The sequence below is a fragment of the Pleurodeles waltl genome, chromosome 4_2 (assembly GCF_031143425.1).
Source record: "Pleurodeles waltl isolate 20211129_DDA chromosome 4_2, aPleWal1.hap1.20221129, whole genome shotgun sequence".
NCBI classification, from domain to species: domain Eukaryota; kingdom Metazoa; phylum Chordata; class Amphibia; order Caudata; family Salamandridae; genus Pleurodeles; species Pleurodeles waltl.
In genome coordinates this window covers 54,578,680-54,722,858 of record NC_090443.1, presented here as the reverse complement: position 1 = coordinate 54,722,858, position 144,179 = coordinate 54,578,680, and the positions used below count along the sequence as shown (strand labels likewise).

General features: G+C 45.9%; 1 protein-coding gene and 1 long non-coding RNA gene across 3 annotated transcripts; one reads left to right on the top strand and one right to left on the bottom strand.

Moving 5' to 3' along the window:
* Positions 1 to 56,389: 56,389 nt before the first annotated feature.
* CD63 (CD63 molecule) lies at positions 56,390 to 122,141 on the bottom strand. 2 transcript variants are annotated; one of them, XM_069230626.1, is made up of 8 exons: positions 122,004 to 122,141; positions 121,097 to 121,182; positions 72,076 to 72,264; positions 70,845 to 70,919; positions 68,923 to 69,015; positions 68,037 to 68,177; positions 58,145 to 58,228; positions 56,390 to 57,009 (listed from the first exon to the last, which is right to left on the bottom strand). In XM_069230626.1, the coding sequence occupies exons 2-8, from the start codon at positions 121,160 to 121,162 to the stop codon at positions 56,944 to 56,946; spliced, it is 714 nt and encodes a 237-aa protein (XP_069086727.1). In that variant the 5' UTR covers positions 121,163 to 121,182; positions 122,004 to 122,141; the 3' UTR covers positions 56,390 to 56,943. The 2 variants fall into 2 exon arrangements, with proteins under 2 accessions (XP_069086727.1, XP_069086728.1); XM_069230627.1 differs by lacking the exon at positions 122,004 to 122,141 and adding an exon at positions 121,641 to 121,913.
* LOC138292190 (uncharacterized) lies at positions 64,328 to 79,191 on the top strand. Its single transcript, XR_011202608.1, has 2 exons — positions 64,328 to 64,383; positions 79,133 to 79,191. It is a non-coding gene; the product is annotated as an uncharacterized lncRNA (long non-coding RNA).
* Positions 122,142 to 144,179: the final 22,038 nt, after the last annotated feature.

The following is a 144,179-nucleotide window of genomic DNA, read 5'->3' as shown; positions in this document are numbered from 1 at the left end:
TAGCTTCAAATTGACCAATCAAAAACGACAGTTCTCAAGCTTTTACTTAAGCATACATTATCCTTGGAGATGGGTACGTAATTTGCAACATTGTCTCTCGATTAGCTTACTCTCAGAGCCTCCATTGTCCGCACCTGCAAGTCGACCTTGAATTAAAGAGAAAATATGCCAGGCTGGCACTAACTTTAAGATAAGCATGTGAACAGTTTCTGTGGAAAAGCTTCAAGCAGAAATACACGTTTAATAGCACAGTGGAAAAATACGAACATTTAAACCGTGAGACCAGGCAACTAGGCCAAAGCCTCCGCTAAAGTAATGCTAAGCTAAGGCATTTCAAATAAGCAAATCGTAGCACATGTTTATGATTATGTCGGATTAGTGCAATTCTAATACACCACGTTATATAAAGCACGCGTATAAATGATGGCAAACTACTCTGAGGGCACATTTTGTCCCCGTACAATCTTTATTAGTTCGGTTAATATCACACATGATTGTTTCACACTACGTTTATGCGTTAATAAATCAAACCTTCATTTTCTGCTTCATCAGCGGTCATTCTGACCCTGGCGGTAAAAACCGCCAGGGCCGTGGCCCGCGGGAGCACCGCCAACAGGCTGGCGGTGCTCCTTTGGGCATTCTGACCGCGGCGGTACAGCCGCGGCCAGAAGCGGAAAGTCGGCGGTGTACCGCCGGCTTTCCGCTGCGCAGGGGAATCCTCCATGGCGGCGCAGCTTGCTGCGCCACCATGGGGATTCCGACCCCCATACCGCCATCCTGTTCCTGGCGGTTTCGGCCGCCAGGAACAGGATGGCAGTATGGGGTGTCGTGGGGCCCCTGGGGGCCCCTGCAGTGCCCATGCCAATGGCATGGGCACTGCAGGGGCCCCCGTAAGAGGGCCCCACTTAGAATTTCAGTATCTGCTTAGCAGACACTGAAATTCGCGACGGGTGCTACTGCACCCGTCGCACCCCTTCTACTCCGCCGGCTCCATTCAGAGCCGGCTTCCTCGTGGAAGGGTGTTTCCCGCTGGGCTGGCGGGCGGCCTTTTGGCGGTCGCCCGCCAGCCCAGTGGGAAACCCAGAATGACCACCGCGGTCTTTTGACCGCGGTACGGTCTTCTGGCGGTTCCCGCTTGGCGGTCGGCTCCCGCCGCCCGCCAAGCTTGGAATCACCCCCATAGTGCCTTACACATTTTCAGTCTTAGGAGGCCTACTGCAACACTAAGGCTCTCAGATCACAAACTATTTCCAGCTGTAAAGCAAAAGTTACAGCCATAAGAAGGATTAAAAAGGGACTGAATGGTGGGAGGGGTTAATATTTTGGGGTCCCCGCTAACCTAGTGTGTTGACCCACGATGGCCTCAACAGAAAGAGTGTGTCATACTGAATGTTTTGGTGGTGGTCCCATTGTCTTAGGACCACCAGAGGTTGAGTTACAGGCAAAAATGTTTTGAAAAATAACGCTTGAAAGCATTATGGGGAGACTCTTCCCGAGTGTAGTGAATATTGTAGTATCATGCGTTGCAGATTTCAATGTTTTTTAGTAAAGCATTTATCAATTATAAGTGTTTTGGGAAAGCTATAGAGCATGAATGGTACAGCCAAAAGAAATTACTCTGATTACGTAACAGTGTGAACAGTGTGACCAGCGCTCCAATACCACCATTGGAGTTTGCGCTGTTGGTGCTGTGAGCAGCATGGCTGCCATGAAGCACGAAGGGGAGAGATAAAAGAAAAGAATAGTTCACCCAAGCTGACGTATATACGCAATTGTGCAATTATCTATGTAACAGGGTCAGTCTGCAAGGTGGTAACAAAACCGCTCCAAGGTGGGACAAGCGTGAAACAATTACCAATGACATCAAGGGATTTTTGAACAGCAAGCCCGCAAACGAGTGAAAGTGATGGGTGTGAGGTGGGTGTGGTTGAAAGCCCACAATACTTACAACAGGTCAAAGTGTTTGCGCGCGCTACGTAAAAATACACCAACAGCTATGAGGACAGGTGCATACAAAAACTGAGCTAGGTCAGAAAACAGAGGAGAGAGAGGGAGAAACAGACTGACTGATTCTAGGGGACAGGGCACTAAGGTCAGGATTGGAAAAAGCATCAAGGTCCTGATTTAGAGTTTGGTAAATTCCTTGACCACCACAAGGCTTGGGCCATATGTAAAATAACTTTCCTTGCTGGTGGATTTTTTGCATCAACTGCTCCTACCACCCAGGCGGTAACTACTTTGTGATAAACCAAAGTGACACCAGGCCCACCATACAGCTGTGGCATAGCGGATTTGGAGACAGGCTTTATTTGCCAAAGGTAAACCCCCAAAGTGAGGGTTTGGGGACGAAAACACAACATCCCTGTTTTCTTCCAGCACATCGGGGGAATGTTTGCTGTATTGCTGCAGGAAAAAAAGCCAGTGGGATGACATTAAAAGGCCCACCCCCAAATAGAGCCGGCCTTCTGACATAATTTCCACTGGTGTATCATCATCAGTGAGGGTTTTCCCTTGCTGTCTCGAAAAATGAATGACCAATCTTTAAATGTGGTGAGTGCTGTGAGAGATTGGAAAAAGGGAAATGCTCTTCTACCAGACAGCTAAAGCTGTTAGTTGTGAAAAGACCTATTGTGGACTTAGTGAGTTTTGAGTGGGCCCTTTGCTTCCCAATGGTTGGCTTTATTGCCACTCTCATTTGCTTGCTTTTTATTTGTTAGCTTGTGTGGACTTTCTTTCCTCTTCTTGTGTTCAGCTCTACCCTGTAGCATAGCCTTATTCCTTGTACCCTACAACTGCATACTTTTCAGACACTACTTTTTTCTTTTTGGTTAAACACTTTATGACAGTGCATGTATTTTTCAGCTCTCTCGTGTACTTCTCTTCCTCACACTGCCATGCTCTGTGCTGCTCTCTTTCACTTGTGATTTTACCTGCAACAACTGTGTTGCACTGTACCTTGTGTGCTTTAATCTTAAATGCTGCTTTCCCATCATACTCACCCACTTCATGTTCTTGCCGCCTTTCTCCCACCCATGCACTCCCTGTTACGACCATATGTCTTAAATTGCGCTAATTCTTTTTATTTTTGTTTTTCTTACTGATCCATCTCAGATAAGTAAAAAACAAAAATTAATAATTTTGTAGGTGCGGATTCGTGATACTGCATGCATGGACCTAAAAAATAACTCAGCCTTGTTGTTGCACCTTTTATTTTTTGTTTAGCTTTTCGACATGCTGCACAACATCTTGCTGAGGATCAAAGAAGAGACCTATTGGCTTTGACAATGCTTGTTGGTGGGTGTCTCCTTACTGCCAGCCTCACAACGACCCCTAAGGCTGACATTTTGTATAAGGGGCAAGACGCTAATACATCCGCTACAGATGAGGAAAAAGGGTGTTAGAACCAAGAGGGATATGAGGGCTGGAACTGAAGATGACTATGCACTAAGGGTGACATGGTGGCAGAAACACGAAGGTTGGAGCTAGTAGGATGTGGTAAAAAGAGTGAGACTTATAACATTAAATAGAGGTGAGGACTTATAATGCCCTTTGCACAAGTTAAGAGGCAATAATGGATTCTGAGTTCACCAATACCCAAGCTATAGTGTATGGGGTTCAAAGATAGTGGCAGTGCAATCAATATGATCCTTCCAGGTGAGCAGAGCTATTTCATCTCATGGTGTTATGTGGTGTTTGGGATCCTCTTCTTATTTTCCGTGGGTGACTGTGTTATGCAATGAAATTCTGCTCCTTCTAAACATTTGCAAATGTAGACGACTGCAGTGATCTGACCAAGAACACTGAATTCATAGGGGACTACTGGGAGGGGGAAAGCCCACAGCACTCGAAAGGAGTTTGGTGAACCGTGACAACGGCATATGACAAATCCTTGCTGACCAAAATGGGCTGAAATATACAAAGTGAGCTGAACACAAGTGATTGTGAAAAGGGGTGGGAGTTACAAGTGCTCTAAAAGAATACATACAAAAATGGAATATAGGTTGCCTAAAGCCATCAGGGATAAAAAAATAGTGTTCGTCGTTTGTGGACTGAGGAGGTTTGTATGTGTCATTTTTATAGCACATTGCTACCACTAGTGTGGCTCACAAAATGTTGCTTAGTTCTCTAGGGTGTGCAGGTGCACACATGTGGGTAAGAACGGGGTTGCTTTTGGTTGAATGACTATTGTGCATGTCATTTGGCAGAAGCGGCCCACAATGTTTTCAGCAGATGCATGAGAAGGAATGGCGTACAGAAGTGTACAGAAGTGCTTGGTAGGTAGTCCTCCTATTGCAATGAGAGAAAAGTAGGAGCAGGTTTGGAAGGTGGTTTCTGTTTATGTGACAGGTGTGAGGGCCATATATGTGATCCTGCAGTGCTGTGGCACACTGTGCACATCTATGCTGTAGGGTAGCTGTTCGGGGTTTGGTGGGGTGCAGGGTGGTTGTTTATGTCCCTGAATAGCACTGCAAAGAGAGGACTAAGTGTAAGTGCTGTGGATGAGAACTGCATGCGCTTCAGTTTTGGCACATCAACCAATGACTGTTGTTAACAGGAGTATTGCAGTAGTCATATAGTCATATAGAGACACAGTGTTTTAGCAGGAGCCATATTTGTTGAACCAAGGGCTTGTACAGAAGGTGATCCCAGGGTATGGGAAAGGCCATGTCTTCTATCTGATATAAATTTGTTTTCAGTGATCTCATATTGGATTCAAGGCAGGAGTGCTGGCCGGCCTCGCTCCTCTAAGGGCTTGTCATAGTAGATGACTTAGGTGTCTAGCATCAGCTATGTCTTCAAAGCTTTACAGAAGGCCAGATGGCCAAGAGCAAAGAGAATGTTGAACCTATAGCCATGACCTGTTTTATGAACAAATTTTGACTCAATAAGTCTTTGAGTGGAGACTGTATCTGAGATGTTAGGCTCACAATCTTCTCTATAGAAAGGAAGATCGTATTCAGTTTTGACATGGTAAGTGATGCAGCAGACACCAAGACTCTCCTATTGATGGACAGCAAGTGCACAGCTAGGAGAACTAGGCCAGTGTGAACCTATAGCTGAGGATGCAAGAGAAGTCTAGTTGCAATCCACTGGAGTCTACGACGTGGCAATTTGGAAGCAGTAAGTAATAGGGTGATGGTCCAAACGTGAAATCAGCAGGGCAGTGGTTACCTGTAGCTGGTGAGAAAAATCACAGAAAACAGAAGAATCTTCCGAGTTCTAAGTGACGAAAGGAGGTTGTGACAAATCAGAGGATTTGTTCCTTGGGATGGACGTCTGAGTCCAAGGTGACTCTGTTGCTTTTCACTATCAGTTCCACTGTAGGCGAGGTCCCCAACTGGAAGAAGCACCAACCTTGGCTCATCATTTGTGCCAGATATCTGCAGGTCATGCTCCCTCTTTTATCAGTTTGAGGTGGTTTCTGCTCATCCAGTCATGGATGTTGCCAAGGCAGAATCTCAGCACAGTGCAAAAAACATCAGAATATGGGTTCACTTCCAGCAGGATTCGAGTGACTACTGAACAGTTGTGCAAGTCAAGCTAAAGGACTGAATGAGCTGTGGTACTGGCTTGAGGTCGATGTTCAACAGGCCTAAGATGATGGAGCTTTTGTGCATCAGAGTTGAGAATATGGGGAATCGAGGAGAATTGTAGAGGCAACATGACCTGCAGGCAGTGGGAGGTAAAGGAGGAGATCCAATCCAAGGCCGTGTCTTGAATTCCTGTCTCAGAGAAACAAAGAGGGAGGAACTTGTCAACGGCGTAGCAATTTCAAACTGTGTGAGGATCGCAGCTCCATTCCAGTCTACTGATGTCTTCAGAATGATCATTCTCACCTTGATGTGTTCAGGATAGGGTGACCACCCGTCCGTAAATTTCATGGACTGTCCGTAATTTCGCCCTGCTGTCCGTTGTCCGTGATGAAAGCTTTAACGGACGGCATTTGTCCGTAATTTTAGCCTTTCACCTAAAGGGCAACGGAGGCAGGGCGAAATTAGGGGCAGAGGAGTTTCCCCAGCTGGGCTGGAAGGCAGGGGGTCTCCTGTGCTCTGAGGGAGGGGGGGCAGACAGATAAGAAAAGGCCTTCTTGCCAGGGGGTCTCCTACCCTAAAGACATGCAAATGTGGGCAACTGGTAAATCTGCAAACACAAAGGGGCTTGAAAACCTGCATTGACTTTACTAAAACGAGTCACTTGAAGTTTTCTGGTGGCAAAAATATTTCTTTTAGAGAGTTTCAATGTGAGCTGTGGAGTGTGTGGTTTTAATGGAGTGTTATAATTTTTTTTAGCACTAGGTATAAACTTTATATTATTCAAATCTGTATTTGAGAAGCACTTTTTTTTTATTTAACCAAAATGTATTTGCGCATTTTGTAGCAGCCTTTATTATGATGTAATTGTATTTTTCACAGTTCTTTCAGGTACGTCGGTACCTCATAGTACTAACAAACACTGGCAAATCAATAGGTCTCATCTACGAAAGAGTTATTGGCTTTGCTAATGTGTTTTAGCCATGTTATACACCAGAGTAGCTGCTGTTCAGCATGGCTTAAAGCTAGTGGCATAGTGGTGTGGAGTGGAGTAGAGTAGCATAGGAGAAGTGGCATAGAGCCCAGTGGTGCAAAGTACAGTGCAGTGGGGTAAAGTGCAGTTGTTTAGAGTGTGTTAGCGTAGAGTGCAGTGGTTTAGAGTGCAGTGGCATGGGACAGAGTAGAGTGGCATAGAGTACAGTGGAGTAGAGTGGCAGAGAGAGCATTAGTGTAGAGTGGTGCAGTGGCATAAATTGCAGAGTAGACACGTTGCAGGGAGTGCAGTGGTGTAGTGTAGAGTGGTGCAGAGTAGAGCAAAGTGTTGTAGAGTGGAGTGATGCAGAGTAGAGTGGCATAGAGTGCAGTGGCATAGAATGCAGTAGTACATAGTACATTGGTGTATAGTACAGTGGTGGAGAGTGCAACACTGCAGAGTAGAGTGTCAGTGTAGTGATGTAGAGTGGAGTACAGTGGCACAGAGCAGTGGCGTAGAGTACAGTTGTACAGAGTAGAGGGCAGTGGCGTACAGTGCAGTTGATTAGAGTGCATTGGCGCAGAGTGCAGTGGCATAGAGTGGCATGGGGTAGAGTTACATAGAGTGCAGTGGAGTAGAGTGGCATACAATAGAGTAGCAGAGAGTGCAGTAATGCAGAGTGGTGCAGTGTCATAGAGTGCAGAGTAGACTCATTTAGCATAGAGTGCAGTGGTGTAGAGTGGTGCATAGTGGAGTATTGTAGAGTGGTGTAGAGTAGAGTATAGTGCCTAGAGTGCAGTGGTATAGAGTAGAGTGGTGTAGAGTGCAGAGTTGCAGAGTAGAGTGTCAGTGCAGTGGTGTAGAGCGGTACAGAGAACAGTGGCATAATGTACAGTGGTGCAGAGTAAAGGGCAGTGGCATACATTGCAGTTGTTTAGAGTGCACTGGTGTAGAGTGCAGTTGCATAGAGTGGCATTGGGCAGAGTAGAGTGGCATAGAATGCAGTGGAATTGAGTATATTGGTGCAGAATGCAGTAGTACAGAGCAGAGTGGTGTAGAGTATAGTGGCGGCCAGTGCAGTGTTGCAAAGTGTCAGCTTGCAGTGGTGTAGAGTTCATTGAACTAGAGTGCAGTGGTCAGAGTGGTATATAGTACAGTGGCGTAGAATAGATTGTTTCAGAGTAGAGTGCAGTTGCATAGAGTGGAGAGGTACAGGGTAGAGTGCAGTGGCATAGAATGCAGTGGCACAGAGTGCAGTGGCATAAAGTAGATTATTTCACAGTAGAGTGAGGTGGCTTAGAGTGGAGAAGTGCAGGTTAGAGTGGAGTTGCATAAAGTGGCATATAGTGTGATGGCTTAGAGTAAAGTAGTGTAGAGTGCCGTGGCATAGAGTGCAGAGGTGCAGAGTAGATTAGAGTGATGTACAGTGTATTGATGTAGAGTGCAGGGGCATAGAGTTGAGTGTTACAGAGTAAAGTGCATTAGCATAGAGTGTATTAGCTTAGAGTGCAGTGGCGTACAGTGCAGCGTTGCAGAGTGGCAGAGAGTGGAGTTGTGCGGATTAGATTTTTGTTGCCTAGACTGGAGTGGTATGGTGTGCAGACGAGCAGAGCGCAGTGGTGTAGAGAGGCATAAAGTGCAGTGGCTTAGAGTAGAGTAGTACAGAGTAGAGTAGAGAGGCATAGTGTGAAGTAGCATAGAGAGCAGTGGCATAAAGTGGAGTGGTTCCGAATGGAGAAGAGTGCAGTGGCATGGGGTGGCGTAAAGTGGAGTGATACAGAGTAGGGTGCAGTGGTGTGGAGTGGTGCAGAGCAGAGTGGAGTGGAGCATGCATGGTGTGGTAACACACTGCCATTACAGACAACACATTTGTGATTGAAATAACCATTACATTTGCACAGATATACAGTTTTTCAAATCAAACTATACTGTGCACAGACGATGATGTGTGGAAATTGCATCACCTAATGCAATGATTTGTTTTAATCATGTAAAGGTATTTGTTTCCAGCACAGTTCAGAATTAACAAAAATGTGCTTGATTTGTACTTCTAATTCTGATATATTCTGAAGTCTATTTAAATGTTGTCATGTGATAGAAAAAACTCTTTCCTAACCCCAGTATCCAGCAAGATTGTCGCATAAATCCTCTCACTTTGAAGTCAGAGAAAGGAAAGTAAACACTAAGTTCCCACCGAAGACAAAGCCTAACATTTGACTTTGTTCTTTGAATGCACAGCAAATATGATAAGATAAGAACAAGATTTACAGGCCTGTTTACAGAAAAGGAGCACTCAGCAGGATTCTGTAAAAAAGGTTTTGGCAAGGGGAGGGACGAATTCAAGCTGCATAGCCAAAAACAAATAAAGCCAGCAAATTGAAAGCAACAAATTGTGAGTTACAAACCACAAGGCCAATAGCAAGCAACGGGCAGAATGCATTCACAAGAAAGCACTATGAATTTACTTAAAGTGACAGCTGTGGGATACTTTGTGGGGAAAGTCCAGTATTTTAGTCCATATCTTGCAGAGGTTTGGCTACATCAATCACCCAGGTAGTATGACAAGAAGACCTGGAGTGGTTTCCATGTTGCAGGATAGGTCTGTACACCCATTCTATCAGTTTGCCACCATTTCCTATGGTACAGAGCTTCTGGCACACCTCTTGTAGGGTTAGTGCTAGGTGGCAGACATGAAATAGGGCATTTCATGATTATTTAAGGTGGGTGTACGTAAGGAGTTGACCGGGGTGAAGATGGTAGTCTGCCACAAGGGTTTGGAAATTTAGTAGCTCACTGTTCAGAAACAAAGTCCCCAATTTTAAGTCACCTGCAACATGCCACTGATGGAGTTGCTCTGAGCACAGCCATCCTGTGCGAGTGGGAAGGCTTAGCAAAGGTAGTGCAGGACCATAGGGTTTCTTTGTGTCAGTGAGTTTACAGGTTCTGGCAAGGAAAGAGAAAGCCATGCATGATAACCCCGGATGGTGATCTGTAGAATGGTCAGTAGGAAACAATGAGCAATGCATTAAGCCTTCCTTAAAAGTCTTTACTGGTAAACCCCATCTCATGCAGGGAGGTAGGCAGAAAGCCAGAGAGCCACCCATTGGACCTCTGCAGCTGAATAATAGCATTCTAAGTCCAGAAGATCTAATCCACCCGCAGTCACAGTTAGCTTTAGAGTGGAAAGAGCTCCCGATGGCGCCGCAGCGACCAAATCAGAAGTGTTTCATGTCTGAAGAAGGAATGAAGGACAAGCAGGGGAAGGTTTGCAAAATAATACTATCATTGGGGTAGCACATCATCTTCACTAGTGCCACATGGCCTCTACAGAAAGCAGAAGAGAAGACCAAAAAGCAAACTGGGCTTGGAGGGACCGTTCGCTCTGCCGAGATTTTCATCCTGGAAATCAGTGTAAGAATGACCGATATTAATCACTAGGTATCAAAAGGTAACTGGTTCCCAGTTCAGTCTGAGATCTAATTGTATATGAAGGTGAAAACAGTGCCATATGTTAAAGAAACACTAATTACATTTTAAAATGTGTACATTTTGTTTGTGCAATTTACATCCCAAATAGTTTGAAGATTCTATGTGTACCTGACACTTAAGGATAACCCAGATCTCTAGTTTGGCTTTTGCTCAATTTCAAAACCATATAAAGACATGGACAAAGCGGGTAATTGCCTTGCACAACCTTGCAAGGGGTCTGGCCCCTGCTCACCCTTCACAAGCACTAACAGCGGACCATTGCACCAGAAGAGTTTGCCAAGGTGGATGGGTGTTGATTGTTCAACCACTTGACAGTGCCCCTTCTGTTCTGCTCCTGTGTGCAGACACAACTCCCCAGGTACCCAATACCTTCAAATAGTCTTGGTGGACCCACCTTGTCTGATTTTAGGAATTGTACCACCTTGTTCTTCTCTTCTTTATTTATCCAGTTTTTAGCAACAGCCCTTTGAATTACTTGCCGTGGATCTCCCATTTGATCTCGATTTCATCCTACTCTTTTATTATCTTTGATTGGTAGTCTGGGCTCCCATTTCTGAGATAAATGTAGAGTCCCAAACATACACTCTAGTGCAGTGAGACTACAGACAAGTTATGGGTACATCACATCCTGTCATTAGGTGTGAGACTGTCACCCGCACCATCTGCCCTGCCTCTTAAAAAAAAAATTTGGTTGAAAGTCCATGGGCGGTTGGGGTAAGCCAGATGTTTTTGTTTCATTTGTTTAAACTAGCATAAGGTAATTACCTTAATGTTTCCCAAACTGTTTGCCAGGGGTTTTAAAATGTTCAGAAACATAATCAAAATGTTGCTGTTACTTTCTCTTCAGGAAAGCTCGGGTAGATTTGGGTAGGGGTGATGGCCTTGCCGTGAAAGACATTAATTTACTACTGAACAAGGACGTAATGTGACACCTGAATGCAGCATACGAGGAGGCAATCACAAAAGGTCCACAGTGAATAAATAGTGCTGTGTTAAAAAAAGAGTAAATAAATGCACTGACAACATAGTGAGGCATGGCCTCTCTTGCGTGTGTCTGTAAAACTGATGTTTGTTCTTGAATTGTTGTCCTGAATTTTGACTCTTTGTCCTGAATTTTTGTCCTGAATTTTGACCCTTTGTCCTGAATTTTTTACAGTCCTGTCCAGAATTTGCCTCAGTGCCAGGTGGTCACCCTAGTTCAGGATGTTGACAGCAGATACTGACCACAACAGAGCAGGCACACTGCAAGGAAGAGGCGAGGACCTGCAGGGAGATTCTCAGAAAGCTGTGTTGATTTCAGGTCGGCAGCAGTTTAGAAGGCGGGGACCCGGAAGCAAAGCACAGCTGATTCCAAGCAGGCCGGAAGAGATAGCGTGTGGCCGCCACCACTTTCAGGAACACGATAAGGTTCAGAAGGGTAAACGGTTAAAGTGTGATGCAACACAGAGAGATAAAGCCCTGCGAAGGCAGCCGTGTGCCAGTAGAAGAATACAGTGAGAAATTTAGCCGGGGGAGGGGGGGCATATGCCTTCCAGGTAGCCGCGTGAGTTCACATCTTAATTATGCTGCAGGTGGAGCCCACCGGTACTTATTTTTGGGGACTGGCACTTTCATCCAGAGCAAGAGAAATAAAAACACCAATGGGGAAAGGTGGAGGAAGAGAAAGACGGAATAAGAGTGTTAATGGGTGAAAGCAGGGATAAAAAAAAAACCTGCAAGAGTGAAATAAATGGGCTGGGAGTGTATGGAAGTGAAAGAAAGGTATGAGGTGTAATCCAGACCATGGGCCTTTGGTATTCAGCAATCCTGGCATTCATCAGGGCCTCCTCTGGGCCTCAATAAAAACTTAGGGCACCAGCACTTGTTATTTTACAAATTAAGCACTGCGTGGCTTGCCTCGGGCACAAGCAGCACCAACTGAGGAGGAGGTGCAATCAATGAAAAATGTTGTAATACCTGGGGGTCTGCTTCCTCCTAAATCGGTATCATTCTCCTCTTGCTTGTCCAGCATGCCAGACCCCTCTCTGCCTTATATCGAGTGACCAGCTGAGTAAGGTACTTCCCTAGACCTGGTTGTATACTACAGAGCATCACCAACCCTCATGTGTGGCAACTGTAAGGTGCTTCCGTGACTCAAAAACCAGCAGCAGAATCACGGGTATCAGAAAAATGAACTGAAAACGTTAGATGCACATACACAGAAAACAGCAGAAGGGCGTCATTACTGGCTTCACCCAGCAAAGCAGGGAAGAAGACGGCTTGGCCATGGACTTCTCCCTCACTTCACCTCTCTGCCTAGCCCCAACAGGTCTGTGACAAGATTTGCCCCCGGACAGGTAGCCGTGGCTGTGATGGGAAATGGTACTACACAACAGGATGCACAGCAAAAATAAGGGGCTGCTGACCACAAGGCTCCCTCATTGTTCCCTGAGGAACATCCTCCCCCATCCCACCCTATACAATGGCCAACATATGCCAAAAACATGACAATGCGATCCAGGATCTCTAGAGCACCCAGTTGCCATTCTCTGTGAGAAAGGCTAACTAGGGGATGAGGCTGGTTAGAAGAGGGGACTGGCCTGCTGGTGGCCCCAGACTTCTAGCCTTACCTAGAGTACGCCTGAGGTTTATCATGCTGTGGTGATGACGTCATAAGATGCCCTGGTGCGGTGCTTTATTTGGAAATGCAGAAGTCCTGGTACTCACTTTCTAAAGTACCTGATTGCTCCTGAGAAGTACAAGTACTCTTCCCTTCATATTAAAGAAGTGCAGGTACTTAGTGTGGGACAGTATCTGCCCACCCATTTAAAGCACTGCCTGGTGGTCTGCGGTCCCTGGAGAACAGAAAGCTGTGGTGTGTTACCCCATGTTTCCATGGGTCTCTCTAACATGCTTTGTTGGCCGAGACGCAGGGTCCGGCCTGCCCTTGGAAAAAGGATGTAAATACGAAATGCGCGCGATTTGAAAGCTATTTTTGTGTGGTGTACGCACGGATTCTTTAACTTGCAGTTCTCCTTCCTATACCCTGCTGTTGCGAAGTAAATTCCGTCCTAATGTAAAATGACTGAGTCCTTTGAGTTTGTGGGGGAACAAGAATGGGTGTGGCCAGTGCCTTGTGCGAGTGACATTACTATACGAATGTGAGAGATGGCATTTCAGCAAAGAAGTTAAATAATACATATTTCACTTGTGGCTCGCCCTGACGTCTCATTAACCCAATTTAACTCCGACAAACCGCGAAAGACACTCTGTGAACACCGAGTGGGGTTGAGTGGTGCTAAGAGGCGGCATGGGCTCAAACTTCGTCACTGCCGAAGGGCTGCTGGCCGATAAAATGTGTATCCTTTGACTGAAGCCACTACTGCTGAGCTATGGTGACTACTGGGAGGGCAACACTTCGTGAAATGTGGCAGGTTTCAGAGTTCTCAGCATTCCAGCGGCTTCTGCCCGCGGCCACTTGCCAACACCCTTCAGGCATTCATTTACACAGACAGCATCAGGCTGCTGCCACGCCCACAAAGCTCACTGCTCCCCTGCACTGCCAGCGATCAGCAGCCAAGGGAGAGGAGGCACTCCTGCTGTGCGCGTGACAAGCACCCCCCCACGCTCTTCTCAAGGAAACATTTACTGTGGCTTTGCATTGCATGTTGATACAGAGTCTTTTGAACCAGGCCACTTTAAAGCCTAATTCCCCAGAGTTTTTGGGCAAGTGGTACAGTTGGGAATGTGTATGGTTAGAGGAGGGGCCTAGGGAGTAAGTAGCAAGAGTGAGGTGACTGAGGTCTTTATTCTGGTAAGTGGGGACATTGACTAACTGAAGAAAGTGCGGCAGGATATTTTGGGGTCCTGCCCACGCTGTTAAAGGAGTTGATTGCGTCGGTTTCTCTACTAAATGTGTGTGTGTGTGTGGGGGGGGGCGGTAGTTAGCATGGTGCAGGACAGGTGGGTTCATGAGAGGTATGTAATGGGTGAGTGTCGCTGGTGTGCAGCCTCCGTGTTAGGCAGGTTTGGACTGAAACAAAGATGGTTAGGTTGCCGAGCAGGCAGATGGGGCGAAGGCCCGCGACCACCGGGAGCTCAGAATGGCCGGAGCGGAAACCCCACCCGGCCCTGACCATGAAAATCGCGCCAAAATTGGGCGCGCAAAACAAAGGTTTCGGGGGGGCGGAAGTGCCCCCCCCAAGTGAGCAAACCCCCCCCCCCCCCTTCCGGCCCCATCGTAGGGGCAACGTTGGGCGGAAGCGGAAAGGAGTGGGGACATAAAGGAGCAAGCGGACAATAAGGGGGGGTTGCATTTTTTTTAATCCAACGGGGGAGGGGGGGCACCCCGTGGGGATCACCAAGGATGCTTAAAAGGGGGCTGCCCGGCACCTTGGTCAACACAGGTGACCGGGCAGCCAAGAGCAGCGAGTAGGAAAGCGGAAAGAAAGGATAAAAGAACTACAAAGGCCACACCCAGCACAGCGGGGTGGCAAGGCTACTTACCTTGGGATGCCTCATGGCAGGGTAAGGCAGTCAGGGGAGGTACTCGGTAACACGGCACTCGCAGCCCGGGTCCACTGGAGAGCGGGACACAAGGACCAAAACAAGGTAGCGAGCTAAGCCTAAACGGAAATACGAGTACCCTCCTAGCTAAAAAATAACGGACAACGCAGGAGATTGATTGAAAACAAAGAGCAAGCGGAATGAAATAAGATAAATTATCATCTAATGAGAAAGTTGTAAAGGAAAGCAATTATGACACAAATGTATCAAAGGTATAATGATTTTATTGCCCTTTACAACAACACGTATGTTTGATTTATGGCCCTCATAAAAGAAGGGATGACATGCTGTAAATAATCCCTCAATAAACTGCGGCCAATATGTTTCCAACAAACTACGGACTGTTGTGTATCTTTGTGGTAATGGGCCGTCTGGAGGGGTTTCGGCTTGGGAGGGGTGGAGTGACAGATTTCAAAGTTTAGTCAGGAGTTCCTCAGGATAGTTGTAGGCTAAAATAATGAGTTGCGTAGGGGCCGAAGGGGGGCGCACAGTTGTGGGAAGTCAATGAAAAGTGACTCTTTAGGGGCATTGGTTGTGTGTGGGGGGGGAGGGGTGTAATTATCACGTTAAGTTTTGCGCGCAATGCCTTAATGTAAGATTGTATGCGCTACTAGAAGTTTTGTTGTGTAATACATGCCTGCCTCATTAAAAGCACCATTTCTCACACACCTTTATGGCTTTATGGTGTCATGCAGTTCTTGAAATGCACAGTCTTCTAGAAGAGTTACCTTGGCATCATTTTCAGGTTCATACTGGGGAAGCTGCAAAGAACAAGCTTGTTCCGGTACCTGATCCTCTGCCCAGGCACGCGGCAAGCAGCACCCAAGCTCTATCTAGACCAGATTCTACTTCTTTACCGCTCCCAAACCATGCACACTACATTGTTGATGCCATCCCGCCATTTCCCCGCCCCCCCCATTTGTGTGAGAGTCAGCTGGTACACTTGCTCCTGGCGGCCAGCAACATCTCAGGGCGGGAGGGGGGGGGGGAAAGAGAGAAAAAGTAAGAGAGAGAGAGAGAATGAATGTGTGTGTGTGTATATATATATATATATATATATAAGACTCCTAGAATAAACTTCTGCAACTTTTGCAGATTTCATAAGACGTTCAGTTTCAGCCACATAGCCTGGGGATAGAGTAAGACTTATAAGGTAGTTGGGGAGTACTAAGAGTTGTCCTTTACATGTTTACATAAGGCTGTTTGTGCACGGTGAGAGACCTTAACATCTACAGTCTGCAGCAGTAACATTCTCATTAAACTTGATCTGGACAGCATAGATAATGTTCACATTTTATAGTATGACATTTAAGATCATTAGAAGAATACAGAAAAGAACATCTTCCGAGGCACTAAGAAGGTAGAAACGGTGTGATGGCTATCAAAAATTAAAAAAAGTGTCAGTGGGGATGGTGACACGATTGGAGTACACCGTGTAAAAGGGTGCATCTAGTAGTTGCTTTGAACAACAAACACTTGTTGGCTTAGGTTACAGTTAAGTAACATTTTCCTTTAACTGTTTTGGTTTGCAGCTTGTTCTGTTGCAGATTCACAAGCACCACAATGTCCTGCTATCTAGTGCTAGAACTGGAATACTGCAATTTGTATTTTACAAAGTCTTTATTTTCAGCTTCAACCAAATTGACTTAACTCGAGGTTATGAGTTTTAGAAATGTTAGAGTACTATTTCAAATTTCTGAGATAGACTCCACCCCAGATTATCATTTTAGGAATGTCAGTATTATTTAAAGTTTGTGAGTGAATTCACTAATACACTGAATCATTAGGAGCATGGCTGTAGAATGTGGTGCAGTTCCTATTTGTGAAAGATGTTGATGTGAGCAAAAACAAGATTTGTTCCTTGTTTAGAAAGGTTTCATGTGAAGTGGTAGACAATTCCCACTACAGACACCAACTGAAACAACAATGTATCCAGCTCCTCCTATCATTGGGAAGGTGTGGGGTGATGTTTACACTACCTGCTGGGTTTTTGGTCCCGCAGGCTCTTATGGCAGGGTGATGGAGGGATCATTAACGTTTCAAAAAAAGAAGAAAAAAAAAAGGAGAGAGGAAGCGATACCCATTTACTGGCTGAATTGCACAAAAGGTTAATCAAAAATCTTGCCTTGGTGTAGGATTCCTGCTTATCCAAATTGTGTCATTTTAGGAAAATATTTTATTTCACCAAGCCTTTTTCTTTATTATCAAGAGAGAACATTCAAGTAACTGATTTCATGATGTGTGCTTGTTAGAAACTGGATGTCTAGTTGGCAGAGGTACGTGCCTTGTCCAAGTAGGGAACACTATCCTAGTCATGTTAAGTCAAATACACAACCTAAATTAACCTGTGATCACCCTCTGGTAGTGTGGCACAGACATGCAAATGCACTTCGTTTAAGTAAATTATGATAAGACACCAGTCTCATTCTTTCTCATAGAGCAGCTGGGTGTTGTGTTCTCTATCAAGTCTCTCTCAAGCGCAGCAGAAAGAAAAGCTGTCAAGGCCATGGGAGAGCTGTCAACAGACCAGGGCAATCACAGCAGCGGGTTAAGTAAGGAGATACTGTGGCAGCCAGTGCTGAGGCAGGCGGTAAAAGTATGCACAAACGTGAGAGCACCTCCATTAGTTGGGCAGTCAGATTGGGACAGCGGCGGCTGAGGTGAAGTCTGTACAGGCGCAGCTGGTATATTGCATGGGAGCCGTGCTGAAGTCTGGCTAACATGGGTGACTGGTCGAGCTGAAACCTCTTTGCAATCCTTGGCAAAGCAGGCAGCCAGATGAAAAGTAGCCACGTTGAGAACCTTGGCAAAGCAGGCTGCAGGGAAGGCACTCTGCGATCCTTGGCAAAAGTAGGCTGCAGGGAAGCTGCTCTATGATCCTTAGCAAAAGCGGGCAGCAGGGAAGCCACTCTGAGGCCTTTGATGTTCTGGAGACCACCAGTAGAACCAAAGGCACCTCAGAAAATCCTTGTTACTCTGGGGGTGGTTGTTGGTTCTTGGTTTGCAGGGCAGAGATCAGCATGGCAGAGCAGCAGTTCCTGGGAACAGACAATCCTAGCAGTGCCTCGATCCTGGCACACAGCAGTCTTTAGTCCAGAAGAGTTTCCTCGAGTCCAGAAGTGTACTGTTTTTAGGGGGATCCAAGACTCAGTAGTTATACCAAAAAAGTGCCTTTGATGTGGGGGATGACTTCAAAAGTTCTCTGAAGTGCACAGGTTACACTTCCCCCCCTTTCAGCCCAGCTCTAGACTACTGGTGATCAGCCCCTTTCTGTGGGTTCTGGCCACTAGCCTTTGAAATGTAAGTGAGCACTCTTACCCACCTCCTCCCAAGAAAGACCCTTTAGTATGTAGATGCAGTGGAGAATCCTGTGTCGTGGGTGTCTGAAGACAATGCACAAGTGTAGCTGTCACCTAAGCGAGGCCAGACATGTATTGAGACAGGCTGCATGCACACAGGACAGCGAAGGCAGCGAAATGGGAACTTTCTAAAAGTGGCATTTCTAGGAAGCATGGCCTGATGCCTAGGAAAATGGCTACTTACTTAAGCCTGAGCTCCGTCTCTTCGACACTGCTTTTTTTTTTACCACTAATAATGATCTAAACCACCTACTCATCTCAAAATACCAGGATAGGGTGCCGGACCATGGGAGGACAGATCCTAAAAAACTACCCGATGCCACCAATACAGCAGATTGCTGTATCCTATGTTATGAGCACCCGGCGGCCTCTGACAATGGCCGCCTCAGTTCCTATAGCATGGCTAGACCACAACCCAAGATCTGACACAACCGCTTTAGTTATGATATCCCTATGCCCAGCTCATTCCATCTTACATATGAACAGTGAGTGTGATTCCCGAGTTTTTGATTCCGGTGCAGTCATCAATTTCCCACATGATGCAGTAATAAATGTAACAGTCGAAGTACATGCACTCTATCGGCTACAGTGCACAGCAGCCATCTGCCCTCACATGCTCCGTTGTGTGACACTTGCATTTCCATTGTGCCGGATACCGTGGGAAGTGCCAATTCAGGTGGCAGGCCCCATGCTCGATCCCTGGGCTTCTCCCATCCCTAGCTCGGCATGGTAGCATTTGAGCCTGGTCGCAGTTTGTGGTAAGTCGTCTGATCAGCACTGCATGCCAGAAGTGGATTGAACTTAATCCATACAGCGGTCACCAACAGGAAAGCCGCTTGGTGCCAAGCTCTCCATGAATGCTGGACCTGTGTAAATGCCTCTAATGCTGTTAACTACTGGGCCTGCATAGTGATTTATGCTTGTGCCGGTACTCTGATTCAGTTGTTTGACTGGGTTGGGGTAGGAAAGACATCTCACATAAGCACCTCACTTTTATCAATTACTATTGTGTCAAAAAAAGTGCTCTGTTGAGGGCTTCTCACTGTCGACCCATCGTTCAGCTAATGATTCCATGTGCTTGTCTGACCCAGTTTTAAATACCAACAATTTACGAAATGCACCCCAAGACACCATAAAGTTATTAAGTGTAAGACGTCTGTACCTCACCAAAGTACTACAGGGAACTACAAGGCACCATAAAGATACCCACAACCTTCATTCATTTGAGGCAATGTAAAAGTGCCTGTAACTCACAAAAAGAGCTACAGGGCAATGCAAGATACCATTAAAAGACAAGGACTCTTGAAACTTACCCAGAACTGCTGCACCCGCCTCAATGCCTACGGCTCTCGGTATTGCACCCACTCTCCATGTGTAGTACTACTAGCATGCTGTTAAATCTGTGACATCTACAGAAACTAGACTACTCTGGCTCCAATACCACAAACTGAGTATGCTGTTTGCACACGTTGAATAAAGACACAAACTGCTAATCACTACTATCACAATAACCTGCTAGGCATTCATATTTTGTGGGAATACACTGCATGTAAAAAAAGGTCCTGGTGTCTACCACTCTGGTGGTACTCCTGTTTTGCAATGATGGTTCCACTCCTTTGTAGGAAGCTCGCTCTGTATATACTATATACAAATTAGATATAGTGTGCACACAGACCAAGTGTTCCCCAGAGGCTTAACAGATAGATAATTAGATAACACTAATGCGCTCTTTTATGGTAGTGTGGTTGGGCAGTTAAGCTTATCAGAGGGTAGTGCAAAGCATTTGTTGTGTACACAGACAATAGAAAAAGCACACACTCAATGACTTAACTCCAGACCAATGGTTTTTATATAGCAAAAATATGTTTTGATTTATTTCTAAAACCACAAGATTCAAGTTGCAGGTAAGTACTTCAATCAATTTGTATTTCACACATATCAATAATACTTTGTTTGAAATTGATACGTTATACAGTTTTTGAATTATTGGCAATTATCTGTTTCAAAATTTGACGGTGCAATTTTCAGAAACAGTTCCTGGGGGAGAAGAAAAGTTAGTACGATTTACAAGTAAGTAAATAACTTAAAGTTCCAATCTCCGGGGGTTAGGAAGGCCACAGGTTGGGGTTCAAGTTAACCCCAAACACCCACCACCAGCAACACGGGGCCAGCCGGGTGCAGAGGTCAAAGTTGAGGCAAATTTAACATGGGCTCCTATGGAGACTGGGGGCACTGGGAGTCAGGCCTGCCAGCAGGTAAGTATCCGCAGCTTCGTGGGGCAGACTGGTGGAGGGGGTTGGGAGAGGAAGGCACAAGTAGGCAAAAACACCCTCACCAGCCTGGGGGGCCCATGTGCAAACAGGGCACCGGTTTCCAATGCTGGTCTATGAGGGGACCCCGGGGGTCACCGAGATGCTGCAGGCGAGGTGGAGTGGTGGTGGTGGTGGTGGTGGTGGTTGGGCAGCTTAGGCAAACCACAGGCTGGACAGGAAGAAGGGCCGCCTGCTGATCCTAGCTGCACCGGAGGTCAGGTTCTCCAAGGCTTGAGGGCTGCAGGTGCAGTGGTCTTTCAGGCATCAGATATCTTTGACAGGAGCTTTCATGGTCGGGGGGGGCTTTGGGATTACCTCTACAGGCATCATAGTGGAGGGGTGGAGAGGTCAACCTAGGGTGGGCACTTGCTCACAATCGCCTGGGGACTCTGTAGCTGGTTGGACTACCTGGTCACCAGTCAAAGGCGTCGGGTGCAGGGTGGTCAGGACTCACGGATCCAGGGAGGCTCTGGAATCCCTTAGTTGTAGTTTCTTCTTGGACAGGGCCACTGTCCATGGGGGTTCTTGGTGATGCAGGGCAGTCCTCTGGAACTTCGCAGAGGTTGCTGGTCCCGCAGGATGCATCGCTTTCTTGTTACAGGTTCTTTGAAGCAGGAGACAGGCCAGTAGGGCTGGGGCCAAGTCTGTTTGCATCTTCCTTTCTGTCTGATGGGGGTTCAGCTTAGCACTCCTTTGTCAGGTTGCTTGGAATCTGACGTCTTTGGATCAGGGGAGCCCTAAATCCTGGATTTAGGGGTGTTACAGGGTTCAAAGGGCAGTAGCCAATGGCTACTGTCCCTGAGGGTGGCTACACCCTTTGGGGAGGGGGACACAAACCTAACCCTAATGGTCCCTGTCCTTCAAAACAAGATGGAGGATTCTGCATGGAGGGTGTCACCTCAGCTCTGGACACCTTTGGGGTTTTCCTAGCTGGGGTGGTCACTCCTCCCTGCTTTCCCTAATTGTCCCTCTGGACTTGCCACCAAAAGTGGAGTTTTTTTCTGTGGGAGGGGTGAGCAACTCCACTAGCTGGACTGCCCTGAGGTACTGTATCCTGAGGCTCACCACCAGGTATTACAGTTCCTGCAGGAGGGAGGTGTGAAGCACCTCCACCCAGGAGAGGGTTTGTTTCTGGCCATAGAGCACAAAGGCTGTCACCCTATGTGGTCAGAAACTTGTCTGAAAGTGGCAGGCTGGCACAGACTGGTCAGACCTGCACTAACAGCTTGGCTAACATACAGGGGGCATCTCTAAGATGCCCTCGGGTGCATTTTTCAATAAACTCCACACTGGCATCAGTGTGGGTTTATTGTGCTGAGAAGTTTGATACCAAACTTCCCAGTGTTCAATGAAGCCATTATGGAGCTGTGGAGTTTGCACTGAAACTACCAGACCATATACACAATATGGCTACACTAGACGTAGACACTGCAGGAGCATATTGTTCATGCAGCTATGGCCTTACTGGTAGTATAGTGCACCCTGCCTTAGGGCTGTAAGGCCTGCTAGAGGGGTGACTTACCTATGCCACAGGCAGTGGTTTGTGGGCATGGCACCCAGAGAGGGATAATATAAGAGGGGGGAGGGACCGGGAGATTGATTGGTCCAGTGTACACTCTCCCTACAATAGTACAACACAATTCAAGTACACTGTTCCATGAAGAGAAAGAAAAACTAGAGAGACCTGAGGTGTCAGGAGCAAGAACCCTGAAGCATCACAGTGGATGACTGGCATCATCATTGGGTAATGCTCCTCGCCAGGCCGGCAGTGCAACGCCTGACGGGCTCCCCACACGGAGGAGCACTGAACCGTTTTGTTCTGATAGTTACTGCTAAGTAATGGCTATCTAAACGGGCAAGCTTCCATTCATACGCCTGTACCCAAAGGAGAAAACAAAAAGAGATAAGAGTAAAATTGGTTAATCATTCCTACATATATCATCATTTTAATCAATAGTCAGGGATGAAACCAAGATTAAAAACAAGAGAAAGTAATGTAATGAGTGTCAATGCTCAATTACTTTCAATGAGCAATAAACTCGGAGAAAAAACCCTCTAGGAATCCTCCTTAACCAGGGTCAACATGTTTCGCGTCGTGTGGTCCCCATGGATCCAATGACGCTTCATCAGGACCAAAATATTGAAACGCTCTTCTCCAATTAAGCAAAAATTATAATCACAAAGCCGGTCACTTACATTGAGGAATAATAGGCTAAGTCACAGTCAGGTCGCCCACCCCCAAGTCGGGAACAGGCTCCTTGGTAAGCACGTCCCCAAGACTCGGCTATCAGTGTAGATGCCGCCGGTCCAAACTATGGACCTACCCTCCAGGACGTGAAACCGCATATGGCACGGTCACCCCCAACTTTGTGCCTAGTGTTGATGCCAGCTTTGATTGGAAGTGTGCTTGGACCCTCCTAACCAGGCCCCAGCACCAGTGTTCTTTCCCTACAACTGTGCCTTTGTTTCCACAATTGGCACAGCCCTGGCACACAGTTAAGTCCCTTGTAAAAGGTAGCCCTGGTACCAAGGGCCAGCCTCCAAGGGCTGCAGCATGTATTATGCCACCCTCAGAGACTGCTCACTCAGTGCATGCACACTGCCTTGCAGCTTGTGTGTGCTGATGGGAAGAAAAGACAAAGTCGACATGACACTCCCCTCAGAGTGCCATGCCCACCAACCACTGCCTGTGGCATTGGTAAGTCACCCCTCTAGCAGGCCTTACAGCTAGAAGGCTATGCCCCCTACAGTGTCTAAGTCAATTCTTAGACATGCAGGGTAGCCATACTGAGTATATGGTGTGGGAGTTTCATTACAAACTCCATAGCACCATAATGGCTACACTGAACACTGGGAGGTTTGGTATCAAACTTCTCAGCACAATAAACCAACGCTGATGCCAGTGTGGTATTTATTGAAAAATGCACACAGAGGGCATCTTAGAGACGTCCCCTGTATGTTAGCCCAACTGCTAGTGTAAGGCTAACCGGTCTATGCCAGCCTGCCACTTCCAGACAAGTTTCTGACCACATGGGATGAGTGCCTTTGTGCACTCTGTAGTCAGAAACAAAGCCTGTCCGGGGTGGAGGTGCTTCACACCTCCCCCTACAGGAACTGTAACACCTGGCGGTGATCCTCAAAGGCCCAAGCCCGGTGTTACAGTGCCCCAGGGCACTCCTGCCAGTGGAGATGCCCACCCCCCAGAGCCCCCACTTTTGGCAGCAAGTCCAGAGGGATAATGAGAAAAACAAGGAGGAGTCACCCCCTGAGCCAGGACCACCACTAAGGTGGCCAGAGCTGAAGTGTCCGCTGCCCCCCCCCACCCTTGAGAAATCCTCCATCTTGCTTTGGAGGATTAGGACCAATAGGAATAGGGATGTGCCCCTCCCACAGAGGGATTGGACACGAGGAGGGTGTAGCCACCCTCAGGGTCTGTAGCCATTGGCTACTGCCCCCTGACCCTAACACCCCTACATTTAGTATTTGGGGGAAACCCTGAACTCAGCTCTTTAGATTCCCAACGACCTCAAGAAAGAAGGACTGCTGAGCTGAAAACCCCACAGAGAAGAGGAGACACCAACTGATTCAGCCCCAGCCCTACCAGCACGTCTCCTGCTTCAAAAAGCTGCAAAAGCAATGCGTTCTGCAGGACCAGCGACCCCTGAAAAGCATCCAGGGGACTGCCTGCATCACCGAGGACCAAGAAACTCCTGTGGACCTCCAGCGGACCTGTCCAACAAGAAGACAAACAAACCATCTTTAAAGGGACTCTCACCTCACTCCAGAAGTGTGAGTCCAACTACTCTGCACCCGACCCCCCCGCCTGTGTCCAGAGAAACCAACTAGCCAGAGAGGATCACCAGGCGATTCCGACTACGTGTCCACCCTGGGCTGACCTATCTACACCCCCACAATGACGCCTGCAGAGGGAATCCCGAGGACCCCCCTGACCGCGACTGTCTGGGACGAAGATATCCGTTGCCTGGAGAAGCACTGCAACCACACCCCCCAGGCCAGAGAGAAACCGACCACTGGTGCAGCAACAAGCAGCAGGCGGCAATCATCCCTTGCACAGTCAGTGGCTTGCCCGAGAAGCCCTCCTGTGCCCTGCCTGCAGCACCTAAGTGACCCCGAGTCCCGTCAGAGTTCTATTGAGAACCTGATTGCCCGTTCGCACACTGCACCCGGCCGCCCCAGAGGTGTGTTTTTTTTGTGTCTACTTGAGGCCCCTCCAGAACTCCTTCAAACCCCGCTGGTTTGCCCTCCGACAATGTGGGTACTTACCTGCAAGCAGACCAGAACCGGAGTACCCCCTGTTTCCATAGGGGCCCAGGTTATTTTGGCTCCTGTTTGACCTCTGTACCTAACCGGCCCTGTGTTGATGGGTGTTTGGTGTTATCTTGAACCCCCAACAGTGGGCTACCTATGCCCCAGAGATTGAACCCGTTACTTACCTCAAAAACTGTACTTTACTTACCTCCCCCAGGAACTGTTGAAAATTGCAGCGTCCCCTTTTAAAATAGCTTTTTGCCATTTTAAAGAAAATGGTGTACCTTGGTGATTCCTTTCAAAGTTCTAAGTATTACTCTGCAAAGTACCTTTCATTTAATGTACTTACCCGCTAAATGAATCTTGTGGTTTTAGAAATAAATTTAACAAAATATTATTTTCTATATAAAAACATATTGGTCTGGAGTTAAGTCAATGAGTGTGTGTGTTCACTTATTGCTTGTATGTGTACAACAAATGCTTAACACTACCCTCTGATAAGCCTAACTGCTCAACCACCCTGCCACAAATAGAGCATTAGTATTATCTATTATTGCCTCTGTCAAGCCTCTTGGGGAACCCCTGGACTCTTCCTACATTGGTGGATCACCAGTGGGGTCTAAAACTTTGCATTTGCTGGACTACTCAGCTAATACCTGATCACACGACTAAATTCCAAATTGTCATTAGAAAATTGATTATTGAATTTGGACTATTTTTCTAATTTTTTTAAAGTCCTGCTAGGGCTTTGTGTAAGTCCCTGTTAGCATCTCTTTTTAAGTTTAAACGTTTTGTAAAAGTTAGGATTTAGTTACTAAAAGTAGTTTTTAGTTTCAATCCCAACTTTAGAGACATAATGAATGGCTCAGAGGATATAGTAATGGAACTCAACCTCACTCATTATCTCCATCTAGGGATGGCAGAGTTAAGGTTCCTCTGTAAGGGACGAGAGATTAAAACTGGTTCCAACCCTACCAAGGTCTAGCTCCAGGAGCTCTTGGCAGAATACACCAGGGACCACCCTACTGAGGTGGAACACCTCCCCTCAGATGGGCAAGAAGTTAGGGATCAGGAGGTAGAACTCCCCCCTCCTTACCTAACTAGGGAGACCAGGGTTCCAAGACCCCCGTCTCCACAGATAAGACTCACAGACTCTGGTTCCTCCACAGGGGAGTCCAGTTCTTCTGTGAACATTGAGGGCAGTCTCAATAAGGAGGACATCCTTTTAGCAAGGATGGCCAAAAGATTAGCTTTGGAGAAACAGCTCCTAACTACAGAAAGGGAGAGAGCAGACATGGTCTTAGCACCCATACATGGTGTCAGCAACATAAATAGGGTAAGAGAAAATAATGACATCCTAAAAATCCCCAAAGGGATTGTCTCAAAATATGAAGAAGGTGATGACATCACCAAATGGTTCACACCTTTTGAGAGGGCTTGTGCAACCAGAAAGTTAAACAGATCTCACTGGGAAGCTCTCCTTTGGGAACTGCTCACTGGTAAGTGTAGGGATAGACTCCTCACACTCTCTGGTAAGGATGCAGAATCATATGACCTCGTGAAGGCTACCCTGATTGAGGGCTTTGGATTCTCAACTGAGGAGTACAGAATTAGGTTCAGGGGGGCTTACAAAACCTCGAGCCAGTCCTGGGTTGATTTTGTTGACTACTCAGTCAAAACACTAGATGGTTGGATGACTGAAAGTGGAGTGCATGACTATGATGGGCTTTATAATTTATTTATGAAAGAAAATCTGTTAAGTAACTGCTTCAATGACAAGTTGCATCAACATTTGGTAGACCTAGGTCCAATTTCTCCCCAAGAATTGGGAAAGAAGGCAGACCACTGGATCAAGACAAGGGTGTGACTTCCACAGGGGGTGACCAAAAGAAAGGTGTCACAAAGCCTCCCCAGGGGAAGGGTGGTGAGACATCCATGGACAAAAACAAAGAGTCTTCTACAGGGCCCCAAACACCTGCTCAGGAGGGTAGACCCAGAGCGTCTTCACAGTACACAAAGGGGTATAAGGCAAAAAAACTTTGATTCCAAGAAGGCCTGGTGTCACACTTGTAGAAAGTATGGACACCAAGCTGGAGGCAAGGTCTGCCCCAAGTAAAGTCCCACAACTTCTACTCCATTTAGCATTGGAATACCCAGTCTCCAGTTGGGATCAACAGTGTGCCCAGGGCAAATCAGGGTTCACACTGAAGCTACTTTACTCTCTGAGGGTGGGATGGATATAGCCATGCTAGCTGCCCGGCTGCCTAACATGCAACAATACAGGAAGCAGCTCTTGATAAATGGAACAGAAGTAGAAGCCCTGAGGGATACAGGTGCCAGTGTCACCATGGTGACAGAAAAGCTTTTTTCCTCAAGACAGTATTTGGCTGGACACACATATCCAGTTACCGATGCTAACAATGAAACTAAAGTCAATCCCATGGCTATGGTGACTTTAGAATGGGGAGGGGTTACTGGCCTGAAACAGGTGGTGGTCTCTTCTGCAATCCCAGGAGCGTTTGCTGGGGAATGATTTAGAGTCCTCAGCATGGGCTGAGGTAGAACTCAAAAGCCATGCTCTGTAACCCTGAACTGGTGTGTGTAAAGAACAAGAGCACAGAGCAGGGCACAGGGTGAAAAAGAAGTGTTGGAGCCTGGAATAATGGCTCACCCTTCCAAGAGAAAAGGTAAGAGGACTGGGGGACCAGCCTCTGTACAGCAAAAGAAAAAGGACCTCTCTTCCCAGGAACATGTCCTATCCCCTGAGGGAACAGAGTCCATAGAGCTGGAACCTTAACAGATGGAGCTCTTGGGCCCAGGGGGGCCTCAAGTGAACAGCTGTGTCAGAGACAAAGGACTTGTCCCACTCTTGAAGACCTAAGACAGCAAGCAGCTGAATAGAAGAGAGATGTCAGTGGCTTCCACAGGGTCTATTGGGAGGATGGACTCCTTTACACTGAGGCAAGAGATCCCAAACCTGGTGCCACTAGGTGAGTGGTATTGCTTCAGGAGTTTCTCACTTTGGCCCATGACATCCCCTTAGCTGGACATTTGAGACAAACCAAGACATGGGACAGATTAGTGAACCCTTTTATTAGCCCAATATGTCCCAGAAAGTAAGGGAGTTTTGTATCTCCTGTGTCACCTGTCAGGCAAGTGGCAAGACAGGTGGCCACCCAAAGGCCCCACTCATTCCACTTCCAGTGGTGGGGTTCCCCTTTGAAAGGGTTGGTGTGGACATTGTGGGTTCCGCTTGAACCTCCCACAGCCTCAGGGAACCAATACATACTGGTAGTAGTGGATCATGCTACCAGATACCCTGAAGCAATTACCCTTATGTCAACTACTGCCCATGCAGTAGGCAAAGCCCTAATGGGTATTTTTACCAGAGTGGGTTTCCCTAAGGAGGTGGTATCTGATAGAGGTACAAACTTTATGTCAGCTTACCCTAACACATGTGGAATGAGTGTGGGGTGACTTATAAGTTCACCACACCTAATCATCCACAAACCAATGGCCTTGTTGAAAGGTTTAACAATACATTGAAGGACATGATCATGGGGCTCCCTAAAAAACACAAAAGGGGTGGGATGTCCTCCTGCCATGCTTGCTTTTCACCTACAGAGAGGTGCCACAGAAGGGAGTAGGGTTTCCCCCTTTGAGCTTCTATTTGGCCATCCTGTAAGAAGACCACTGGCACTTGTTAAAGGGGGCTGGGAGAAACCTCTCCATGAGCCTAAACAAGATGTGGTGGACTATGCGCTTGGTCTCTGCTCAAGGATGGCTGAGTACATGGAAAAGGCATAAAAAAGCCTTGAGGCCAACCAACAACTCCAGAAGTTGTGGTAGGACCAAAAGGCTGCAATGGTTGAATTCCAACCAGGGCAGAAAGCCTGGGTTCTGGAACCTGTGGCTCCCAGGGCACTTCAGGATAGATGGAGTGGCCCTTACCCAGTTCTTGAGAAAAAGAGTCCGGTCACTTACTTGGTGGACCTGGGCACTAGCAGGACACCCAAGGGGGTGATCCATTTAACCGCCTTAAGCTCTATATTGATAGGGAAGACATAACCATGCTGATGGTTACTGATGAGGATCAGGAAGCAGAGAGTGAACCTCTCCCTGACCTCCTCTCAACTGACCCTAAAGATGGGACAGTAGATGGAGTGGTCTATTCAGACACCCTCTCTGCCCAACAGCAAGCTGACTGTAGGCAAGTCCAACAACAGTATGCTGAGCTCTTCTCTTTGACCCCTGGTCAGACCGATCTGTGTACCCATGATGTGGACACAGGAGGCAGTTTACTTGTCAAAATTCAAAATATTCAGACAGTCTGACCCAGTCAAAAAAGAGCATCAAAGTGGAAGTCCACAAGATGCTGGAGATAGGGGTAATAGAGCACTCTGACAGTCCCTGGGCTAGGCCAGTGGTCTTGGTCCCCAAACCTCACACAAAGGATAGCAAGAGAGAAATTAGGTTTGTGTGGACTGCAGAGGACTCAACTCTGTCACTAAGACAGATGCTCACCCCATACCCAGAGCAGATGAACTGATTGACAAATTATGTGCAGCCAAATTTCTTAGTAACTGACTTAACTGCAGGGTATGAGGAAATTAGGATGGCACCTGGAGCCAAAGAGAAAACAGCATTCTCAACACCTGTTGGGCATTATCAGTTTACTGCTATGCTCTTTGGCTTAAAGAATGCCCCTGCCACCTTCCAAAGGTTGGTGAATCAAGTCCTTGCTGGTTTGGAGTCCTTTAGTGAAACACATCTAGATGATATTGCTGTCTTTAGTTCCAACTGGCAGGATCACCTGGTCCACCTGGAGAAGGTTTTGCAGGCCCTGCAAGCAGCAGGCCTCTCTATCAAGGCATCCAAATGCCAGATAGGGCAGGTAACAGTTGTTTAATTGGGCCACCTGGTAGGTGAAGGCCAAGTGCAACCCTTACAACCCAAGATCCAGACAATTCTGGACTGGGAAGCTCCAAAAACCCAGACTCAAGTCAGGGCATTCTTTGGCTTGACTGGGTATTACAGGAAGTTTTAGAAGGGATATGGGTCCATTGTGACTCCCCTCACAGAATGAACCTCTAAGAAAATGCCCAAGAAGGTAAACTGGACCCCTAAACTGTCAAAAGGCCTTTGACATCCTAAAAGAAGCTATGTGCTCAGTACCAGTTCTGAAAGCTCCAGATTATTCTAAGCAATTATTTGTGCAAACAGATATCATTGGTTTGGGATAGGACTGCTCCTATCCCATGTTCAGAGACAATGGTCTTGACCAGCCTGTTGCTTTCATAAGCAGCGGGTTACTCCCCAGGGAGCATCGTTGAAGTGCCATAGAGAGAGGGAGGCCTTTGCTGTGGTTTAGTCCCTAAAAAAGTTGAGCCCATTGTTGTTTGGCACTCACTTTATTGTTCAAACAGACCACAGACCTCTCAGATGGCTCATGCAAAGGAAAGGAGAGAACCCTTAACTTTTGAGGTGGTCCATATACCTACAGAGAATGGACTTTGTAGTGTAGCACAGACCTGGGTCTGCCCATGCCAATGCCAATGCAGATGGCCTTTCCAGATTCTTCCACTTAGAAAACGAAGACTCTCTTGGGAAAGGTTAGTCTCATCCTCTTTCGTTTAGGGGGTCGGGGGGGAGAGGGAACAAGAAGAGGGGGTTGTGTAGGAAAATGCCACTGTTGGCATGGTCACCCCCAACTTTGTGCCTAGTGTTGATGCCAGCTTTGATTGTAAGTGTGCTTGGACCCTCCTAACCAGGCCCCAGCACCAGTGTTCTTTCCCTACAACTGTGCATTTGTTTCCACAATTGGCACAGCCCTGGCACACAATTAAGTCCCTTGTAAAAGGTAGCCCTGGTACCAAGGGCTGGCCTCTAAGGGCTGCAGCATATATTATGCCACCCTCAGAGACCGCTCACCCAGTACATGCACACTGCCTTGCAGCTTGTGTGTGCTGATGGGGAGAAAAGACAAAATCGACATGGCACTCCCCTCTGAGTGCCATGCCCACCAACCACTGCCTGCGGCATTGGTAAGTCACCCCTCTAGCAGGCCTTACAACTAGAAGGCTATGCCCCCTACAGTGTCTAAGTCAATTCTTAGACATTGAAAGTGCAGGGTAGCCATACTGAGTATATGGTGTGGGAGTTTCATTACGAACTCCACAGCACCATAATGGCTACACTGAACACTGGGATGTTTGGTATCAAACTTCTCAGCACAATAAACCCATGCTGATACCAGTGTGGGATTTATTGAAAAGTGCACACAGAGGGCATCTTAGAGATACCCCCTGTATGTTAGCCCAACTGCTAGTGTAAGGCTCACTGGTCTATGCCAGCCTGCCACTTCCAGAAGAGTTTGACCTAATGGGGTGAGTGCCTTTGTGCACTCTGTGGTCAGAAACAAAGCCTGTCAAGGGTGGAGGTGCTTCACACCTCCCCTTGCAGGAACTGTAACACCTGGCAGTGAGCCTCAAAGGCTCAAGTCTGGTGTTAGTGCCCCAGGGCACTCCAATCAGTGGAGATGCCCGCCCCCCCAGACAAGCCCCCACTTTTGGCAGCAAGTCCAGAGGGATAATGAGAAAAACAAGGAGTTGCCGCCTCCTCAGCCAGGACCACCCCTATGGTGTCCAGAGCTGAAGTGACCCCCCTCCTTGAGAAATCCTCCATCTTGCTTTGGAGGATTAGGGCCAATAGGGATAGGGATGTGCCCCCCTCCCCAGAGGGAGTGGGCACAAGAAGGATATAGCCACCCCAGGGACAGTAGCCATTAGCTACTATCCCATGACCCTAACACACCCCTAATTTGTATTTAGGGGCAACCCTGACACCCAGCTCTTCAGATTCCTGACAACCTCAAGAAAGAAGGACTGCTGAGCTGAAAATCCCACAAAGAAGAGGAGACACAAACTGATTCGGCCCGAGCCCTACAAGCACGTCTCCTGCTTCAAAAAGCTGCAAGAGAGGAAGCAACGCGTTCTGCAGGACCAGCAAACCCCTGAAAAGCCTCCAAGGGACTGCCTGCATCACCGAGAACCAAGAAACTCCAGTGGACCACGGACCTGTCCAACAAGAAGACAAACAAACCATCTTTAAAGGGACACTCACCTCACTCCAGAAGCGCAAGTCCAACTACTCTGCACCCGACGACCCCGGCCCGTGTCTAGAGAAACCAACTAACCAGAGAGGATTCCCAGGCGATTCAGACTACGTGTCCAAACTGTCTGACCTCTCTACACCCTCACGACTACACCTGCAGAGGGAATCCCGAGGACCCCCCTGACCGCGACTGCCCAGGACAAAGATATCCGTTGCCTGGAGAAGCACTACGCCCGCAGCCCCAAGAGAAACCGACCACTGGTACAGCAACGACCAGCAGGCGGCCATCACTCTTGCCCAGTCAGTGGCTTGCCCGAGGAGCCCCCTGTGCCCTGCTTGCAGCACCCAAGTGACCCCCGGATCCCTCTGTAGAGTTCTATTGAGAACCTGGCACCCTGTTTGCATACCGCACCCGGCCACCCCTGTGCCACTGAGGGTGTGGTTTTTGTGCCTACTTGGGGCCCCTCCAGTACTCCTTCAAACCTGCCAGGTCTGCCCTCCGACAACGCAGGAACTTACCTGCCAGCAGACCAGAACCGGAGTACCTCATGTGTCCATAGGGGCACAAGTTATTTTGTCTCCCGTTTGACCTCTGCACCTAATCGGCCCTGTGGTGCTGGGTGTTTGGGATTATCTTGAACCCCCAACGGTGGGGTACCTAGGCCCCCTGAGATTGAACCAGTATGTTTGTTACTTACCTCAAAAATTGTACTTTACTTACCTCCCCCAGGAACTGTTGAAAATTGCAGTGTCCACTTTTAAAATAGGTTTTTGCCATTTTATAGAAAAAACTGTGTGCCTTGTTGATTACATTTGAAGTATTACTCTGCAAAGTACCTTTCATTTGATGTACTTACCTGCTAAATGAATCTTGTGGTTCTAGAAATAAACAAAATAATATTTTTCTATATAAAAACCTATTGGTCTGGAGTTAAGTCAATGAGTGTGCGTTTTCACTTATTGCTTGTGTGTGTACAACAAATGCTTAACACTACCCTCTGATAAGCCTAACTGCTCGACCACACTACCATAAATAGAGCATTAGTATTATCTATTATTACCTCGGTCAAGCCTCTTGGGGAACCCCTGGACTGTGCACACTATCTCATTTTGATATAGTATATACAGAGCCAGCTTCCTACAAGGACAAATCACTTTCTGTAAAAAACAAAAACACCCCACATGGACCTCAGCTTTTCATAAATCCTCAACCTTGATGCAACACTCCATTACGGATTTAGAAGATAGCAACAGGAGTGGCAACAAGACTTTTTGGCTTCCCTGAAAATAGTGAAAGGCAGCATGGTACCTGCATATTCTTTTGGGAACACTGGATCCCTCGCAATACTAAAAACTCCAGTGACAAAAGCTTTGAGCTTGAAATAGCGCATCATATTCTGACACGACAAAGCGACCAATCAGCCTCCATTGGGCCACTCAGACCAATAATCTAGCAACACATTGAACTAATTCTAAACTGTATACACAAGAATAAATACATCTCCAGGGAAGGCCACTGGATCACCCTTACACAGGGCTATTCTAAATCCACTGCCCAAGTGAGAAAAAGGCTTCCCCTCCCTCTCAGGCACAGGCTCTGAGACATGAACATTCCTTTTTCATTTGGAGGTCCTACCATATTTCATATTGTATACAAAGGTACATCACACTTGTTTCAAGACCAGCATGATCTGGCCTCTTTCTTAGACAGCATCCAAGAGAACTAGATGGACACATCTTCAAATTCGGCAATGTTGTAAAATATTATCGTTCACCATCTTACTGTTCGCACTGCTGCTTTACTACATGTTGTAGAAACGGATGTTATGTGCACTTAATTTCACATGTTCTAGCACACACAACTGCAATTTGCTGTTCTTATGCTGTGAGGACAGGACGTCAGAATGTCTTTCACTTCATATTTCTACTGCCATCGCAGATATATGTCAACTCAGATGTCTTCAGTATTAGCTCTCACTTCACTCTTAACAATTAACTCCCATTTATGTCGCCTGACTACTAGTGACTCCATTGTCAGATTGTTTGCGATTGGATCGGGGCAGACTGTCTGGGACCGGAGTGGGGCAGTTTTTTTTGTCCCCCCCCCCCCCCACACAATGGAGTGGGGGGTTGTTTGGGATTGGTGTGGGCTGATGGTTTTGGATTGGGGCAAATTGGAAAGGGCCAGGTTTAGATTGGAGTGACGCAGACTAAATTTGGGAAGTTACACATAAGAAAGAAACAATGTCGCTTTGCAATATTTAAAACAAGACAGTGGTCATCTTTTGAGCACAGCACTCACGAGCAAACACAAGTCATGAATGCAAAGTGAGAGAAGAAAAAATAAATAAATAAAATAATAGTAAAAGAAAAGCGTTAACTATAGAAAATTAAACTTTGCAACTTTGTTTGCCCTGTTGGGAACGTTTTGCCAGCCTTCTGTTTGAAGGGCCCTAGAAGTTCAAAATTACCGCAATCACGTCAGAAACAGCGGATGGTCACGGATAAAATTGAATCAAACGTCGCTTGGCCCCTGCTCTACACAGAAGAGCGGAAATGCCAGTCCTGAAGTGACTAATTACAAGGCTGTAAGGCAGAGTGCCACGCAAACCAACAAATGGTAAGCAACGGACAAGCTCCAAACCTCTTTGTTAACCAGCTCACAAGTGAGATATGCGCTGTCGCAGGCTTGACCACCAAAAAAATGTGTGGTCAAGAAGTGGGACAACTCGGCTACACCAACCCTTCTTTAATTGTGTGAGGCACAACTCTCCCCTCACGCTTGGCAAGGTGGGAGGAGGAAGGAGAGACAATGCACTCATATGTAACCACTCCGAGAGTATACCCCTAACACTTCCCCAAAAAAAGGAATGCCCCCTACAGCAAAGCAGGTGTCAAAGCTCCTTATCCTGCCCATGGCGAAGAAATGTAAAGCCCTAAAGACGTTTTTGTAAACATCTCCCAATGCTTGCGAGCAAAAGGAAATAGGGGTAAAACCCCAAAGTATGGGGCAGTACTACATCATACCCCTTGGTTAAGGCAGTTAAAAATTACGACAACTCACTAAAATTGCAATTTCATTACCCCCCCCCCAAAAAAAAAAAAAAAAACGCTCATACAAAACCCTTTAGAGTTTTTAAACTCCACACGGTTTCTCGAGAGATTAAAACAAACCCTCGGGCAGGGCCTGGGGTGGTAGAAGAAAAACATCCCATACTTTTGGGGTGAGAGGGGGCAAGAGAAGTGAACACTTTTTGGGGGGGGGGGGGCTGAATACAACTCCTCCTCCCATTAAGCAGCAGGGTACCCTTGGGCAAAGGGTGGAAGCGGGTAGTAAAGCCTTCCTCACGAGTTAATATCTTCCCACTCGCCCTGGCCATGGTGGGAGCAAACAAAATTACTTCTTTCCCGTGAACAGGCGGGGAGGGGTGGGAGCGAGAAAGAGGCCTTTGTCAAAGACTGGGAGGAAGTAAACATGGTACCTGCCCTTAGATAAGGAAGTTAAAAACCTTAAACTTGTTAGCCACCTTACTTCCTCATTGGCTAAAGAATATATGTTTGTTCAAAAAGAAAGTAAAAAAATCTTTTAAAAAAACTGGACAATGTGTGCCAATTTTAGCCCTCGATGTTCGTGGAAAGGGTGCGGTTGCATGGTCAGATGGGAGGCAATGTGGTTGCAGTTAAAGGAGCCGTTTCACTTGCCCATAAACGTCTGAAAATAGTTTCCTTCTCGTGTGACAACCTACAATTTTATTCTTAAAGCCAACCATTCAACCCTGATCTGAACAGGCTCGCCTGCAGTGAGTACCGCAGTGTTTTGCCAACTGTAGCCCAACGATATCAGCACCAGAGCTCCTCTGTTGTCCTGGGCATCTACACCAAACGCAGTGCTGGACCTGGCACACGCAGCCCCTTTATGTCAGCCTAAAATGACTAAAGACAGAAGGCATGGAAGGGGGTGGGGGGTGAGGTCAGGAGGGCCACATTTACTCAGACGCACTTATAGTTTTGTGTCCTCAGTCTCCGTCCCTAGACAGTCTCTGAACTGTTAGAAGAAAAAGCCTCCAAGAACCCCCCCCCTCCCCTCCTCCTCCAAAAAGCTCTTTCTTCGTCCTCGGCCTTCCAGAAAGTTCCATCAAAGTGTTGGTATAAGTCGGACCAGGAACACGAAAGGAAATAATGACACAATAGCAGTCCAGCATTGTTCTCATGGGATAATGATTATATATCTATATATGGAAAATGTCACTTACCCAATGTATATCTGTTCCTGGCATGTAGACCTGCAAATTCACATGATGTGCATATATCACCATTTAGTGTTGGGCTCTGAGTGTTACAAGTTGTTTTTCTTAGAAGAAGCATTTTTCGAGTCACAGGATCGAGTGACTCCTCCTCTCGGTGATAGAGCGCATGGGCATTGACTCCTTTGTTAGATTGTTTTCCCGCAGGAGGGAAAGTAATTAAGCAGTTGCTAGCTCGTAGGAGTGGAAGTAGTTTGAAATAGTGTCTTAAGCACTGCTTGACCAACATTTGCGTGCTGTTGAGATTACACACATTTACTAAACACTATTGTGTGGACCATGCGGCTGCTTTGCATACACCTTCCCTGGACATATTTCCTAAAAATGCCACTGAAGCTCCTTTCTTTCTAGTTGAATGCACTTAAGGAGTTACAAATAGTTGCCTTTTTGCTTTAAGATAGTAAGTTTGAACACACTTAACTATCTATCTGGCCAATTCTTTGTTTGGAAATGGGATTACCCTTATGAGATTGTTGAAAAGCCACAAAAAGTTGAGATTTTCTAAAAAATTTTGTTCTGTCTATATAATACATGAGAGCTCTTTTGAGATCAAGAGTGTGGAGAGCTCTTTCAGCAACTGAATCTGTCTGTGGAAAGAAGACTGGTAATTACACTGACGGATTAATGTGAAATGGTGAAACCACTTTGGGTAAACATTTTGGATTTGTCGTAAGTACTATTTTGTGTTTGTGTACTTGGAAGAAGGGTTCTTCCAAAGCGAATGCTTGAATTCCACTTACTCTTCTTAAGGAAGTAACTGCTACTAGGAAAGCAACCTTCCATGAGAGAAACTGAAGAGTACAAGAATGCATGGGTTCAAAGGGTGGACCCATAAGTCTTGTGAGCACAATGTTAAGATTCCATGTAGGAGCCAGTGGGACTGTAGGTGGAATAACTTTTTTAAGACCTTACATAAAAGCTTTAATGACAGGGATTCTAAACAGAGGAATGGTATGCGGATATTGCTGTTAAATGAATTGTAATAGATGAATATGCCACTTTTGCTTTTTGTAAGTGAAGCAGATCAGAGACAATATCCTGTACTGATGGTTTAGGTGAATCAATGTTTTTAGGTTGGAGGTAATATACAAAACGTTTCCAGTTATTTGCGCAACACTGCCTGGTTGCAGGTTTACATGCTTGTTTTAAGATATCCATACATTTTGGTGGAAGCTGTAGATATCCAAACTATGAACTCAGGAGCCAAAAAGCCAGGTTGAGCCTACTGGGAGCGGGATGCCTGATCTAACCCTTGTTTTGAGTCAATAGGTCTGGTGTGTTTGGGAGCTTGTGATGTGGTACTACTGACAGATCGAATAATAATGGGTACCAATGTGATGTGCCCATGTGGGAGCTACAAGTATCTTAGTGAGGCAAGCGTGAGTAAGCATGATGAATCTTGATTAGAAATGGAATTAACATTGGGGGGAGGGGGAGGGAGAAGAGAGCAAATATCCCTGACCAACTGATCCAGAGCACTGCCCTTGGATTGAGGGTGTGGGTATCTGGATGTGAAGGTTTGGCATTTTGCGTTTTCACTTGTTACAAAGAGGTCTATGTTTGGTGTTCCCCACATTTGAAAGTAATGCTGACTTACTTGAGGGTGAATCTCCCACTCGTGTATTTGTTGCTGCATACTGCTAAAGATCTCTGCTAGCTGGTTGTGTATCCCTGGAATGTATTCCGCTATCAGGTGAATGTGATTGTGAATTGCCCATTTCCAAATTGTTTGTGCTAGGAGTGACGATTGGGATGAGTGCGTTTCCCCCCTCCCCCCCAGTTTCTGCAGATAATACATTGTACACAAAACGGTGTTAAAAACGACAGACAATCTATGGTTGAAATTCTTTTATGGCTAAGAACTCTGCAAGCAAATCCAAGTGGTTTATGTGGTATGTTTGTTGGAATGAGTCCCATTCTCCCTGTATCGTAAGATTGTTGAGATGGGCTCCCCAATCTGCCATTGACACATCTGTGGTGATTATGGTCTGTGGCACAGGGTCCTGAAATGGCCACCCTTTTGATAAGTTGATGTGATTCCACCATTGCAGAGATCTGTAGGTTTGGCAGTCTAAGAGCTTCATGACAAACCTTACTGTGTAGGTTTCATTGACTTGTATTGGAATATGAGATTGTGAAACGCTTGGATTTGTTGTGAATTTGGGTAGGCTAATGCTGACTGAGTGTTCAAAATTGCTCCTAGATATGGTTGAATCTGTACTGGCTGAAGGTGAGATTTCTGGTAATTGATTGTGAACCCTAACCTGGGTGGGTTGTGTATTGTGTATTGTGTACTGCGTATGCTGTTGACAGCTTTGAATGGTGCTGGCTTTTATTAGCCAGCTGTCCAGATATGGGAAGACATGTATGTGTTGTCTTCTGAGGTGTGCTGCAACCACTGCTAGACATTTTATGAATACCTTTGGTGCTGTTGTTACTCCAAAGGGTAGTACTTTGAATTGGTAGTGCTTGCCTGCTATTACAAATCTTAAGTACTTGTGGTGTGCTGATGTATAGGAATGTGGAAGTAAGCGTCCTTTAAATCTAATGCGGTCATGAAGTCTAGTCTTTGTAACAAGGGAATGACATCTTATAGAGTGACCATGTGGAAATATTTTGACAGGCATATTGATTTAGAGGCCTGAAAATTCCATCCTTTTTTGGTATGAGGAAGTATAGAGAATATACCCCTGTGCCTTGTTGACTGATGGGAACCATTTCTATTGCACCTTTGGGTAGAAGATATTATACCTCTTGTTTCAACAGTGCAATGTGTTTGAGAGAAAGCCGGTGTGATCAGGGTGGAATGTTTGGTGGAGTGGAGATGAGTTCTAGGCAATAACCATTGCTAATAATTGACAGTGCCCATTGATCTGTTGTAATATATTGCCAATGAGGATGGAAATATTGCAGTCTTCCTCCCACAGGAGATGTATGCTGTTTGGGAATGCAGGGAAAGTCACTGCTTCAACAAGGTGGAAGCTCCTCTCGCGATGGGGAATTTACCTCTGGATCTGGAACTGATCTACAAGATAATATTGTCTGTTTTTGCTGGGACGTAGAGGCCTCTGAAACTTGTGGTTTAAAACCCCCTCTGAATGGAGGTTTGTGAAATGAGCCCCGAAAAGGTGTTGTATAAAGGGCTCCCATGACCTTTGCTGTTTCAGAGTTCTTTAATGTTTCAATGGTTGTCTCCACTTCCGCTCCCAATAGTTGCTGCTTATTAAAAGGCATGTTAAGGACCGCTTGTTGTATTTCAGGCTTAAAGCCTGAGGACCACAACAAAGCATGTCTTCCAATTGTAATGTTAGTGTTTATGCCTCTAGCTGCTGTATCACCTGTGTCTAATGCTGACCTGGTTGGTTATTGGCAATGGCTTGTCCCTCTTTCACTACCTGCTGTGCCCTTTTCTGGTGTTCCTTTGAGAAGTATTGCAGGAACTCCTGCATCTCATCCCAATGTGCCCTGTCGTACCTAGCTAAAAAAAGCTTGTGAATTGGCAATACGCCAGTGATTCGCAGCCTGTGTTGCCACCCTTTTGCCTGCTGCGTCAAATCTGCAGCTTCCTTTTATCAGGGGGAGGAGCGTCCCCTGCGGAATGGCTATTAGCGCGTTTTCTGGCTCCACTAACTACAATGGAGTCTGGTGGTAACTGCTGGGAAATGAAAACTGGATCTGTTGGTGCCAGTTTATTTTTCTTATCTATTCTAGGTGTTAACACCCTGACTTTGACTGGCTCTTTAAAAACTATCATCGGCGTGTTTGATCATACCAGGCAGCAATGGCAAATATTGGTATGGTTTGTGAGTTGAGGAAAGAGTGTTAAAAAGAAAATCCTATTACAACAGCTCAGAGTGCATCTGCACACTATGATATGCTGCTGCCCTGGAAATAACCTGGTTATATGCTGTGGTATCCTCTGGTGGAGATGGTCTTTGGGATACAAATCAGGATCATTAGGTGGGATTAGATCAGAGTCATACATGTCCCATGGAACCATGTTATAAATACTATCACCCATATAGTCCCAATATGAAGAAGCATGAGATTGTGTGGGTGAAGTTGGTGGTGATGGAGTAGGAGGTGGTGGAGAACAGGTAAGTTAAGGCGAATGTGGTGGAGAAAGCTGAATAGTCTGGCTTTTCCTTATGCTTGAATATTTTCACTGGTGAAGGGCCAGCATCCAAACTCTCTTGGAATGCTAATTTCCTCTGTCATTGGAGGAGGAGAGGCAATAATCTTTCCAGTCTTTCGGGATTTGAATTCTCCTTGGTTTCTGGTTCATAACCTCAAGAACGGGTCTAATGTCCAACTCCCCTCACCCCTGTTCTGAAGATGAAGCATGTTTTCAGCCTTTTAAAGGATGTTCCAAACGTTTGGTGGCAGTATGCTTCATACTGGCCGAATAAGTGGTTGCAGCAGTAGGAAAAGTTTTCCGCTCCGAAGATGGGCTTCGATGTCTTGGCTCCGAAGAGGAACGTGGATGTTTCAGCTCCGCTGGAAGCCGACTGTTCAGAAGTGGAAGCCTCCATCTTTCGACTTTGTGCCGAAACAGGCGCGACAGTATGTTGTTGGGGGTGAGTTTTGGCCTTATTCGGTGCCGATCCCAAGGGCCAGTTGATGTTTTAGGGTGGAACCATGGCTAGCAAGCAGTGGTGTACCCAAGGCCTTGTGTGGTCTTTTAGTTTGTTGGGTAAGGGCTGGCGTACTCATGTACTGCGCTGCAGAGAGTGCCTGGCTGTCCTCTGAATCTTAGTCAGAGTCAAAATCTCGAATGGAGACTGCCGTCTGTGCCTGTTCTTCACCAAGGATGTTGGGCCTGAGCTCTGTGGATTTCGACGCTATCTCCAACCGCCTTGCTCGTAGATCTCGTAATGTCGTCTTTGATCGAAAAGACACACGCCTTGCAGCTTTCTTCTTGGTGGTCTGGAGACGGGCAGAGGTTACACACCGAATGCTGGTCGGTGTAGGGAAACTTGGTGTGGCACCAGGGACAGAATCGGAATGGAGTCCGATCTATGAGCCTGTGATGCAGTAGGCCTGAAGAGGCCAGAGAAGGACACGGGCACCCGAAAGGGTGTTTATTCAATCCTGACGCTACAATCGGATTGAGTGTAGTGGGAAACCATGATTGAAAACTATACCAACGGCAGGGGCGGCTGGTGTTCAAGGGCTAAGGGGCTGCACCCCTAGCCTTTTCTGGCCTCTCTAGTGAAGCATATATTTAATTACATGATGAAAGTAAAACATTTTCTGAGTGAAAGTTGTGCACTTTGAAAAGCCCCACTGCGCCTGCGTCAGTATGTGGCTGAAAGCTGCACAGTAGGGCTGACAGGGCTTGCCCACGCAAAGCCCTTACATTTTCTCTGAACGCAGTGACGTCCCTGGTTTATCTCCTCCTCCACCAGAAGCCCTGATAGTAAACAGCCTGGAGCGTTTTTAGTTCAGCCCTGGTTTCTGAAAACTTCAAGTCACTCCGATATTATTATCCATCCTTTCCTATTTACTCAAATGGTGGGGTGTAATCAGAAGGGTCTACGTACCAGAGGTCACATTATATTAAAAGAATGTGGCATTGCGCAAAGAAAATCCCCTTTTCCTGCATTACAAGCAGTCTGTGGCAGAGAAATGGAATAAATACAATAAATAATTCCATCCAGGGCTCTCTGGGAGACAGGAGTGTGACCTGAAGACCTCAAGTCATAAATATTCCAAAGACAACCCTGCACACAAGTAAGTTGAAGCTCTATCTTTTTTACAGACAATAAGAAAAAAATCTGTTCTCTCAGCTCTCCTCTCCTTTCACTGCCTCTGTAGGTGATTTCGTCTCTCAAAGGCAGTAATGGTTCCAGTAATTTATCATGGCTTGTTATGCTTGTTTTATTTCTTCTGCAAACTAATGACGTGATATGTCATATTAAACATGTAATCCGCAGCTCAAATAAACGTGCACCTTTTATCACTGAAACATCTTCATCCCAGCCGTCTAACATTCACTGACATAGAGCCCACTCTTTCCCCCATTCCTCACGCAGTAGAAGTGGATGCAAGCATGAGTAACTTGGTGCCTTGTCTTGGGTAATGGTAAGTGTTATAATGCTAATCTTATGTTATCTTTATGGTACTGAGACCCCTTGCCACACTAACCTCCCCCACTGTCGCCATAGGCCCTGGCTGCAAATCGCTGGCTCCTTTAGAAGTGGAGGTGCTGCATTTGTTCCCTCATGAAACTGATCCAAAAGACGAGCATGGTTCTTGTTCCCTTGCAAAATTGATCCAAATATTGGATTCAAATACAAAGGGAGGAATATGTGCTTACAGTAAAGGCAGTTATCTGCTGTATGGCCTTAAAACTGTCCCTATCATCATGCCCTTAGCATTAATGCCAAAAACATGAATTGATATGCAAACAATGAATATTAAAAAGTGATTTAGTTACTCTTATTTCACATGTTTTAATTAATGTTGCTTTCACCAAGAGAGTTAGCTGTTTCATCACGAGCTGTTTCATCATGATCTGTTTCTGTCTTGCCTAGTGCACACTTTGATTCGTGCCAGGTGTTTATGAGGGGCTTTCATTGAGAGTGCTGGTGCTGAGGGTGAAGGTAAAGCAAAGTGCCTGTCAGTGTGTTGGCGTCTTCACAAAGCACACAGAACAATGGTCACGTTTTCCAGTTACATTTGACATTTAGGGCCAGATGTATCATGAAGGCCTTTTGCGATTCGGAAATAGCGATTAAGAAATTGCATCACATTTGCGAATCGGTAGTAGCGATTTCTTAAAAATCCCAAATGCTATTACCGAATCGTAAATTACGATACCAGCCCCATTCGCAACTATGGGCCTGTTGGCCCATATCTGCAATTTTTTTGCATTTCCAAAATTGCGATTTCTTAACCAGAGATCACAATTTTGGAAATGCAAAACCCCAGGGTGCTGGGAGCCTTTGGCCCCTTCTGCTGCACCCAAAATTATTTTTTGGGACATGTAAGGTGCACACATGCCAAAAGGGCATGTGTGTTTTACATGTACATTTTAAAAATGCATTTAAAGTGCATTTTTAAACTTTGCACATGGTTACCACCAGGTTCAACCTGGTGGTAAATAGAGATTCCTAAATGCCCAAATCGCATTTAGGAATGGCTTCATACATGTGCTAAGAAATCGCAAATAAGGAATCCTTATTTTCGATTTCTTATTTAGAGAGTTGCAATTTGCAACTCTCTAAACAGGGTCGCAATTTTAAGGAATCGCTATTTTAGCGATTCCTTAAAATTGCGTTCAGAATGTCTTTCTTACATTCTGAACTGGCTTTTTGCATTCGCAAACGGGCATTCGCACCATTTGCGAATGCAAAAAACCTTGATACATCTGGCCCTTGGTGGAAATGTGTGTGAAGAGGATGCACAGAGGTCATAATATTTAGAGGCAAAAGGTAATAAAGTGCTTATATTTGGATGAGTGTAATGTATGTTTGGGGTGGTAAAATGAGGGAGCTGCAGGGAGTGCATTCAGGGGAGAGTGAAAAGAGGGTGCTGAAGAGGAGAGAGGAGGATGAAAATGTGCAGATGGATGAGGTGAAGAGAAATAGGGCAAACATATCTAACATTAAAGAACAAATAACTGAAGGTCCTACTCCTTCCGCAGGCCTCAACCATATTTAATTCATAGTCTCACAATTTCAGAATTGAAACTTTTTCAATGTTAATTATTTATAACTAATCATTGTTGTTACTCATTTATCTTCCACAGCTAACCACCATTGACAAAGCCAACTGTACTGACAGGCTTTACGTGATGTCATTGTTGTGTTACATTTCTGGATGCAATAACATCTAATTTTGCATTTTCCCTTTTAGAGAGCCCCCACTTTTTTTCATCCCACTTAAAGACCTGTCTGCACATATTTCTGTATGACTGGTTGCAGCCAGCAGTTGTGTGTGCTTCCTGATGCCTGGTTAGAACATGTTCTTCCAAAGTTGATGCCGCATGGAGTGCAAGACAGTGGGTAAACACACACTTTAAAGGGCCTGAAGTTGTTGCAGTGTACAATTCGCACATTAAAGTAAAGGGTGAACGTATTAATGCAGTAAGATATGTGTTATATTTCAAGACTATACATTCCCACTGCTTTATAAACCTTGCTTTCTCACTAAATTTATTTCCTTTCAAATGGACCACTTGTCAATCTTTTTTCTATTTTTTCTTGGGTGGAGGACCCACCCTGGACCCCACGTTTGTCCACTGAGCTTGCTCGCTACATAAAAGTCATACCAAGACTATTACACCCCACCACTTTCAAATGTCACCAGCCACCACTGACAGACGGTAAGATAAAGGATAGGGAAGTTCAGATAGTACTGAACCGAAATTACCAGAGCGAGAGGGAACACATCCGAACCAGACAGTGGAAAGAAAACAACCAATCTAACAAAGGAGTCAATGTCCAAACGCACTATCACCGAGAGGAGGAGTCACTCGATCCTGTGACTCGAAAAAAGCGTGAAGAAAAACAACTTGCAATACTCCGAGCTCAACACTAGATGGCGATATATGCATAGCATGTGTATCTGCAGCAACACATGCCATCGAACTATATATATATATATATATATATATATATACACACACACACACACACACACACACACACACACACATATATATGGAAAATGTCACTTACCGAGTGTACATCTGTTCGTGGAATGTTCCGCTGCAGATTCACATGCTGTGCACTGTTCCTGCCATCTAGTGTTGGGCTCGGAGTGTTACAAGTTGTTTTTCTTCGAAGAAGTCTTTGAGTCACTGGACAGAGTGACTCCTCCCTTTCGGCTCCATTGCGCATGGGCATCGACTCCATCTTAGATTGTTTTCCCGCAGAGGGTAAGGTAGGAGTTATAGAGTGAGAATAGTAAAGATGTCCATGCAATGGGATAGAGATGTATGTACAAAGTTGAGGTAAAGGAATGTTTATTTACAAATGTACAATTTCTAATTGCAACTTAGACGGCTACAGGCTCCCGGGAGGTGGGAGGGTGCATGTGAATCTGCAGCGGAACATGCCACGAACAGATGTACACTGGGTAAGTGACATTTTCCGTTCGGTGGCATGTGTAGCTGCAGATACACATGCTGTGCATAGACTACAAAGCAGTAATCCTCCCCAAAGCGGTGGTCAGCCTGTAGGAGTTGAAGTTGTTTGAAATAATGTTCTTAGTACAGCCTGTCCTACTGTGGCGTGTTGTGTTGCTAACACATCTACACAGTAGTGTTTGGTAAAAGTATGAGGTGTGGACCAAGTGGCTGCCTTACAAATCTCTGTCATTGGTATGTTACCTAGAAAGGCCATTGTTGCTCCTTTCTTTCTAGTGGAGTGTGCCTTGGGTGTAATGAGTAGTTGTCTTTTAGCTTTTAGATAAAAAGTTTGTACACATTTCACTATCCACCTGGCTATGCCTTGTTTGGATATAGGGTTACCAGTATGGGGTTTCTGGAATGCAACGAACAACTGTTTAATTTTACGAAATGCTTTTGTTCTGTCTATATAGTACATTAGGGCTCTTTTTATATCTTATGTATGCAGTGCTCTTTCTGCCACGTAGTCTGGCTGTGGGAAGAAGACTGGGAGTTCCACTGTTTGGTTTACATGAAACGATGAAATGACCTTTGGTAGAAAATTTGGATTTGTGCGGAGAACCACTTTATGTTTGTGTACTTGTATAAAGGGTTCTTCAATAGTGAAAGCCTGTATTTCACTAACTCTTCGTAATGAAGTGATTGCTACCAGAAATGCCACTTTCCAAGTTAAGAATTGGATCTGACAACAATGCATGGGTTTAAAAGGTGGACCCATGAGTCGTGCAAGTACAATATTAAGATTCCACGAGGGTACTGGTAGAGTTCTTGGAGGTATGATTCGTTTTAGTCCTTCCAAGAAGGCTTTAATGACTGGTATTCTAAATAGGGATTGTGTGTGTTTAATTTGCAAATAAGCCAAAATTGCAGTGAGATGTATTTTGATGGATGAAAAGGCTAGATTTGCTTTTTGTAGGTGTAGTAAATAACCTACGATGTCTTGTATGGACGCATCCAACGGTGTGATGTGTTGTGCTTGGCAGTAGAAGACAAATCTTTTCCATTTGTTAGCATAACAATGCCTGGTTGTAGGTTTTCTTGCCTGTTTAATGACTTCCATACACTCGTTTGGAAGATTTAGATAGCCAAACTCTAAGACTTCAGGAGCCAGATTGCTAGATTGAGCATTGCTGGATTGGGGTGTCTGATCTGCTGTTTCTGTTGCGTTAACAGATCTGGTCTGTTTGGAAGCTTGACGTGAGGTACTACTGAGAGGTCCAACAGTGTGGTGCCCACGTTGGTGCAAGAAGTATTAGTTTGAGTTTGTTTTGACGCAGTTTGTGGACTAGAAATGGAATGAGTGGGAGAGGGGGAAAAGCGTAAGAAAATATCCCTGACCAGTTGATCCATAGAGCAGTGTCCTTGGACTGAGGGTGTGGGTACCCGGACGCAAAGTTTTGGCATTTTGCGTTTTGGTTTGTGGCAAACAGATCTATGTCTGGTGTCCCCCACTGGCGAAAGTGTTTTTGTAGTACTTGGGGATGTATTTCCCACTCATGAGTTTGCTGGTGATCCCGACTGAGATTGTCTGCTAATTGATTGTGAATCCCTGGGATGTATTGAGCTATTAGGCGAATGTTGTTGTGAATTTCCCAATGCCAATTTTTTTGTGCTAGGAGGCGAAGTTGCGATGTGTGTTCCCCCCTGTTTAAGTAGTACATTGTTGTCATATTGTCTGTTTCGACAAGAATGTGTTTGTGAGCCAGAAGAGGTTGAAAAGCTTTTAGTGCTAGAAAGACTGCTAGCAGCTCTAAGTGATTTATGTGTAGCTGTTTTTGCTTGTTGTCCCACTGTCCTTGTATACTGTGATTGTTGATGTGTGCTCCCCACCCAATCATTGATGCATCTGTTGTGAGAATGGCGTGAGGCACAGGGTCTTGAAAAGGCCGCCTTTTGTTTAAATTTGTGGGGTTCCACCACTGAAGCGAATAGTGTGTTTGGCGGTCTAACAACACGAGATCTTGGAGATGACCCTGTGCCTGCAACCATTGTTTTGCAAGACACTGCTGTAAGGGCCGCATGTGTAACCGTGCGTTTGGGACAATTGCGATGCATGATGCCATCATGCCTAGGAGTTATCACAAATCTGACTGTGTAACGCTGATTTGGTTGTATTTTTGGTTCCATGGTGTGGAATGACTGTACCCTTTGCGGGCTTGGACCTGCAATCGCTTTTTGAGTGTAGCTTCCAAGTATTGCTGAATATGGGATGGTTGCAAGAGTGATTTTTGGTAATTTATTGAAAACCCTAGAGTGTGTAGGGTATCTATTACGTAACGTGTGTGATCTTGACACTGCTCTTGGGTGTTGGCCTTTATTAGCCAATCGCTGAGATATGAGAATACATGCATGTGTTGCCTCCTTATGTATGCTGCTACTACAGCAAGGCATTTTGTAAATACTCTGGGGGCTGTTATCCCGAAGGGTAACACCTTGAATTGGTAATGTTTTCCTTGTATAACAAACCTGAGGTATTTTCTGTGAGATGGATGGATGGGTTTATGCCAATATGCATCTTTAAATTCCAGTGTTGACATGTATTCCCTGTTTTAGTAATGGGACTACATCTTGTAGTGTCACCATATGAAAGTGTTTGGATTTGCTGTGCAGGTTGAGAGTCCTGAGATCTAATATTGGCCTTAGTGTTTTGTCCTTTTTGGGAATAAGGAAGTACAGGGAATAGACCCCTGTTCCTTTTTGCTGATGAGGTACTAGTTCTATGGCTTGTTTTGTTAATAGTGCCTGCACCTCTGTTTGTAACATTGTCAAATGGTGCGACAATAGTTTGTGCGCTTTTGGGGGAATATCTGGTGGAAAATGTGTGAATTCTATGCAGTAACCATGTTGGATAATCGATAGAACCCATGTGTCTATTGCTATGTTTGCCCATTGATTGTGGAACATTTCCAGTCTTCCTCCCATAGGGGATGTGTGTTCGGGGAAGGTGATGGCAAAGTCACTGCTTGGTGTTAGTGGCTTGCTTTGTAGGCTGGAATTTTCCCCTGGATCTTGGAAATTGCCCTCTGAAGGACCCTCGAAACCCCCCTCTCTGTTATTGTGATTGGCATGAGGGATTTGTCTGTGAGGTAGATGATTCTGATGGCTGTGGCCTGAAACCTCCAAACCCCCCCCCCCCCCCGCCCCGATACTGCGTTTTTCTAAATGACCCACTGTATTGGAATGAGTAAAGCGCTCCCATCGCTTTGGCTGTATAGGTGTCCTTCTTCATCTTTTCCATGGCTGTGTCCACTTGTGTGCCAAATAGCTGTTGCTGGTTGAATGGCATGTTGAGGACCGGCTGTTGAATCTCCGGTTTGAAACCTGATGATCTAAGCCATGCATGGCTTCTAATTGTCACTGCAGTGTTTACTGTTCTTGCGGCAGTATCGGCTGAATCCAATGCAGACCTTATTTGATTATTCGTTATTGCCTGTCCCTCCTCTACCACTTGCTGAGCTCTTTTTTGGTATTCTTTGGGAAGATTTTAAATGATGTCGCTTATGTCGTCCCAATGAGCTCTGTCATATCTTGCGAGGAGGGCCTGAGAGTTCGCTATGCGCCACTGATTGGCTGCTTGTGACGCTACCCTCTTTCCTGCTGCATCAAACTTTTTACTCTCCTTATCTGGAGGGGGTGCATCTCCAGATGACTGGGAGTTGGCCCTTTTTCTCACTGCGCTGACCACTACTGAGTCAGGGGGCAGCTGCTGAGTGATAAATACTGGGTCTGATGGTGGTGGTTTATATTTCTTCTCCACCCTTGGTGTTATGGGCCTTCCCTTAACAGGCTCCTGAAAAAACTGTTGGGCATGTTTAAGCATGCCTGAGAGCATGGATAGACTTTGATACGACATATGTGTAGAGGATAAGGTATTAAAAATAAAGTCGTCCTCCAGTGGTTCGGTGTGCATGCTCACATTGTAGAAAGCAGCAGCCCTAGCCAAAACCTGTGTGTAGGAGGTGCTATGTTCAGGTGGAGAGGCTTTAGACGGATAGCAGTCCGGGCTATTGTCTGACACAGGGTCATCATAAAAGGTCCCACGGGTCTGTATCTTGATGCGACTGCACCGTGTGTGGGTGACTGTGCAGTGGGTGTAGCAAGAGGAGAAACAGTTCTTTGAGGAGAACGCAGAGGAGAATGTGCTGGGGAAAACTGGAGTGGCAGAGATTGCTCTCTTGGCAGTTTAGCCTTTGGCTGCTCAGTGTCCGAGCGTCCTTGGAAAGCCAGTTTCCTTTTAAATTAGAGAGGAGGTGCTGTAAGGATTTTTCCAGTATCCTTGTGGATCTGTATCCTTGCTGGTCGCTCATCAAATTCTTCCATTTGGTGAATTTCTTCCTCGAATCTGTGGCTTGCTTTCATCTGTTTAGAAAGTCCATGCTCCTCCGTATATGAGCCTTTTTTTGGCTCCAACGCCATTATTTTCAGCACCGAAATGCCCATGGTGACCGTAGGCCTCGGTTCCGAAAGACTCTTTCAGGCTTTTTCGGAGACTGTCTTGACTCGAGCCCGAAGACTTAGATGCAGGTGTGGCCTTTTTCGGTGCAGAGGGTGTTGCTTGGTCACCGCTTGATCTCTTGCGGGTATAGCCATGGCTTTACGGCAGTGGCGTCCCCAAGGCCTTTTGTTTGGGCTTGGAATGGCTCTAGGTTTGGGTCGGGGCAGGCGTACTCATGTGTTGGCCTGCTGTCGGTGGTCGGCCTGCGTCGGAATCGTCCGAGTCGGATCCTCGAATGGAGATGGCCATCCCCTCTTCTTCGACGTCGAGGTGCTCAGTACTCTTCAACGCCATTTGTAGTCGTCTCGCCCTTCGATCCCTCAATGTCTTCTTGGGGCGGAAGGACCTGCAGGCCTCACAAGTATCCTCTCGGTGGTCCGGTGATAAACAGATTCCAGACCCGATGTTGATCTGTGTATGGATACTTTGAGTGGCACTGTGGGCAGAATTGGAAAGGGGTCCGGTCCATGATGCTTCCTGCGGTCGGGCCGACCAGGCCCAGGATGGGCGTGGGTGCCCCGAAGGTGTGTTTCGCAGGTGTCGATGCAAGATGGTATTGTTTTCGATCGCAAACTGACGATTTTTGAACTTTTCCGAATCGAATAACCAGAGCGAAGAGGAACACGTCCGAACCCGATGGCAGAAAGAAAACAATCTAAGATGGAATCCATGCCCATGCGCAATGGAGACGAAAGGGAGGAGTCCCTCGGTCTCGTGACTCGAAAAGACTTCTTCGAAGAAAAACAACTTGTAACACTCCGAGCCCAACACTAGATGGCAGGATAATGCACAGCATGTGAATCTGCAGCGTCTCATGCCACGAACAGATGTACACTGGGTAAGTGACATTTTCCATTCGGTGGCATGTGTAGCTGCAGATACACATGCTGTGCACTGTTCCTGCCATCTAGTGTTGGGCTCGGAGTGTTACAAGTTGTTTTTCTTAGAAGAAGTCTTCGAGTCATGAGACCGAGGGAATCCTCCCTTTCGGCTCCATTGCACATGGGCGTCAACTCCATCTTAGATTGTTTTCCCCGCAGAGGATGAGGTAGGAGTTGTGAATATACTAAAAGTGCCCATTCAATGGAGTAAGTATGTATGTACATAATGTGTATTAATATAGTATTTATTTACAAATTTACAATTTTCATTCAACTTATAACGGCTACAGGCTCCCGGGGAGGTGGGAGGGCACATGTGGATCTGCAGCGTCTCCTGCCACGAACAGATGTACACTGGGTAAGTGACATTTTCCGTTCGATGGCATGTGTAGCTGCAGATACACATGCTGTGCATAGACTAATAAGCAGTAATCTCCCCAAAAGCGGTGGCTTAGCCTGTAGGTGTTGAAGTTGTTTGAAATATATTTTCGTAATACAACCTGTCCTACTGTGGCTTGTTGTGTTGTTAACACACCTACACAGTAATGTTTTGTGAATGTATGAGGCGTAGACCATGTGGCTGCCTTACAAATTTCTGTCATAGGTATATTTCCTAGAAAAGCCATTGTGGCGCATTTTTTCCTAGTGGAATGAGCTCTTGGTGTAATAGGTAGATCTCTTTTTGCTTTAATACAGCAAGTTTGAATACATTTCACTATCCATCTGGCACTGACTTCCTTGGATATAGGATTTCCTGCATGAGGTTTTTGGAAGGCTACAAAAAATTGTTTTGTTTTGCAAAACTGTTTTGTTCTGTCAATGTAATACATTAGTGCTCTTTTTAGGTCTAGTGTATGTAAGGCTCTTTTGGCTACTGAGTCTGGTTGTGGAAAGAAGACTGGGAGTTCCACTGTTTGGTTTAGGTGGAATGGTGATATAACCTTTGGTAAGAACTTGGGATTTGTACGGAGAACCACTTTATGTTTATGTATTTGTATAAAGGGTTCTTGTATAGTGAATGCTTGTGTCTCACTTACTCTTCTAAGAGATGTGATCGCTATTAGGAAGACTACCTTTCAAGTGAAGTACTGCATTTCACAAGAGTGCATGGGTTCAAATGGTGGTCCCATGAGTCGTGTTAATACAATATTAAGGTTCCACGAAGGAACTGGTGGTGTTCTCGGTGGTATGATTCTCTTATCCCTCCATAAATGCTTTTATGACTGGGATTTTTAAAGAGTGATGTTGAATGTGTAATTTGTAGATAGGCAGAAATTGCTGTGAGATGTATTTTAATGGATGAAAAAGCTAGCTTAGATTTTTGTAAGTGTAATAAGTAGCTTACAATGTTTTTTGTTGACGCATGCAATGGTTGAATTTGATTATTATGACAGTAAACAACAAATATTTTCCATTCATTTGCGTAACAATGTCTTGTAGTAGGTTTCCTAGCTTGTTTAATGACCTCCACACATTCTTGTGTAAGGTCTAGATGTCCAAATTCTAAGACTTCAGGAGCCAGATTGCTAGATTGAGCGATGCTGGATTCGGGTGTCTGATCTGTTGTTTGTGTTGAGTTAACAGATCTGTTCTGTTTGGTAGTTTGATATGAAGCACTACTGACAGGTCTAGTAGTGTTGTGTACCATGGTTGGCGAGCCTAAGTTAGTGCTACTAGTATTAGTTTGAGTTTGTTTTGACTCAATTGGTTTACTAGATATGGAAGGAGTGGGAGAGGGGGAAAAGCATAAGCAAATATCCCTGACCAACTCATCCATAATGCATTGCCATTGGAGTGAGGGTGTGGGTACCTGGATGTAAAGTTTTGGCATTTTGTGTTTTCTTTTGTTGTGAATAGGTCTATTTGCGGCGTTCCCCAGTTTTGAAAGTAGGTTTGCAGTATCTGGGGATGAAGTTCCCATTCGTGTATCTGTTGGCGATCTCGACTGAGATTGTCAGCCAACTGGTTTTGGTTTTGAATTCCTGGGATGTATTGCGCTATTTGGTGAGTGTGATTGTGATTCGCCCAATTCCAAAATTTTCTGTGCTAAGAGAGTTGTGATGAGTGTGTGTCTCCCTTTTTGTTTAAGGGATACATTGTTGTCATGTTGTCTGTTTTGACAAGAATGTGTTTGTGGGCTATTAGCGGTTTAAATGCTTTCAATGCTAGAAACACTGCTAGTAGTTCTAGCTGATTTATGTGAAGTTGTTTCTGCCGAGTGTCCCATTGTCCCTGGATGCTGTGTTGGTTGAGGTGTGCTCCCCACCCTACCATAGAAGCATCTGTTGTGATCACGTATTGAGGCACTGGGTCCTGGAAAGGCCGCCCTTGATTTAAATTTATATGATTCCACCATTGTAGCGAGGTGTGTGTTTGGCGGTCTATCAACACTAGATCTTGTAGTTGACCCTGTGCCCATTGTGTTGCTACGCACTGCTGCAAGGGCCACATGTGTAATCTTGCATTTGGGACAATGGCTATGCACGAGGACATCATGCCTAGTAGTTTCATCACTAATTTTAGCTGATACTTCTGGTTTGGGTGCATGCTTTGTATAATGTTTTGGAATGCTTGTACCCTTTGTGGACTTGGAGTGGCAATCCCTTTTTTTGTGTTGATTGTTGCTCCCAAGTATTGTATTTGACACGGCTGTAGGTGTGATTTTTAGTAGTTTAGTGAGAAACCTAGTTTGTGAAGGGTTTCTATGATTTTTTTGTGTGTTGAAAACGCGGTTCTTGTGTGTTGGTTTTGATTAACCAATCATCTAGATACGGGAACACGTGTATGTGCTGTCTTCTGATATGTGCCACTACTACTGCAAGGCATTTTGTAAATACCCTTGGTGCTGTTATTCCGAATGGTAACACTTGGACCTGGTAATGTACTCCTTGTATTACAAACCTTAAGTATTTCCTGTGTGAAGGATGTATGGGTATATGGAAGTACGCATATTTGAGATCTAATGTGGTCATGTAGTCTTGTTGTTTGAGCAAGGGGATTACGTCTTGAAGTGTCAACATGTGACAGTGATCTGATTTGATGTAAAGATTTAGTGTTCGGAGATCTAATATGGGTCTTAAAGTTTTGTCCTTTTTGGGTATGAGAAAGTACAGGGAGTAAACCCCTGACCCCTTCTGATGATTGGGTACTAGTTCTATTGCATCTTTTTGTAACAACGCTTGGACTTCTATCTGTAATAGATCCATGTGTTGTTTGGACATGTGTGTTTTTGGAGGCACATTTGGTGGTAATTGTAGAAATTCTATGCAATAGCCATGTTGGATGATGGCTAGGACCCACGAGTCCGTTATTTCCTCCCAATTTTGGTAAAAATCTGTTAGTCTCCCCCCCACTGGTGTTATGTGTTGGGGATTTGTGACACTGAAGTCACTGTTTGTTTTGAGGGGTCTTTGGAACCTCCCTCTAGTCTTAGGGAACTGTCCACCTCTGTATTGTCCCCGAAAGCCTCCTCTGATACTGGCTCTGGTATGTGGGCCTGGTTTGTGAGGTTGAGGGTTTTGTGGTTTGGCCCCGAAACCCCCCTCTAAATTGTGTCTTCCTAAAAGTGCCTTTGCTCTGTGGGGAGTAGAGCGCGCCCATGGCCAAGGCCATATCTATCTTTGTTCAGCTTCTCGATAGCTGTGTCCACTTCCGGCCCAAACAACTGCTGTCCATTAAAAGGCATATTAAGCACAGCCTGTTGGATTTCGGGCTTGAATCCTGAGGTGCGCAGCCATGCGAGTCTCCGAATTGTGACCGCTGTATTTACAGTTCTTGCAGCTGTGTCTGCTGCGTCCATTGCTGAACGTATCTGGTTATTTGAGATACTTTGGCCCTCTTCTACCACTTGTTGTGCACGTTTTTGGAATTCTTTGGGCAGATGTTCAATAAAGTGTTGCATCTCATCCCAGTGGGCTCTGTCATATCTTGACAGCAAAGCCTGTGAATTTGCAATGCGCCATTGATTGGCCGCTTGTGCTGCCACTCTTTTTCCCGCTGCGTTGAACTTGCGACTTTCTTTGTCGGATGGTGGTGCATCTCCGGAGGTGTGTGAATTTGCCCTTTTACGTGCTGCGCCTACTACTACTGAATCCGGTGTCAGTTGCTGCGTTATGTACATAGGGTCTGTTGGTGGAGGCTTGTACTTTTTCTCCACCCTAGGAGTGATGGCCCTGCCTTTTACGGGTTCTTGAAATACTTGTTTCAACATTCCCGGTAGCATCGGAAGACTATGGTACTGACTATGTGTGGACGACAGTTTTAAAAAAGTCATCTTCGATAGGTTCAGCGTGCAGTGTCACATTGTGAAAAGCAGCTGCTCTGGACAACACCTGTGTGTAAGCAGTACTGTCTTCAGGTGGTGATGGTCTTGCTAGGTAAGTCAGGACTGTTATATGACACAGGCGCATCATAAAGATCCCATGCATCTGGGTCATCTTTGCTCATGCCTGTCTGCGTTGGAGACTGCCCTATAGGTGGGCTAGCAATTGGTGAGGATTGCGGTGATGGTGGCGGAGTTACTTGTTTTGCCACCTTTGTTTGTGGTGGTTTAGCCTTTTCTTGGAAAGCCAGTTTCCTTTTCATCCTTATAGGAGGGAGAGTTCTTATCTTCCCTGTCTCCTCTTGGATATGGAGCCTTCTCTGTGTATAATCTGGATGCCCTGCTTCTAGCTCTTGCCTGAATTTATGGCTTTGCATTTGTGTGGAAAGCCCTTGCTCCTCAGTGTAGGAACTTGTTTTCGGCTCCGAAGCCGGATGTTTCGGTATCGAAACCTTTTTAACCGTCTTTCGGCTCCGAAGCCATTCTCGAGTTTCGGTGTTCCGATCTCTCGGTGCCAACTCATCTCGGTGCCGGTATCTCGATGTAGAGATTGTTCTGAACCAGTGTCTCGGGCAGAGTCTTTTCTGTGACGGTATCTCGACCGGAGTCGGATGACTTCGACACGTGTGCCCTTTTTCGGTGCCGATGGACGGTCACTGATTTTTTGGGTTAAGCCATGGCCTGCCGGCTGTGGCGTCCCCTGGGCTTTGACGATTTTTACGTGAGTTTTGGTCGGAGCTGTTTTACTCACGGTTTTCGGCGTCTGTTCTGTTTCGTCAGAGTCAGCAATGGAGAAGGTTTCTTCTTCCTCCAAGTCGTGGTGTCCTGACGGCGCCGATGCCATTTGAAGCCTTCTCGCTCTCCGGTCCCTCAGCGTTTTCCTCGACCGAAACGCTCGACAGGCCTCACAGGTATCCTCTTTGTGTTCAGGAGACAAAAACAAATTACAGACCAAATGTTGATCTGTGTAAGGATACTTGTTGTGGCATTCGGGGCAGAAGCGGAATGGGGTCCGTTCCATTAGTCTTGTAGATGCACGTGGTCGGGCTGACCAGGCCCCGCCAGGGAATCAAAACCCCGAAGGGCCACTGGAGCGCTTCAAAATTCGGTGTCGATCTGCGTTAACTAACCAGATACCGAACGCAAACAATACCATCAAATTTTTCCGATATCTAACTAACTTTCCGAACCGAAACACAAAGCGAAGCGGAACACGTCCGAACCTCATGGTGGAAAGAAAAACAATCTAAGATGGAGTTGACGCCCATGCGCAATGGAGCCGAAATGGGAGGAGTCCCTCGATCTTGTGACTCGAAAAGACTTCTTCGAAGAAAAACAATTTGTAACACTCCGAGCCCAACACCAGATGGCGGGATATGCACAGCATGTGTATCTGCAGCTACACATGCCATCGAACATACATATACATACACACTTTCAAAGCCTACACATTCAACCAGTATAAGAGGGTCTTGTGCTAAATGACGGTTCAAGAGCTTCGCAGGCGCTCACGCCTGCGAACACTACTGATTGGTCACCGAACCACTAGTGTGCACCAGTAGGGGGCATAAAACAGTTTCCATTTGCCATTTTTAATCCACAAATCACAACCCTTCACTTATGCCCCTTGAACAACCAACCGAAAAAAAATGACAAGAAAGCAGGTTGGGACGTTTTTTTATTTTCGTTCAAATTTACACGTAATGCCATTTCGGTAGAAAGCAAATACAAAACACATGGGGCATATTTATACAAACGAGACGTGTATAACGCGTACAGTAATCATTCTTGCCCCAACCACACAATTTTTGGCAAGGGCAGTGCAAACAGCAAGAAACCAAACCAGCCTAAGGGACGTTCCAGGCTGCCGGCACAACCAAGCCAAAAACATATTCTTAAACATTTTAAACATTTAAAAATAGAATAGGTCTTTATACAAGGGACAGTAAGAGGGATGCAGGAAGAGGGCCCATCAAAAGCAGAGTCACTAATAAAGCTTCAGAAAGTCCCCGCCCCTCGCCTGGTAACAGACGATAGAAAGCAAGATTACACAAAGTGATTGCTCTTGGAGAGTATGGGTTGAGGAGGGGAACAAGTACTTCTAACAGGACGGTGTGAAACAGGATGTCCAAGATACCCAGAAACACAGTGTGGCAGGAGTGCAAGAAAGGCAGCGTGGTGTTCATCTCCTTGTGATCCACCGCGTTAGCAGGTGCTACATGACTTCATATCCGCTGCGGATGCCCTTCATCAGGCAACAGGCGAAAATGATGCCTAGGAGCTGCAGGAGAAAAACACATCGAATCAGGGGGGGGAAGAGGACAGCAATACAGCAATACAGGCAAGCTGCAGAGTCTCCATCAGTCCCCACACTAGTTGTCACCCATCCCTCACCTCAGTGCCTGCGCAGCAGTCACTGGATCTCATCAGCTCAGTCACTTCACACCCATTCTTGCCATCTCTGCTCGAGGACTTAAGATCTTGAAGAGAGGTGACAAAGAGCTCCTCCCATTGTCGAGGTAAGGTTTGTCACAATGGGACCAAGATACTTTAACAAACATCACAAGGCAAAGACACTATCATCCCTACAGAAGAGCGCCCTACCACCAGCTGCAGTACACTCCTACTCAGTACTTAATTTGTAAATAAGTTATGTGCTGGTGCTCAAAGCCCTACTCTTAAACATGTGGATGCTGCAATTAAGTGTGCGAACAAGTAATATTGAGCAGCGTAATCCTGAAGCAATCTCTGGCCTCTTCAATCAATTTACAACCACTTCAGCTCACTCCTGCAGCTTTTTAATTTCTCCCATTGTGACGCTTTAGTTTCTCTTCCTCAGTCTTTCCCATGTGTGTCTTTTGCTCGCAGTAAATCCTTAAGGCAGAAAAAAGTGCCAGCGCTCCACACCAGAAACAAGCACAAATTAAGCACTGCTCCAGCTGCTCCCTAGGAAAGGCTAGAGAATCACTGGCTGCAAGATTACAAGAAGTTGATCAGAACTTTCTCCCCAGAAACAAAATCCTGTCAAAAGGCTAGCTTAGTTCCCCTTAGATGGTAGAGACCATCTGCATTCAAAAGGATTTTCTAAGACAAGAGTGGAGGTGGGAGACGAAGACATTTAATGCTTAAGACTGAGTGGGCTGGTTTGCCAGGGTTAATGCTTGCAGCACACATCTAAACCATTTTTGCTTTTCAATGGAGATACTCATTCAGATGAAGGTTGGAGTCTATGCTCATCAAATCTTTTCTCATAACCCTGTTTTGCAAACGTGGTCTCATAAGGACCTCCTACTTCATGCAGCGGGATGGGAGACTGGACACACTCAATCTGGCATAACAGACAGCCCTTCCAGCCAAAAGCCCACCCTCAACTCCACTTTGCAGAGCAATAAGAAATAAATGCAGTCCCACTTTACCTCAAAGGCTGCTATGCCGATTGCCACGCCAGCGATCACCTTTATGTTTCTCTCCAGCCAGATCTTTAGCCCAGCCACACAGCCCTGAGGACGAGGGAGAGGAGAGTTTAAAAAAACAAAAAAAACAAAAAAAAAAAACACCCCCCCCCCCCCCTTTAAGAGCCTTTTCAAAAATGCATGACAAAGCCACTACAGTGAAAACTTAAAAATGCTACTTACCCAGTAAGCATCTGTGGCTGTAGATACACATGCTCTGCATCTTCCTGCCAACTAATGTTGGGTCCAGAGTGGTGCAAGTTGTTTTTCGTTGAAGAAGTGTTTAGAGTTACAGGATTGAGTGACTCCTCTATAGTGTGCATGGGCATAGACTCCTTTGTTAGAGGTCTCTTGCCGCCTTTGGGTTCAGACATGTCTTTGCACAGTCTTTTGACTCGCTCCGGTTCAAAGTCTTTTTTCCTTCAGCGGTATTGTTTCCACTTGCGCCTTTCCAGCTAAGCACTTGCCTTGATTAGTCTGTAAGGACAGCAACCACGTGACCTACAGGGCGCCCTCGCCCATCTCAGGCCTACTTTACCACACGCCACCAAACTGTGTGCCAACCTGATGGAACAAACATCTGTATTCTTAACTATCCATCTACCTATGACATTTCACAATATTGGACTGCCTTTGTGAGGTAGTAAAGCCTACAAAGAGGTTTAGTTTCTTTTAAACTTTTGGTTCTATCAATGTAAGACGTGGGTGCTCTTAACATTTAGAGTGTGGAAAGCTATTTCCACAATGGAGTCAGGATGCAGAAAAAAAAAAAAATGAAAAAAAAAAACAAACACAAACACAAACAAAAAAAAATGGTAGTTCAATGGATTGGTTTACATGGAATTGTGAAACCATTTTAGGAAGGAACTTAGAGTTTGTGCGAAGGACCACCTTGTGTCTATAAATCTGGAAGAAAAGTTTCTTCCAAGTACAGTGCCTGGAGCCCACTTGCACGCCAGAGTTATTTGGTGGCAACAAAGCTACCTTCCATGAAAGATACTGTATATGACATGAAGGCACATGAGCCTGGTAAGCACAATATTGAGGTTGCAGGGAGGTGCAGGAGGCACCATAGGTGGAATGACCCTTTTAAAGCCTTCCATTAAAGCTTTAATGACTAGGATTCTGAACAAAGAACTATGTTGTCTGTTCCATTGCAGTTATCACTGTGTGATGTGTAGACTGAAGTATAAGCTAAACTTCCTTTTTGTAAGTGGAGCAGATAAAGGGCGTCTTGAACAGTAGCTTGCTACTGCCAACCTAAACGAATTGAGCCTCAAACAAAACATTCCCATTTTGCAGCATAACATGTTCTGGTTGTGGGTCTACAAGCTTGCCTAAGAACTTCAATACATTCTGCAGGCAATCCTAAGTAACCAAACTGACTTTAGAAGCCATATCACAAGGCTGTGACTTGGGGTCTGGATGTCTGATCTGTCCTTGATTTTGAGTGAGAAGGTCCGGCCTGTTGGGAAGCTTCTCACGGGGTACTACTGATAGGTCCAGAAGTGTGGTGAACCATGGTTAACGCGCCCAAGTGGGAGCTACAAGGATCATGGTGAGACATATCCCTGATCCTCCAAACCAGAAATGGAATGAGAGGGAGAGGTGGAGGTGGAAAAGCAGAAGCAAATAACCTTGACCAGTTCATCCATAGTGTTGACTTTGGATAGTGAGTTTGGACACCTGGAGGAAAAGCTAGGGCATTTTGAGTTTTCTGCTGTGGTGAAAAGGTCTATCTGAGGAGTTCCCAACTTTGTGAAGTATGTTTGAAGGACTTGTGGGTGGCGTTCCCATTAGTAGACTTGTTGCTGCATCCTGCTGAGCAGACCTGAAAAGTCACTGTCCATCCCCGGGAGAGAGATACTCTACCACCAGGTGAATGTGGTAGTGGAGAGTCCAATTCCAAATTGTCAGAGTTGGGACAACCATGCCCCCCCCCCCCCTCCCTTCTGTAGATAATATATGGCTGTCATGTTGTCCATGAGGACTAAACAACCTTGTTAGATAGGTGATTAAGATATGCTTTCAGGGCTAGAAACACTGCCTGAAGCACAAGGTAATTGATATGTAGGGATTGGTGACAGATCCTTTCCTCCCCCCCCCCCCCCAGAGGCCCTGTACTGCAACTGAAGGTGAGCACCAAGCCTTCAGTGATGCATCTGTGGTCAGTATGACCAAAGGCACAAGGTCCAGAAAAGGCCACCCTTTCAACAGGTTGGTGGTGTTCCACCACTGCAGAGAGCGCAGAGTATGCCGGTCTAACACCACTAGATCTTCCAGGTGAACCTGTGACCAAACTGTGGCAGTCCCTGCTTTGCAGTGGAGAAAGCCTCAGGGCGGGGATGGTCTTACCTCGGTCTTTATGGTTGTTGCCTCTGTAAGAATTCCTCTAGAAACCCTTAGACTAGGAGGCTGTCAGGACTGAAGTGGACACCTCAGATGAGGATTTATAGGAGCTTCTGAAACTGGGGCAACAAAAAGTGCCTTTGTGTGGGAGATTAGAGGGCACCCTTGGGGGTATCCATGCACTTAACGTTTCAAGGGTATTATCAATTTGAGGGCCAAAAAGATGCTCCTTGTAAAAGGCCATGTCAAGGACTGCTTGCTAAACTTCTGGTTAGAAAGCACACTTTGCTCTGCTTTCAGAGGACGACACTTATGTTCAAGCTGCATGCAGCATTATCGGCGGCATCCAGGGCACAGCAGATGGAATTATTGGAAATGGTTTGCCCCTCTAAACTATTTGTTGCCCTCTCTTAGAGTGCTCAAATGGCAGAAGCTCCTCCATTTCGTTCCAGTGCACCTGGTCTTATCTGACTAGCAATGCATGAGAGTTGAAGATACGCCAATGGTTGGCTGCTTGTGTAGCAACTTCGGCTGGCGGCATCAATTTTCTTGCTTTCTTTCTCGGGAGGTGAGGCCCCAGTTGTCTGGCCATTGGCATGTTTTGATGCTGTGGGGGTCACAATGGGGTCAGGAGGGACCCAAGACTTTATATGGTGGCTAAGAGGAAGCCAGCTTATATTTTGAAGGGCGGGCTCCTTAATTTCATCAGCATGATGAATCATGCCAGGGATCATTCGGAGAAATTGAATATCCCTGTGTGAGGATTAATGTGTCAAACAGGAAGTCCTGTTCGATGAGGTCCCTGTGTAGCTCTACATTGTGAGATGCAGCTACTCTCTCTACTACTGGTTAGTGAGAAGTAGCTTACTCTGGTGGTGAGGGGCATGCAGGGTACAGGTCAGGATCATTGGAAAGGATGGCATCAGGATCCAAAGTGTCCCAGGGATCTCAGTCATGTTGTAGGTCATCCAAATCTTCCAACAAACAAAGGAGATCCTCGAGGGGTGTAATCTCCTGGTGTAGGTGAAATAGGAGAATTAGGGGCTGTAGGTGGTGGAGAAGGGGAGGGGGGGCGGAGGAAGAGGGGGAGAAGGCCTGCGAGATGGGCTGGTGGCCTTGTCCTTAGTAGTTCTCTTTTGAGGTGAAGGAGTGTGTTTTCCCGAAAGGACAGCTTCCCCTAACAGTAGAGGAGAAGCAACAATGTGTCCTGCACCCTCTTGAATATGGAGGCAGCCCTGATGAGCTCCCACGGTCTCCAGTATATGCTCCACCTGAGAGGGAGTAGCAGAAGACTGACTAGAGTCTGCTCAAGTTTATGGTTCTGTGGGTTTCAGCACCAAAGGTTTTGGTATGTGCAATGTCCCCAGCACATATGTGGAGGCTGTGGGTGGTTGGCTCGGAGCGAAGGTTCAGGCTGAAATGGAGATGTCTCAGTCCAAAAAGCTGGCGGTCTAAGCTGAAGATGATGGTATGATCTTGGCTGTTTAAGGACAGGCAGCAGGTCAGCCAAAACGGATTTTGGTTCAGACTATGGCCTGGTGGTAGTGGCGGAACATCAGCCTCTGAAAGGGGCCTCTTTAGAGTCTCGGGGTGGGTAGGAGGGTCTACAGTACTAACGGGTTGTGCTGATGTTAACTTGTGGCTTTCAAGCCAAACTGCAGATTGGAAGAATCCTGATGGAGGGACTCTTCCTGCACAGGTTCCTCCAGAGTCGGTTTCTCCCCAACGATGTCCATCTGGAGTCTTGAGCGCCATTTTCCAGTCAACATGCCCTTTGGTCTCGAAGAGACTTCTTCAACTGGAAAGATCTACAGGCGTCACAGGTACCCTCCAGGTGATTGGGAAACAAGACAGATTGCACACCAAAGGTTGATTAGTAGGGGAAATTTAGCATGGCACAGAGGACAGAAGTGAAATGGCGTTCATTCCATCAAGTTGCCATACTGTTCAATGGCATGTGGCAAGGTAGGCATGAGATGGGCGAGGAAGCCCCGAAGGATGTGGTCGATGCCCGGACCAATGAATTGAGGCGAGCGCTTCGATACACAGGCGTAAACGGAAACAATACCATCGAAGAAGGTAAGAAAGATTTCGAACCAGAGCAAGTCCAAGGACTGCGAAGACACGCGTCTGAACCCGAAAGCAGAGAGAAAACAAATTTAACGAAGGAGTCAATGCCCATGCGCACCACCACTGAGAGGAGTCACTATCCTGTAACTCAAAACCCTTCTTTTAAGAACAACTTGCACCACTGTATCTACAGCCACGCAAGCCATCGAACAAGAGTTCAAGACTTAACAGTTTAATCCTAGTTGTCAGTTCATAGGCATCTTGAAATTCACACATCACCTTCATCAAATTCACAAGAGCCGAAGGTATCTGCCTATGTGCTGGGTTTAAGCACACTTATACGTTGCCTTCAACTGAGTTAATGGGGATTCTTGCGTTTAGATTTTGAAAAGGAAAGTATATGTAGACTCCAACATTAGAAACACAATTATGTTACTTTTCCCTCTTAAAGAAAGTGATTTAATAAAACAAATGTATATTAAATCCGAAGAAAGGAGGCAGAGGCCCTTCGACATTACAGCTCTGCCACTTCAATGAAAAATCACTGGCAAAGCCAAAAAAAAAAAAATAATAAAAAAAAGAGAAGACTTAGACTTGCACAACCGGGGGGGGGGGGGGGGAAGAAGAGGAGGAGAAGGGAAAGAGAGAGAGGGGGGGAGGAGAAGGGAAAGAGAGAGAGGGGGGGAGGAGAAGGGAAAGAGAGAGAGGGGGGGAGGAGAAGGGAAAGAGAGAGAGGGGGGGAGGAGAAGGGAAAGAGAGAGGGGGGAGGAGAAGGGAAAGAGAGAGAGGGGGGAGGAGAAGGGAAAAAGAGAGAGGGGGGAGAAGGGAAAAAGAGAGAGGGGGAGGAGAAGGGAAAAAGAGAGAGGGGGAGGAGAAGGGAAAAAGAGAGAGGGGGAGGAGAAGGGAAAAAGAGAGAGGGGGAGGAGAAGGGAAAAGAGAGAGGGGGAGGAGAAGGGAAAAAGAGAGAGGGGGAGGAGAAGGGAAAAAAAGAGAGGGGGAGGAGAAGGGAAAAAAAGAGAGGGGGAGGAGAAGGGAAAAAAAGAGAGGGGGAGGAGAAGGGAAAAAGAGAGAGGGGGAGGAGAAGGGAAAAAGAGAGAGGGGGAGGAGAAGGGAAAAAGAGAGAGGGGGAGGAGAAGGGAAAAAGAGAGAGGGGGAGGAGAAGGGAAAAAGAGAGAGGGGGAGGAGAAGGGAAAAAGAGAGAGGGGGAGGAGAAGGGAAAAAGAGAGAGGGGGAGGAGAAGGGAAAAAGAGAGAGGGGAGGAGAAGGGAAAAAGAGAGAGGGGGAGGAGAAGGGAAAAAGAGAGAGGGGGAGGAGAAGGGAAAAAGAGAGAGGGGGAGGAGAAGGGAAAAAGAGAGAGGGGGAGGAGAAGGGAAAAAGAGAGAGGGGGAGGAGAAGGGAAAAAGAGAGAGGGGGAGGAGAAGGGAAAAAGAGAGAGGGGGAGGAGAAGGGAAAAAGAGAGGGGGGAGAAGGGAAAAAGAGAGAGGGGGGAGAAGGGAAAAAGAGAGAGGGGGAGGAGAAGGGAAAAAGAGAGAGGGGGAGGAGAAGGGAAAAGAGAGAGGGGGAGGAGAAGGGAAAAAGAGAGAGGGGGAGGAGAAGGGAATAAGAGAGAGGGGGAGGAGAAGGGAAAAAGAGAGAGGGGGAGGAGAAGGGAAAAAGAGAGAGGGGGAGGAGAAGGGAAAGAGGGGGGAGGAGAAGGGAAAGAGGGGGAGGAGGAGAAGCGAGAGCGCGGAAAAAAAAAAAAAAAAAAAAAAAAAAAAAAAAAAAAAAAAAAAAAAAAAAAAACAGTATACAATGACTACGAGATCAGGAATTTCATGCTGGGGAGAGTGGTACTTTTTTTTTTTTTTTTAAAAAGGAGGTAAAACTGTCACTCATGCAGTGCAGTGCTAGCACTCCTACACAAAACAGCCAAGACCATGAACTTAGAAACTTTGCTAGGCAGATTTAAACGTTACTATGTATATTTAAAAGAAATGAACAGGTCCCTTAGACTGCTGCATTGCAAGTAAGAACTAGAAAGAACTGCTTCAAAAATCCTACGATGCAATTAAGTAGCACCAGATCATTTTCGGCCAAGTAAGTAATTCCTAGTAATCTTAGTTCTCCACAATGGCCTCTTCATTCAGCTCAGACACCAAATCACAATCATTCTCCAGTGTGTCAATGTCTTACTAAAGAGGAATATTGCTGAGGTTGCTGAATTAGGACTTCAAATGGAAACCGAAAAGCCAGGCTGAAAGTCCTTTTCAAATTTTGTCAGGAAGTGAACTTAACACAAAATCCAACAGCACAGTGCTGGGTATCCCGCACTAGTTAACCTCAGCCTTTTAACTTGGTTAGGCCAGCGGATGGTGTTTGTGAATTCAATTACTATAGTCATGATGGAGAACCAAGAACACAAATTAGTAACTGAGATTTTCATAAACCAAAGGTTACGCAGAGACTTCAGCTGGGTCACCTGGTCAGAATCCAAGCAGTATTGTTAGCAAAGGTATATTCTGATCTGCAAGTATCCGTTTGGCAAGTGTGCAAAAAAATACTTCTCCTGAAAACAGCAGTAACTGCCCTGCTTCTTGTATAATGGCTTTGAGACCTATCCAGAAAGGTCACCTGGCATCCTAGCAGTAGCTGTGTATGATGCTGTTCAACTTAAAATAAGTTGCTTGTAGGTGGCTAGAATTGTACATAAAGCGCCATAATTGAAGGAGATCTAGGGGTCAATTTACAGTTTGGTGGACAGTTTACTCCATCAGGATGGCGGAGGACATTACCTCTGCTAGCCAAAAAAAACGATCACAGGCTGGGAGCTTTCTTCCAGGATGTAGGTGTCTGAGCTTACCATCCCTCATCACTAAACAAAAGCCACACAGTATTTGAGGATAGTTCTGTTAAACAAATCTCTGCCAAATAGACCTGGAAAGCCATGTTTTACAGAATAAGGGAAGAAAGTTAGTTTCTTCTGCACATTCTGGAACACTTCTATTTTTTGTATATACATACACAAAACATACCACTTCTTCCACTTAAGGGCATAAGATGACCTAGTCCTTGGTATGGCTAGTGCCAGGCAGGCCGTTCATACAATGTTAAGTGAGCTTTGGAAGATTGCATGTGATCACGAGTCACTCATCTGCAATGAGTAGTGGAGAGGCTTGCTAGATATTACATACAGGAGAAGTGGAATGCAATGTACTCACATACATTAAAAAACACACATGAGAAGGTGGTCTTCTCGTGACAACTGGGACCACCTTAGCGTTTGGTCTGCTTAAAACTTCAGAAAATCAAGGAAAAGGGATAAAATGTGTAAACAAAAAAACATGGGCTCGCTGATGAATAGGACGTTTACTCGAAGTTGAGCTGTGAAAACATGGAGGCAAGGTCTGAGCATTTAGCTTATTCTCTAGAGGCACAAAAGGTATAGCACAGGAGTGCCCAAGCTGCTGAATAGTGGCATCGTCCCCTCAATTTACTTTATTACAAGAATGCTAGTGCCACATTTTCCGCAACATGCGCTAGCCAAGCGAGCTGGACTACTGTGAGCTGCAGATTTCTTACAATCTGCCATTGAAGACATGTAGTGCACTCGCCTAGAAGGGTTGTTTTGGCTCATGATGGTGTTTGATGTGAGAGGTAGACAAAAAGGCTTGATGGGCAGCCCTTTACTCCAGCATGTGGGTAGAATAGCTCCTCTCTACTTTTGCACACATGCGCTCAGATAGTTCACATGGTTTCCAGAAACCTGACCCAAAGCAGTCTGCATGGCAAAATTCCCTTAAACTGGTTTCTCCTCTAGCCAATAGGGAAAAAATAAATAAATACACAAAAAAAAAAAAAAATGTTAAACGACTTTTGCATTCCATTTCTTCTTCCCCCAGTGCCCAGACTTATGGCACCTCTTGTCACAGAAGTGCTGGAGCGGTGCATGTACTGAAGGAGCACATCGGACAATGTCCATGAAGGACGCCACTATGGCCAGTGATCCTATGTTTCGCTATAGCTTTACACAAATACTCACACTAAGGGCCTTAAAGTGCTTCCAAATATTATATTGTGTGCTGGCCTCGATAAGTTAGGCAATATGTGGATGAAGAAAAACTTCCAGCATTCAAAGAAGTACTGCTAGCACAGCCAGGCGTCTGGAAAGCACCGGTGAGGCAGAATTATTTGCTTAGGCAGAACTTGAGCCTCAACGTTTAGTATATACATTTGAGTGGAAGGGGATGGGGGGGGGGGGGGGGTGGAAATCATTGCATCTTCCCTATACGTTCCCCTCTATTATTCCCCCCACACAACTCCTCAAGATAACTTGAGACTTTCGGAAGGCAGGCCTTTTCCTATACCAGCCTAGGTCTCTGGTCAGTCAATGTCAGCTGTTTGCTGGGAAGATATACCCATGCTCTATGGGGCACCATTGAAGCGATCTGGACAGCAGTCTGAGGAATTTCGGGCCAATTTGGCTCAAACCATCCAAGATGGTCAGGAGGCTGTGAAGTAGGTCATTTGCACTGGACACTAGACTGCTTGGGCGGAGCAGGTGGCATTAGTGTGGTGGTTTTGAAGGCATGCTTGCATGAGATCCACAGACTTCTCTGGGAACGTGAAAGCCTCTTTGAGGTATGTTCTGATAGATTGTGTTGCCCGTTTTTTTTCTTGTGAGTGGCTCCAAGGCTTCTGGGCCCTGTGGCATCCTGCTCGTCTACTATGCCAGATGGACCTCTTTTACCAAACTTCATTCAGATAACAGGTGCACATGTCCACCACCACTCACAATCTTCTCTTTACTAGTCCACTTAAATTAACCTATTCCGTTGAAAACACTACAGTAAATGCACGAGATCAAGACCACAAACTTAAAAACTTATAAGTAGTCCACAAGGAAAAAGAAAGCATATTACTAATTCTATTGCCTATTTAACTCTAACTTTGGGTTCAAGAGTAGCGTGCAAATTACTGCAAATTGCTTCAATGCCTTGGCAGGGGAAGTAAACGCAATACAAATACAGTTTACAACCAACTGCTACAAAGGATAGACGCCTCTACAAACTCCTCACTGGCCTGAAGTGCCTCTGCATACCATCTTCCACAGGTCATGCAGTGCTTACACTCTCCTCTGAAGAGGGTGAACGTAGCCCAGAGGCACACAGAGGACTATACCATCTCCAAAGGGGGGGGGGAGGGGCAGTCTTTGCACCCTCCTAGATTTTAAAAAATAAATAACTACTGATGGTATGCGCTCTCCATCCTTGCCCTGAGCAGCCATGAAGAGTTCACTTTAACTGCTCTCACTGGAGGCTCTGCTGAAGCAGATTCTCCCCCCCCCCCCCCCCCCCACACACACAACATTACCAGCCTTTTAGATGGCGTACAGCTCGGGGGCATGCGGCCTCATTAACTCACCACACGCAGCATGAAGTTATCCAAGGCAGATACTCACATCTTTAAATATTTTGCTTGGGTCTGGTTTACTCCCACAACCTTTAGTTTCTGTAATACAGCAGGAATCCGGCAGGCTTCCATTTTTGAACGGTTCAAAGTCCTTCCAGTCGGCGCTACCGTTGGCGCCACAGCAGCGGAACTGTCACATAAGGAATAGAGGGAGGTAGCTTACATACACAGTAAATGTCACGTCAAAGTCACACAAGCACTCTTCTACTACTACCCCTCCCAACTCCCCCTCAGCCCCCAAACACATTCTTCCACCAGTCAACCCACTCAACGTGCAAGATTAACAGCATACCTCCTCCCCGGAAATGTGGACACCATGTTTAGTAAATGGATTCCCCTCCCCAACATACAGCAATGCACCCGCACGACCCGTCCCAAAGGCAGGTTTACACAAAGTCTTGGGGGGCGATTTGGAGTTTGGCAGGTGGGGTTACTCGGTCACAAAATTGACAGCTTTCCCGTCCACAATTATATCCGCTGGAACTCTTAATGTGCGGACGGGATATGTCATGTTTGTGACAGAGTAACCAGTCTGCCAAACTAAATCGGGCCCTCAGTCTCCGCGTCCTTCTACTTTCCGAGGCAAAGTCCCTCCCCCATCCAAATCAATACTACATTGTGCACATACAAACTTCATCCATTTCAACACTTAGCAGCTTGGTACATTGGGACTGTCTAAAAGAGTGGTGCACCTTTTGTACAGCTGCAGTTTCCAAAAAACGAATTGTTGATTCGTTTAATTTTTAGAATACACCAATTAAGCATTATCAAATTCCCGTTAACAGCACATACATCTCAAAAATCTCGCAGGCACTGCCAAATCCCCAAAGGAAGGGCCAAAGGTGTGGGGCTACATAGAATGCTTTACCACTCACATCTTGCTGGATAGTATCCAGGGCTTTCGCCATATCTGTGTTGTTGTACTGTCCCATGCTGTTGGTAAAGGATTTGTCGATGACCATTTTAAACTGCAAAAAAAATTAAATAATTGAAAGAAACACCGGGGGGGTTGGGGGGGGCAAGTATTGCAACAGGATTAGTTACTCATCGAGCACCTGAACATACATCTTACATGATCGAGACACTCCTGTATCACAAGGTCATGTCTGCCGATGGAACAATTATGTCCGATGCTCTGTGGTGTCTACCGTTTGACACCGAAAAGGAGAATTTTGAAGAAGCCTGAAAACATTACTCCAGAACACTACTATCCAATTAAAACTAAACACACTGAACGACAAGGACTCACGTGCATAGTTCTTTTATAGTTACCATCTACAAGGTCTTCTTACAACTTGCACCGGCTATGTAAGGAAGCAAGCTGCCCCACCACTCCCACGTTTTGTGCAACAAAATATTTACCTTAAAAACAAAATGTAGTTTTTTTTTTTTTTAAATGAGAAAAACCCTTGTATTTTTTTTCCTCGAATCAAAAATCAACCGTTTGCCCTCTGGGTCACAGGATGGAAAACATTTTTTGAGTTTGGGGGACGGGGGTGGGGTCTTCCAGTTTCTAAATGTGAATGAGGCCTCCGTCCCTGGCAGGCAATACACAACTTCGCCACTAGTGCTTTCTTCCCACTGGAGGTCAGCGGAGGCCTTCAGTGCGAGTGGGGTGCGGGTAGTGCTTCCTCCCAAAAAAAAAGTACAAAGTTGCGAAGCCGCATCTTGGAGGTTCAGGGCTTGCTTCTTCAGGGTCATTCAGCATGGAGTAGCTAGAGCTGCTCTGTCCACCACTGCGGGACTTCTAGGAATGTTACTGCGCCCTTTTAAATCCAAATTTGTTACACCAATTCCATTTCAAAGAGTCACTTACTCAACTTAAGTGATGCAGCTGCTGTAGGAGTCTTCTATAGATATTACACTGCCTTTGACCCAGATTCAGGTTGGCATTCTAGTTTGTGGCCCATACATTTCATTATCACTCACTCCTTGCGATTTTCCTTCACTTGTTGGGGGTGGGGGAGAAGGTTATGGATATCCGGGGAGGTTCAATGGTGGACCTGATCCAGTGCCCTTAGTGGACAAGCTACTCCAAGCCAGGGCGTTCAGACACTGAAATCTTTCAAAGGAACCTTAATGTAGCGCATTCGAGGGTTTCCTTTATCGTGAGGTGGAATGATAGTCTTTCTACCTCCATCAGGGTGAGGCAGCAATGAGGACCTTAGCAGAGCTCAACATTTCATCTGCACACAAAAGAGAAGGCGTTTGCGACTCGGTAACGTTCAGGTTGTGGGTTAAGAGAAGGGTCAATCTTGAGTGTGATCTTGCCAAGTACACTAGCTGTTAAAATTCCAAGACCGGGATAGTTTGTCACATGCCTTTTTCACCAACCGGAGAAGATGAAGTCTGCTGGATTATTTGTCCTAGTGATTCTGTGTGGCCAAAGTTGAACGAGGCAAAGGAACAGAGACCAGTAAACACCAGAGGACTGCAAGTAGAACTGGCTTGTCAGTTTATCGAACATCTCAGGATGAGTACTTCAAGGGAGGCTTGGTGCAGCACTGTATCACAAAACACCATCTAGCAAGTTCTAGAAGATTTCCAACTAAAACCATGGATTATCCTACACCATAAAATGGCATTTCAAAATCTCATTAAAATACAGTCAACATGAGAAAGCAGCTCTTCCATGCCATGAGCACCTGCCACCATCTTGCATCAGAGGAGCCTGGCTCAATTGCCTTCACTGTTTCAATAGATCGGACTGTAAGGCTGCTCAGCAAAATCACATCCCTTTTCACTCCAGAAAGCCACAGTAACAGCCCCAGAATACAAATCCACCACCCTTTCTCACCTTATCCTTGAAGATGTATCCAGCGATGGCAGCAGCCACTTCCACCAGGAATATCAGAGTCAGTATGATGGCAAACTGCAAAGGGAGACATGTGAACAAGTTACTGCATCAGATCTTTAATAGTAATCCCTCATCCTTATGGTAGAACGTGCTGGGTTAACAGACTGAGTGCACATCCTACCACTTGCTACACCAGAAAGCTGCCCGCAAGGGCTTTCTCGTGGACCCGTCTCGGATTTTAAAGATTGCAGCCAGAAAGTTCACACTAACATTTAGGCTGACTTTACATGCCTTTCCACACTCCTTTGTGCTCCCTCAGACAAGTTTTTATTCAGTAGGGCTTGAACACAACCCAAGTTCTTTCAAGAAAAACAACCAATCCCACCACAGCATGCCAGAGACAGTAAATCAAGTGAAAAACCACCAGTGAGCTGCATTTTTAAGTTTTGGCCATGCTGCGCATTTGGTCAAATAGGTGGGTGGTCTAGCTGGGTGTCACAAGGTTAAGGCGTTCAAAAGCTGGTAAGAGGGCAGAGGTGATGCTTCGGGTGTCAGGAATCCTTCACAATGCCCAACAGCTTCTTGAGGGCAAGCTATGGTCAACCCAGGCTTCTCTCGTAGGCCACAGCAGATATTTGTACACAGCTAGTAGTTTTAGCACCCCAGGGTAGATTATTATCAAATAATCCAGAGTTAATTTACTCAGACTTTTGATCACAATTTGTTTCTTCGCCCCCAGTGAAGACAAGCGCTCGACATCCCCGACTGTGGCATTCCCCACTCTTACCAGAAGCACCGGCTAAGCCTGCGCCAGCTTTGTCACCCTACATGAAGCCCACTTCATCGCTTCCGTGCTCCCAGAGACGAACGCTTATAGGGTATGGGGCAAGGACCTATATACACAGTTAATCTGTGGGTCAATGCGCCTAGGATAGCGCATGGAATCATATGGCACCGGGTTCAATACCATCCAAGCCCTTCATGTATCAGACAAAAACAAACAAAGACACGTTCTAGTGCCAGCCATCAGCATTAACTGCCCCGTCATTAATGCGGTTGGACAGCATAAAAGACATTTTCACTGATGTTCTAAAGTTACAAGTTTAGGTTTGAAGCTGCTGGGGCAAGAAAGTAAAAGCAGAACAGGACTTTGAAGCACTTGCTGCACAACCTTAGAAGACAGACTGCATTAGGAGGTCAGTACCACCACCTGTGTAAAAACTGCACTCACCGTTGTCACCATGCAGTAGTTCTCCTTCCAGGCACCGCAGCAGCCGAAGAAAGACACCACGAAGATAACGGCACCAACAATGATGATGACGATGGGGGCTCCAGAAGAGGAGGCATCCTGGATGATTATGCTCTTGTTCAGTTGTATCTGCACATAGATTCCCAGGCCGATGAGGGCGATGCCAGCGATCTGTGAGGGAGAGGACAAAAATGGACGCGATTTACAGAAGGCAAGGTAAGCACAACCTCCGCATGCTGAGCTTCAGAGTGAAGTGGTGGAGATAAGGGACGACGCAAAACACAGGCAAGAAAAAAAAAAAAAAAAAAAAAGGACATTCTCAGCAACAAAGAATCAACACCGTTCAACGAGAGACTGAGGGGGGAAGAGGCGTTTGGAAGGGGGACAATGGGCTGGCAGGACATGCAGATCATCCACGCGCCGAGTAACCTGGAGAGGTGGCGATCCCTCGCCTATGCAATGGCAGCAACCTTCAGGGGGGTAAAAGGTGCCCGAGTTATCTGCAGGTCTAACATTCATTTGCCACTGCAGAAGGAGAGCTTGTGTGGCTAGAGGAGGCGGCGAAAGGCCAAGAACGGCCAGTGCCAAGGGGTTTCCTCAGCGCCCGATCATTGAAATGCAATAGAGCTGCTGGAGCAAGAGGAGCCTGTATGCCAGGGGTTAGTTACCTAGTGATGCCAGTATTCAGTTTTTCCGAAGCAATGGGACTGCCAAGGCAAGAACTGCTGTATGCAGGGGAGAGGTAGAAGGGCAAGTGTGAGGGGCAGTGCCAACACGTTCCAGTGCACATCACTTCAGTCTATCTCACACCAGCCTAATCACTGAATCCAAAGGCTGTGCGAGGCGCTGTGGTCCAGAGCTCATTTCTGCCACCGCTCAACATCTCCCCCTAAAGCCCCCCCCCACAAATACACACTTGATTCAGCCTTTTGCAGAAAGAGAAACTAGCAGATCCTTTAACACAAGCGTACAAAAGGAAACTACAATACATACAAAAGGGAACAACACTTTAAACCAATAAAAGTTGTGGTTGGGCACACACCACGGTCAGGGTCAGCTGCTCAAACTCCCGGTACGGAGTCACATACTGAAGTCTTCGACACTAAAGCCACGCCGCCCCGTGGGCACCTGGGGAACTGCTTGCCATACTGTGCAAGTACTGCAATATATACTTACTCGTGGAATAACTTACTCTAGGTAGTAGGAAGAGAGCGGGGGGGGGGTGATGACAGAAGGGGCTAAAGGAAAGAATATGCATCTGCAACGAGCCCACATCCTCTCTGCACGTACTGCTGTTATAGCGCGGATGGGGGGGGGGGGGGGGGGGGCTGGTGTGCAAATGTGTCACCTCACGCCGGTTCTAGGCGTTGAAGTCGAATTGGCGAGTGATCTAGTGTGAACCTGCACGGCTTCCGCCCTGAATGGTCTATATCCGGTTCTGACCAGCTAAGAGTCGGGTTCATCACATTTAGGTTCAGGGCCTGCGGCTCGTGCCCATCGTGGCCTGTTCTCAGCAGCCACTTGAAGAATCAGTCGCTAATCCTCCAGCGTGCAACGAGTGGTGTCTCCTTGGCAGCTTTTGGGGTGTGGGAAGAGCGAGAATGGGGTGCGTTGCAGTAAGTGCAGCTTCACACGGGGTTAATAGCTGTGGAAGGTGGCGACAAGCGCCTCAATCCAAACTTTGCACAACTTCTGACACTCTCATACTCACGCCTGGCCATTCTGCCGTCGGTCCTTGAGCACAATCTTTTCACCCAAAGCCCCCCCTCTCATTTACAACTCCTCCCCCTCCCTTAAATTTCTCCTTTCTCTCCCATAGTTTCTCTTGACACCCCACCCAGTCTTCCGGATTTCAACTTGCATCATTCCAGGAGCAAGCAGCTCAGTGGGTCATGTTTTTTGCCTTTCTATCTGCACTTATAAATGAAAATTCAAAACCACAAAATAGCAGAAAGGAGAGACCAGCAAAGACAGCTCGCAATAGTGACATCCAGAGTTGAACAGTTCGAAGCTAACTGCGCTTTTGTAGCGCTCACAACCCTTAAGCGACTCAAGGCGCTGCCCATACACTCTTCATTAGTCTCCTATCTCCGTGCCTTCCACTGCCTCAGTACATTGTCCATCTCTGCCCCACCCCGAACCCCCTCTTCTCTCCATCTCAAGCTTCGCTCTGCCTTGCTCTCCAGTTCCCTATCACACCTCAGTCACTCAAACGTCTTCCTCCCAAAGCGCATCATTTGCGAATGTGCTCAATTCCCCTTGTCCCCCACAAGGCCACAAGTTCTCTGCAATTTGTCTTGTCGACAAACATTTCGCTCTTTCGACTAAGTTTATCCTATGATATTGGTTAATTATAAACACAAAGTCGAATATCAATAGTTTCAGAATTGACTGGTCGGTAACACATACAAGCTCAATTTTGATTCGAAGCTTTAAGATTCGGGAAAAAATGCTTTACCATAAAATGTTTTTTCCCTGGGGCTCCGAGAAAGGCGAACCGGCGGTGATGGAGTTGAAGGCCCTCAGAGGTGCTAGGCTGCGGTTCTCACCAACAGTGCCCACAAAACCCATCATGACTACAGTGGGCACCGTCCACCTGGCTCCAGTCACTGCACCCCTACTTGGCAAATAAGACGTGGCTTACCTGCTTATCACGTTAAGAACAGGTGTTGAGGAGAGGGAGGGGCGTGAAAGCACCTTCAAACACGAGGGACACGCCAAGGGAACACAGACTGGGTCCTGTTCACAAATGGCAAGCCCCACGTCACATGCCCAGGGCTGTGCCAGGGCACGAGGAGTCACGAGGCTAGGGTGGCATCACCCGGAGACCGTCTGTACAGAGTTCAAACAGCAGCAATAAAATCCTCCCAAGGGCGGTCCCTTCATCTCGCACTCGGCAAACATTTCTGCTTCTGTACTTACACATACGGGGGCGGAGGAGTTGTAAATGAGGCGAGGTGAGCTTCACACGCTCCCTGTCCCAAATCCAGTTCACTTATTCAAGTGGTCGATTCCTTTCAGCGAGAGCGGGCAAGCAGGAGTTCAGCCCAAGATAAAACAATGCATCTGCAGAAAGTTGGGAATGTAAACACCCGACCAGATAGCCTCGTTCCAATCTGAAGAAAGCTAATAAAAGTGGGCCCCCACTTAAACATTACAGGAACCCAAGGCCCATAATGAATCACTATTTGAATCCGGGGACCCCCACTGAGCCACTACTTATTTAACACTTTAATTCACAAATATTAAAAACATTGGGAAGTTTGAATCTGTTCAAAATTCAGAGGAGGTCACAGGTCCCGCCTACATTCTCTTTGATGCACATGCACCTTTTTCACGCATCAAGATCTCACCAACTTAATTTTAACCTCCATTTTTAAATTCTTCCATGCTTACCTAACATTTAATTTTTTTTCATATTTACATTTTTATTAAAGAAATATACCCTTTATTAATCTGCTAATAGTATTTAGTTTAAACAATCCCGAAATCCTCCCCACCCCGAGTAGGCTTCTTGGACACCCCGGGGTCCCCAGACCACCGGTTAACTACTCGTCTAGATGCACCCCACTGCTAACACCACACGCCTGTCATCGAGTAAGAACCCGGAGCAGACTCCCAGATCACTGCAGAACTCCAAGCATCCACACCAGCTTGCCACTTCCTGGATGCTTGGAGTACTCATAAGACCGATGACCAAGCAAAAGAAGTGAAAGAAGAAAGGAAAAGAAAGGGGGGGGGGGGGGGGGAGGGGAGAAAATCAGTCAAGTGACGGGGACTCGTGGGCCAAGTATAAGAGCTTGGAATGTGTTCCCGAGAGACCCCCTCGGGGCCAGCTAATACCTCGTGACTTTTGAATGACTGGGGAGGAGACTGTACTACTGAGGAATTTCTCAGCAATTTAAGGAAAGCCTCGCCGAAGATGACGTGGCCCAAAATGGTAATCTAACCCGGCTTTTTTGGTTATAAAATTTGAAAACTGCCGCAAACAAAAGAAATAATTACATCTTCCACCGTGACAGAGATTCAAGCGCTTACTACCATCATCTAATGCGGTCTAAGGGTCAGGTCAAGGAGTGTGCCCCGACAGGGCAAATCTGCGTTTCATCCGTCTGAGGTAGATTAAATCAAGCGCAATTTCACTAAGCATTAGGCACGAGGCAAAACCGTGGTATTAAGCGCTGTGTAGACCACTTTAGGACCAGCAGTCGAAGTGGATGGCAGAGAGGCCGGCCACATGCACTACAGAGGTGAGGCCGCTCCAGGGCGGGTGGGGGTTCTCCCAATAATGCTTTCCAATAAAAGCAGATCAAAACACATTGGGGACAAAAGAAATGCAAGCAGCCTAGGCAGATATCCCCGCGTTACACGTCACGTGGAGAGACCCAGTGTCAGAAACTCTGCGAGTGCAAGTGCTTGCTGTCGGAAATACACCAGACCGCAAAGAATATCGAGACTATATGCGAAGGTGCAGCGGGGAGCCAGAGACACGCCAGCAAAACCTACAGCGTGTGCTTACACACAAGCGGAACAGCCTCTAGGCACTACCATCCTCGCGCAAACCTCATCAACTCTACAATCTGGCGTAGTAGGGGCATCTTGGTTGGAAGAGTTCTTACATACCATAATAAACACCACACAACCGGTACCCCAACCAGTGGCGTAGCGTGGGGGGGTGCAGGAGGGGCCGGCCGCAACATCTGGGGGGGGGGGGGGGGGGGGTTAACTCTAGTGCTAAAATCCAGGGTTAGGGGGCGCAAATTACTTGCCTTGCCCCGGGTGCTGACAACCCACGTTACGCCACTGACCCCCAACATCCCTTCTAAAGTACGAGACCGCAGGCGTGGGGTAACGTACCCCCTATGATGGAGGTCTCCAACGAAAGTCTAGGGATGGAAGGTTTTCGGGCTACATAACAATTAGGTACCCTGAAAATATGGCATGCACCAGACACCACGGACAGCAAAGCAGCCTCACTAGGCACGAAGCTTTTCAGTCAAGAGGGCTTGGACAGACACGGAAGAGACAGCCTCCGAGGGGCGAGGTGAATTATCCAGGACTGAAGCTTTGGCCCAAAATGGTAGCCGCGCCCTGAACATTAGCACCTGGTTAAACAGCAGTAAATAAACTCACTGCTTCTCTATGGATAACGGAGGTACAGTAAAGACCAAGCACAGAGGTCTAGGCACTGGACCGCACGGGCGCACACCAGGGTGGAGTGGTCTCACGGGAGGTTTACTCAGCTTAGATGCGTCCCTCAGCACCGGAAATGGCTGCTGTAACCTGGCAGCCACACTAAGTTATGAAACGAAAAGGCTGCTCTGAAGAGAAGGGAATTAGAAGGAGAAACAGATACTTGTGATGCGGTCCAGCGGAACACAAGCAGGTTGTATACAATTCCTTACACCCTGGGAGTGACATCCCCGCGGGTACCAAACAACCCTTTCAAACAAACTGTAGGTGAGACTGTCCTGGGGTGACCAGGAGTTCCGGATTTGCCGGGAGAGGCCCGGTTTTTTCACCAGTTGTCCGGGCAGATTTCGGGAAATTTAGCTCATGTCCCGGTTTATAGAGGGCCGATTTAAAACGGTGGAAGGTGACTATCTTTTGCCAAGCAGGGGTGGTTAGCAGCTGTTATAAGAAAGGAACGTAATTAACAGGCATGAGACTGGCTTCATAAAAATGCATTTTATTTATGTTTAGTGCCTTTTCTGTAAATCTATGCTGACGACAGCCTTCATTCTGTGGGCTCTGTTTGAAGTAAAACTGTAGTCATTTGTGATAAGTCCCTGTATTTGACTTTTAAAATTCTGGTCACCTATACTGTTCCTTTAATTGGCTTACAACTTTGGCCCTGCTGGATGGCTACCCATTTACACTTTCAAAAAAAGACGACTGGCCAATGTGCGCTTGCTAAATTTTGGCCTAATAACAGACAAGTGCAGGAAGGTAAGGAGGCGAAATTGAGGAGTTGCGGGAAATTATATATACAAAAAAAAAAAAAAAACCACATTGCTTTGAATGACAACGAGGACTCTAAAATGGCTGTCACCATACACCAGATGGACACGACTGAGGCACTGGGCGCCTTAGTGTAAAGGTGGGGGGTCTTGAACAGAGGTGCGCTGAGAGAAAGACTCCGGCATCAGGACGCAGTGGCACGGGGAGAAATGCGAGCTGAGAAGCACACCCGAGGGGAGATCGTGGGCGCATGCGAGGTCGCAGTTATCAGGATGTAGTGTGCGAGAAGAAACTAGTCAGAGTTCACCCACATCACATGCTTTGATGCTTGTTGAACCCGTCGCACCAGCACATGCCTTCCTACCGAACAGGAATTTCCACTTCATGCCAGACCCAGCCTAAAGGGTGAATATTCAAAGCAGGGGGTGGGGGGTGCCAACAGAGTGAGGACCTCCTGTCATGATGGCACAGGGTCCAAAGAACAGCTGATGCCAGGGAAGCGCTCATAACAGATTTTGTCTTTAGCATAAGACCTTCCGTCCCCCACAACCCAAACCTTCCGCCCCCCCCCCCCCCCCCCAAAAAAAAAAAAAGTCACAAAACCAGTACTGGTTAATGAGGTCTCCAGCATGAGACACGGAGGACACAAACTTGTTTGCCAATGATAGTTTTGAAGGAAGCTTCTTGCAAAGCCAAGAGATCGTGCGTTGGTGACATTAGCCTTGCCAGCTGTTTTTTAAGCTATACCGTATAGTACCACGCATGTGCACGAGATGTAAGTAACTAAAGGATTTTCATATACTCCCCCCACCCCCCAAGAGTTTGTGTGTTGGGGGGGGTGGAAGTAGTAGTATGGAGGGAACGCCACGGAAGAGTAGGCAACACAAGGGTTTGAGAAAAATACAGGACACTGGTGAAGGAAGAAGGACAATGGAGGGGAGGAGGGCATGAGTAGGCGGAAGCCAAACCTCGGGTGCGGGGGGGGACACAGGCGATTGCAACAGGGAGTTAGACAAGGAGATGTACTCATGTGACAGGGTAACAAGAGTGCCAGGGAGAAAATACCCAAGGGAGACAGAAAAAAAAAAAAAAAAAAAAAAAAAAAAAAAAAAAAAAAAAAAAAAAAAAAAAAAAACACACCACACACACACACACACACAATCTCAGCGAGTGCATAACAAAAAGAAACAAGCATTTACAATGCATCGGGTCTCGCATTTGCTCATGTTAGAGCTGATCGCGTTGTAAACTCCTAACCCGACTTTTCACCTATCGGGCAAAAGTGCATTCATGTACATAACCCGAAAAAGTGAAATTAAGTACCTAAAGCGCTCGACTTCTGCCAAGCCAGATCGGGCTCGTAAATTAAAGGAAAAAAAGTCCACGAGCCCGATGGAAAACAGCGAGCCTCGCATGTTTTCTGTACTTGGTCGCTGCGCTGGAGGAGGGCTAGCCACCGGAAAAGGCATTACCTCCCGTCCCTCCCTCGCCTTCCTTTTAACCAATGAGGCCTCCCGCCTCCCCCCTAGACCCTCCCTTCCCCTTTCAAAACCCCCCCCCCACCCTTATCCCCTCCTGTTCTTTTGTCTAGCCCACGCTAGACGGTTTTCTTTCCCTTTCTTACCTGCACGGCGGGGCCTGGAGGTCGTCGATGGAGGCACTCCTCGGGACGCGGTGCTCCGCGAGGAGTGCTACGGCTGGGTCACGTCTTGAGCGAACGGCATGGCTGCTCGAGAGGCGTGTACTGGGGGCCGGCTGACGGGGTCAGCCGGCCCTCTGTGGCTGGGGCGTTAGTTTCCGGGTTTCCGCGCCGCGGAGCCGCGAGGACCTTCAATTTTTGGATGCTGGTCAGGTAGGACGGGCGTTCTGCCCGTGGTTTTTTGGATTTTTACAAGGATTGTGACCTTTTTAGGGTTTGGTGGAGCCCTGTTAGGGAGGACCAGGGTCCTATATGTAGGGTAGTGTTTTGGAATGAAAGGCAGTGTTATTTTGATTACCATGCCTAAAGCTCCAGCAAAGAGACGTGGTTGTCTCTTCTTCCTCCTCGGAGGTGGGAGGGGAGGGTAGCATTGCTCTTCCTGAGAACCCACAGGTACCTGGCAGGGGTACTCCCCTCATGTCTAGTGAGGAAGTGCAGGATATGGGTGAAATGGCTGTCACCAGGGCACTGCAAGCTGGCGTGGCCAGGACTGATCAGTCTAAGCGTGCGCACTCATCGGTAGCGGCAAGGAAATCCTCATCGGAGAGTGAGGATGAGGCCCCATCAACGTCATCTGGGGGGAAATAGGTTTCCAGAAGAGGTAATGTGGGAAGTGATGACACATGTTCGGGACAGTTTAGGTTTCCCTGTGTTTCAACCTACAAACTCAGAGTCTCATTTATTTCCTCAAATATCAGACGCCTTTTATGTTTGCCATGCCTTTCCAGGGACCGGTGAAGGATATGGTGTTTCGTGAGTGGAAGGATGTGGAGAAGGCTCAGGTTCCACGATTCCTTCAGAAACTTTACTTACTTGAGGGTGAGGGGGTTTTTCCTCCTTCAATACGCCTGGACTCTATTCTGGCTACTCTAATTGGCAAAACGGCAGTCAATCCGGAGGATTGTGTGCCTACGTATGCCACAGACCGTAAAGTGGATTCAGGTCTTAAGAGGGCTTTTGCGGCGGAGAATCTGGCGCTGAAGGCAGGGATTTATTCTGCTTATGCGTCACAATCATTGGTTCAAGGCTTTGATAAACTGGCGGGGGCTGTACAGGAAGGGGCGGAGTGTTCGGAGCTCCTGGCTGGTATGGAACAGCTGGCCAGATTATTGGCAGATGTGTCTTCAGATATAGTCCGTACTTCGGCTCTGGCATCTGGGTCTTTGATTGGGGCTCGTAGGTCCCTCTGGTTGCGTTCATGGAAGGCTGATCCAGGGGAAACGGCGGCCTTGTTGAGACTGCCGTTTGAGGGTTGTAACTTGTTTGGAGAACTATTACCATCCATACTTTCCAAGGCGTTTAAGGAGCGGAAGCATGCCTTACCTTATAAAGGGGTTTCTTCTTCGGGTAAAGGGTGGAAGAAGCATTCCAGATCTTCTCCTACTAGGGTTGCTAAATCCTTTTCGTTTAGGAGACGGCGTTTTCATCCGCGTTTTTCACTTAAGAAGTCTACTCCTGAGACCCGGGGTGGTTTCAAGAAGGGGTCCTGGCATTCGCTGTGGGCCTGGCAGAGGGCCGGTTGGGGGATGACTGTGTCACTTTCTTTCAGCTTGGGAGGACAGTGTAACCGATCATTGGGTACTAGACATGGTGACCAATGGTTATGTCATAGATTTTGTGGCGGTTCCTCCAGATTCCGGGGTGCATCCCACACCTCTGCCTTCAGAGGGGTCTTGGAGTGGAGCATTATTGGACGGAGTGCGGGACTTACTGGTCATGGGGGCCATTTCCCATGTTCCGCTAGACGACCGAGGTCAGGGCACTTATGCGGTCTTGTTTCTTGTGCGGAAAGTTTCAGGGGGATTTTCAACCGGTGCTCAATCTGAAGGAGGTGAATACCTGGATCAGGACAGTGCATTTCCACATGCTGTCCATTCGGACTATTTTTCCATTGGTCAGGCAAGGGGATTTTCTGGTGTCACTGGATCTGCCGGATGCTTACCCACACGTACCGGGGGCATGGTCCTCTCAAAAGTTCCTGAGGTTTGCTGTGGGGCAGGATCATTTCCAGTTTTGCGTTCTGCCTTTCGGTCTGAAATCTTCTCCCCGAATTTTCACGAATATGCTGGCTCCTCTAGTGGCTTTGCTTCATTCAGAAGGGGTGTTTCTGCACCCTTATCTAGTCGACATTTTGATTCATGCCCATTCACGAGACCTTTTGCAGAGGCAGGTGGCCCAAGTTCTGGGGGTCCTGCAATAACACAGGTTTTTGATCAATTGGGTGTCATCAGACTTTGTGCCGTCCCAGGATCTGGTTTTTCTAGGGGCTCGGTTTCAGCCTATTCTAGGGTTGGTGACTGTGTCCGGGGAAAAAAAAAAAAAAAAAAAAAAAAAAAAAAAAAAAAAAAAAAAAAAAAAAAGTTGGATGCTCTCCAGGCTTTGGTAAAGAAGGTATGGTTACTGTCTGCTCCCCGAGCTCTTCTATGGTTGCGACTGCACATTTGGCGTCAGTGATATTTTGGGTTCTTGGGCACGTTTCCATCCCCTGTGCTTGATGACGTGGTTCTCGAGTAGGTGGGATCCAGGGTCCGGTTCTCTGAAGGACGGGGTTCCAGGGTCCGGATTGATTCACAGAGAGTTGCAATGGTGGTTGGATGCAGACCACCTGAGGGTAGGGGTGTCTTTGTCACCTCTGAGACCCGTGGTGGTGACGACGGATGCCAGCCTCTCCGGTTGGGGGGCATGGATGGGGTCAGCTCAGATTCGGGGGTTTTGGTCCCCTCGGGAGGCGAGTCGGTCATCTAATTGGCGAGAATTGCGGGCTATATTCCTGGCTCTGGTCCATTTCCAGGATTCCCTGAGGGGGTTGGCGGTTCTGGTTCGCACAGACGACTTAGTGGCCGAGGCTTATGTCATTCGGCGAGAGTGGTAAGTGTTCGGGCGGATCTACTGAGCAGAGTGATTCCTTCCTCTCAACTTTTCTCTCTCCGGAGGTCTCTGTTTCGGCATCTGGTTCGGCTTTGGGGTCTTCCAGTGCTGAATGTGTTTGCGTCAGTAGAGACTGCGATAGTGGAGTGCTTCTGCTCCCGGTTTCGGTGTCCCCAAGCATGGGTGGTGGACGGGATGTCATGTCCTTGGCCGCAGGGCCTTTTATATGCGTTCCCTCCGTTTCAACTATTCAGGGCGTTTCTGTTAGGTGCCAGTGGCTTAGAGTTCTACCTTGCTGGCTTCATGGAGACGTTCAACTTTGCTTTCTTATGGTAGACAGTGGAAGGTGTTTTCGTCTTGGTGCTTAAGTCGTGAGTTGGATCCTTCCTGCGCTTCTCTCTTTGAGGTGATGCAGTTCCTGCAGGACGGTGCTCGTTTAGGGTTGTCAGTGGCTTCTCTTCGGGTACAGTGGGCGGCTATTCAGGCATTTAGGGACCATGGCGTAATCTTCAAGTTGAAGGGCGATTGATGCCTGGATTTTTTCAGGGGCTTATTAATTTATTTCCTCACCCGGTACGTTCTTTTCCCTCATGGGATCTGTCCTTGGTTTTGGATGTGTTGACGGGGGCCCCTTTTGACCCATTGGGGGACTATGATTTGCGACGTCTATCTTTGAAGACGTTCTTTTTGGTCGCCATTACTTCGGCTCGTCGGTTGGGGGAATTGGGGGCATTGGCATGTTCCTTTCCTTTTTTGTAAGATTTTTCCCGATAGGGTGGTTCTGGTTCCGGTGCCTTCCTTTATTCCAAAAGTCAATTCTTCGTTCCATTCCAGGCAGGCGGTCATCCTTCCTTCATTTTGTCCGGATCCCTCATCAGGGGAGGAGGTCCGTTTGCATTTGTTGGATGTACGTAGGGTTTTGTTGGAGTATCTGCGGGTGGTGGCTCCTTTTCGTACAGGGGATTCACTGTTTGTTACTTTTGGTCCGGCGCGCTAAGGTGAGAAACCTTCCACGGCTTCCTTGAGTTGGTGGGTTCGATCTTTGATTCTGTTGGCCTATTCCTTGAAAGAGGTGGTTCCTCCTCTAGGGATTCAGGGGAGGTCTTCCAGAGGCATGGCGGCGACGGTGGCAGAGCTTCAGGGGACTTCAGTGGTGGATATTTGCAGGGCCGCCACTTGGGCTTCTCCTTCGGCGTTTGTGCGTCATTATAGGCTGTCGGACTTGGGTGGTTTGGAGTCGGTGTTTGGTCACGGGGTCTTATCCTCTATGAGATACTGTTTGGGATGTTCTTGGTGCAGGATATTAAATAAGGGTCTTGCAACTCGATGTCCGTCTCCTGTGTGTTTTTCTTGCTATGTCTCATTGGTTAAAAGGAAGGAGAGGTAGGGACGGGAGGTAATGCTTCCATTTTCTTACGATAATGGCATTACTCCTAGTCCTACTCCCTCGCCTTCCTTTTCCGTTCCCTCCCACCCTCCCGGTACGGACTGTCCGAGTTGCGGCTTGGGCTTGGTTTTTGTACAGGAGGGGATAAGGGTGGGGGGGGGTTTTGAAAGGGGAAGGGAGGGTCTAGGGGGGAGGCGGGAGGCCTCATTGGTTAAAAGGAAGGCGAGGGAGTAGGACTAGGAGTAATGCCATTATCGTAAGAAAATGGAAGCATGACGTATGCATGCCTTCGACTAATGAAAGCAAGCAGATTTTATGAGGGAAGCCCACCAACCAATAAAAAACACTGATGTGAAGTTGACAGGGCTCAGAGCCCTTTTATAAATACAGAAGAGTCTTCCTGCGAAACGCATGCGCAGCGCAGGCTCGACCCTAAAAAGTAGTACATATAAAGCAAGCACTGTAAGCGCCAATGCCAACCAATCAGACAGTAAAGCGGCAATGCTTCATGAGGGACAAACACAAGATTGACAAATTGGGACGCTAATAAGAAGCAGGTAAATGAATGACAGGAAGGACAAGCAACTGTCAGGCTTCAAGCCCCTCTACCTTCTCAAGACACCACATGCCTCTCACACAGCACATGCAGGGTCCAGTAGGGTGAGCAGAATATCAGCACAAAGTTTATGGGGGTTCACATTGGTGAGACTTTACATGAGGGGGGCAGCAGATTTCCCTTGATTCAAGAGACATCACACTTAATTCACAAAACGTGGTACGCTGCCACCGCCTCTATGTAAATTACCCAGGGCATGGGCAGTAGCCCTATGTCTGCCATGAGGGCAAGCTTGGTGCACCTTTCATGCCTCAGAACAGGCAAAGCGAAAAAGCCTAGGCCTCTGCACATAAACTAGAATAACATGGTGCCAGGAGTTAACAAAAAAGTCCGGACACCAGTTCACACACAACCAGGAAATAGGGCTGCGATTCATCCATTTAGCATGCAGGGGCCATTTCCCAACCCAACAGTAACAATAGATGCTGCAGACATTTGCAGTATTTAGCCAGACCTAGAAAGACGAGTGACAGAATATCTTTTGACACACGAATGGCAGAGGGACAGGCTGTTATCTCGACCTCCATTTACGGGGTTGAGAAGTCTTTAAACATGACGACTAGCATCTTTACTGCAAGAAATCTAGTGCACTAGGAAGCCAATCAAAAACCTCCAAACCTTTCAGACACATGCTTCTGAATCAAACGGTGGTAAATACAATCTAACATGGGTACTCCAGTAATGGGGCATTGTGGTCTTACAATTAACATCGCATTACAGCAGCACCTTCAGAATGCTTTAGAGAGTTTATTTTCCTGTAACATGGCTGTTCCTGGAATGGTCTACTACATGACGGAATAATGCACAATATGCAAATCTAGAGCCAAGTCACAACCCAAAACTAAATTCACTTAGTTAATGGAAACAAGAATTTTCAAATATGCCCTCAGGTGAGGTACACAAATAAAACCCAACTGAGAAGCATTAACACTGGGTCACGGGACAAATTTAAGACAACCATGGTCTAGAATCTTCAAAGTAGTCTGATGCTTTAGGGAGCGCATTAATGCATTTATTAGCCTACTGAAAGGGATGGCCCTTTGGTGCATTATGTGAATTATGGACTGTAGCATAGACCATGTCCCACTGTGCCTCATGACATCATAGGGTCCTCCCGCAACATCAAAAACTAGAACCTACCAATTATATGTAGCCAACTAGGCAAAACATACTGGCCGAATTAAATATTAGAGGGATTTTTTTTTTTTAAATATGTATTTAATGTGAAACCCAGCAGATGACTCAGGACGACAATAAACACAATCACAGATAGTGTTCTATATATACACACACATCCCCCCCACCTCCCCACTCACCTACACCAGCCACTATCCACACCTAGAAGAGCGGAACCAGTAAGAAACACCTTCATCCACGGTGGATTAAATATGCGTTCTTTAACACTGAAGAGAACTTGAAGTGGTTTTTGTGTGCCTATTTAGACAGACTTGAATAAGGCAATCTTACAGCCGGTGAATGTTTGGCACTGAAGGAGGCATAGTTTAAGTGTACCAATAGAGAAACCAAAAACCACAACCTAACCAAAATACAGAGGCTTCAGAAAATTTGGCAAAGCAGAGAAAAGGCAGTAATTCCTTTTACTGAGCTAAAAACTGGTCAGAAAAGAGCCATCTCTCGCATTTGGTGTGAATGCCAGGCAAGAGGTTAAGCTGAACTGATCTAGAGCCCGGCAAGGCTGTCAGAGCACCAGTTCAGCAGAAAATAACGCAAGCTACCCTGATGCACTATGAAAGGCAGACTATACACAACTTTTCTTGTCTGGCAGTCCATGAACTGCCAAGTTTATAAGTACAAAGAAGAGCACCGTCACCTGTTCAAGTATTTTCTCAAAGGCCACATTAAGGGTGTGACCAAGATCCTGCCCCAACAGAAGTCCAACATGGAGAGCACTTGTGTTCACTAGTCAGGTCAAGGCGAGGGGGGTTGGCTGCAGCAGTCGTAGTTGCTTCTAAGACCTAATGTGTGCATCTTGCCAAGTGCCAGTGATGTCCAAACAAAGGAATCAAGACAACACAATCATATACTCGGTTACTGTTAAGCTTCAGCCAACCAGAGACGATCATCTTACAGGTGTTCTACAAAATTGACAGAGAACAGACACGCACCTAGGTCTGCACTCACCAGTGAAACACAGTCTTTGCAAATCCGATGGTGTGGATGAACTTAAGAAAAGCTTAAGTAAACGTTAACAAGCACTGAAAAAGCCTGTAGGTCTTGCCTTTTGGCTCCATCAATACAGAGCTACTGGCATTGCCAGTGCTTTATGCAGAAACTGTCCACGGAAGCAATGGAAGGGGGGGGGGGGGGGGGCAGAAGGGTGAAGGCAGTACACATGGGAGAGACTCCACATGTAAGCTCCAGTGGAGTATTGAAGGAAAATATTCGTCCTGCTAGTGCGAAACTCGAAGGATGCAATACATCCAAAGTGATGGCACAGAATCTATGCTCCAGACAAACGAAAGGACAGGAAGGAAAGCCATTAAATGAAATTAAAGCAAACTAGAGTTATAGGCAAAGCAAAGCAATGCCGAGCCATAGGTTGTTCAAACGCCCACTGTAAAAATGGTTACAGAATAGGTTTCGGACTGCTAAAACCCGTCTGCAGACGAGACCTACAAAATACAGCAGAACACAAAAGGAAAACCTGAAAATCAGAGCGGGTACAAACAAGAAGTGAGCCTAGTGGAAGTGTCAGCCCAAGGGAGACTCTACTGAAGCTAGAAAAGCTTGATCTTCAGAGATCAATAAAGCAGAGGTCGACTGAGAAGACACTGAAGAGTCAAGCAATGGAATGTCGGGAAAACAAAGCCAGGATATTTGTAAATGAAGACTAACTCAACTGCTGTCTCGGTTTCCAGAAAGGACAGATTTCATACAACTCACTGCATTTCCTGGCGTGTTGTTAATTCGGTCAGTGCTTTAAATGGGTCGGTACTGTGCAGAACAGAGTACCAGCACTTTTTTATTTTGAGAAACAAGCGTGTTCAGAGTACCTGCACTTTTAGTTTTCCATTTCAAGCACTGAACTCAAAGAAATACAGGAGTTAAGTCACAACCCGCTCTATGATTTTAGCTTAAACAGAAAAACTAGGCCCAGCTCAAATTTTCAGGCTTGCACGGTTACGTTTAACAGACATTCTGATTTCAGCAAAGTTAGTCATGCCAGGTACTCCGAATGGAGAAGAGAGAAAAAAAAAAAACACACATTGTACTGCGGCATTTAGCGCTTCGTAACTCAGGTGAGGCCATATAAACAGTTAAGCCTACTCTGTCACCTGGTAAGAGGGATCCTTAATTTACACTGATTAATATGTCTGTTTTTTATTAGCTGTGAAGAAAACTGCCCCATTCCCCCCAAGTGCTCGTGAAGTTTGTCTTCCGGAACTAAGTTGAGTTATAAACTGCCGGTAGCAGGATCGGATTTACAGTGACATTGCCGTTCTGACAATTGGTGGAAGTTAGAAATGAGCATCTTGGTTCACTCTAGCAGGAGCGGGGGGGGGGTCATTTTCGGTGGGACGTACATCTAGCATAAAGGTTAACCATGTACGGACAATCAAGGCACCGCTCTGGTCCTCGGACTGTATGCCGATAATTATCCCCTTTGGTAATGCAAGTCTAACCGATTCCAGGTCCTTGTAAGAAGTGTATAAATAGAAGAAAGGTACTGACATTAGCAAAGCAATATGCAGTATGAAAGGCAACGGACAGCGCGCAGACCAGCTGAAAAGGACGCCACATTCAAGAGACCAACAACATGGGAATAACCGACCTGCCCTACGGGCGTCACCAGAACATGTTAGACACAGGATTACCCGAGAGAAAACATGGAGCCACAGGAGGTCCCGACACTTCACCCCACACTAGAGCACATTACACTAGCACCAGCTCCGGAACCGGCACAGCGGGTTTAGGCCAAAGCAGGACTGCACCGGAAGCGTCAGTCTACACAACAGCAACCCCGCCAGTAGTTTCAGACAGGAAAGGGCCACATGCCAACTGTAGACGTCAAGGTTTTGTTGACTATGGAAGCCGACTAGGGGGTTAAACAACTCTGGCACAATGACCGAGTCTAGGTCGAAAGAGTCGCGGATGACGAGGTGGCTTAGGCCCCCCCACTTTTAAACTGCGTGAGGGGAAATAAGCCATAGGCAGTCCGTCTCGAATGAAACCGACCACAGCAATCTATAGCACAGAGTGGTTTGCTTTGGGAGGGGCAAGTGGGGAAATTAGAAATTCCACAACAAGGAGTTATCCATCTCTGTGGCAGCAGGGCCGAGGGAGGTATATTAATGCAAGGCCTGACCCAAAGGCCAATCGAAAGTATATTGTTAGAGCAGGCTATGGCTGAAAAGAGGGACTTCCACTTTTTGTACCGGGAAAACAAAAAGTTCAAGGGCAGTGGCACAAGATGTTCGAAAAGGCAACGGGCTAAAATTTAGTTTGCTTTACGGTTAGGATAATAGCGACATTCAGCTGATGGCATGTCTTGAGGACCATGGAGTACTGCTTTAACTAAAAGGCTGAAGTGAGTATCTGAAATAGAAATAAGGAACAGGACTGTTGGCCAACGTCATCTAGCGGCGGCACTAGCACAAGGATCCAGTGTAAACTAAATAAAGTGTTTATTCCTGCTTATCACTTCCTGTCTGGCACTGCTACCAGAAGTGTTGCAGGTGCTTCACATACGAGGCAGAGTAGTTGAAATTCAAGGCTACGGTCATGATTTTCAGCCGTTAAACAGCACAAGCAACCAGGCAGAACATTCTATTTCTGAACACAGACAAAACTCAGATTTCTAACAAAACTCTGGAGCAGTATTGGGATTCTAAGCTGCGGTTTTCATGCAGGGACCAGACTGGGAGTAGGCCATGGTCTCATTTTTGGGGTTGTGCCGAAGTCCACCACTCCCAGTTTAAGATTCAAAATTGGTATGGCCCAGAGTTTGAAAGAAGGTAACCCCAAGAAGCATCAGCGCTTCTGAGAAGCCCGAAGATGGCGGTGCCAGACGGGTGCGTATGAAGAGAAGGGGTACGGTTATGGTTGGCTGTGGACGTGTGGTGCAATGAGCAGCAAATGTGGGGAGGTATCCACAGAGGAGAAGGAGCAGACCCCCCCCCCCCCCCCAACCCCCTTTGCCAGGTAAGTCCTGATTTAGGACCTTGAAGAGTTGAGCAGTGCGGCTAGAATACGGAAATCAGGCACTAATGGAAGTGGGTGCCCCAGATGGCACATAGGACGTAACAGAACATCCTGGGTTTGTAACCCCACGATGCGGCAACTGCCCCACTTCCGAGGCTGAGGCCGCTCACAGCGCCTTTATGGAATGCAGATTTGAGGCCACAGCAGAGGTCGCCATAGGCAGGGGGAGGGTGCGGTCTGCCCGGGGGGGGGGGGGGGGGGGGTTGAGGGAGAAGAAATAATAATAAAAAAATATATATATATTTATTTATATAAGCCCTGAAACCGACCACACCCCCAAAAATAAAACCAACCACTAAAAACAAAAATTACCCAACCTCCCCACCCCTAAAAACCTGACCCCGGCCTGCCCTGAATACAAAATTACCAACCCTTAAAAACCAGCCCCCCACCCACCCTAAAAATATAACTACCAACCCACAATACAAAATTACCCTGACCTCCCCACCCTGCCCCTTAAAACCTGACCTAATAGAAAATTACTGCCCGACCCTAAAAACAACCCCGCCTAAATACACAATCACCCCGATCCCCACCCCAAAAACCATAGTACCGACCACCCCACCCCTTAAAAATAAATAATCATAACCACCCCACCCCTTCACCCCCCTGCCTCACTTACCTGACCATGTCCTCTCCCGTTGGATCTTTTCTCTGCCTTAACTAGGCAAGTGCATTTTTCAGCACATGCGTGGTTAAGGCAGAGAAAAAGGCCTGCGTTGTTCAGGCAAGCATCGTTCGCCCTGCGGGAAAAATGCAGGCGTGGTTCTGGATCTTTCCCAGAGCAGCGCCTCTGTCTGTCTACTCAGGCTTGTCAGTGTGGGGGCAAACCCAAGCCCTGTGGGCTTCGACTAGAACCGATGGGGTATGAAGGCCTCCAGACCAGCCCACACTCCCGCCGCTCCCTGCTCGAAGGATGTGGGATCGCCTCATAGTGGAGAACTACACAAGTATTAGCCATCAGAAAAGATATTGAAGTAAACGAAACTGAAGATCCAGAAACACACCCTGAGAATTGACTAGACACATAATGGGCAAACACACTGGGGAAGCTTCCAAGTGGCAGATAAATTGAAATTCCCAAGTAACTGCTTAAGAGAGGAATAGATTAACATTATTAAATACTCAAAATTATGAAAGCTCAAAAAGCAGGAAAACTGTGCCTACAAGGCGCAACAAAAAAATGCAACTGTCTAATCGAATATGCAGCCCTGTAGCAGATGTGCATTTTAAAGACTGCCTATCAATGTTTTGGAAAACAAAAAGCTAGAGCAGTCTGATACATAAAAAGAGCATCTTTGGGCCGGTAGGAGTCACCCATTGGTCTGCTGAACTACTACTCACCTGATGAACCCACCCACCACAGCATACTGTATGGGGTAATGATGAGCCCACTTTACCCCGTGATATGACAGCACAAATCATGTGCTCAAAATCTTGCGCAGATTGTTCCCACCTGCTTATAAATAGTTTTTCTCCAATGACAAAGCTTTACCAAAGTGTCCTTCTTAAATGCTAGGTCTGCATATTAACTTAAAGGTCTTTATTTGGGGCACTCCAGGCGCCTAGTTAGACGTTAATTTCCTGTCTCCTTTTTAGGATGCCCCTACCAGACATAGAAAGCGGTCTGGGTGCAAGAGACCTTGTGGGCTTAAGACTACAGGAGCTTCCTGCCCACCAAATTCTTACCACTGGCTGGCCCTACTGTCGTTCTTATTAGCTTACTTTCCATTTCGACGACCTTCCGTGTTTCTGCCAGTACACCCTGCATTGGTCACTCCCTTGGGACGTAGGCTCTTTACCATGCCATTGCCCGACTTCCATCCTTCGACTGCTCACTTTTAGGGAACTACATTTGTTCCCTATTTGCTTAAACACTCTACGAGAGTGAATGTATTTCTCGTGTACACCCCCCTCTTTTTTCCCCCCTGGTCTCCCCACAAGTGCACCAAACCCTGTCAAAAACAATATACAAAAAATAAACCCACACAACAAATTCCATGATTAGCCAATGTTGAACATTACTCAGATGGTGCAAGGAGTGACTTGAAATTTGAAGGGGTGGGGGGTGGGCCGGAGGAGTGGTTTTCAGTAATTACCCAGCTCACGGCAAAGCAGTAAATAATAACAATTAACATTTAATGAGTTTGGCCTGATTGAAAAGTTCTTACTAACACCTACAGCTCATCCCTCACGTCGGCGGGGAGGTTGCCACGTAGCTGGAGTTCAGAGGTTACTTCCTGCTGTCCCAGTGGGAAACCAGCTACAGCATGGTCTCTGGCTCGCAATTGAGCCAGCAGCCATGCTGTAGCCTGTAGGGTGCACTAGCACCCAGGCAATGTCATTGCGAGGGTGCTGGCCAGGAGGGCACCTGCACTACCCGTGCCAAGCACATGGGCAGTGAAGGGGCCCTCCTGGGGCCCCCTGCACTTGTTCTCGGCCAGCATTTTCATGGCGGTATTGCCATGAAACTGCTGGCAGAGAAGGGGGGTCGTAATCCCATGGCAAATTAGGACAACCAAACACCTCCAGACCGCCGGGATATCTGAGCCTGATGGAGTTCTCTCACTCACACACCCACTCACATCCATTTTCAGACCCACTCCGATCCACTGACACAGGCCCTGTGGCCATGCCCTGCTGCACATGGCCAAAGGCAGTGTGTGGGGTTGGGCTGTTATAAAGGCCTGGCCGAAGGCTAGACCCTGCGGCCAACCCCCGCAGAGCACAGATGAAGGCCGTGAGCAGCGGTGGTTGGATTAACGTATAGTAATTAGTTACTTTATGTGGTGAAAAAAAATAAAAATAAACCCACTGAAAAACAAAAAACCTCAAGATTACAGGGACGGTATAGTTACATTCTGATTTTACTTGTAGAAAACTGTAGAAATTCAGTTATAGTTCGATTTATTTCAAGTAACAATAACTCGTGCCCTAAGGTTACTATAAACTTCGCCATGGACAGCCAATTACTCCACATATTATATAATAGATGACATCTTTGATATGGTCACTGCACAATTTGCAATACAATTATTGATAAGAAGACTGTACATGGCAAAGGCGCGAGTTATAGCTACTTGAAATAAATCCAACTATAACTGCTGAATGTCTATGGTTTTGCGCAAGTAAATTCAGAACCCAACAATAACGTCCCTGTAACCTTTGTTGTTTTTTTCTCTTTCCCAGTGAAAAAAATATATATATATATATATATATATATATATATATATATATATATATATATATATATATATATATACACACACACACACATATACACACACACTTCTTCTACCTATACAGTGCACTGTGATTGGCTGCCAGCAACATGAGAAAAATGGGAGGGGAAAGGATGTCTTGAGATGTCAAGAAAGTCAGAACATTCTATAGTGATGTAATATGTCAAGTAATAAGCAGTGCGTGGCTGGGGTGCAAGCTAGTTAACTCTGCTAAATAGGGAGTTGGTCTGTGCCACCGTAATGTTTTGAGAAGAGAAAACAAAAAAAAAAACAAAAAAAAAAAAAAACACACACACACACACACACCTAAATACAGTGTCACTTTGATCTTTGGTTATATAAGAGGTTTTGCAAACGCATTACTTTGGTAGGCGGAATTAACATCACTTTGTTGCATCTACTAGACACTATGCAACCCTATAGACAGGCCATACATAGCATATGCTGAAACACACGGGACTTGGCCAGGTAAAATGAGTCATCATAAATCCAAAACAAAATTACAAGACCACAGATCCCGAGCGTGTAGGAGTCAGTTTCAGCCACTCTCCCAGTAGAAGAGCAGGAAGCGCCACAATTAAAAAAAAAAAAAAAAAAGTTAAACTCAAACATACTCCCAAAATCCACAGAGCCACCTATGTCCGGTAGACATAATCTTTCTCAACCAAACCCTCCCAGCCCATTTGTTACCTTAAGTACAGGTCTGTAATCTTTTATCACCTGCTCTGACAGGAGCAGAGCTGGCATGAACTGAAGGTGTTCATTCCCAGCCAGAGTACTGGAACACAACCAAGAATAAATGGAGACACAGTACACCAAGATGCAAGCCCTCGGATGCCGTTTTACGAGAATGGAGGGTCTGCGTTGTGTACAGAATGCAGTTTATCTTAAGGAAAATAAAAATAAAATCGCTCTCCAAAGATTTGGCAAAGAAACTGGTGTACGTAAAAATGAGCACTGCCTGCTCGACTTGCACCCTTCCAAGCGACAGGTCGCCCCCACCATGTCCCTGTCTGGCAGCTTCAAAAATTCCTTGGGCCTAGGGCTAATCAAAACACTGGGCGAGTTAACTTGGCTGCGCCCCTCTGACTGAACAGGTGGAGCAGGAAGCTTCCGGAAGTAGCGCTATCAACCCAGCCTCCCTCCTAGTCCCTGGACACTCCCCTCGCTCACTCCTGGGGAAGTGAAACGATGTGCGAAATTAGAGTAATTTCCTTTTGCATAATTAGGCAAAATTCAAATCTGGCATTTGGGGCTATATTTTAGCGTGAATTGCATACTCAAAAAATGTATGTTGCACGTATTAAAATAAAGTGAAAAGCATCATGAACAGCTGCAAGTTGAGCTGTCGTTTGTGCTGTTCCTGTGTTTGTGGCTTTTTTATTTATTTATTTTTTTACTGCTAACAGTCCGAACATATTTGATATAGTAGCTTACGTTTGTGATTGTCATGTAGCAAACGGTAATGCTAAATTACATCGGCGTAATGCAAATGTCAACTGGCTTGCTGTGGGCCACTTCCCCAAATAGAGTACAGTTGATAATGGAGGATTCTGCTCCCAACACCAGGTGTTTCTCGAGGATTTACGCGTGAGTGCATAGACTGGTAGGCTCCTGCCATCTTCCAGCTCTGAAGATGGAATCGTCTGGAGCCAGCACCAAGGCTCTATGCAGTGACGTAAGACTACAAGCGGCAGTGCACAACACAAGCACATAATTTACTACAAATGGCCAAGTCACTTCCACTACTCGTCCCATGAGAGGACCACCATGGATTTTATCCAGATTGTATCCACTCCATCTGGCATCTCTCGTTACAAAGGTGCAAAGGCTACACCGGGCCGGGGTCGTGCATTGCTGGTTAAGGATCCATTTCACTGCAAGGCCTTCCAACAGAAGAGGCCACGGGGGCTTTTCTGCAGCTGGGGCCTTGTCCCTACTGACACCGTTTCCTAAACCAACCTGTAAATCCCCTCACTCCTAAAAGCACCCCTTCCTACAGTTAGCACAAGCCGTCGACTGCCTGCCAAGGGCAAGCTCAGACACCTCTTGACAATTTATCCCAGTATCATTTCAGGCATCTTTCGCAAGCTCCTTAAGGTTTCGAAATCCCCAGATTTGGAAATCTGTTCAGACAGATTACAGCTTCATCTCCTCCGGTTACAACAGCTCGTGACGTTTTGCCGGAGGACAAGGAGACATCCTGAGGACAACACGTACATGACGATTTCACACTAGGGGAAATCGAAAAACTGCACACAGTTTACACAAAACACACCCGTATCTAACCAGCGACTGGCTCAAACTGCCGAGAGAAATACATAGTGCATCACTGGCAACCCCCTAGCTGCAAACCTTTGCTGGCCTACACCCTTTGGGTGAGCTATGCGGTGCTCTGGTTCAAGCCCAACTTATGCTCCAGGAGGGGAAGGGGGCGGTCACATGATACTTGGCGCTGTAGGTCAGACTCGAGGAGCACTGGCAGAGCTGACGTGAGGCCGATTACTAAGCACAGGAAGCCATGGCTGAGGAGCACTACCAGATGTGTGGTATTTGCACTTGAATTGCAAAGTGTTAGGAATACAGCAACAGGCACTGCGGGTGGGCCATCGGAGCCCTCGACGGGCTGGCCGCAAATCAGGAGGTGCACTGGCAGACCTGCGTGTGACGCCCAGTACTATACAGCAGGGATTGTTGTAGCGCAGGCAGGACCGATATTAAAAGCCAGCATGAGTGATTTTTTTTTAATTTTTTTAATTAAGTATCCGGTTTGGATTTGTGCCCGCTTGCCAGAAGTTACACATTTGTATACACTTGCTCGTCAGTGAACCATGTGATAACCAAAGTAGATCACATGCTGTAGGAAGGTAGCCTCTTTCTAGCCTGGTTACCCCCACGTTTGGCCTGTTTGTGAGTGTATGTCAGGGTGTTTTCACTGTCTCACTGGGATCCTGCTAGCCAGGGCCCAGTGCTCATAGTGAAAACCCTATGTTGTCAGTGTGTTTGATGAGTCACTGGGATCCTGCTAGCCAGGACCCCAGTGTTCATAATTTTGTGGCCTATGTGTTCCCTGTGTGGTGCCTAACTATCATTAAGACCCTGCTAACCTGAACCTCAGTGTTTATGCTCTCTCTGCTTTCTAAATTTGTCACTGCAGCATTTCTTTTGCCACCCATAGGGAGCTCAGGCAATTCTTACACAGAACTGCCACTGCAGCCTGAGTGAAATAACATCCACATTATTTCACAGCCATTTTTCACTGCACATAATTAACTTATAAGTCACATATATGTCTAACCCTCACTTGGCGAAGGTTGGGTGCCAAGTTACTTAGTGTGTGGGTATCCTGGCACTAGCCAAGGTGCCCCCACATGGTTCAGGGCAATTTCCCCAGACTTTGTGAGTGCGGGACACCATTAGACGCGTGCACTATACATAGGTCACTACCTATGTATAGTGTCACAATGGTAACTCCGAACATGGCCATGTAACATGTCTAAGATCATGGAATTGTCACCCCAATACCATTCTGGTAATGGGGGGGGTGGAACAATTCCATGATCCCCCGGGTCTCTAGCACAGAACCAGAGTACTGCCTTTCCAGGGTTTCCACTTCAGCTGCCAACCCCTCAGACAGGATTCTGCCCTCCTGGGGTCTGGGCAACCCCGACCCAGTAAGGCAGAACAAAGGATTTCCTCTGAGAGAGGGTGTTACACCCTCTCCCTTTGGAAATAGGTGTGAAGGGCTGGGGAGGAGTAGCTTCCCCCAGCCTCTGGAAATGCTTTGATGGGCACAGATGGTGCCCATCTCTGCATAAGCCAGTCTACACCGGTTCAGGGATCCCCCAGCCCTGCTCTGGCGCAAAACTAGACAAAGGAAAGGGGAGTGACCATTTCCCTGAGCAGTACCTCCCAGGGGAGGTGCCCAGAGCTCCTCCAGTGTGTCCCAGACCTCTGCTATCTTGGAAACAGATGTGTTGGGGTGGGGGGGTAGACTGGACTGCTCTGAGTGGCCAGTGCCAGCAGGTGACGTCAGAGACCCCCCTCTGATAGGCTCTTACCTTTCTTGGTAGCCAAACTTCCTTTTCTGGCTATTTAGGGTCTCTCCTCTGGGGTATTCTTAAGATAACGAATGCAAGAGCTCACCAGAGTTCCTCTGCACTTCCCTCTTCGACTTCTGCCAAGGATCAACCGCTGACTGCTCCAGGACGCCGGCAAAACCGCAACAAAGTAGCAAGACGACTACCAGCAACATTGTAGCGCCTAATCCTGCCGGCTTTGACTGTTTCCTGGTGGTGCATGCTCTGGGGGCTGTCTGCCTTCACCCTGCACTGGAAGCCAAGAAGAAATCTCCAGTGGGTCGACTGAATCTTCCCCGTGCGAACGCAGGCACCAAAAGACTGCATCACCGGTCCTCTGGGTCCCCTCTCATCCTGACGAGCGTGGTCCCTGAAACACAGGAACTCTATCCAAGTGACTCCCAGTCCAGTGATCCTTCAGTTCAAGTTTGGGGGAGGTAAGTCCTTGCCTCCCCACGCTAGACTGCAAACCTGTGTACTGTGCGATTTGCAGCTACTCCGGCTTCTGTGCACTTCTCCAAGGATTCCTTTGTGCAAAGCCTAGCCTGGGACCCCAGCACTCTGTCCTGCAGTGCTCAACCCTCTGAGTTGGACTCCAGTTTGTGAACCGGAGCTGGCTCAGAGTCACAAAGGAGGGTCCCACGACGTCTAAGTGCCTGCCCCAGTACTTCTGCGGGTGCGGCCTGCTTCTGTGGGGGCTCAGAGTTGCTGAACGCCCCCTCTGTCTCCTCCTCCAAGGGAGGACATCCTGGTCCTTCCTGGTCCCCAGTAGCACCCAAAAACCTCTACCGCGACCCTTGCAGCTAGCAAGGTTTGTTTGTGGTATTTCTGCGTGGGAACACTTCTGCAACCTTCACCACACCGTGGGACATCTTCCATCCAAAGGATAAGTTCCTAGCTCTCTTCGTTGTTGCAGAATCCTAGGTTTTTCCATCCGCAGGCAACCTTCTTGCACCTTCATCTGGGTTTTTCTGCCCACCCCAGACACTATTGCGACTCTTGGACTTGGTCCCCTTGCCTTGCAGGTCCTCAGGTCCAGGAATCAGTCTTCAGTGCTTTGCTGGTGTTTGTGGTTCTTGCAGAATCCCTAATCACGACTATTGTGTCCTATTGGGGTAGTAGGTGTACTTTACTCCTACTTTTCAGGGTCTTATGGTGGGGTATCTTGGACACCCTGACTGTTTTCTTACAGTCCCAGCGACCCTCTACAAGCTCCCATAGGTCTTTGGTCCATTCGTGATTCGCATTCCACTTTGAGGATATGGTTTGTGTTGCCCGTAAACCCATGTTCACCTATTGCAATTCTACACTGTTTGCATTACTTTTCTTACTATTACTTACCTGTTTTGGGTTTGTGTACATATAACTTGTGTATATTACTTACCTTGTAACTGAGGGTACTCAGATACTTGTGGCATATGGTCACAAAAAAATAAAGTACCTTTATTTTTAGTAACCGAGTATTGTGTTTTCTTATGATAGTGCTATATGACATAAGTGGTATAGTAGGAGCTTTGCATGTCTCCTAGTTCAGCCTAAGCTTTGCCATAGCTACCTTCTATCAGCCTAAGCTGCTATAAACACCTCTATTCTACTAATAAGGGATAACTGGACCTGGCACATGGTGTAAGTACCACAAGGTACCCACTATACGCCAGGCCAGCCTCCTACACATGCCAGTCACATTATGCCACAGGGCAAGGGAGTCACAGGACATCCTCTGATGTCAGTTATGCTTTAGTGCAGCAAGGGCTTCCCCCAAGCAAAGAGATGTTAAATAAAAAGCCTACAGTTGGTCAAAAAGGTGAATTTTCTAAATTCTGAAAGTTATTTAGAGTACTGGGCCCTTAACTGAGGAAGTTGAGGATGCAGGAGGGGAGTGGGAAAATGCCATGGTGATGGACAACTGGGGGGGGGGGGGGGGGGGGGGGGGGGGGTCACTCACAAAAAGGCACAGTCACATCATGGTAATAAAAAAAAAATAAAAAAACACACACACACACACACACACACACACACACACCATTAGACAAACTCACGGGCCAATTCAATGTGAGGCATCACCAGGCACCCACAGACTTTAGGCAGAGGTGGCAAAATCTCAACTCTCTACTGGGCACCCCTTCCACTTGGCTTCCCACAATGTGATAATCAGTTTATCAACTTCCCAACTGGGTGGGAGTGACCATCACGACAGACTGACAAACAATCATCCAACCATAGAACCGAGACCTACTACCCTCACCGAGGCCACTGAAGCACAGACTAAATCACACGAATATGGTTTAGGCAGACATTTAAGGCCCAACTACCACCTCAAACCAATGATGAAGCACCCCACCGAACTAACCTGTAGAAAATCACAGACCACGTATAAGGCAGAAAGTGACAGAAGTCAGGGGGCCTGTGCTTCACCATTCATTAGGAAACACACGGAGCATAAACTCTGAACCCAATGACGCTAGTGCAAGAGCTTACTTAAATGCTGCTCTTAAAACACACACAGAAAAATAAAAAAAAATAAAAAAAAAAAATAAAAAACCACCCACACACGCGATCCAAACGAGGCTCCATTTTACGCGACCATTTACAAGTAAACCCCAATAATTATGCAAAATAGATTGGAGGCTCCTCCAAACCCAAGCCGGGAAGGTGGGTGATCATCAGGTGCCCTACAGTTCAATTGCAGGAAATACCCAATGTAGTGGAAGCAAAAGTGCTAGGAATCTCCTCCAGGTAGGCAAACTAGACACCTCATGAGAAACAACATAATAAAGAATGCAAAAAAAAAAAAAAAAAAAAAAAAAAAAAAAGAGAAACATTATGACGTACAACACAGCAGGTGCCGGGCAAACGTAATCCGACGCTCTCCCTCGAGGGTACAGTAGGTTTGTTAATAAGTAAGGACGTGAGCAGGACTGGAAATGAGCAAGTATCCAAAGTTCCGCAATAGGAAATCAAGTATGACGACCAACTGGGCTGGGGGTGGGAGGTCCATCTCTACAGTCAGTTTCTAGGAAAGAAAGCGCGCTAGTCAACATTAATTGCTGAAGTCCCCTAGGCAGGAAAGCCACAGGGGCCCCGTACAGAACTCCAATCTGCAGTACTTCGGTGCCCAGAAAACCGCATATCACAAGTTACCTCCCAGCGCTACACAAGGCACGCGCCCTCAAGCAACGCATTCCACAGGTTCTAACCCACCCCTCTTTTGATTAGGTTTTCCAAACTGCCGGACTTGGTCACAGCATGACTCATAAGCGCCACGTCGGTCATGACAGTCTGTGCGCGACCAATCACAAAGCTTCCTTTGCTTCTGGAAAAAGAAGGCGCTTTACCAGAGGTAGAGGGGGCGTGGGGAACACTTTAAATTCTCGTCTCCTCACAATCCAGCACGCTGCCAGACGAAACATATGAACAGGAGAACTACAGCGACAATTCAGGGCCCTTGCAAACGAATAAAGCCATCAGATCAGGTAATCGAAATCCATTAACACCATGAGGAAGCTCCAATCACTGAAGCATTTTAAAACGGACCCAAAAAAAAAAAAAAAAAAAAAAAAAAAAAACACAAACATTGAAAGGAGGTAAGACCACATGAATGACAGCAACAATTCTCATCTCTGGAACATTACCTGGACACACATTCTGTCAGAACGCCCCCCCCCCCCCCCCCCCCAACTTGGCATGACACTTAAGACCCGGGGCTGCTGTGGCTCAAGTCCTGTACCTAGCCCTAAGTTTGCTGGCCTGGCGCTTCCGTCCTCTCACCTTGCGAGAGGGCGGAAGAGCAGAAATTAAGTGGGGGGCGTGCGCATCAGTTGCACCCCCAAGGCAGTTGTGTGGAAGTGTTGGGGGGCGGGGGGGGGGGGGGGGGGGGGGGGGGGGGGGGGAGGGGGTGAGGAGGAGGCAGAACCTAGATCATGAGGACAAGGGACAGTGAGCTGTTGGGAACCGCCCCAAGGATACAGGTGAAGTACGGTTCACCTGTGTGGTCCAACAGTGTTCGGGACGATCCTTCGTTGACGACTGAACTTTGCATATCTGGCTCCAGCCACACGAGTAAGTCTTCAGCCTGACCCACCCAGCAAAAGCATGGCAAATTAAATGTTCCATACACCCGCCCCCCCCCCCCCCCCCCCCCAACACACACACACACAAGTCAAGCTCCCACCTACGATCCACTGCGGCAGCACCAGTACTGGGGGAAGAAAATCGGGACCCTCAAGCTTCAACAAAATATCATCCCAGGAAATCGAGAACGCGACAAGAAAAGCAAGCATCAAACAGCCTCTTAAAGGTTAGAGCAGCTGAATTTGTCGGGGTACAAGTATCCAAAGTGGTACACCGGGTTCTTTCAATATCAAGCCAGTCATCTTTTGTGCGCTAACACCCATGAAGCTATAAAAAAAAAAACTGATCTTATGTGCAAAACAGTTCATGGATAAGGCTGCTCTATGGCTAACTAACCACCCCTCATCAAAATATGAAACAAAAGTGCAGAGAAAGCTGGCTTCAGTGAGCTAACCAGAGTAAAACATTTGCACCAAGATGGGGGGAAGGGAGGGGTGGGGTCGCAATCCGTCTTCAATGCACAGCTAGCAGCATTATTTCTGTTATGGTTGGATAATGGAGCTTGTACAGGTTAGAAACAATCTTGAAAGCCAAGAGCAATAATTACTGTGTGGTGTTCTGTATCCAGGTGATGATGTGGTGTTCTGAATCACTGCCGTTGGCTGGGAGACAGACATGTTTCTTTCTGCTGTGTGTTTGGGACTAGTTACATTTATACTTCAATAAAGACTGTGCTTTGGAACTTTACATCATCTGTGAGGGCAACTTCCACAATTGGTAAGAAGTGGACCTACGTGTCAGTGTTGGTGAATCAACAAAAATTATTGACATTGAAGTGCCAAGTCCGGCGGGTCACTCAACACATCTGGCAAAGGTTAGCTGCTGACCAGAAAAACACATTAAAAAGGTACCTTCAATCATTTTCAGCTGTTCAGGGTGCTTGGGGTACAGAGGCTGCCAACTGTTTTCTGGCACGAAGATGGGCTATTGTGGCACTGTCCTGCTCTCAAGGACGCGAGGATTGGTGGTTGCAGTGCAGGCCATCTCTTGAACACAAACTCATTCGGATGACGGTTTACGCCTCCACCCTCGAACATCACAGGAGATGCCGCGGAGTTGCTTGCAACCTAGACTATATAGAATCTGCACTTCCCAGGGACTTTCGTCGATGACAGCGTCTGTTCCCCATGTCAAAGGAGACTCAGAGTGGTTGCTTGGCAATCCATGATCAGCCAAGGTGGTGCTTGATTCAGTCATAAGTGTGCGTGGCCTGTTCACCACTCCTAGCGGTTGGTTTGCTTTGCTGCATGCAAGTGCAATATCTGCTTAAAGTGAGCACTAGAGTCCTATCAATTTGGTAAGAGAAAGCAACAGCAAGGTGAATCTGTTGAGCAATATGTAACAGAGTTGCACAAGTTGGCGTCAACCTGGTGCTTTGGTGGTAACTATGAGCCAAAGTCACAGTAATGTTTAAAGGGAAATGTTTTGGAGTGTAAATGTAGGTCATATGGTCAATTTCACGGATGGTCCTGGGTGGAAGGTGGTGTGCAACAACAGTGGGAAGAAAAGCCACTTCGAGCAATGTTGTAGAGCTACTAACAAGACAAAGAAAGCAAACCAAGTTGGGTATGATAATGAGGATGGTGATAGATTGGTTAAAGAAATCCCCATACTTCAGACCAAGAAGGGTTCACCTAATGGGCCCTTTGATACAGTTCAAGTCAGTGGTGATCAGTTGGGAATGTTTGATTGGGGGGGGGGGGGGGACAACAAAACACAAACACCACCACCACACAACACAAACACCACCACCACACAAACATGCTTATTCCCAAAACATTTTATGAACAAAAGTTGAACAAAGGTAAAATTATTGAAACCAGATGTGAAACCAATAGGGTATGGTGGGGAACCCATTAAGCTACTAGGGTATTTCTGGGAACCACTCAATTAAAAGGACAGTGCTGTACTTTGGAACATTTATGTATGAATCAAAGGGGTTTCCCCCTCATTAGCTGGATTCACAAATGGGACTTCACCGTGTATTTGGATCCTAATAAAGACTCTCTGGTTTGGGTCAAAGATGTACCTACTGTGGGGAGGATGAAGAATGGTGGTGGGGAGCCATGGGAGGAGAAGTTTTGATGTCTTCTAAAAAAAAAAAAAAAAAAAAAATTGGGACGTCTCAAGGACAATATGGAAATGATCAGGCTTAATCTTAATAAGCAACCTAAAGTTGCCAAAAGAAAGTGCAGGCTCTGTGCAGACCTTAAGGAACTTAAGGTCAGTGGATGATTAGCCACTTCCAAACATTAACACATTTTTGCTGATCCCAGAATGGTGCCAAACATCTTTCCACGCCCAACCATACCTCAGCATATCACCAAATTAAGTTACATTCCTCTTTACAGGAACTCACCACTGGTCTCTCCTTTCAGCACCTTTGAATTTCTCAGAACGCCGTCTGGGTTGATTTCTGCTGCCTGTTTTTCAGATGGCAGTGGAGAGAGTTTTGAAAGGTGCTGAAGGGTGAAGGTTTTATCAGGGATGACATTCTAGTTTGTGGGGCGGAGGTTGGTGAACATGATAGTATGTAGAGTGAGGTCATGTGAAGGTTGCAGAATTGTGGGCTAATGTTAAAGCCTGAGAAGTGCAAATTTAATATACTACAAATTGAGCACTTCGGTCACATGATCACAGGTATGGGAATTTGGCCAAAAAGTGGGTTGGTGAACGCATTAAAGATCTACCACCTCCTCAAAGCAAAGAAGAATTAGTAACATTTCTGGGGATGGCTGAATTTTATAGTAATTGTGTTCCTAGATTCACTTGGAGAACTGTATGCATGAGGTCACTGCTTGGCAATGGCAAAGAATTTGTTTGGTGCCAATCATGTGAATTTGTGGATATAAAGAACAGCCTGGAAGGTGCATCCGATTTAGGCAGCTTTGACATCAATGATGAAACAATATTAATGACTGATGCCAGTTCTAAAGGCTTGGGGGCAGCTTGATTCAGAAGTCTGGTGGTCAGAACAGAACAATTCTGTTCAACTAGAAAGGTTTGAGAAGAGCTGAGTTTAATTACTGTATGGTGGAGAAATAGGCTTTGGGTGAATATTTAGCAGTGAGGAAGCTCAAGCAGTTTCTCTGAGGACGTAGGTTTGAGATCAAGACCAATCACAAGCCTCTCAAAGATGTCTTTTGAAAGAAAGGCATTGATTTGGTGTCACGTCAAATCTGTAAGTGGGTGGCTACACTTCAGAAATTCGAAGTTGAAGTATCCCATGGGCCCAGGACAGGTGATGAACAAGCAGACTGTTTTTCAAGGTTGTACCATTTTCAGGTGGTAGGCAATGTGGAAGATGATTATTTTGCTGGGGAGGATTTTGATGGAAAGGTGAAGGTGTGTGATAACTGATGGTGTGATTCAGGAAGGGATGGAGATTGTTTTGGGAGGTTGTGTACAAAATACAAATGTAGGCAAGAAAATTCTGGGATACTGGCAGGTGAAGAGTGAGTTAGCAGTGGTTGTTGTTGAAGGGCAGCAAGTTGGTTCCACTGCATAGTTTAAGGAAAAGATTGGTGGATCTTGTACATGCCAGCCATATGGGCACTTCCTAAGAGAGGGTCCCAGAAAATTATTGGTGGCCAGCCATTGATTTGTTGATTGAGATGGAAAAAAACTGTAGAGATACAAGGTACTCAAATGCAGGATTCAACCCATGGTTGCAAGAGGAAGCTTGTGGGCCTTGGGGAGATGTTGCACTGGATATATGCGAGTGAGTGAGAATGTGAAGTAAAGAAGTATAATAAGAGAAACTGTAAAGGAGACTCCTGGGCAAGAGGTAGACTGGATAAAATCAAGGTTTGCCAAATATTATCCAGCAGAGCAGGAATCGGAAGCTGAGGCAGAAGGAGGATCTTTGGTGAATCAGAGAATCTAAAAGGGAGACCACAAGGGGAACAGAAAAAACTGGGCATTTGGTAAGTATGTCTAAGATGGGTTTTATTCTCAGTAATGAGCTTGTGTATGGTTCCCGGTATTGATGCTCGTGTACTTCTCCATTATCAGCCCTCTTCTAGAGTGCTTGTACAAATGTCCTTAATTATAAGTGAAGTTGGTGCCCCATTTAAAGTGTTTTTGCGGATTGTAATGGGTGAAGGAGATAGTGCTGTGTGCTAGAATCGGGGCATTGTTATCAGAATGTTGCACTGCGGTTGGCTGGAGAGAGACCCGTTTTTTTGTGCTGTGTGGTTGAGGCTTGTTAAATGTATACAAAGACTGCTATTGGAACTTACACCGTCTCTGAGGGCTACTTCCACATACTGAGCATGCAGGGGAAATATATTGATAATTAAAGCCTTGATCTGGACTTTAAAGTCATAAAAAAAAAAAAAAGATTACAAGTGAGAACAAATGGTACTGAAGGAACAGAAGGGCTGGGGAAAATGTAGAAGGGGTATCCCTGGCCCCAGCCTAATGCAGCTCTCAGGAGACCATGTCACTTTATTGCCACAGCGGCATGAACTGAATTTAGGGATCCCAAAGCAATGTTAACTGTTTTGAAATGAGAAAATGATAGAGTTCACGGTTTCATTCACATCTTATGCCAGGACTGCCAATTACCCCACAAACCCCAAATCACATCTACAACAACGCCACCACCGGCCTCACAGTGAGGACAACAAAAAGCCTGTGCTATTTCAGAAAGCTCTGGCTGCAAGCGGTACACAGGATAGATACATGGTAAGCAGTCTTTTCACAGGGAGACAGACGTACACAAGTCCGCAGAAGCAGCACCTTCATCCACTGATTTGAGGTGCATGCAAGGGGATTTGGGGGGTGCTGTCAGAAAACCCATAATCGGTACCTTCATTGAGACAGGGCTCAATGTAGGATTAAGGACCACCTGATTAAACGTCAATGCCTGGTGACCATAGAGTAAAAGGACAAACCCCATTCCACCGGTTTAAAAATGCTACCCAGCCAATCAGCAGCCTCCACAGAAGTCTTGGCAATCAAGCCACATTATTTTGTTCCGGGAGTGAGCAGCAAACCGTTTGTGTTTGCAGCAAGCACTGCATTTCAGCCCATTAAGTGGTCAGACGGGGTGGGCGCGCAGATGGTATCATGTGACCAACGCTGGTAGCGCAGCACATGTGGAAACAGTCAAGGGTTTACCTCCGGCATCTTAATTTGCAGTTCAGCCCTACGTATCACGCGCTCAGCCCTAGGGTTGGTGAGAGGAGCACACTCAGGAATGCGGTCTTAGCGGGGGTGGGGGAGAAGCAAGTTATTTGTGCTACAGTTTAAGGCAGTCTCTTGGCCACACATTTAGGGCGGGATAAAGAGAGGGGAGGGGAAGTAGTATACCAATACGCCCCCAACACAATTTAAGCACAGACCAGTCGAGAGATACAAGGGCTGAAACAAAGCTTACAAAATCTTAACCTTCAAAATCCTATACTGCGTTCACCTTCATAGCAACTCTCCAGCGCCCGACTTCACCTTCGCTAAGGAGTCAACCCGAGGACAGGTAGGCATCATGCACCATTTGATTTGCCGTAAAGTGAACTCGGTCGGCTGGCAGGTGTGACCGGCAGCTTGCAAAGAGATGAGGACTGTACGTCAGCACACCGTGTGACGTGAACCAAGGACAGTCACAAACGATTTCAAGTCTCACCCCCCCGCACGTGCAAGGTGCCCCAGTCTGACCACGCGCCATGCCACAACCACGCTGCGACTTAGCACACGGATGCTCTTCCACCTTTGAGCGCTCGAGAAGGTCTTGGGGCATACAGGCCTGCTCAAAAGCCGGCTTCCCAGACCCTGCAGGAGTGGGTCAAGCCTTGGCCTTTAATAATTGTGTAGTTTATACTCAGGCTGCCAACCTAGATTACTCTTTCAAAACTTAACCTCACTCAGGCTTGTCTGTATAGCAGTGCGCACTGTACACGCCTTGCTTTTATCAATCTTCCCCCCCTCCCATTCTTACTTAATCGATTTGGCATTATTTTACTTGACAGTGTTCCTACCTTGCGCATTGTCACCTGGATTACTTAACCGTCTTTTCTCGCCCGCCCTTTTGGAGTGAGCAAACAGCACCCCTCTTCCTCTCCATATAACTTCATGCAATGTAGCTGCCTGTGTGCCCCCCATGCTCCAGCATTGCCCCCATGTGCCCGAAACTAGATAACCTATAACCCGGTAGCTTAAACGCCCTCAGTGGTGTGTCTACTTCTGGGTGGGCCTCGCATAGTGTACACACCCTGGTTGTTACAAGTGCCAAAAGGGCAAACTCAATGTAAACTACATCTGCGCCATCTCACACGTTCTCAAACTCACTTAAGCAGTGCACCCCATGTCAAGATTAGAGTTCCTCTAGTCATTGACAGCCAAAAAGCGCCCAAAGACTCAGAACCACCAACAGCACATGCAACCACAAACAGCACGGTGGAGCTTGCTTCTTATGTCGGGCGAGCGCTTCACCACTACACAGGACTGGTAAGCATGGTCAATGCTACAAATTATCCCAATAACCCTGTAAGAACCAACTCTACCAGCAGAGGCGGAGAAAACCTGCACAGTGAAGCCCTGGTGCCGGCCAAGTTAGATACCGAGAGCGGATTTTTCTGCACTTCCTGCTTCGCTTCATCCTCCCAAAGGGTTTTACAATCTGCTTCCAGATAGGTCCCTAGCACAACATGCGCGTACCACTGCTGTTCTTTTACAGCTTTCCTGGCTCTCCCCTCCTATTTGCACGTTTACCGACAGTACCATAAAACTAGCAAGGTAAACAATGGTCTTTAAATAACCCGCACACTTAAATAGCGCGTGGGTGTTCAGAGACGGTGCCGAGTGACATTTACTTGGATGGACTGCCGCGTTCATTAGTTGTGCCTTTCTTTTGCATGCGATTATATATATATATTTTTTTTTTTTAAATGCAAGTTGCACTTCTAGAAAACTTATGCCCGGCAAATCAGATATCCTTTCTTTAACGATTTAAGTAGAACATTTTAATAATTGAAGTGGTCCTTCAGTACCGCACTCTGGTATCGAGGTGGAGGGATGCACTTAACCTTCTTAAAGAAGGATTCATGCTAGAACTTGTGCGCTGGCTACACAAAAGCCTGGACGCGCCAAGACACCTGGTGCTTCATAGAGGTTGCCACTTAAGGTCACACAGTGCACACTGGGCATGGCCTCCCTGCATTGGTGCCATCAAGCAAAGGATGTCCTTCTGCCTCAAATCAGATTCTGCTGTGCTCGCAGAAAAGCAACTGCAGAATAAATAAAAAAAAGTGTGTATAATCTCTATCATGTGTTAAATACTCACAGCTGTCCCTTAACACAACTTTAAAACCATTTAAAGGTTAGAAAGAAGGGCAGGTCTACACATATGGAATGAAGATACAGTAAGTGATCCTGGACTGTCAGATGGTACACTTCCACCAGGCTATTACTTAACCGTGGAAAGAATATCCCTCAGAGCAACATCTCCAGGTGATATCAGTAATAATAATACAAAAATAAAAATGTAACCCCTTAATAGCTAAGGCTTTCCTCCGCAGGGCTGAGCCCCTTTTGGCTATCCATAAATCCCCCCCCCCCCCCCCCCCCCCCAACCAGCCTACCCACATCAAATTGCCCACCCCCTTTAGCCTCTAGGGATTCTAAAAGGTACCCAGAGAGTCTGTGGACCTCCAGGAGGGGGGAAATAAGACCAACAAAAAAATGTGTGTGTATATATATATATATATATATATATATATATATATATATATATATATATATATAGAGAGAGAGAGAGATTTGTTTTAGGGGAGCGAGGTTGCTGTGCTAAAGTCACCATCTTTACAGCTTTCAGGAACATGCAGAGATAATAAAAAATAAAACACAAAAAACAGTTGTGTCATTTTTTTTTTTTTTTTTTTTTTTTTTTAAAGAGAAGCCCATTTTTCCTATTTTCTTATGCATTCAACCTACTTGCAATTTGTGGTAGAAAACCAGCACGAAACCCATAGGTGATCTACAGGTTTGTGAAAAGTAGATACATTACTGAAATCGTGTGTTAATCCCTCATGGTTCTACTGACGAAACTGTTGAAATGGAGACATTTTGAAAATTAGCCTGGGAGAGAAGTGGAATTTCCGCTGACACGTTGTCAACATTTTTAAAGTGCTTGGTAAGGGTCACGAACCACTCACATGCGGAGACTGCACTGAAGATATGGCAATTGAAGGCTGAACGTGGGCGCAGAAAAAAGATTTATAGAGAAAAGGGCTCCCTTGGGAAATTGAGCCAGTTGTAATCTTGCCAATATTATACTGCGTGTATTAATATCAACATGTTTGTGGGCAACAATGTACTAACAGAAAAGCACTGTATTTGGGGACTATTGTGGTCTAAAGATTTCAGAGCTGGCGGTGATAAGAAATATGCAAGATATTGACACTGATAGGTCAGTCTTAGATTTTCTGAAAATGAATCTCCAATGAGAGTGCAACATGAAACTTTTAAAAACATGTTTTTTTCCTTGTCTGAACTTAACTGGCATTGAGAAAGGCGATGTAGCTGAAACAAGTTTGTCATGTTAATAGTTTTCTTGAAGCCCGGGAGTGCTCTTTAATATTGGATTTAAATTGTGAAGCCACAAAGGAGACCAGTTCATGAAGAGTTCATCAGTGTAGTGGTGTTTGGTGAGACTGAAATATTGAAAATAAGTAAGGGGGTGGGGGAAGTGGGGAAAGACAGCCATTTGTGCCAACTTTCATCTGTAACTGTCACAATGGCCAATTAAAAAAAAAGCAATGGATCCCTGTTTGGGGACTGCAGTCATGTGAGAGTCCCAAGCAGGGATCCACTGGGCAATGGTAGCACTGGGAAGGGAGATTCTCTCTAACAATACCTTTCCCAAAAGAATCAGTGCTTGGTGATGGTGGGAGGGTGTAAACAAATGAGCAGCTCCTTCATCACACCCACACATGAGACATTCAGATAAAAATAAATGCAAACATCAGGCCAGTATGTCCAAGCTGGAAAATAAAGCTTCAAAGATTGTGCAATGGAAAGCCAACAACTTAGCTCTACAAAAAGAGGATTTCATTGGCAACCTGTCCATGCATGTAACACACTAGACACCCTCAACAAGGGTAGAATATTTCTACACTCATGTTACATGACTGCTGAACAACAATTCTCTACCACAGACAACCAAACAGATTCTTCCTAAAAGCTCCACCAAGGAAAGTAGAGGGGAGAGGGGCAGGGGAAATGTGTAACATAAGAAAAACACTACAGAAGCACTTGCAACAAATTCAGCTGGGCAGAGATGGCCTAAATAGGCCAGAGATAGTGTCCCCGGGGCTGTAACCAGCCCGGAAGGGGGGGGGGGGGGACCGTGCACCCCACCCTACGAAGGGGGAGGCTGGAGGCTACGTGTTACCCTCAGGGTTCCTGTATAAGTAGAAGGGGAAGAGGAAGGGCAGCAGATCCATGGAGGATTTCTCACAAGCTACTTACATTTACACCAAATCACCCACAAGAAAAAAAAAATTATTATATATATATATATATATATATATATATATATATATAAATAATAATCTGTCTGGGCAATAATCTTCCTTTCAGCCGAATTTGGTGTCCTTTCTTTTGCAAGTTCGGGCTGTAGTTGTATTCAAAGTCTCCTTGGGACACAGCACTGGGAAAACTCATCTTGAGATCCCCTCCACCCTCCTCCCCCCCCCCCCCTCCCCTCCCCACTTGACATATCATCCTGAAACTTTCTACACAGCAGCTGTAATAAGTGGCAAACTAGTTTTAAAAATTGTGAGGATTCGGCAAACAGCACTAAAGTTAGACAAAACAAAAACTGCTTTGCCAATGGATACAATGTCCTAACTAAAACTACCTACTGGCAACCGCAAGTAGGTAATTTATACACACACACACACACAATATATGGAAAATGTTACTTACCCAGTACTGCATGTAGTGCTGCAGATTCACATGCTTTGCATAAGTCGACCATCTAGTGTTGGGCTCGGAGTGTTACAAGTTGTTTTTCTTTTAAGAAGGTTTTTGAGTCACGAGATTCAGCGACTCCTCTCAGTGATAGTGCACATGGTCATAGAGTCCTTTGTTACATTGTTTTCCCACAGTTGCTTGTTGGCGAGTTAAGACATCCACACAGTAGCGTTGAGTGAAGGTGTGCTTTACATCTATCTGCCATTGGTACATTTCCTAAGAATGCCCTTTTAACATCTATCTGACTGTGGAAAGAAGACTGGCAATTCCACTGACCTATGAAATTGTGAAACTACTTCTGGTATGAATGCTGGGTTTGCCCTAAGGACCATTTTATATTTGTGAATTTGAAAGAAAGGTTCTTCTAAAGAGAATGCTTGAAATTCACTAACTCTTAAGGAAGTAATTGCTACTAAGAAAGCAACCTTCCATGACAAACCGGAGGGCAAGAATGCATGGGTTCAAATGGTGGATCCGTAAGTCTTGTGAGTACAAAGTTAAGATTCCAGGCAGGAGTTGTAGATGGAATAATTCTTTTAAGGTCTTCCATTAAAGCTTTTATAACAGTAATCCTAAACAGAGAAGTATGCTGCCTGTTTTGGAGGTAAGCAGGTATTGCTGTTAAATGGATTTTAATAGAAGAATATGCAAGATTTGCTTTTTGTAAGTGAAGCAAACAGACAATATCCTGTACCAATGCTTTAAGTGGGTAATGTTTTTGGGCTGACCGTAACATACAAAACATTTTCCTTTAGCTGCATAACACTGCCTAGTTGTAGGTTTGCGTGCTTCCTTTAGAATATTCATACATTCAGATGGAAGCTGTAAATAGCCAAATTCTAGGACCTCAGGAGCCAAATAGCCAGGATGAGCATACTGGAATTGGGATGCCTGATTTGACCTTTGTTCTGGGTCAATAGATCAGGTCTGTTTGGTAGTTTGCGATGTGGTACTACAGACAGAGCCAACAGTGCTGTGTACCAGTGTTGACGCGCCCACGTGGGGGCTCGGAGTATCAGTGAGGGAGGTGTAACAACCTTGTTGACCAGAAATGGAATTAGTGAGAGGTGGAAAAGCATAAGCAACTATCCCTGACCAATTGATCCATACAGCATTGCCCTTGGATTGAGGGTGTGGGTACCTGGATGCAAAGTTTAAGCATTTTGTGTTTTCGCTTTTAGCGAATAGGTCTATATCTGGGGTTCCCCACATTTGGAATTATTGTGGGATCACTTGTGGGTGAATCTCCTTTTCGTGTACTGGTGGCTGCGTCGTGCATAAGAGGTCCGCTGGTTGGTTGTGTATCCGTGTATCCCTGGGATATAATTTACTAGTAGTTGAATGTAATTGTGAATTGCCCATTTCCAAATTGTCTGTGCTAAAAGGGACAACTAGGAAGAGTGTTCCTTTTCCCCCTCCCTTCCTCCCCCCCTCCCGTTTTTTGCAGATAAGGACAGTCTACATGACCACTATGTATTATCAACTCGGCCTTGTGTGTAATTTGTGTTTGAAAAGCTTGGAGTACTAGGAACACTGCTAATAATTCCAAATTGTCTATGTAATAAGATTGTTGAATTGAATCCCGTTCCCCCTGTATGGTGAGGTTGTTGAGATGGGCTCCTCAACCGATCATTGATGCATCTGTTGTGACAATGGTCTGTGGCACAGGGTCCTAAAAGGGCCTCCCTTTTAACAAGTTGGTGTGATTCCACCATTGAAGAGAGTGATAAGTCTGATGGTCCAATAACACTAGATCCCGATGTCCCAGTGTCTGAGACCATTGTTGTGAAAGACACTGATGTAGTGGTCTCATGTGTAGGTGTACATTGGGTACTATTGCTATTCACTATACCATCATTCCCAATAGTTTCATGATCAACTTCACTGTGTAAGTGCGGTTGTATTGCAGTTGAGATAGAAGATTGTAAAAAGCTTGAATTCTCACTGGGTTTCGGTATGCTAATGCTGAATGAATGTCCAGAATTGCTCCTAGATACTGTATTTGGGCTAGCTGCAGGTGTGACTTGATAAATGATTGTGAATCCTACGTTGCGTAGGGTGTCCACAGGTTTGACTTGTACTGGCTTTTATGAACCAGTCATCCAGATATGGAAAGACATGTATGTGTTGTCTTCGGAGGAATGCTGCAACTACAGCAAGGCATTTGGTGAATCTACTTGGTGCCGTTACCCCAAAGGGTAGTAATTTGAATTGGTAGCATTTTCCTGCTATAACAAATCTTAGAAATTTGCGATGTGATGGATGAACGGGAATGTGGAAATAAGCATCTTTTAGATCTAATGCGGTCATATAATCTTGTTGCTGTAGCAGGAGAATGATGGCTTGTATAGTGACCACGTGAAATTGTTCTGATAATGTACTAATTGAGGGGTCTGAGATCTAAGATTGGTCAGAGTACCATCTTTTTCTGGTATGAGGAAGTATAGTGAATACACTACCAACCCTTGTTGGGATATAGGTACCATCTCTATGGCACCTTTTAGTAGTAGCGATTGTACCCGTTTTAATAAATTGCGATGTTCCAGAGTAAGTTTGTGCGAGTGAGGGAGAATGTTTGGGGGAGAAGAGAAGTTCTAGACAATAGCCATGTTGGATAATTGATAGAACCCATTGATCTGTAGTAATGTGCCATTGTGGGTAAAAAATGTCCAATCTTCTTCCCACAGGAAATGTATGCTGTGTTTGTGTGTGTGGGGGGGGGGGGGGGGGGGGTCTGTAAACAGTCACTGTTTGGCTGAGGTGTAAGAACCTCTTGGGGTGGTTGATTTACGTTTCCCTCTATAATTATTCCCTCTCTAAGAGCCACTGAAGGAGTCCGGTTATAAAAAAGTGGCCCTTGTTTCTGTTGGGATGTGGATGGCTGAGGATGATGGTTTGAAACTACCCCTAATCTGCGGTCTGCAAAAAGTTTCCCCAAGCAGGTGTAGTGTAAAGGGCACCCATAGCTTTAGCTGTATCAGTCTTTTTTCAGCTTTTCTATTGTGGTATTAACCTCTGGCCCAAATAGGTGTTGCTTATCAAAAGGCATAGTCAACAATGCCAGTTGTATTTCTGGCTTAAACCCTGAAGCCCTTAGCCATGTGTGCCTTCTAATGAGGACACTAGTGTCGATACCTCTTGCTGCTGTATATGCTGCATTTATACAGATCTGATTTGACTATTGGAATAGGCCTAACCTTCCGCTACTGTCTGTTGTGCCCTTTTCTGGTGGAAAGTACTGTAATAAATCTTCCATTTGCTCCCAATGAGCTCTATTGTATCTTGCCAAAATTGCTTGAGAGTTTGTAATTTTCCAATGGTTAGCAGCTTGAGTTGCTACTCTTTCAGGCTGCATCACATTTACTACTTTGTCCGGAGGAGGGGCATTCCCTGTAGATTGGCTATTTCTTTCAGCACTGACGACTATAGAGACAGGCGGTAATTGAGCTCTAATAAAAACCTGATCAGAGGGTGCAGGTTCATACTTATCCACCCTTGGTGTAATAATTCTAGATTTTACCTGTTCCTTGAAAATGTCTTCTGCATGTTTAAGCATGCCTGGGAGCATAGGGAGGCACGGATACGCCTTATCCAAATCAAAAAAATAAATAAAATAATCATCCTCAATGGGATATGTATGTAATTGTACCTTAAACCTGATTGCAAGCAGTGTTATCTTCAGAAGATGGTCTTGCAGGGTATAAATCAGGATCATTAGGAGGGATGGGATCTGTATTATATAAGTCTCATGGATCTATATCCTGTTGAGTATCATATAAATCATCCCCATGTATTGACATGGGGATTGTGGAGAAAATTGTGTAGGTGGAGGAGTAGCAGGAAGTAAAAGGAGAATGTGGTGGTGAAGGCTGTTGTGGTGCATTTGATTTCTCCTTTGGTTTCAATATTTTAGCAGGTGGAGGTCCAGTTTCTAAAGTTTCTTGTAAAGTAAATTTCCTTTTGATTGTTGGAGGAGGAGAGACTACGTTTCTTCCCGTGTCCTTAAGTATATGGATTTTTCGCTGTTTAGTGTCCATTACTTACAATATGGGCCTTATTTCAGAAGACTCCTCAGTAACTGGAGCATATTTTCCACCCAGAGGATTCAGCTCCGAAAGTCTGGAAACTGTATGTTTTGAGTTGGTCTGAAAATGTCAGCTCTGAGGTGGAAGTCTGATTTTCAGCTCTACCCCGAAACAGGTGTGGCAAGCTGTTTGGTCGGTACCGAATGCACTTTAGCCTTTTGTTTCTGCACCGAACCGGAGGGTTGGCCATCCAACCGCATTTTTCGGGTCTGACCATGTGCTGCGCCAGGGGGATTGATTGGCTGTTGACATTGATTCGGATTGAGATTTCAGAGTCTGCGATGGAAGCGGGTGCATGATGTGCCAATTCCTCTTGTGCGTGTTCTTCTCTGAAGATAATTGAGTTTTTTCCAACATATTGGATGCCATCTCCAATCGACATGCTCTTCTATCCCTAAAAGTCTTCTTCAAACGAAAATATAGACAAACATCACAGTTCTCTTCTCTGATCTGGAGAGAGACAGATGGTACTCTGAGTGCTGATCGGTGTAAGGAAATTTGCCATGAGACATAGGGCAAAAGCAAAACAGAGTCTGTGCCATCAGCCTAACATTGTTAGACTACCACGCGATTAATTAGGCCCACGAATGGCGAGGTTGTCCTAATGGGGCGTGTTATCGACCCCAACGATTACGATCGGATAACCCGATCGAGAACCATACCAACATTTATAGAAAAGAGAGAAGTTCAGATAGTACCTAACCGAGAGCTACCAGAGCGAGTGGAAACACATCCAAACCCAACGACGGAAAGAAAACAAACAAGGACTCAATGTCCATGTGCACTATCACGGAAAGGAGAGAGTCACTCGATCTTGTGACTCAAACCTGCGAAGAAAAACAACTTGTAACACTTAGAGCCCAACAATAGATGGCAGACTTATGCAAAGCATGTGTATCTGCAACTCCACATGCATCAAACACTATATACGCATACATATACACAATTACCTACTGCAAGTCACAAAAAGGCAGTTACGTTTGCTTTTCCATAGACAGTGTTTTTTGGTTTGTTAATAGCTATCGGCCCAGTTTGAAGAATCGTAATTTTTTTTTTTTTTTTTAAATAAAAACACCCCACACGTTTTTCCACCTCCGCTCCATTGTGGAAAGTTTGTGTGATCCCACAAGTTGCCCCAAACTTCCCCCCTCCCCTTGAGGGGGAAGAAGAAAAAAAAAAAAAGCAGGGGTCCCAAAACATAGATGCATGTTCCATACCCTTAGACCAGGCTACAGCAAAAAGTGCTAAAAGAAATTACACAAAATTAGTCATGAAGCTAGATCTTGGTCCACAGATACTGCTTTTTATGGGCGAGCGCAAAGCGCACCGTCCATTCTGTAATCGCTCTTTGGGTTTCAAACCAGGCCCATGTCTTGTCAGTCACTTACATTGGTTCGTGGGCTTGCCTTTTAAAATCTGCATGCTTTTATTTGTGAAAGGCATGCATACGTCATGCCTTTTCCAGTGTTCAGCCCATCTACACGGTACCGGTAAACTACTGAAGAAAAAAAGAAAAGAAAAAAAAAACACACCACACACACTTACGAGGCTAGATGTTTTCAGCCTGGTGTCCAAACTACTTTATCTGTTATTTTCCACGCAGCACGATTGCGCTGCATTTTACATAGTGGATCGCGCTGCATTTTTCTTCTTTACAGCGCTAATAACTCTAACTTGAGCAAATACGAGACCCATTGCATTGAAAATGCTTGTTGCGACTGTGGAATGTTAGAAATAAAATGGCAACCATTACTGTTTAATGTGAAAAATTCAAGGAGTTGTGGGAATGAAGTAAAAAGAGCTACATATTTTCCAAAAAAAGCTAGGATCTCGCAAGACTTCTGAGGGATCATGAAGTGTAGAAGAGTGGATGATCTTTGAATAGACTGTAGTATGCACACTTGCTACTGTAGGAAAGAGTAGCAGTGGAGATGGTGTTTGTCAGAGTGTAATATTTACATCCATTGGCTTTGTAAGAGTTGCAAGTATAGTCTTCCCACACCCTACTATACACATCCATTATCAGAGAGGGGTGCTAGCAAGCAGGGTCCTTAGAGGATACTATGTACACCGGTCATGCAAGTGAGGTCTCAGCAGAGAGACCAGCTTCTCTCCACACACCCAACTACACGCCATGCTATGCACATCCAAGAGAGGTGCGACAGGAGAGGCTAGTCCACCATAATAAACAATTCTAAATATACAATCTTGCAAGTGGGTTGCGAAAGCCAAACAGGAAGTACAGCCCCAACAGAGTCAACGCAGGGGATTGTGTGACTGTTGCATAGAGTGTACACTGTTATTAATAAATTATTTTGCATACACTGGTGTATTTCTCATGAGCGTTTCATCATTTGAAACGGTGTGGTATAGAGAGAACTCTCCATACTTAACAGTATGGAGTTCCTTACTGATATTAACTTTATTTTCTTATTGTAGGTTCAGTGTGCACAAGGGGTTTAATACAGATAAAAGCAGTCCATGGTAGGGACTAGTTTTTGAATTGGCATCACTATTTTGACCGTCTCTGAACAATGTACTCAATCCCATATGTCTGTGGTTGATTGTGAATGTGAATTATAGCATGTGTAATGCCATAGTAATTTATACAGAAACATGCAGGAAAACAAAACCCAGATGAGGTCAATGTTATCAGTGAGGTCAAATGTCCTGAGTGATGTCATGCGAGGTAATAAGTAGTGCATAGCAGGGCGCAAGTTAGTTAGCAAAGCTAACTATAAGTGCTGAATTTCAGTGGGTTTCAATTCAAAACATTAGTCGCTAAAATGTCACCTGTTACTTTAACCTTTGGGAGATTATATATACACACACACACACAAAGGTTACAGGGAGGTTTATGTTGGGCTTACATTTTTGAACATATAAATTCACCTGTAATACTCATCTCAAGTAACTATAATTTGTGCCCCAAAGTAACTAAAACTTGTGTCCCAGCCATGCAGTTTTCTCGTTAGTTTACTGTAAATATTACATGTTATCAATGAGGTTGTGAAAGATGTCATGAAGGCTGTAATTTGTGGGGTAACAAGACCCCCCCCATGTGTATATATATATATATATATATATATATACACACACACACACACACACATATATACACACACACACACACATATATAAATATCAATGCCACATTTGGTGTAATTTCATCCAGTGGTTCGGGCTGTAGTCCTGTCTAAAGGTACTATGGGAAATGCAAATAAATAAAATAAATGCCAGTGTCCAGCAACACCTCAAAAATAACGTTTTAAAAGATCGTGACAAAAGGTTCGCTGTAAACAGACCTAATGACAGTCATTGCTTGTTCCAACAAAGGGGTTTGGAATTCCTATAGCCGGGCACCCAAGACATATTGTTTGGTGTCGAGGACAACAAGTTTTCATGTTTACCTTGCCCTTGGGACAAGTATACTGTAGCCCTGCAGCACAAGCTTTGGCTGCCAGTTTATAGGCAAGAGAACTGTTTGCAGTTGAGGTAATATCTGTGCCCATATGTAAATGCTGGTTGAACTTTTACTTATGATTCATTAATGCAAAGCCTTTGTTATTAGGTAAGAGCTCTAAATAAATGTTGTAAGCTCAAACTGCACTACTGACAGTGATTCCAAAAAAAGCATCTATTTATAAAATGTTAATATGAGGATATGTATAATGCTCTCCGATTAGATGCACTTTTGCAGAATCTTATACAAGATAGATTGAGGATTCTTTGCTTTCAAAATAAGATGTTTCAGGAAAAAAATATGCAAGTATGAAAAAAAAAATGCTTGTCTAAATGAATGCAAATTTTAGGTACCCTTTCTTTGAAGTATCATTTAGGAAAATGAGTTGATGGATGCTAGAATTTCCAAAAAGATTCACAATGGAAGAATCAGTGTATCCAATATCAACAAGATTATGGGAAACAAAAACAAGCATTGGCAAAGCCAACCGATCTGACATTGGTGGTCAGTCTTTGTTTTGTCAATGAATGTCTTGCTTTGACATGGCTGTTGTAAAACTGTTATTTTATGGAAGCTGCCAGGCCCTCACCATTGTAATGAACATTGTCAAATAGCCCCCCCCCCCCCCCCCCCCAAAGAAAAGCACGTATTACCACAGTAGTTCCTGGCAGTGAACAAAACTGCTTTGTGTGCCAATATGTTCCTTGTGGAAGACTAGAATGCTATCACTCACAGTAAAACCAGTTGATAACATGACTAGAGAGAAATACTTTTTTATTAAAAAATAAACAAAACGGTGTTGGTTCCTGTCAGACCTTATTAGGGGCCCAATTCTTTACAACAAAAAAAAAGTCACAGAAGTGCAGCCATCATATAGGTCTTTGCATTTGTGCAGAATTTGCAAACTTTCTCAGAATAGTAAAGTATTAGAGAATATCTGGTGAAAATCCTTTCAAACAAGCAAGTTAGTAGGTTTGCACAGACTCAAACTCATTCCAACCCTGGAACTATTGCTTCCTCCAGCCCCAGTATGTAGATCTGCAGAAATTTCGCAAAAAATAAGAAAACTGCTAATATGCAAGCCCTACCATAGTATTAGCCCTGGCATAATCAGAGAGGCCATAATCAGAGCTCTTACATAATGAGACTGCTGACATTGTTCCAGCACTATATGGTGCCAAAGGAACAAGTAGATTTTTTTTTTTTACAGGATAAGTACGTTTGTGAAGCAACCGGTCTCATGGTCAAGCAGATATTTTGTATTAAATTCCACAACCCTGCAACATGTTTAGTTTACATTTACTCCGATAGGACCAGTCTACCCCCAAGACTACATCCTTTTAATTTTTTCCACCACGGTGAAAGGGGAAGGAGGCGGGGGAGGGAAGTGTGCTTTTCTTTATGTTACCACTTTGCCAGGCGAAAAGCAGAATACTATAGAAAGTGTATATATGTTTTTATTTTATAATACTTTCTATAGTATTCTGCTATTCTTCGTGGGCAAAAATTGAAAGGAAATATTTGACAACAACTTGCACCCACCATGACGAAAGAAGGTTGAGAAATGGCGTTGGCAAACCCGTGTTCCTGCAATGGGAAGGTTGGATGTGAACATTTTCAATTCCAAAAAAAATGACATCAATCCTGAAATTGTCAGTTTCGAAGGGGCGGAGACGGAAGAAGAAAATGGACACGTTTTCCTCAGGCCCAAAAATTGTGCAAAGTCCCGGAAGTGAGAACGCCCAGGGATGATTTCTGAACAGGAAATCACCTGCTCTGTGTTGGAGTCGGGCTGACTCACTCCAAAGGTGAGAGGCTTCGCTATTCCAAACCCGTCCCAAAACACACAAGAATGCTTAATCAGGCGTGGGCCTCTTTCCGGGACACTTTCCCTTCGCACGGAAAATCCCAGTTGGTTTGCGATTAGGGGTGGAGTTCGTGCGACCAAGTAACCCGTCAATTTATTATAGACAAATCTCAGATTCATTTTGGACATCATGAAATAGAACTGGATTTTACTGCACTGTGGCCAAAGAGCCCATGCCTACTTGAAACCGAAGGGAAAAAAAAAAAAAGTCGCGAAAATGTAGTCTTAATCAGAAATTTTGCAGGGGGGGGGGGTGGAAGAGAGGAGCTGTCCCGGCTCATACAGAGTACAACCTTATAGTCATATACATGGACGTCCCCCCTTCGCATCTGCATAGAGACTGGCACCCTATAGTTCCATGCAATACCTTTCGACACACCACTTGACAGAATACAATTGAAACTCACCCAAAACAAGAAGTTAAAGATGAACACCAAGTATTTGACGCACTTCATGCCCCCGGAAACGGCCATTTTCGGTCCTTCTTTCGCCCCTGTAATAAAAATACCGTCCATAAAATAAGCACAACACGGCAGGCTGGGGCTTAAGAGCGGGTGCCCTGAAGGCAAGAAGTACTCTCCTCCCTTACCGAAGGCATCTCCTCCCCTTTACGCCGCCAGATCCCAAAATACGTCAACCCTTCTCCCCGTCCCTCAGGTCCCCTTAACACTCCCCCAGCTCACATGTCCTTAAAACTCCCGCCCGGCCTCCCCCCAAATTAAGCAACATCTGTTTCAATAAACGTCTGGCTTCTCAATTACACCAAGCGCTGCCCCTTTGCTCCCTGTATCACACCCTGCCTCCCTAGGCGCCTCTTGCCCCCCCGCCCCAAAAACGATATTTTCTCTTCGGAACTGTTCGGTCCCTGCTCTCCACACACCCCTCTCTCCTCGGATGCGCTCTACAGTTCGTCGCCATCAATGTTTTCTCGCCTGCGCCTCACCCACTCACCTGTTTTTAGAGCCTAGTCTCTTCCTCGTGAGGCGTCAACCTGTCTCCCCTTCCTGTGCTCCAGGCCACTTCCCCTCTTTCACAGGCTCGAATGTCACACCCCGGCCCCAGCCAAGTGCCCCCTTAAACCACCTCTCATATGTTTTCTCGTGAGAGTGGATTGGGGGTGGCTCTCCCTAAATTCCACCCTCTCTTCCCCTCAGTCCGGCCTTTCCTCTGACGGAGGGGCTCCCCTTTTACCAGCGTCTATCCCTTCCAGTCCCCACCCGTTAACCCACTTGTATCCCCCCCACCTCTCTCTACCCAGGAATCTGCCGAAAAGTTGGACTCGGCTCCACACTTCTCCCCACTCTGTCCTCGTACCTCTCTTGCAATCAGGCCTCTCCTCTGGTTCAGACTGCGAACTAGGCTCCTCTTCTAGCTCAATGTGAGCTAAACTCTGCACCTCCCTGCCTCAAGTATCCGCCTCTCTTCCTCGCCCTAAACTTCCCCTTAAGAGGCGGTGGTAGCATGTGACCCTCCCACCTGCCCTCCATGACGCAGCGAACCACAGGCACAGGAAGGCGGGGTGTGGGCTCAGCCAGAAAGGCAACTCCCTGCAAGCACACACTACTGACACATTCAGGGCTCCACTCCCTGAGTGCACACACTATTGGCAATATCTAGTCCACCCCATGCGAGCACTAGGGGCGTGGCTTCAGGAGGGGGTGTTTGGGGCGTTACACTCCTTTAATAAATATTTTATTTAATACATCGTTGGATGCAGGAGTTTTAAGTCCGGTACGGTGATGTTTCTGTCGGATTTTACATGGGCGTTTTACTCACTTGTACAAAATCACACACACACTATCCTTTCTATTTTGAAGGTCTTAAAACATGGTTATTTTACAAAATACTATGTTTAAGTACCTCTCACAATCTGCACTCCTTCCTCTTTCCACTGACCCTTATGTACCCATTACGCACCCCTTCTCATATAATGATTAACATCCTATGCCCGCATGGTTGTCGGAAAATTTAAACCCCCTGTCCTCTTGCTGACCAAGCTACGTCCCTGTCAAGCACGCACCATCAACAACATTCACTCCACTCCCTGCAAGCACTCACCACTTACAACTTTCAGGGCACCCCACTGCCTGCAGACAAAAACCCCTGACGATATTCACTCCATCTCATGGAAGCACACACCACAGACAATATTCATTCCACTCCCTGCACGCACACACCACCAACAATATGCAAGGTACCCCCCTCCCTGTTTGCACTGTAACACACAACACCAGCGGCAGCGCCTCCATTACGGCGGAAGAGTGCCACCCCCCCCCCCGCCAGCAGCTGCAAAACCTTTTCAAGAAAACTATATTAAACTGTGTTTATTATGGTTTTCTTGAAAAGTGGCGGGCCATTGGGGGTGACGAGCACTTGAGGGGAGTGCACAGAGCACTCCCCTCAAAGCGCATGTGTGTTTGGCCGGCCGTCTCGGGCTGGCCAAACACACATGCGTAGTAGGCTCTCTCCAGCCGGCACTGTGTTGCCGGGCTGGAGAGAGCCTGCACAGACTGCCAGTCTGCCTGGGGAGGCCGGCTGTGCGCTTCCAGCCAATCCTCACGCTGCTTTGAGCATTGTGAGGATTGTCCGCAAGGCAGGCTGGGAGCCCGTGACTGGAGTTTGGAGCAACGAGGGACAGAGGAGCGGCGTGGCATCAACAGAGAAGGTACGTTTTTTAATTATGAAATATATCCCCCTGTGTGCCGCACCCACCCTTTTAGAGGTCAGGAAGCCGGGACTGCACACACGGGCATACTCTTTGCAGACACATATCTACTCACAACTGGGCTTCCTGAGCCCCCCATTTTAGCATCTTCAGGGGGTTGGGGTGCCAGATGGAAGTTCTGTGTGCTATGTAACATTTAAATTGGTGTTTATGGTCCCTTTGACTTTGCCCAGAAGCTCATAAACACCAAGGAAGGGAGATATGGTGGGGGGAGGGAATAGAGAAAAAGATGTAGAGGAGGATGGAGTAATTGATGGTTTGTTGCAGAGATGGATGGCTAGAGATGGAAGGGTAGATGGATGGAGAGAAGGAGGTAATGGGAAAAGAATGAATGTAGAGATTGGTGCAGAGAAGAGTGGATGAGCAGGGAAGCAATAATGGAATGACGGATGGAAAAGAAGAAGGAAGATGAAAGAGATAAGGATGCATGGGTGGTTAGGAGAAGGAAGAGTGTATGAATTCATGGTAAAAAAGGAAGGGTGGGTGGATAAAAAATGAAAGATACAAACATGTAGAGAAAGGAGGATAGGAAAAAACAAAAGAAGGATGACGGATGTAAAAAAAACTTCAGGAAGAAATGAAAGATGGAAACATGTGAGCAAAAACAATAGAGAGAATGGAGGAAGGATGAAAGACTGACAGAAGGATGGAGGGAAGGGAGTAATTTTCAGAGCTTTAGAATAAATCAAGGCCCCAAATAATTGCAAGTTTTGCTTGCCTCCTCTACTTAATGCCATTTTTTATATGGTTCAAAGTGGTGGGTATTTTATTTTTCCGTCTACACCCCAGGCTCACAATATACAGAGACCACTCCTTTAAATGCACAAACTCTCACACCTGGGGACCATATTCTTCCTGTAAGCACACAGCCACTCACACCCAGAGCAACGCCTTGTAAACACACAACTCATGCACACACAGGCCACTCCTTGCAACCACACAACCTCTCACAACACACAGGGGCCACTCCCTCCAAGAAAGCAACCACTTACAACACCATTCTCTGCAAACACATAACGTCCAACAGCATACCAACAACATTCATTAGAAACACATATCAAATTAAAGGATAGCCTCTCCATGGAAACCCACGAACACTCACAACAAATGGGTGGGCCACTCCTTGCAAGCATACAACCTCTAACTACACACAGGGAACATCCTCCCACAACACATTATGGGCCTTTCCCTACAGAAAACACAACCACTCACAACATTCCCTGCAAACACACAGTCTCACAACACACCAAGGGAATTCCGTGTAGAACAAATTATAGGAAAACATGTGAGCCTCTCCTTGAAAGTAAACAACCACCCACAGCACACACTGGCCCCTTTATCACAAATGGGATCTCCAACTGCGCAGACAACCTTGCTCCCCTCAAACGCACGCATCGACAGACCAACACCAAAAAACCTCTCTGGTTCTCTGACACCCTCAAAGAATCAAAGAAAACTTGTCGCGCTCTCGAGAAGGCCTGGCGCAAGGACCACACTGCTGACAACATGACCGCCCTCAAGAACGCTACCCGCGAACACCACCACCTGATCCGCGCTGCTAAAAGGAACTTTTTCACCGACAGACTGGACAAAAACAGCCACAACAGCAGAGAACTCTTCAGCATCGTCAAGGAGTTCTCCAACCCCAACGCCAACGCCGTCACGCCCTCACAGGATTTGTGCGAATCCCTCGCCACCTTCTTCCACCGCAAGATCAGCGACCTCCACTACAGCTTCGGACACCAGACCCAACCAAACACCACCGAACCCGCACCCCCGACCATCACCCTCAACAACTGGACCCACATCAACACTGAAGAAACCAAATCCACCATGAACTCTATCCACTCCGGCGCCCCTTCGGACCCCTGCCCTCACTTCATCTTTAACAAAGCCGACGACATCATCGCCCCGCACCTCCAGGCCGTCATCAACTCTTCTTTTTCTTCTGCTACCTTCCCCGAATGCTGGAAACACACCGAAGTCAACGCCCTACTAAAGAAACCTACGGCTGACCCGAGCGACCTGAAAAACTTCCGCCCCATCTCTCCCCTGCCTTTCCCAGCCAAGGTAATAGAGAAGACCGTCAACAAACAGCTGACCACCTTCCTGGAAAACAACAACCTGCTCGACCCTTCACAAACCGGATTCCGAACCAACCACAGCACGGAAACCGCCCTCATCTCAGTCACAGACGACATCAGAACCCTGATGGACAACGGTGAAACAGTCGCCCTCATTCTCCTCGACCTTTCGGCTGCCTTCGACACCGTCTGTCACCGCACCCTAATCACCCACCTCCGCTCCACCGGGATCCAAGGCCAGGCCCTGGACTGGATCGCCTCCTTCCTCTCAAACCGTTCCCAAAGAGTTTACCTCCCTCCGTTTCGCTCAGTACCCACCGAGATCATCTGCGGCGTACCCCAAGGCTCATCACTCAGCCCGACACTCTTCAATGTCTACATGAGCCCCCTCGCCAACATCGTACGCAAGCACGACATCATCATCACTTCCTACGCCGACGACACCCAACTTATACTCTCCCTCACCAAGGACCCCGCCAGCGCCAAGACCAACCTACAAGAGGGTATGAAGGACGTCACAGATTGGATGAGGCTCAGCCGCCTAAAGCTGAACTCTGAAAAAACGGAAGTCCTCATCCTCGGCAACACCCCGTCCGCCTGGGACGACTCCTGGTGGCCCACGGCCCTCGGCACCGCACCGGCCCCCGCAGACCACGCCCGCAACCTCGGCTTCATCTTGGACCCTCTTCTCACCATGACCAAGCAAGTCAACGCCGTGTCCTCCGCCTGCTTCCTCACCCTACGCATGCTCCGCAAGATCTTCTGCTGGATCCCCGCCGACACTAGAAAAACCGTGACCCACGCCCTCGTCACGAGCCGCCTGGACTACGGCAACACCCTCTACGCTGGGACCACAGCCAAACTCCAAAATCGCCTGCAACGCATTCAAAACGCCTCGGCCCGCCTCATCCTCGACGTACCCCGCAACAGCCACATCTCCGCACACCTGAGACACCTGCATTGGCTCCCAGTCAGCAAAAGGATTACCTTTCGACTTCTCACCCACGCACACAAAGCCCTCCACGACAAGGGACCGGAATACCTCAACCGACGCCTCAGCTTCTACGTCCCCACCCACCTCCTCCGTTCCTCTGGCCTCGCACTCGCTTCCGTCCCTCGCATCCGCCGCTCCACGGCGGGTGGGAGATCTTTCTCCTTCCTGGCGGCCAGGACCTGGAACTCCCTCCCCACCAGCCTCAGGACCACCCAGGACCACTCCGCTTTCCGGAGACTCCTAAAGACCTGGCTTTTCGAGCAGCAGTAACCCCCTCTTTCCCCTAGCGCCTTGAGACCCGCACGGGTGAGTAGCGCGCTTTATAAATGTTAATGATTTGATTTGATTTGATTTGAAAAATACAACTTCTTAGAGTGCAAGGGTCACTCTTGGCAGGCATACAACTACTCACAGCAAGCAGGGTCCTCGCCCTACAAACACACAACCTCCCTGAAAGCATACAACAGCTCTCAAGTTACAAAGTGCATGAGAGAAGCACTTCGTAGACAGGTACCACCACACACAAAATGGACGATAGTCTTGGGAATCGATGATTTGAATCTGTAACTTTGATGATCTGAAAATAAACCTTTAGGTTTTGCAAATCTTCTACTGTCTGTCATTATTGTGAAGCCTAATATGCTTCACTGTATCACTGATCTGTTGATGTTAAACCTCAGCCCAGGACAAAAAGTTCATCCACTTGAATGCAGCTTGTACTTGAGTTTGCACCAACGATCTGCACGGTGCACAGCTTATCCCGCTGCAGCAATTGCATTGTTTCCTATGAGCAGTGCTCCTGGTTCCCTTTCGTTTCTGAATCACGTGGAGCGATGCTTCATTGGATACAGCGTTGGTGTGAACTAGGTGGAGAGTACTAGGTTAATCTTATTTATACCCTTTCAGAAAAGGCCCAATAAGGGAAACATTGAGATAGGCATCAAATCATAAAACAGGATCTCCTTGTAACTTAATTCACTTAGGTTCCATACTTGGTGGTGTTGGGTTAGGAGATGAGTTCTGCTCTTTAGGTCAGATGATAAATGGGTGGAATGTGGTCCGTTTACCAAAGACTAATATTTCAGTTTTGATTTCTTTAGCTTAGGGTGATTTGTTTAGCATCCAGTTGTCCACAGCTAAGAAGCATTGAACAAATGCTATGTCAAGATCAGAAGTGTGCTCAAGTTTGACTAAAATTGGCTTGTCATCAGCAGCACTGTAGCATTTGCGGGAGTAGGAGGAGATAAGCTCTGGTAATAGGGGGAGGTACCCGGGCACCAACTTCAGCGGACTATTGTGGCTTGGGCCAGAGCAATATTTTAGATGAGAGCTCCACTTTTACAGGACAACTCTTGTGAATCTCATGGTGCCACACCTGCTGCATGCTTATATCACATGAGTGATACAGGTATGGTACTTGAAAGCACACCAGTGTTTGTTCTGGAAACTAAGTGTCATCATGGATATTTCCTCGTGCCCTTCCGATATGGCCAGCTGTGACCTATACAGAATGACCCATGAGAGGCAGAGATTGTAGGATGCGCTATGTCCCACACCTGAGAGGTCATTTCTGTGTGAATTAATTGTGATGATGACAAAAATATAATTGTTTGCATCGTTTCTTTCAACCTAAACCCATGTAACAAACATATCAATGATTGCTTTGAAGAACAAATACAAACAAATACCTTAGTTTCAAACTGGCTAATTTTCTTGTGTGACACCTTCATCCCGCCCTGACTTTTCAGGCACCATAATGTTGCATTCTAGGACATTTAGTTTACAAAAAAATATAATATGGTAAGTAAGGATCGAAAATCCCAACATGTAAACTGCTGCTCGGTAAAAACTAGGGCCCAGATTTATCAAGGGTTTGTGTTGCACTTGTGTCATGAAAGATGCTGCATGACAGCTCAGCCCTTTAAGTCGGATTTAGTACTCCATGCAGAGCCACCTTGCCTCCTTCTGCATGGCATAGTAAATCTGTGGTAACGCAAGGCAGCGCAAGTCTCTGCCATAAGTTACTCTGAGTTGAAACGGCGTTCCACGGGTGGAGCCTGGGTGTTCCCATGCACCCACTCATGGTTTTTAGTGCATTCCCAGATTTACTAAGATCATTAAACCCAGGAATGCCTCAAAATGCTATGTCTTCCCAGGTTAGGCGTAACAAGGAGAGATAAGTTTATCTTTCTACATATTCTGCAATGTGCAGCACACATAGAAAGAGGAAAATGCATCAGAAGATTGTTTTGTGAAGGATGGTACCCACTCCTGCACAAAACAATCTACCTGTAGCACAGGCACCATTCTACCATGCCAGAGTGCCTTTGTTGGCGCTTGGCAGCCACAAGTGCGCCAGCGCAGAGACGCAGCAGTAAATAGTTTATTATGAAATATGACACATTCCTGCTCTCTCCATTTGGCACAGAACAGAATGTTGTCTTGCTGCATTGAATGGCGCCAGATGTTCATAACTCTGGGTCCAGGACTACCTGAAGGAGTTATGCAAGACATGAGATCACCTGGATGCTGTATTTTGGAAGCTATGTTTTTATGCTTCACAAAATGGTTCAGTCCATTTCCAATAAAGTCACAGTTGAATTTGCATATAAACCCAAATTTAAACCATGTTATCCTGAGTTCACTATTTCATGCTTTAACAAGCTTCATTGACCAGCAACATAATGATTGCAGGGACAACAGAAGTGCAAACTTTTCTAATGCAGCATTAAGCGGAGTGAAGCTTGTGTATGGCTTTGTGTGTTTTTTTTAATTGCTAGTGCACTGATGGCTTTAGCATACTAGAGGTAATTCTAGGTTTTTGGGAATGGAACTAAGAACATATGGTTTGGGGGTGTTACAAATAGCGAAGGCAGGCTATGGCATAGCATAAGTAATTCTTGGCATGTAGGGGAACCCAAGGAAAATTGCCAGTGCTGAGATACTGGAGATAATTCTTGGTGTAAGAGAGGTCATCACTAACATAGGTGCACCCTTGGAAACATACTGCGACTTGCCTTACGGAGGTACTTTTTGATTTAAGAAGCCCCCATGGTAAATGGGAAGCATCTATGACAAAATGCTGACATAATGTATGCAATTTTTGGCTCTGCATACTTTAAGCACATGCATATGAGCAGAGCCCTTGAAAAGCTCGCTCACTACCTCCCATAATACACACCATCCCTTCAAGAGTCAAACACAGGAATTCAAAGTACATAGCATTTGAACAACCTTTCGACCTATGCATCTCAGCCACGCCCAGGGAAAGTACACTAACTAACTTCCACAACCCACACACAAATACCACCCAGGAAGTGTAGACGTGCACTCTCAACACGTAAAACACACAAGGTGCACACATATGATACAGACAGACAGCCTCTCACAACACTAACACATAAGCAGGAGACAAACTCTAGTGGTGCAAACAAAAGACCTCACACACAACACTCACTTACAAAATTATAACTCATAGCCTCTCACAACATACACAGAGGGCAAAGGTGGAATCTGTCACAAAATACAGAAGAGTCAAATCTGGGAGGCACAGACACACAAAATACGTACGAGAGGCAGGCACACCATGTCTCATACTGTACAAAAAATCAACACCCATGAGTTAAACACGGAGGGCCCGATTCTCAAAGGTAAACTTAGACCAAAAGTCTAAACTTAGACTAAAAGTGTAACTTTACTTGTAGTAAAGTTAGACTTTCGGTCTCGTTTAGATTTTGGTCTAAGTTTAGACTAAAAGTCTAAACTTAGTCTAAAAGTGTAATTTTACTCGTAGTAAAGTTAGACTTTTGGTCTAGTTTAGATTTTGGTCTAAGTTTAGACTAAAGTCTAAACTTAGTCTAAACTAAGTCTAAACTTAGACCAAAAATTTAACTTTACTTGTAGTAAAGTTAGACTTTTATTCTAAGTTTAGACTTTGTGGTGGCTGTGGTGGGAACAGCCCGAAAAAGCTGCAGAGCTCCAGCAATGTGCAGCTCTGCCAAATAATTGTGGGCATGATCCGTAACAGGCGTGGCCAACCCACCAAGGACTGTGAGAAAGTTCTCAAGGCTTGCAGGAAATAGCAGGGGAAATGCTTCTCATGAAGCATGGCGAGAAAATGAGGAAGGCTAATAAGGCACTGCAGCACCTCATGTCTCTAATCATGATGGAGGAAGTAAGAACACAAAACAGGAATGAGAATGGACAGTGCAGGAAATACCTAATGGGAAAGAAAGCAAAACACAAAGGTGCAGCCTGGTCAGCGATAGAAGTGGTAATCACCAGTGGGATTCCGGCAAGTGGTTACCCTGGGTACGTGGAGCGCTTTATTTATTTATTGATAAAGAGTTACACAGTTTTGGTGTAAATGTAAAGCAGCCGTTGAGGTAGGGATTTGATTGGTTGTACATGAAGCAGCAGAACAACATACATTGTCACAGAAGTATCTATAAGTATGTGCATATTTAAAATTAACAGACTTATGGGGTTGTAGTCTGTAGTTTGTTTTCAGGCCTCTTTGGGTTGGGACTCCCTGCTTCTAACTGGTAAACATCTACGTTTGTTTTAAAAACGTGGATGGGAGATGGTGGCTCCTACATAACCGGGCTTCACTAGCTCGATGGATCTCAACCTGGATCGGGAGTAAGGTGATTTCTTCACTAGATCGAGAGTAAGGTGATTTCTTGACTGTGAGGAGGTTCTGGTCGGTGGAACATAGAGTGCAGAAAGAAACATCGAGCCTGATTCACAGAGGTAAGTTACGCTTTTCAGTAAGTTTACTTTTAGTAGTAATTTTGCTACTTTTGGTATTCACAAACTGTGTAAGTTACATGTCTCCACCCACAGAGTAATGCATCCCTCCCTCGCTGACCTTCACTAAACCACTCTTGCCCCTCCCTAATCCCACCCCCTTTAGTAATAAGTCTGTCCCTTTTCTCACCTACTCCCCTGTGTCCTTCCCACATTTACTACTAAAATCTATACTTACATTCTGCAGAGGCTCCACAGTCAGGCGGAGAACTCCGCACATATGAGAATAGGCAAAACATACACTTTGGAGTACGCTTTGTAGCACATATTGTGCTGTACTCAGAGCCAGCACTTGTTCAGAGAGCCCCTTGGGCAGAGAGACATTTGGCACCTTCACTGCTGCTGGTGGATAGAATAAGCTGGCAAGGGATGGTGGCACTTTTGTGTTCACAGGTGAGTTCCTGGCTGATTACATCAGATCAGTGATTGGCCTCTGAACAGAAACATTCACCTGATTCACACCCTAGCTCCTACACGCTGGTGCATAGTTGTTTGTTGGTGGTGGGAGGTTTGTTAGAATGTGGCGTCAGAGGGTGTGAGGCAGATGGGAAGGCAATGATAGGGTCTGACAGAATGTTAAAAACAGGGCCACCAGCATGTTAAACAATGATTAAAAGAAGTTCAAATTGTAATAACTGGAGCTAAGAGAGAGGGGCCCAACTCACCCATGCTAAAAGCCAGCCTTGCGTTTTACTCTAGCTAGGCACACAGATGTCAAGTAAAGGTGAGCATTCTTGGGAAATTGTTCGAGGACCCTATTGAGATACCTAGTCAGTGTAGGTGCAGGGATTCACATACCCTACAACCATCCCTCAGGTAGTCTTCATAATTAGAGGCTAAAACCCCAGTCTCAGACCGTTTACTCTTGTTCCTGATAGGGCCATAGTATGGTGAGCAGCATGTATACAAGCATCTTTTCCTCTTTCTATGAAGAAAGTAGAAAAATCTTAGAGTTGGATAGAACGCTTGTCATTCCATTCGCAGCAAGCACTGGCAAATCCAGTAGGGCTTGCATTTTATAATGTGACTACTGGCTTTGCCAATATTTGTCTGTTTAAAAAAAGTAAAAGATAAAAAAAAATTCGAATAAATATTGAAGGAAAAGCAAATACATATCTTATGGTATCTCAAACTTGTACATTAAATTCCATGTTTTCAGTTTTTGTAAATGGCATAGTTTATTTCACTCAGGAAACGCCAAACTGAATTAAAAAAGAAAAAGGATGGATCAGAATGTAAAAGGAAATGATTATCAAGGCCTAATTTACTGTGCACAGGATTCAGTCATTTGGTCCTCTGTAGTAGCCGAGGGAGCTGATTTATGGACCTCTAGGGAAAGCATCATGCTAAGTACACCTTCTACCTCAGACACCAGCTGAGTTCCATGGCACCAAAACAGCCTTTGTGTGCCAAATCTTGTGCTTCCATGCAATAAGTAGAGAGCAGTAGATAAAAACAACTCTAAAATTTGCCCTTCAGCAATCGCTCAGCAAAAATATCCATGTTGCGGTACTTTTATAGATATGGTGTAGGCGTAGGGAGCAGCACAAGGTGAGAGGAGCTAGTTAAATAAGGGAGAAGTGAGATCACAGGGAGAGGGCTAAAAGCACATGCACTCTCATTGAGTGATGAAATAAAAAGTAGTTTCCTAAATGTGAGAACTGGAAGGATACAATTTTTCCAATCAAAAGGATCGTAAATAGGATACACTCCAGCAGTGGGACAAACACAACAAGAGGAAGGCAAGCCATCAAATACGAAGTATGCAAATGAGAGCAATAATAAAGCAAACTAATTGTTAGCACTCCGCGGGCTGTAAGCTCACTGTGAGATCACAATAGGTGTTTCACAAGCAGACAGATTAATTGTGGACTTTCCAAGCATTTAAAGGGACCTGCAGCTCACCTGTTGCATACAATTGGTGGGCTTTTTTTTTAAACTCCCATTTGTTTGCTTCTTATTTGATGGCTTTCCCTGTTCATCTTGTATTGCCCTTCCCCTGGAGGATGGCCTCTTGACAATCATCTTGACTGGTTCACGTGTCCTTGAACTGCTTACTTTTTGTGGATATATTTTTTCTTTTTAATCGGGGCAGGAGAACAAGACTGGCCTATCTTTTTAATGTGTGGAGACATCACCATGAGTGTGGAGTCTCTGCATAGTTTGCGAGTACCAAAAAATAGTAAACTTACACAAAAGTGTAAGTTTACCTTGGTGAATTAGGCCCTTATTGTTTAGCTCCCATTCTAGCTGCTGCAGTAGGAGTGTGTTAAAATGGTTCGGACCCATTATGGATAAACACTGTCTAGTTGTCAAGAAACACCTTCTCAATCCCATTTTAAACTCTGTTTGATGCCCACATGGATTATCAGTAGCTCCATTGTTCTCAATCTTTGGCTGGAATCTCTTGACCTTTCTTAACACCGAAATGTGGATACAATGCAAATATATGTAAAATTCAAAATTATCTCTACATTGACTACATCAAAGGCTATATACATCCAAATACACAACCAGATGATTTCCTGACAGCTGAAGCCTAACTAAAGAAAAAGGAGTTCCTTGTTATCAGCTGTGACCCCCAAAAGTATAATTGCAACAAAATGGCTGTATGACCCAGTGTGCGGGTCTCTCTGTTAGAAAATCATATACAATGCCATATCCATCAGCTTTCATGTAGACCTGACAGTAAACCTAGAATCACACATTAAAGTAGTGGTAGAAGGGGCCGCTGCCTGATACAATTCCTGAGATCTATCAAAAATGTAATATCTATGGATCACGAACAAGCTGAACAGGCATTATTCACCAATCATTATGCTATCGCTGTTTTAATAGGAATGGCTTCTATCCACACTGCATCACTAACACCAACCATCAATGCTGTAGGGAGCCTGACCACAAACCCTCAAGATATGATCACATTGTCCATTATACCAATCCAACTCAAGTGGCTCCCTTTCTAAGGCTGATGTTTGCTAAGATGAGTGTGTAACATCATCAAACACTCAAACCAAACACTCCTCCATAGCTTACAAGTAGCTAACTCAATGAAGAAGCTACAGATACCCCCAGAGTGTCAATCTTTTACACTTAGAAACCAAACACTTCAAAAAGTCTTCAACAGCAAGCTGGTCCTTCTCTGGCTTTGCTCCCAAGCTCTACAACAATATGCTAGTTAAGGTAGGACCTGACTACTCGCCTTTTAAAATCCTATTAAAACACCACCCATTACTTACTTAACTTACCACACCCTGATTTACCTTACCTCTTTATCATGCCATCATGGGTTTTGGTCATCTCTCCAAGCTGCCTGGCTATAATACACTGGAGTTCATAAACTGACTGGTAACCCTCTAACCCTGGACTCCATTGGAAATCACTACTAAAACTCATGATGTTGTTATGCTCTATTATGTGTATTTGTAAAATACACCATCACCTGCAAGGGTATCCTGGCGATGTTCTCACCTCACTGCTCTCCCTTCCTTACCCAAATTTCCCCTATACCTCCACTACACCTCCACTTTTTCTTTCTCTTAGTTAAAAAAACTGCTACTGGATAAATTATTGCATATGTAAAATGGAACTCCCTCAAAAACTGATGTTTACATTTGTTGAAAGTTTTCTAATATGTATTGTATTTTGATGTTCCAGCGCTGTCCCTGTGAAGTACTCCATCACCGTGCTATAATGTCTGCGCTACACAAAGCATTCTGGGCCAGACTTATCAATATTTGATGCAGCGCAACACAGCAAGGCAGCGTGCTACACTGAGTCAAATGGTGAAGGTAGAAATTGCTGTATTTAGTAAGACTTAGTGCATTCCTGTTCTCTCTGCGCTGGTGCGCTATTTACTGCCTAGCACCAACACAGGCACCCTTGCACCATGGGGCAAGGTTGCCTGTATTACACCCAGGATTGGTTTTGGGCAGGAAGGGACACTTTACTGCACAAAACAACCCCTTTTCCTTTTTCTAAGTGTGCTGGAGAATGCATCATACTCGGAAAGGGGAAACAACAAGGAAAAATATATTTCTCCTTGTGGGGCCTCTAAATGGGAAGGTGTACAATTTTGATGCTTTCTCAGGTTTACTTGTCCTAGTAAATTTGGGATCGTGCAAACAAGCATGGTTGGATAGTTGGAACACCCGTCCTCCACCCATGTAACGCCCTTCCGGCTCAGAGTAATGCAAGGCAGCAACATGTGCAGTCTTACATTACTCTAGATTTACCAAGCCACGCAGGGCCAAGCAAAGTGGCTTTGACTGGGTTGGTGAATCTGACTTCAGGATTGTGTGACCCTTGCAACACCATGAGTGACAGAAGGGCAACACAATCCTTTGATAAATCTGGCCCTAAATAAATAAAATGTCTTGCATAAGACGATTCACCATGAAATTGAGAATATAAAGCATTAACTAGAAAATGCTAATATGACAACTTTACCAGGTCTTGTGCACAGCCTAGAACTAGCAAGGACTCTCGCACACTATGAAGTGTAGACGTCATGTATTAAGCCAAAGCAACTGCATATCTTAAAGGCGTCAGAGCATGTGCACACCATAGACTAGTCAAGGCTTGTGCATCCCGTGAATTATAGGTAAGACTTGGACACTTAGACAGACCAGGCATAACATGAATTATTCAGGCTTTTGTTCCTACCACATAATAATCAGAACTTGTTCACCCCGGGGCATAGTTATTAATAGTGCAGCAGGTGCAGTTGCACTGGGGACCAGGAGCACAAGGGAATCCTTGTACCCCAATTATAGCTGTTTCACTACCTAAACAGGAAAAGGGGGTAACATTCCTCCCTTGCATTTGGACCCATGATACCCTTGTTATGCCACAGGGTCTACTCCATCAATTAGAGAGGGAGAGTAAGTTAAAAATAGGAATTTAGCAACCAGTCATTATGCCCTGTCTGCTGGGTGATCGTTGAAAAGAGATACAGAATCCTACTGGCTAGCAACATATTATACTCCTTGCCATCACTGTAAAATCTCAAAATACTGCCTCCGAGAACTGCGTAACACAAATCTAGAAGTTGGAAAGTGCTCATAGCAGATGACATGAAATGACGAAGATAGTGCATTGCATAACAATCCGCCATAGAAGATTTCAACTATTACATTTCACAATCCAAGCTGCCCTCAGGACAGTCATGGTTAAAATAGCTTGCAAAATACTTCCTAGAGACCAGTCTGACGTATTTTCTATGGTTGTTTATTGAAGAACCTTGCTGTAAAGACAGTCAATTGTCTGTTTCCACTTCCGCTCTTTTTTGATAGATCGATCTTTAAAAAGTCTTACTGCTAAGATCAGCATGCTCATAAGGGGGCAGTGTCATTGATTTTAATCCTTATGGTCTCTTCTTCAAATTTGATTTAGGGATGTAAACATTTTCAAAACTATGCGTGTGAGCACTTCGTGAAGGTTTTCTTTTAAACTTTGCCAACTTTGTTAACTTCACGAAGTTGGCAATTTCTTAAAAATAAATATGCAGGTGAACAATCCCACAAAAAAGTAGATTTAGCTAAAGAAACATCATACAAAACCCACTTTAAGTTAGATTTCTCATACAAAAACATTGTTGGATGAAACTTCTTCGACTCAAATTTTATGTTGACAGAGAATATAAACCACTGGTGAATTCATGCAAAATGTAGAAACTTTCCAACTTCAAGAGGTTACAAATTAGTGAAATTGACTCAGATCTGTAAGTGTAAAACAAAATGCACATCCCACATTTGAATACTAGCTATAGCTTCTGAAACAAAACATTTGCTTTAAAAGACACCCATTGTAGTGATCAGAGGAGTGACTTGATAATCTTTAATGCCTGCATATAAATGATATGCATATTCAGGCGGAGCTTTAATGAATAACCGCTGGATGATTTCCCATGGAGGAAATGATAGGCTCTTTCATTGGACTTGTGGCTTGCGAAATGAGGATAGGTTATAAGAAAAGGATAGTCCGACTTTGAGGGCAGAAACCAAAGACATAGCAAATATTACAGATAATTTCCCAGATGTAGAAGCAAAAGCATGGGAGATAACATGAAAATCAAAAGGGGCGGGGGTGCCCTGAGGCGAAGAAATTAAAACAATCGGCACTCAGAGTGAAAACACAGAGGGAAGTCAACTTACCAGTAGTTTGGTTCATGTTCCAGGGGGACGTCATAGCAAGTGCTGACTGCTGAAAGGTGCTCTGACCAAATGAAGCATGGGAGAGAGTGATCAACTTCACTCACATAAGTAGCCTGTGATGAATCACTGTCACTGCGATAACCACGCCCCAACAGAGCGAATGAGCACTGTCAAAAGAGGAAACTGACCTCAACCTACGCCTATTAGCCCTTGCCGAATCACTCACTCACCACAATTCGGAGAACTGAAATATCATAGCACAGTTCAACCTACGTGAGCGAGGCTGTGACCGGAAGCACAATTCATACAGAGGCGTCATGAACCCCCTTCTTCCGTGGGGGTTGGATGATACTGTCCAAGCTGTTGAACATATAGGCCCTCATTACGACCCTGGCGGGCGGCGGAGGCCGCCCGCCAGGATTCCGCCCTCCATAATACCGCTCCGCGGTCAGAAGACCGCAGAGGGTATTATGAGTTTTTCCCTGGGCTGGCGGGCGGTCTCCAAAAGACCGCCCGCCAGCCCAGGGAAAAACTCCCTTCCCACGAGGATGCCGGCTCGTAATCGAGCCGGCGGAGTGGGAAGGTGCGACGGGTGCTACTGCACCCGTCGCGTATTTCACTGTCTGCAAGGCAGACAGTGAAATACATTTTGGGGCCCCGCGACTCCCCCTCCCGCCATCCGGTTCCCGGCGGGAGAACCGCCAGGAACTGGATGGCGGGAGTGGGAGTCGGAATCCCCAAGCCGGCGCAGCAAGCTGCGCCGGCTTGGAGGATTCCTTGGGGGCAGTGGGAAACCGGCGAGAGACCGCCGGTTTCCCTTCTCTGACCGCGGCTAAGCCGCCGCGGTCAGAATGCCCCGCGGGGCACCGCCGGCCTGTCGGCGGTGCTCCCGCGTGCCGCGGCCCTGGCGGTTACAAACCGCCAGGGTCGTAATGAGGGCCATAATCTTTAAAATGTTGTTTTGGGTTCTTTTTACTTTGATCCAAGACTCTGGCTTTCAAGCATAAATCCCACTGCAAGAAAATAATGGCGTGTACCTGTTCATTGGGAAACAAATGACACAGAACGGAACAAAATAAAGGAGGGCAGGAAGGGAAGAGGGAGGGATGGATGGATGGAGAGAAATAATATAGAGAAAGATGGAGAGGATGGATGGAAGGGACCTTGCAGAGAAGGATGGACGAATAGATGAAGATGAGAAGGAGAAGGGTGGGGAGAATTAAGGAACAATGAATGGATAATGGAAGGATGGATTGATGGATGGGTGGAAGAAGGATGAAATGAGAGATGACAATCAGGAAGGAGAGAAGAATGAATGTATGATCAAATTCAGTGAGAATTGAGGTGTGAAATGAAGTATTTATCCACATTTTTTTCATAAGTTCCTTGAGGGTGCAACAAATCGACAGACTTGCTCCCCACTTTTGCACAGTTGGTGCCATTTGGGATATGGTTCAAAGTGGGGTGTAGTTTATTTTTCTGGCTACTCCCTTGAGTTCCCTTGACCAGCACCATAGAATGCAAAGCACGGATCAACTTACACAAGGTTGAAATCCCAGCAGCTTCAATTCAGTGGCACCGCAGGAGCAGGGAAACATCTAGAACCAGTGTTGCCAAGTGTTAGCGTGGAGGTGCCCTGGTGAAGCTGCGAGTGGAGCCCATCATGGGAGTGGCGTTGCCTCTGAACCACAGAAGCGAGGAGTTCTGAAGGGCGTGTGTGTGTGTGAGAGCCTTCGTACTGCGAAGAAATGTGAACTGAATGTTAGAATTGATAGATTCTGGCGGAGCTTTGGTGGTTCCCATCAACAGTGGTTCCCATAGACTTGAGGTGCACTGGCAGAGTTCTGTTTTGCCCTTTTGGGTCTAGTATTGGCTTGGCAGTGGGACTAAATATTATAATTGAGCTGCTGTAATGGAACTGTATGTGAGCGTGGTCCCAGTATTGGAAAGGAAGTGTCCTTGCCTTAGTAGAACTACGGTGTACTGATGGAGCTGCGCCTGAGGTCCCAGTTCTGGAGCAACAGAGTGTACTCGCTGCAAGAGCTGAGGTACTCTGGTAGACAGCATGTGGGGTTCTGGCACTGGCACGGCTGAGGGCTTGGAGTGGGTGAAGCCCCATGTCCCAGTACTGGAACAGCAAAGTGTACTGACTGCAAGAGCTGAGGTGCTCTGGCAGACTGTGTGTGTGGTATTCCTTGCACTGGCAGGCTGAGGGCTTGGAGTGTGTGAACTGAGGTGCACTGATGGAGTGGCACCCGAGGTCCCAGTACTGGCGCAGCAGTGTGTACTGACTGCAAGAACTGAGTTTCTCTGGCAGACAGTATGTGTGGGGTTCCTGGCACTGGCTCAGATGAGGGCTTGGAGTGAGTGAACGGAGGTGTGTTGATGGAACGGTGCCTGAGGTCCCAGTACTGGAGCACCAGACTGTTCTGACTGCAAGAGCTGAGGTGCTCTGGCAGATAGCACATCTGGGGTTCTTGGCACTGGTACGGCTGAGGGCTTGGAGTGTGTGAACTGAGGTGCAATGATGGAGCTGCGAGTGGGATCCCAGTATGGAGCAGAGGTGGACACTGTCTCTAAGGATTGCAGAGCCCTGGTAGAGCTGGATGCCTAGGTAATAGGCAATGACAAGTGATCCTCCGCCCTTGCTTTCAGCACACAGACAGGTACACTTGGTAAAGAAAATCCAAGCCGAGGAAGGGGGGGGACCCAGGGAGCTGAGAGAGGGTGCAGAGAGCCCACAAAGACCAAATGTGACCAAGATAACGGCCTGATGTATAGCCTTGTTTACAACTAAGCTCAGAGCAAGAATGCTCTGCAAATTAAAAGGGAAGCTTCCCTGGACAGGAGCAGGAAGCAAAGTAACAAAAATGTCCCCTACAGACCAGATAAACAGGACAAACCATAATCATACAGTAGTTGGTCCCAGCTCCCATATTGAAGGAGGAACAAAGAGGCATGACTGACTACTGACAAGAAAGGATTTTTAAATGACACTGAAACTAACAAATGAAATAGCTGGAAGCCTACAGAAGAAGTATACTTAAAAGTATACAAGACGTCGACTGCTTACGCTCAACCTAAAAAGTATAGAAGAGGTTGTGCGCTTATACTCGACCTATTAAAGCCTGAAAATGCCTTTCTGTTAGAGACTTTTTGCAAATCTGTCTCTTTTGCCGACTTTACCATTTGAAGGTCCAACCCCCATGTGAAATCAAGTGTTAGAACATTACACACATTCTGGTGCAACTTAAATGTAAATGACCTCTTCACTCTTGGGCCACATGCCCCACACATTATCAAATGGAACTCCAATAATAACCCCCTACTTGATAATGTGGCAAAGAAGCTTTAGAATTTGAAATTCTTTGCCCATACCACATACAGTAAAGACACCCAAACAAATGCAACCCTACCCCTTTGTGCTGAAGGATACACAAAGTTGAGAGCACCAAAAGCGGAAGTTGTGGACCAAACGCTCCAATCACTGTTAGATATTGGTGAGATGGTTATGATATCTATTGCCATGCTAGAGATTCAGGTGCAGGCGCTCACAGACAAGTATGAGGAGTTGGAAAAGAGATCACAGACAGAGAATATTCAGATCAAAAATTTAAGGGAAGAGGCAAAAGAGGGGAACCTCGAGAGTTGTCTCCAGCTGCTCTTCAGATAGATCTGAACAAAGATGGCTCCTTCATTGTCCCCATTGAACAAGCTTATAGAGTGGACCCACAATCCAACAAAGCAACTGACCACTGGGCGATGTAGTAGCAAAATTGGTATCTAACGAACACTTACTGAGGTCAGACAGCTCACAGCACTGTATACTTTTCAGAGGCAATCGGGGAGCACAATATCAATGTGACACCATATGAAAAGAGATGTCTATATTAGCGGGTGGTGAAAGAACTGAAAACCAACCAAATTGAATATTAGTGCATTTTGCCAATGGGTGGGCAGTTTTGATGGTAGGAGAAAATGTAAGGGTAGTGATCAGTTGAGAAGGAAGACACCTCTTTGACGATATGGTTGAAGAGGCAGACAGAGGAGAACAAGGCTTTTTGATACTCTGCCGCGTGGCACCCAATAGAGACCGGTGACAATAATAAATTCTGCAAGGTTTAGTGGGAGATTAGAGTTGAGATCACAATCAATTTGCTTTTTGGGCACTTTCTGATGGGCCTGGTGAAACTTGCAAGGAATACCTTACAGATGTGAGCCAAGTTGTACAGAACGGACTAAAGCTTACATTATTGATGTTCATTTTTTTCTCAAATTTACTGTTTGTTTTTGTTGCTTGTGAAAAAGAGAGATTTAAAGGGTAAATGAGGAGCACAGTTACCGGATGTGAGTATCAGCTTGATGCAAAACATGACGAGAATCGGTCAATTCACAGAATATGCGTTAAAGAGGCTGGGATTCTTTCCAAAGTCAGGCTGCAGTCATAGATTTGCTGCAAGAGATCCACTTGAGGCTGTCTTAACAGTCACATCTAAAATCTAGGTTGCATCCAGTCTGGATCTTTGCTTCACATGCCTCCAAAGGGGGGAGGGGTAGTGTCATTCATCAAAAGGGGTACTCCATTACAACAAAGGTTTACGAAGAGGGATACTAGGTGCAGATTTACATTAGCTCAATTACACAGAGAGTCTCCCTGCTCGATATATGCCACCAAATATTGATCAAGACAGATTTGTTTTTGACACATTGCACACACTTACCCACCTTCTCGAAGGTTAGGTTATGCTGGATAGTGATTTTAATTAGGTGTGGAATGTCGACCTTGTTATATCAAGGCCAAATAGCCACCTTAAAATACAGGAGGAAATGAGCGCATCAGAAAAGAATAATAATAAACATGCTGCAGTGTTACAAATAAGGAAAATAATACGATTGGAAGGGCAACTAATCCTTTTGCAGACCAATGAAGCAGAGCACATTTTTCTAGGACTTCAACAAAAGTTTAGTGGTAAAGTGAACTTAGCAGATAAATTATTCTCAACCTATCTTAGGGTGCAGCAGAACAAGGTGCACATATGTCAACGAGTAGATGAGGAAGACAGTGAGTTTAAAGATGAGAAAGTAACGATTTGTGAGTTTGTAAAAACATTATTAAAATGGTAATGAACTGGTAGATGAGAGAGAAATGTACATGAATTCTTGCACCCTTCCCTGTTTAATCAAGCTTCAGAGAAGAGACTTAGACTCCCCGAAAAGCGTGGCAAAAGTGGTGGCCGTGTAGAAACTTCTAACATTAGATAATCCCAGATGAGAATTCATTCATTCAAACGTGTTAGGATGCCCGCTGACCGAGTCTCAATTTTTTTTTATTCAAGACTTTGGATGCCAAATATTTCGGTGATCTTAAAACAAGGGAAACGCCCTATAAGATGCAAATCATAAAGATCCACTGCTGTCATAAATACTGATGGTAAACGTTTCACAAATGTGTTAGCAACTTGTTTTGATAGATATTTACTGGTACTGATTAATGCAGATCGATTCGGTTTCATTAGAAAGCACCATACAGGTTTATGATAACATTTGTAGAATCGCACACTTGATTGGAAAAATTCACTAGGAAGCATATCCTGGAGACCAGGATTTTGCTTTATGCCTCTTGATACCGATAAGGGTTTTGACCAGGAGAGCACAACCTTTTAAAGCTAGTGCTGGAAAGAATGGTCTTTGGACCATGCTTTAGAAGCTGGATATTCTTGGCTTATAAATAACCTTCAGAATGGATACTGGTAAGTAGTGGTAGGTTTAGGTTACACAGAGGAAGACATCAGGGATGTCCCCTTTTAGGTCAAAGCCTACCAGACAGTGCAGCTGTCTGGTTGCAAAAAGACCTCTGGTGGGCATTCTGAAAAATTACCATGGGATGCATTTCACCCATTGCTTACCATTGGCCTTGATAGCGCGCCTAGTCCTTAGTAAGTAAACTTACAAGGGGATGCGTATAGGTCGATTAACCTTTTGGATCGCATGGAGTGTCCTAGTCAAGCGGTAACCAATGGGTCATCAATAAACACTATAATCAACGAGAAACTCCAAGAGAAGCCCTAACTAATAAGTAAATACCATCACTCTCAAAAGGGTTAATCGTTTTTATTCCCTATTAGTTACAATTCTAATCAAAAACCTTTATTCAACTTTATTGTTAATCAAACTTTATTAGCATTATAAACAACTGTTCACCAAGAATTACTGATAAGCAAATGAGCATCAACATAAGTCAGCAAATTCTTTAACATTTTGAATAATTCAGCAATGCAAGTCAGTCTGTAAACTATCACCGTTAAGTCACCCTTGTCAGCCTACCTAACTCAAATTAGCATCAGCATGTGGGTCTTCATTCGAAAACAATTTAGACAAAAATCATTAATTTGGAAAAATCTATCTAGAGAGAGTAAAACAATTTAGACAGCGCAGTTGGTACCTAGAAGAAAAAGCACACGTTAGTCAGTCACATTGTTATAGCTACCTATCCAAGATAGATCAGCAACGAGTCAGTCTTTGTCTCCAGGTCATCAGTCATCGGTAAGTATCAGGCTCATGGAAAGCAAGCCCAATTATCGGCACTTCGGACAGCGTCTCCTGACGTCATCGACTTTCACCTCTCCGCTCTAAATTTCCTTCCCTTGTCATGACTTTTTATTATGGTTTCTCAGTCCGTCCCACTAATTGCTAATTGGTCAATCTTATCAGAGGTTATGACTC

What these genes read in the sequence shown, in the direction of transcription:
- CD63 (XM_069230626.1), bottom strand. Translation starts at nt 121,162, where the DNA reads ATGGCCGTTTCCGGGGGCATGAAGTGCGTCAAATACTTGGTGTTCATC. An exon ending in ACTACTGCATGGTGACAACG is followed by an intron (nt 70,920 to 72,075) that starts GTGAGTGCAGTT and finishes CTCCCTTTGCAG; the next exon opens with TTTGCCATCATACTGACTCT. An exon ending in TCGGCATAGCAGCCTTTGAG is followed by an intron (nt 57,010 to 58,144) that starts GTAAAGTGGGAC and finishes TTTCTCCTGCAG; the next exon opens with CTCCTAGGCATCATTTTCGC.